The sequence below is a fragment of the Tyto alba genome, unplaced genomic scaffold (assembly GCF_018691265.1).
Source record: "Tyto alba isolate M040663 unplaced genomic scaffold, T.alba_DEE_v4.0 Super-Scaffold_45, whole genome shotgun sequence".
Taxonomy (NCBI): Eukaryota; Metazoa; Chordata; class Aves; order Strigiformes; family Tytonidae; genus Tyto; species Tyto alba.
Window position 1 is genome coordinate 1,358,012 of NW_024881321.1, and position 117,041 is coordinate 1,475,052.

The 117,041-nt window shown below is 44.1% G+C and overlaps 3 protein-coding genes across 11 annotated transcripts; 2 read left to right on the forward strand and 1 right to left on the reverse strand.

The window, feature by feature from the left end:
* The first annotated feature begins 2,239 nt into the window (after window positions 1-2,239).
* On the forward strand, window positions 2,240-31,497 carry NEK5 (NIMA related kinase 5). Of its 2 annotated transcripts, XM_033000251.2 has the most exons (22): window positions 2,240-2,271; window positions 3,493-3,630; window positions 5,413-5,509; window positions 6,542-6,639; window positions 8,605-8,688; window positions 8,796-8,866; window positions 11,161-11,247; window positions 12,362-12,416; window positions 13,939-14,139; window positions 14,238-14,310; window positions 15,863-15,993; window positions 20,391-20,590; window positions 21,917-21,983; window positions 22,322-22,441; window positions 23,690-23,773; window positions 23,885-23,989; window positions 25,666-25,746; window positions 26,594-26,662; window positions 27,476-27,599; window positions 27,792-27,923; window positions 28,744-28,881; window positions 30,413-31,497. In XM_033000251.2, the coding sequence occupies exons 2-22, from the start codon at window positions 3,514-3,516 to the stop codon at window positions 30,526-30,528; spliced, it is 2,250 nt and encodes a 749-aa protein (XP_032856142.2). In that variant the 5' UTR covers window positions 2,240-2,271; window positions 3,493-3,513; the 3' UTR covers window positions 30,529-31,497. The 2 variants fall into 2 exon arrangements, with proteins under 2 accessions (XP_032856142.2, XP_032856143.2); XM_033000252.2 differs by lacking the exons at window positions 5,413-5,509; window positions 6,542-6,639 and having other exon boundaries at window positions 2,249-2,271; window positions 15,860-15,993.
* Window positions 31,498-32,644: 1,147 nt separating this feature from the next.
* Window positions 32,645-37,966, reverse strand: ALG11 (ALG11 alpha-1,2-mannosyltransferase). The gene is made up of 4 exons (XM_042806008.1): window positions 37,875-37,966; window positions 36,629-36,862; window positions 35,001-35,932; window positions 32,645-32,966 (listed from the first exon to the last, which is right to left on the reverse strand). Exons 1-4 carry the CDS (start codon window positions 37,910-37,912, stop codon window positions 32,695-32,697), a joined length of 1,476 nt encoding a protein of 491 aa, XP_042661942.1. The 5' UTR covers window positions 37,913-37,966; the 3' UTR covers window positions 32,645-32,694.
* Window positions 37,967-39,629: 1,663 nt separating this feature from the next.
* Window positions 39,630-83,382, forward strand: ATP7B (ATPase copper transporting beta). 8 transcript variants are annotated; one of them, XM_033000244.2, is made up of 22 exons: window positions 51,756-51,784; window positions 52,145-52,297; window positions 58,916-60,143; window positions 61,782-62,018; window positions 63,183-63,346; window positions 64,235-64,396; window positions 65,915-65,991; window positions 66,358-66,532; window positions 67,109-67,342; window positions 67,502-67,593; window positions 67,733-67,860; window positions 68,940-69,094; window positions 69,307-69,441; window positions 70,193-70,387; window positions 71,939-72,121; window positions 73,685-73,883; window positions 75,228-75,374; window positions 76,695-76,837; window positions 78,428-78,631; window positions 78,742-78,859; window positions 79,619-79,721; window positions 81,212-83,382. In XM_033000244.2, the coding sequence occupies exons 2-22, from the start codon at window positions 52,196-52,198 to the stop codon at window positions 81,474-81,476; spliced, it is 4,446 nt and encodes a 1,481-aa protein (XP_032856135.2). In that variant the 5' UTR covers window positions 51,756-51,784; window positions 52,145-52,195; the 3' UTR covers window positions 81,477-83,382. The 8 variants fall into 8 exon arrangements, with proteins under 8 accessions (XP_032856134.2, XP_032856140.2, XP_032856141.2 ...); XM_033000243.2 differs by lacking the exons at window positions 51,756-51,784; window positions 52,145-52,297 and adding an exon at window positions 39,630-39,855; XM_033000249.2 differs by lacking the exons at window positions 51,756-51,784; window positions 52,145-52,297 and adding an exon at window positions 39,845-39,859.
* Window positions 83,383-117,041: the final 33,659 nt, after the last annotated feature.

A 117,041-nucleotide genomic window follows, 5' to 3' on the forward strand; every position in this document is an offset into this window, starting at 1 on the left:
GCTCCACCGTTAACCCCCACGGGCTGCAGGTGGGTACCTGCTCCACCGTTGACCCCCACGGGCTGCAGGTGGGTACCTGCTCCACCGTTAACCCCCACGGGCTGCAGGGGCACAGCCTGCCTCACCGTGGTCTTCATCACGGGCTGCAGGGGAATCTCTGCTCCGGTGCTTTGAGCACCTCCTCCCCCCCTTCACTGACCCTGGTGCCTGCAGGGTTGTTCCTCTCACACATTCTTTCTCCAGCTGCTCTTGCCCAGCAGCTTTTAACCCTTCTTAAATACATTATCCCAGAGGTGGTACCACTGCTGCTGCTGGGCTCGGCCTTGGCCAGCGGTGGGTCTGTCCTGGAGCCATCTGCCATTGGCTCTGTCGGACACGGGAGAAGCTTCTAGTAACTTCTTACAGAACGTTCCCTCTGCAGCCCCCCCGGCTACCAAAACGTTGCCACACAAACCCAATATATGTAGCAGGAATAACTAATCTTGTCTGAATGGCTTATGGAAAACATTTAGCGATGCTAAATACTTGATGCTTTAGTTCATGCAAGTATTAATCTGAAAACTCTCAAGGCTGAGCTTTTGCCTTAATGACTTCAATGAAGAGGTTTTTATATATGCTGTTGCATGTGTGGAAGGAAGCTAATTTGTTCATAAACAAGGAAACATTTTCTGATTTTGATAAGGAGACACACTTCTGCTGCAGAGTGTCTTACGGGCAATGTCACGTTTGAGCTCTGTGAGGGCTATTGAATAGTCATTTTACAAGAGAAGCATGGCAGGGGAGAGCAGAAACAGTCTCAGCAGAGTTCTCCTGGGGAAGCTGCTCTGAACTGTGTCCAAACCACTGGGTTTGAGCCCAGAGGGCAACTGAGCACCACACAGCCGTTCACTCACCCCTTCCCCTCTCAGGAATGGGAAGGAGAAAATGAAGCAGAAGTGTCTCAGGAATCCAGTTGTGGCTCGTCCATAACGGTCACAGGCAACAGACAGACTTGCTGCTGGAAGAAAAAGAACCATCGTTTTAATTCGAATGCTAACAAAGACAACACTTAACAGACAAGGTGGGACAGTGAGAAGTGCCATCGCATCCAAAACCACCTCCCCCCCTGCCCCTTCTGCCCGGGCTCAGCTCTACTCCCCATCTCTCCCCCTCCTCCCCCAGCAGTGCAGGGGCAGGGGATGGGGGTCACAGCCAGCTCCTGCTCCTTCCTGCTCGGGAGCGGGGGGGAACGCCGCCCAGCCCTCCCCTGCTCCCCGGGGCTCCCCTCTCACTGCAGACAGGCCTCCAGGGACCTTCTCCGGCATCAGTCCTCCCCACGGGCCGCAGCCGTTCCCAGGCTGCTCCGCCGTGGGTCCCCCCCGCGTGTTGCTGCCCTCCCAGCACCGAACCACCACGGCGGGGGCTGCTTCTCCCCTCAGAGTCCCGGCCTACTTTAAGTGTAGGCGCCTGTCTCGGTGTGGGCTCCTCCCCAGGCTTTAGGTTGACATCTGCTCCACCACAGACCTCCGTGGGTGGCAGGGGGCCGGCCCTGCCGCCTCCCCACGGGATCCAGGGGGCTCTGCTCCGGCACATCTCCCCCACGTCCTTCTCCTTCCTTCCACTGCCCGGGGTGTTCGTCCTTCTCCCAACTCCTCCTCGCCAGTCCCAACCCCCCCGGGTTCCCCTTGTTAAACACGTTATGGCAGAGCCGCAGCCACCACCACTAATTGGCTGGGCCCTGGCCAGAGCTGGGTGCGACTTGGAGCCGGGGGAGCTTCGAGAAGCTTCTCCCCGGGGCCAGCGCTGCAGCCCCCTCCCCTGCTACCCAAAACACCTGCACCACAGGAACCCAGCACGCCACGTAATAAATAATATTAAAGAATAACCCACAAGCAAAGCTTTAGGAAACCTGTCGATCTGGTACAGAGCCATTTCAGAGCGCCCCTCCCCTGCGCCCACGGGCCGGCACGCGAGGCTCCACCAAGGATCCAAGCCCACGAGGCAGTCGAGGTTTTCCTTTTGACCCATCCTACTCCTTGTTAAGCGACCACCCAAAGCAAAAGGCGCTCGGCGTGGGAGGAAGGTGCCGTTTGCGTGGGGGGGGGCTCCTGCTCCACCCGAAACACCTTCGCCCTCCCCGCTCCGGGCCTGGCACCGCTTCAAACGCCACGCCTCGGGGGGGCTGCTCCTCCTCCTCCTCCTCCTCCTCCTCCTCCTCCTCCTCCTCCCCCTCCCCCCGCTCCCCCCGCTCCCCTGGCCGCGGGGGTTCCGGACGCGGCTGGGCACACGCAGGTATCGCGACCCCCGGCAAGTGGCCGGGCCGGGGCTGGCGGTACCGGGCCGCCCGGGAGGGAAGGCCCCGCCGAGGGCCTGCCCGCCTGTCGCGCCCAGTCGCCATGGCGACGGCACCGCAGCCGGGGCGGGCAGGCCGGCGGGTAGCCAGCCCCAGCGCGGCGAGCAGAGCACCCCCCCGGGCTTCTCCCCCCCGGGCTTCTCCCCCCCGGGCTTCTCCCCCCCGGGTTTCTCCCCCCCGGGCTTCCCCCCCCCCGGGCTTCCCCCCCCCCGGGCTTCCCCCCCGCCGCGCCTCGGCCCCGGCTCCCCCGCAGCGGGGCGGCCGCCGCCGGCCGGGGCTTCGTGTGGGTCCCGCCTTGAGGGAGGCGGCGGCCGCCCTGAGGGGGCCCGGGGGGCTGCTGCTCTCCAGGGACGACGAGCAGGAGGAGCTGGCTTTGAGCCCAGCACCAAAATTAAAACTGCTTGGACGTCACCCTGGCAAAAAAGCGACCCTCGGAAAGGGCCAGCCACGGAGCCTGCACAGGCTCCCGAGGTGGCCTCTTCCCGGAGCTCGCCTGGCCTTCCTGGCAGGACTAGGCTCCTATCTCGGCAAATCTCCCTTGCTAAAACTCAGGCCGAATAATAAGGACGATCTTACAGTGTGTGCTTGTATTTAGCTGTCTAAGTTTGCTTATGGATACGTTGCAAGTACCCGGTGACGTCCAGAGGTTTTCCAGATGACGGCCGATGCCTGTGGTCTCCTGCAGAATGCAGTGGCTTTTCATTTTGCTGCCAACGTTAGATCACAGTCATTTAAATGAAATCAACATGAAATAGATGATAATTTCATTTTTTTTTTCTGTTAAAAGAACAATTCGGCAGTGTTGTTAACTTCAGGAAATGAATCACACTTTACAAAATCATACCATAATCTTATATAGTACTTTTTGTTGCCTTCCCATGTTTTAACTTTAGGGTGTACTAGGACTAAGCTTCAAGCTTTTCTTTATGAGACACTCATAAACGTGCTGCTTATTGAAAGTTCAGATCCACAATTATTTGCAGACTTCCAGGAGATGAAATTTTTAGGAAGAATCACCAGCAGTAATAAAGATGTGATAAAATGTAATAAAGATGTGATAAAAATGACAGTCTTAAAAGGTAGCATCTATTTCAGGAGCACAAACTCATGTTACAGCACTGACTACATGCAATACTAATTCGGGGACTTTTTTATTTTAGACACTGCTTTAAGGTGACATCATGGATAAATATGAAATCATTAAAAAAATTGGAGAAGGATCTTTTGGCAGAATATTCTTGGCAAAAGGAAAAGTGGATAATGAGCAGTGTGTTATCAAAGAGATCAATTTAACTAAGGTAAAACAACCTGGGTGGTAATGGCAGTCATTTACCTGACTCTGCTAATTGCCGTTAGCTAGGGTATGAACTTGGGTGATGTTTTATCTCCTTCATAGTTCCATCTTGATTATATGGAGTTAAACTTTCTGAAGACTATGCTCCTTGCTAATTTAGTGATTTTACAAGCATAGACAAAATGTATGTTGATATTAACAGTGTTCACATCTTACTGCAGTTTTGTTCTTTTCAAAACTTCTCTCTACCTACAATACGTGACGCTAATTCAAAGTTTATAATAAATGATTCAACTACGGTGGAACTGTTGCCACTGAAATGAATCACAATTTTGCGATACATTTCTTTAAACTTTTTCATGTCCTTTTTTATCCCCACATCCGTATTTTCTGATGTGAGCGATTCACAACGGAGTCTTTCCAATTCTCATTTATGTTTATGGTAGTTTGATTCATCTCATCTAATTGTAAATTTCCACTCTGTAGCTGTCAGCAGCCGAGCTGCTTGGCTCGTCTCCCTTTCTAGGAGAACAAGGGAAGTAGGGATTTTTAGAAAGCTGTTGATCGTGTATGTTTTAGACTTCTGTTTTAGAAGGAGCTGACTTGGGGCATAAAAGCACTCTGTCGGCTGCAGGGGCAGGTCAGAGTCGCTGCCTCAAGTATCAGAGGACTACCACTCCTGGATCTAGTTCCAGAAAGGCAGGCAGTTAAACTCTCTGTGACTTCAGTACAGGAGTTTCAACAGTCCATTTCAGTGAGTCCCTACATGCTTTTGACAGGTCTTTTGCTATTCTGAGCCACACTAGTGAATTTCTAATATATTAGAGAGTTACAAGAGAAGAATACATTTTTATACATAAGTTCTAGAGCTGTATAATTTCCAGATTCAAACCCAGAAAAAATGATATGCTAGTAATGACAGCTAAATAAACAAATAGTTTCTCTCTATGCTCATGACCAATAAACCCCATGCATTTCTAATCTCAGATTTTGATGTATGCAAAATAGAAAAATGGAAGTTAATGAAATATTATTGTGGATCCCACTGGTAGGAGCTGGATGCAGAAGATTACTACTTGAAAGTCGTAAGATTTTTTGTATGGTAGAGTGTGTTTCACTCACTCTCTGATTTTTGAATCTTTGAGGATTACATTTCAAAATTATTTCTTAGAAATGATGGTAAGAAACTTTTTATAAATAAAGGAGGACATTCTGATGGGTGGATACTCACGTACATTAGTTTTTAAGAAGTAATATTGATGAAAGTATGATCACAGTGAACCAAATTAAGTTTGCCATTTAATATAATAAGGGCAAAGGGTTTGCCTGAAATGTTGCAAGAACTCATAACACCAGTAAAACAAAGGACTCTTTTTTTTTCTTTTTACTTTATTCTTTTGAAATCATCCATGTTAAGAATACAAAATCATCTAGACTTTTATTCTTCAAGTACTTCAGGGAAGTTTAATTTCAAAGTCTAACTCTATTCATCATAGCCCATATATGCTTAGCAATAGCATTTGTGTAAAAATTTTAAAGGTATACATGTGCCTGTTTGTAAAATGTCATGCTTTGGTTTGACTTCAGTAATGTTCCAATATACTTCTAAGCATACACTGCAAATTGATATTTTACATCATATATGCATCATATTTTTTACTATTTCTGCATCACCTGGGTACACAGTGTTATTGTAGTTGTGGGAATGGTTTGATAAACGATGTAACAATTTTTTAAAAGAGTTGAATATATCATTGCTAGCATATAGTTTCTTAATTATTTGTAGATGCCCGTGAAAGAAAAAGAAGCCTCTCAGAAAGAAGTCATTCTTCTGGCTAAGATGCAGCATGCAAATATCGTAACCTTCTATGCTTCTTTGCAAGGTTGTCTTTAACGGTTTTGTTCTATTTGTGATTATAGGAGTGGACGTCAGCAAAGCCTACCTAGTTAATATTGCCCAACCTTAAGCCTGTCCCCAGCCCCTTACTTACTGGTGGGGACAGGTCCCAATTCCTAAAACCAAACATGAGGTATCCACTTCTGTCATCACTTGCCCTCTTCGTGTGCGTAGATGGAACCTGAGGTATCGTGGCATGAATGCTAGATCCTGGGGTGTCTGCATTGCTTAAGCTGAACTTTAGACTTGATCTCCAGTAGGAGTCCAGAGTTTAATGAGACTTTTCTAGGAGTTTCAGTAGAAAAGAGCTTTTGAGTATAGCAAGAAATAGGTGCTGCTGGCGTTTTGTCATGAGCCGTATTTTAAGGTATCAAAGATAGAGAATTCTTCAGGACCGAAGGAGATAGAAGGAAGTTTGTTCTTCATAAAAGCTAATTCCCTGTATTTATTTTTCCCACTGACATTGGTCATAAGCAATGCCTTATGCAATGAATGCTGTAGTTACAGCTTGTGTTCAGATTGTTTTCTGTGATCAGAACTGTAAATGTTTTAAGGGACACATAAATCTGATAGTCTTCTGGTCCCCAGAGAGGTAAGAATACGGTGAATTTCCATATTAAGTAGCCCCTGCTGTTTATTTCTACTGTTTGGATGCTGTCTACTGTTAACCTTTTCCCTTAGTCTAACTGTATAAGTAGTTATTATCGTGTAACAATCTCAACTATGAAACATTCTGCTAAGCATTCCCTGTAGGAACATCTGCCTTTCTATCAGTGTGGTCTCTTGAGGGTTTTCTCTATGTATTTAATATTTTGGTGAATATCCATTTAAAAATATTTTCATGTTGTAGAGTGTTGTATCAGTTTTCACTGAAGTATCCATTTTTTTCTCAGTTACTATTTGAAATGGAGAAGTAGATAGAGGATTAACTACTCTCTTTTAAAAGAAGGACCATATGAAAAAAAAGTTATTGATGTATTAATGAGTAATAAAGGAAAAATTATACTTTTGCTTTCAGAAAAGAACAAGCTATATATTGTGATGGAATACTGTGATGGTGGAGATTTAATGAAGCGGATAAATATGCAGCATGGAGTGCTATTTGATGAGGACCAGGTGAAAGAAGTTATCTTTAGAGGAAAGGACATATTATGTAAAACACATGGTTTGAATTATCCAGTACTAGCTACTCTTTCTTTTCTGCTCTGTTAAATTAAATAAATGTTTTAAAGAAACTTCGGTAATTTTAATGGGAGTTCAAAATTTGCTTTTTACACTGCCTTAAGATCTTAAATTAATTCATTACCAGCATTTTGATGCCATTTTTATCCCCCTTCCCTATTGTTCCTTCCATTGTGGATGCACTTTTTCTTTGTATTAGTAGTATACCTACTAAGCCATAAAGACTTTCTTTTAAATGACGTTTTAGAATTAGGGGGGGATATATTATATATTAATTCTTCATTTGTTTATGCTATTTGCATCATGACATACCCTGTTTTACACTGAAGTCAGTGGTAAATCTCTCATTCATTTAATTTGGGTCAGAACTTCTCTGATGCCATTTAAGTTGTTAAACCAGCACAGAGAAATAAACTCGGACATCTGACTGCTTTTGGACCATCTTCACATATAGTTTATTTTGTAAATAGGTGAGTATGATAGATATTGCAATTCACAGAAACAGAATTTCCCACTATTCCTTACTTATTCCTTTATTTTTTTATTAACTCTTAGCTTTCTGAAGGAAATTGTCTCTTATATATTGGACTTAGTGTACTGAACTCTGAGGTTATTTAATCATGCATAGTCTTAAACTTCTGCAGGTACAGTGAAAATTTACCTAGAAACTAGATAGGTAGTATCCACCCTGTTAGTGGAAATATGCTCTAAAGTATAAAAGTGGGGAAAAAAAAAGTATTGTGACTTTTCTTTTTTTTTGCTTTAGTAGTAAACGAGGAACTCCTTAGTGTAGAAGTCAGTTGGAAGTAAACTACTGGTTCAGTAATAATGAATTTTAAGATCCTATTGGGAGTCATACTAGAGGTAGAGAGAACATGAGAGAGAATAAAGAGAGAACAAAACCACAGATCATGAAAAGAAAAGAAACAGAAAAGAACCAACACACACAAACCCCTCGACAATGAGACAGAATAATACATATCCAAAGAAAGGCAAAGGGAGTACAGACAGAATGCTGGATTATAGAAACTAAAGATACATCTGCCAATCAAGAAAGGAAAGCAAATTACCCAGTTTAACATAATGTTGTTAAAATATCGTTATATTTTTCAAATGTATGCCTAAGAAAGTCTTACTTGTGGCATCAGCGCTATTCAGGAAACTGCTTAATGTGAGGCATTACTAAATAGAAGCTTATTACTTGAATCAAAGTCTTTCATGACCATCAATTTTCCTAAATAGAGAAGCATATAAGCACATTGTGCTTTTATTTCTGAATTAAGTCCAAAGGCCCTTATTCAAGAAAACACGTGTATTTGAAGTTAAAGATATGTTTAAGAGCTGTACTGGATCAAGGATAAAGAATAGACCAGTGTGCTTACTTAAGTTGCTTCACAGCTCCCTTCTTTCACCACATTTCAGCCCTTCATCCTTTGTTTCTGTTTTTTTTTTTCTGGACCCCATTCGGTAATACTACAAATGTAGTAACTGAGGGGTATGACTTCCACCCCTGAGGATTAAGATACTTTCCTGTTCTGTCTTAGCTGTTTGAACTCACTAATTTCTAAATATAAGTCTAGCATTCCTGCTGTCCTTTGACTTGATTCTTTAGTCCTTGTTCAAGCACTCATCCTGTCACAGTCAGTGAAAACTTGGGGATAAGGGGAGTAGAACAGGTATCTATTTCCATTTGGTTTTCTGATAGAACTAAAAAAACAAAAGGAAAAGTCCGTGGCATTAATTTTAAAAACATTGCTTCTTACTATTTTATCTTGTATATGCTCTACATGTTTTATATTTTGTTGTTATCTTTATTTTATATATTTCAGTAAGATACTCCACTGGACATAAGAGTCACAGAAATTTATAGATATTTGTTTCCTTTATCGTTCACTGCAGATTCTGAGTTGGTTTGTGCAGATCTCCTTGGGCTTGAAGCATATTCATGACAAGAAGATTTTACACAGAGATGTGAAAGCACAGGTAATAAAACTGGTACTGGAAAGGCAATGATTTTGTCGTGTAAGAAATATGCTTAAGAAGCTCTGCTGCGTTTAACTTTTGCATACCAGTTTTGTTTTTATTTGCAGAACATTTTTCTTAGCAATAATGGAAAGGTAGCAAAGCTTGGGGACTTTGGCATAGCAAGACAGTTGAACAGGTAAGCACCTTTTTAAATTAATCTGTCACCTACCCCAAATAGGACTGTTTCTGAATGCCCAGAATGCAACCTGAACGTGCAGGTTGGACTCTGCTTGTTCAGGGGATCTGCGATACAAAGGTTCTGACACTACTTTTTTTTTTTTTTTCTTCTATTGTCCTAAAATATGCCATCCTGCATGAAACCACAGATGTATGTAGCCTAGTAGCTGTTAATGTATAGCACATAGTGTGGGGGAGCCCCAATCTTTCCCTGTTCTGTGTGGACATAAAGAGACTCTGGAGGCACAGCTCCTGCTGTTGCAGCTGTTGATAATCACTTCTGGTGCCTCATAAATAAATAAAGCGAAGAGTGTTAAAAGCTTAGGAAGGAGTATAAGAGAAGAGTTCCTACAGATTTTCTTTGTATGTCCTCGAAGACCGTGCCTATATGAATTTTCTAAAAAGGGCCAGAACCCACTCTCTGGGCCTGAGAGTAAATGACACATCATGGCATGGCTTGCATCTGTAGGGCTAAACTCTTCTCCCGAGGAGCTTGGCCTTGTCTTTACTGCCTGGTCTGGCCTGCATGGTGACCAGGTGTTGGCTGAGAGAGTGCTCTCTGGTGTGGCCAAAACATGCCAGGGGGCACGCTAACAACGGGACAGTGCTTGGATTTGATCTCTCTTTATGCTGCTTGATTATCTTCGACCTTGGCAGGATATTGTGGCAAAGAAGGTCCGCAATTTAAACTGGTATTGTGTGGAAAGGTAATTTGTGAATCGTTTTGTCGATTGTCCCCCCAGTATCGGTCCTTCTCAATTGCTTTGTACTCCACCTGCTGCAACACATTGCTAAAATTTTTCCTGTTCCTAAATTGAGCCAGTGCAAGTTTGACCACATTTCTGCCTACACAGCACCAGTGAAGAGAACGGGTAACTTTAACCAACATAGACAATTTGCTCATACTCTTCAGATGTACGTAACTGTGTACATGTATTAGGTACCTTTATGCATTCTTCACATGGACATACGGCGTGTGTAATTTCTGCCGAGGCCGCATCAGGTTGGCTTTGGATTTAGGTGTGCATAACCTTGCAAGTTCAGTGGTGCATCGGAGCTAGGAAGCCTTGCTGAGAGTTCGAGTGTATTGGATTAACGTGTTTGGACAGTCCCTTGGTCCAAGGCGGCTCCTCTCCAGGGCATGCCATGTTGCTGTTGTAGCTGCAGACTCTGCCAGCTCTCGTACCTTTGTGGTGTGTTCCTTTGTGGAGCACAGACCTCCTGTCAGTGCCTCCACAGGTCACCTACTCGGGCAGAAAGTGCCTAACTTCAGAAGTGTTCTGGGGATAATTGCTGTACGGATTGCTGCTACACAGCAGAATAATACATAGCAGATGGGAGGTAAACCTTGGAATTTGAATGTCTGAGTACAGGCATTTTAAAGAGTATTTAATAGGCTTATACAACAAGAATAATTGGAGATTGGGAGTATTTTTCCTCATATAACAAGTGACTTAAGTTTCTCAGGCTCTTTTCCTCCTCCCCCGGGGTATACAAAAGCATCTTCATCTCCATTCTCCAAAATGCAATAGCGTCTAATGCTTTTACTTGCAATCACGTGTCTGTGGCAGCTCTGGCACTCAGACTTCATGCACTCCATGAAGAGAGTAACTTACAACTTCCATTGACATCTAGTATAGAGTGAGAGAAATCACACTCTGTCAGTACCTGTTTTTCTCTGCTGACTTCTCAGGGGCTCTTGATGACATCCATAGTGTAGATGCTTAAAAGCAAGTTAAATGAATTCAAGTGGTGCTATTTGGCCACACCTTCACAAGTCAGCAGCAAAGATGGAACTAGAATTCACTTATTCCTGCTTTAGATTCTGGACAGCACTTCCTCCTTCCACTGTTTCTGGCTTGCGTGAATGACTCCCACCTATGATATTCTTGTTTCAATTAATATGTTGGAGACTTCTAATATTTTGCTGTGTGTTTGACAACTTTCAGAGTGCTGTGTTAATGGTAAACGTTCCTTGAAAAAGTTGATTACAATGCTGGTGAAAACTGAGGAAAAGAGAATTCTTGTGCTTTCTGTTGAAGTGCAGATGCTCTCCGCTATTAAAATAGTTGGTCGTTTTTACACAGAGCTGGGAAATACTTTACTTTTTCTCAGGGTATTCCATTATTCAACTATTGGAGAGCAGCAGTAATGTCCCCCATGGGCTTTTCAACTGGGGCATGGAAGCCTCTCGTTCAATTGCTTGTAAACTTTTTCAGTCTGTAAGGCTTTTTGTTCATCGTGTTTCATCAGCACTATGGAGTTTGCCCATACCTGTGTAGGGACCCCCTATTACCTGTCACCAGAGATCTGTGAAAATCGACCATATAACAACAAAACGTAAGTCTCTGTCTTTCCTTCATACACTTGTGCGTGAGGGCATACAGCCACGCAAGAACTTATTTAGTGACATCATGGCTTAAATCAGTATTTTTGCAGGGCACCAGAAATTTCAGGTGTCCCTCTTTATGAAATTTTGTATTATTGCATACAATAATTAAGTTCAGCAATTGTATACAATAACCATGTTATACTATACAACACTGTCAGTTGTATTTTGACTCACAGTGTCCAGAGTACAGCAATCATTAATTTGTTGTGATTCATCTACAGGCTTAACATAGTTATATTTTTTGCTTTTATAAAGTTACTTGTAGTTTAAACTTAAAAGCTTAATCTCATTCTCTTTTAGTACTCCTTGCTAGTAGTGGCATGAAATGTAAAATAATTTTTTTTTCTTTGCTTTATCTGGTTCTCCGTCAAGTATTAAATTTCTGCCTCTCTTTCCAACAAGTAATAACCAATGCAAGTACAGATCTTTTCAGTTCCAAGTTTGTGAAGTTTTGATACGTTCACTTGTGATTTATAAAAATACACTAAAATGAAAGCTGCTAGGTTGGCAATTCTGGAACTTTGCAGTAGCCACTTACAGGAAAAAAATAGGTCCAATTGTAAGGGTTCACTCAGGCTTAACACAAAATACCAAAATAACAAGATGAGAAGCACTGAAAAGTCGGGAACTGAGTGAGCTAGACCCCCCCTCTCTCTGTGTGGTATGTGATCAACACCAAAAATCCTGGAGCCCAGACTAGCATTTCAGCTCTGAGGTGCTATTTATACAAGTTTACTCCCTTATTGTCTCCTTAATTATCCAGTCAGCCAGAGAGAGCTTTGCCCTTCACCCTGCTGGGAATATTAAGCAGGCATGCTTTATGTCATGTGCCTTTTCCAATGAAAACTGTAGTACCTAGTTGGGTATCATAGAAACACTGATATCACAACTAGAAAGAAATTTCGGGTTGTTTTCAGTGCATCCTAAGAAAAATTAAAAGTTGCACCAGTGTTAATCTGTGATGGAATACTGTTAATAAATTTGAGAGCTGAGAATAGGTACTGATTACATGTATGAAAATATAGTCTTTACCCTGAAACTTTAATTGCTTTTTATTCACAGAGATATATGGTCTCTTGGCTGTGTGCTTTATGAACTATGTGCACTAAAGCATCCTGTAAGTACCATAGAATCAGGTCAATATCATACTCTTAAAACAGATAGTGGCCAGCTTGCAAAAACTGTAGTGATAATAGTATTCATAGGCAGCTGCCAGAATTATTTTCAACTTCCTTACTGATTTTAAAGAATGACTGCCAGTGTGTAATTTTTCGTATTGTGTCTGTTTTGTGCATACTAGAATACAATGTACTGTGCTGTATTTCTACAATTTATATACACACACACATCAAGCATACATTTACTTTTTAATAAGTACAAAACTTTTTGAAAAGGTAGATGAACAGTTAATTATTATTATCATCATCATCATTATTAATGAAAGCCAGACTTCAAGGTTAGGCTTTAGTCATATAATTTTACTCATTTCTGTTTGAAAATACCAAGCTATACTTACGAAAGAGTTTGAGACCCACATTTCCTCGGCAAGCAGTTTGAGTCCCCAGAATAATTTTCCTAAAGGTTTAATTTTGTTTGGAAGCACATTCGTGTCAGAAGATAACATCAGGAAGCTGTGTTGTCCTCAGCCTGGTCTGAGCCTCAGATAATCCTCGGCCTGTGAGTACTATGTGGGGAAGGGAACACAGCAGGACCGCTCCCGACAGCAGGAAAAGGATCAGATTGCTGGGCCCAGCAGAAGTTGACCTTTTGCTGAGCTTGGATGCAGGAGAAGGCAGAGCAGCACTGGTAGGGAGAGCAGTTGTGCTGAGCTGAGAGCAAGGGGATACTGCTGAGGAAAATTCCAGTTTTCACAAAGTGAGAAAACATTAATATTAGTTCTTACGAATACTAGCTGTTGTACTCTGTATTGCTGCCCATTTTGGTTTTTTATTTGAAGGCAGGAAGTAGATGCTAACGTAGACAGGAAATGCAAACGAAGCTAAGGCAAGTTTTGGTTACACCACCTTCAAAATACTCAAATAAAATGGCAATTTTAGAAAGAAGTTGCTTTCAAAATTAGTTTTGCCTGTCTAGGGCCCTTAAAACTATATTGGTGCTGACCTGTTAAGAGATCTGCTGAACTGAGAGGGCTGAGTTATCTGAGTAGCATCAGTTAAAAAAATCAGATTGTACCTTGATTCCTGAGAGAACACAGAACGCAGAGACGAAGTTGTGTGGAGTGAGGTTTTGAAGGTGAACACTGTAAGTATAGCACGTGTGCAGGCTTCTGTTGAACGGATTTTGGCAAAACAGGTTTCATTCTGGGAAAATTGCTACTGTATGACAGAAGAGTATGAATAAAACTCTTCAAGGTACAAAAGCTGTTTGACCTGCTGAGTTGTCCAACTGAAACAAGGAGAACATAATCAGAAAATACAGTCAGAGAGTGGTTATATTAATTTTCCACAGCAAACTATGGATATAGTTTGGGATATCCATATTTGTGAAAGGATTTGTGAAGAGATTGCATAGCACGGGGCTTCTGTCTGCAAGTACCTGTTTTCAAGTTGAAGTGCCTAGTCCATAATTTCCAACCAGCAGTACTTACTGTCCTCTTTTTGCTCTTTTCCTTGGTTAAGTTTGAAGGCAACAGTTTGCACCAGCTGGTGCTGAAGATCTGCAGAGGACATTTTCACCCAGTGTCTCCCAACTACTCATATGATCTGAGGCTATTAATTTCCCAGTTGTTTAAAGTATCACCAAGAGATCGACCATCTATCAACTCTATTTTAAGGAAGCCCTTCTTGCAGAAGCTTGTCCTCAGGTATTTGCCCCCTGAGGTGAGTGCCTTTTACTGCTACTTGCTGAGAGAAAAAATGTGTATCGAAGTAGCATAAACAGTTCTATCAGATAACCTTTTTGCTTATAAATGGCACAGGAAGAACTAAGTCATGCTGTGGTAGATGGAAAAGACCCTTCAGCATCAGAGCCTGGAGCCAAGCTGATACAAGGTATTACTTAACATAAGTTCTGCTCTATAGCTTGATGGCTCTGACTTTCTCCAGAAGTCTTTCAGGCACATTTGGACACAAGAGTTTCACACAAAGTCGAAAATAAAAAGAGGAGAGAACTGCAACAGCAGAAACACTGCATTGCCGTTCTGTTTGGGAAAAGACAACTTTAAGACCTGCTTATTCGAAATGTTCAGCTAGAAAAACTGCCATAGGAACATGCTGAAATGTTTATCTTAATTCTTTTAAGAACAGAATTTACAAACTGAGAGACTTTGGTCAAGGTGCAGTATAGGTCTGTCACATTACTTCATTTTGCCAAACTATATGGAAAAATGCAAAAATCTTGCAAAACTTCCTTCATGGTATTTTACAAAATAATGAAAATGCATTTTACAAAATATTATAAATTAGATTAAATTGTGAGAGATGATGAACTCTCCTTGGTTTAGTGCTCATTGATAGATCAGATTGTGTATGCACGTTCTTAGAAAACATGGCTGAGACTAATTGGTATCTCTGTATGAACTGCTGAACATCTGACATGTTTCTGGCACCATAACCTTTTCCTAATTTTGTATTCTTCAGTATATCTTAATTATTCCTTAAATATATCTTCAGAGGTACTAAAGTAGTTTAAACACATTTGTGAAAATAAACCTATGTAGTTACTTAACTATGCTGTGGACTTCTTCCCCTTGCCCCCAAAATTCTTCAGTAGTATAGAAATCCATGTTATTTTGTAAATAACAAATTTCAATGTGATTTATCTGTCCTCAGGTCCAATGTGATTTGGACAGAAGCACCTGAATACCTAAGTCACTTAGGCATTTTTAAAAAATACCTATGGTCATACACTCATAATTTTTACATATTTTTTCTTCTAGACACGATACTCTAACAGTCATTACTCAGAGAAAATTCGGAACTCATTTAGAAACCACTTAATCATAGCAAGGACACTAGGTTTCATTTTTGCAGATAAGATCTTTGCAAAATACTCACTGACCAAACTGGAATGGGCTGTACTTTTATTCTTCTATCTGGGGAACTGATAAGCTAATTTTTTCCCTTTTCAGTCCTTCTTCCCAGATTTCACAAGTACTACAACACTGTCTAGTGATTTGTAGAATACTGAGAGCTAGGTTTAGAAAGGGAATGCCTAAGCAGGTAGACACCTAGCCTCCCGTGAAATCTGAGCCTCAGAACCAGGCCTGTTTCCTGCTCTTGGTACGAGCGTCAAATCAGCATTCTAGTTTATAGAGGTCTCCCTCTTATTTAGTGTGCTTCCCTGCAAAACTAATCAGTAAGATCCACTTTACATGTGTGTGTTAAGTCATGTTTTCAAAAACATGTCATTCTAAGGGTGAAAGGCAGAATGCCTAGGAAATGGGAAGCACAGTGATGATGATGAAAGGATGTAAGGAGTGTTTGTTAGCCCAGACTGTCAGCGTTAGCTGTATGTACCCTACTGTGGCTTGCAACTACGTTATCATTAATCCTGTAGAGAGCACAGAAGGTAACCTTTTAAACTTTTATCATTAAAAAGCAGATAAACTTCAAAAAAGAGGAGTCCAGGACCAAGTTCCTCCAGCATCTGGAATGGTGGTAACTGTCAAACAGGAATTATTTCAAATAAATGAATGGAAACCTCCTTCAAGAGGCCAACAGCCTATTTTTCAGGTACTGTGCATCCACATTCTCTTAATATTTAATAATCTTCAGAAGGCAAATTCCTGCCCTTAGAAAAGACCCTTTAAAAGGCTTAAGATGTATTAAATTCAGCTTAATGCCTACACTGAGTCAGTGGAGTCAGTTAACTGTATGTGGGAAACCCTGAGTTTTGGCTGCCTCAGTATGGTCCTTTGTAACAAAAGGAGTCAGGCATGCTTTGCATTTACATTGCACAATGGCAAATAAGCTCTGTGTTTGCATTTTTGCTATAGAACCAAATACACTGATTCTCTTACCTCAACCCTTCATGGGCAAAACCACTGGCACCCACTGCCCTTGTCTTAGATATTATTACAACAAGCTGTGATCAGATGTTACAGCAGAAAACTCCAGTTCTTCACAGCCATTTGTGTCCCTCACTTATTTTCCACCTCCTTTCCTCAGGCTGGATATCAGCTGTATGCTGTCTCCAGCCTCTTACTTGATATCACTTCATACCTTTATGCTTATCTTCAAGAGCACATAGCACTGCTTTGCGTGCTGGTGAACACGGAGCAAAGCACATTTAGGATCTGGGAGCTCCCAGCAGTAATTGCATAGTGGAGTTACAGTGGGTTAAGTGATGGTAGAGTCTTGTGGGGTACCCAGAACTGCAGCCCTCAAACAGTCACTTGCACTACCTGTCATAATACCGGACCTATGCAGAATATAGGATTTAGTTTTCCTAATAGTTACCATAGTTACATATGCAATGCAAATCCAGAGATGCTGGTTAAGTTTTCTTTCACTGTGCACTGTTGTAATCAAAGGCAGATTTTTGTCCACAGTGTTTTTATCTACAAGACATCCTCTAATATTAACACTGGGAAAGTTCCCACATTCTTTCAGCATTCACATGTAGCAATCAGTTTGCAAGGATATTTGCACAGTGTCATACTTTGAATGGCTTGCTTCAGGATTCACAGAATCAAGAATGATTGAGGTTGGAAGGGACCCCTGGGCATCACCTTGTCCACGCCCCTGCTCAAGCAGGATCATCTAGAGCTGGTTGCCCAGGACCATATCCCAACAGCTTTTGAGTATCTTCAAAGGTGGAGACTCCACAACCTCTCTGGGAAACCTGTGCGAGTGCTTAGTCACCCTCACAGTGAAAAAGTGTTCCCTGATGTTCAGGGGGAACCTCCTGTGTTTCAGTTTGTGCTCAATGCCTCTGGTCCCATCACTGGGCACCACTGACAGAGCCTGGCTCTGTCCTCTTAGTACCCTTCCTTCAGGTGTCTATGTTCATTGATAAGATCCCACCTAAGCCTTCTGTAAGCTTAAAAGTCCAAATTCTTTCAGCCTTTCCTCATAGGAGAGGTGCTACGGTCTCTTAATCATCTTTGTGGCTCTTTGTTGAACTCTCTCCAGTATGTCTATGTCTCTGTTGCACTGGGGAGCCCAGCACTGGACACAACACTCCAGGTGTGGCCTCACCAGTGCCGAGTAGAGGGGAAGGATCACCCCCCTTGACCTGCTGGGAATACTTTGTCTGATGCAACCCAGGATGTCATTCACCTTCTTTGCAGTGAGGGCCCATTGTTGGCTTGTGGCCGACTTGGTGTCCACCAGGACACCCAAGTCCTTTTGTGCCAAGCCGCTTTCCAGCTGGGTGGCCCCCAGCATGTGCAGGTGCACAGTGCAGGACTTTGCACTTTTCCTTATTGAACTCTGTGAAGTTCCTGTCCACCCATTTCTCCAGCCTGTTGAGGTCCTTCTGGATGGCAGCACAATCGTCTGGTGTATCAGCCACTCCTCTCAGTTTTGTCATCATGGAATCTTACCAAGTTGATCAAGCATGGCTTAACCCTTGGAGAATCCATGCTGGCTATTCCTGATGATTTTCTTGCCCTTCATGTGTCTGGTTTCCAGGATTAGTTCTTTACTACCTTGCTAGGCATTAAGGTGAGGCTGGCCAGCTTGTAGTTTCCTCGGTCTTCCTTCCTGTTCTTTTAGAAGATAGGAATGACATTTGCTTTCCTCCAGTCCTTGGGCAGTCCTCCCAATCACAGCTGTGATCATACAAAGATAATAGAGAATGGCTTGGCAATGACATGTGCCAGCTCCCCAAGTATTTGTGGGTCCATCCCATCAGGCCCCATGGACTGACGTCTGTCCAGTCTGTTTCCTAACCTGATCCATTTCCACCAAGGGTACGTCTTCTTTGCTGCACTTTCCCCCTTGTTGAAGGGCCTGAAGGTTGGTCTTGCCAGTAAAGACCGAGGTGAAGAAGGCATTCAGTACCTCAGCCTTTTCCATGGCCTGTGTCACCAGGGCCCCTGCTTCACTGATCATAGTTCTCAATCCTCTGACTTTTATTTAGATGGTCTGATTTGTTCTCCTTATTGCTTGGAATTGCCATGCTTCTGGAAATGATACTGTAAAACTGATTTCAGTGAGGGACAAGATAAACACATTTTGAGGTTGCCTCTTCCTTGGGAACATTACTGTCAGTGGAAAATTTTCTTCTTATATAGATATGAATCTATATTCTACTGTAATCTGGATTATACCATACGTAGATGAGCCTATTTCCAGTGTTTCTAAGAAGGAAAAACGGGACAAACAATTAATGTATTTACCATCTAAGGAAGGGATACTTAGATGCTTTTTAATTTATGTAAGAAAATAAGCCAAAATTAGCATTTTTCGCATTTTTCTTATACAACATACAGTGGTTTTTAGTCTCCCACCATGGAAAAGTTCGTGGATGTCTTACCACTTTTCTTTTATATCATGCAGTGGCAGCTAGCTGATCACCTTCTCTCCATTGTTCTTAGAAGAAATGGAAAATACAGTCTTGTCACATAGTAGAAATACAGGGATGTTTCATCACAGTAAGGACTCTGAGAAGTGAAAGACAAGATCCCACAGGCACATAATCACAGGCACATAATCACAGGCATGGTGACATGTGGCACAGAGCTCCCCTGAAAGCAGCAGTCAATGTGTATCGTGCCTGAAACTCCATCCCAGATTCCCCCTGGTCTCTGTGGTGGTTTGAGCCCAAAGGGCAACTGAGCACCACACAGCCGTTCACTCACCCCTTCCCCTCTCAGGAATGGGAAGGAGAAAATGAAGCAGAAGTGTCTCAGGAATCCAGTTATGGCTCGTCCATAACGGTCACAGGCAACAGGCAGACTTGCTGCTGGAAGAAAAAGAACCATCGTTTTAATTCGAACGCTAACAAAGACAACACTTAACAGACAAGGTGGGACAGTGAGAAGTGCCATCGCATCCAAAACTACCTCCCCCCCCGCCCCTTCTCCCCGGGCTCAGCCCTGCTCCCCGTCTCTCCCCCTCCTCCCCCAGCAGTGCAGGGGCAGGGGATGGGGGTCACAGCCAGCTCCTGCTCCTTCCTGCTCGGGAGCGGGGGGGAACGCCGCCCAGCCCTCCCCTGCTCCCCGGGGCTCCCCTCTCACTGCAGACAGGCCTCCAGGGACCTTCTCCGGCATCAGTCCTCCCCACGGGCCGCAGCCGTTCCCAGGCTGCTCCGCCGTGGGTCCCCCCCGCGTGTTGCTGCCCTCCCAGCGCCGAACCACCACAGCGGGGGCTGCTTCTCCCCTCAGAGTCCCGGCCTACTTTAAGTGTAGGCGCCTGTCTCGGTGTGGGCTCCTCCCCAGGCTTTAGGTTGACATCTGCTCCACCACAGACCTCCGTGGGTGGCAGGGGGGCGGCCCTGCCGCCTCCCCACGGGATCCAGGGGGCTCTGCTCCGGCACATCTCCCCCACGTCCTTCTCCTTCCTTCCACTGACCTGGGTGTTCGTCCTTCTCCCAACTCCTCCTCGCCAGTCCCAACCCCCCCGGGTTCCCCTTATTAAACACGTTATGGCAGAGCCGCAGCCACCACCACTAATTGGCTGGGCCCTGGCCAGAGCTGGGTGCGACTTGGAGCCGGGGGAGCTTCGAGAAGCTTCTCCCCGGGGCCAGCGCTGCAGCCCCCTCCCCTGCTACCCAAAACACCTGCACCACAGGAACCCAGCACAGTCTCCCACTTCCAAATAAGATTCTCATGGAATTTATTGAGTGCGTTAGGCTTCAGAACAATGAAGGGACTCCAGGGCAGTGACACTACAGGGTACAAAGGCCCAAACCGATTGACTTGCGCAAAAATACGGGCTGCTGCTTAATCACAGGAGCTGATGGAACATGGAAGACAGGAGAAGACAGTGGTAAAATGACATATACCCTGAGAAATTAGGAAGTTTCTGGGTTATATGTGAAAGGATTTGGAAAATTTATACTGGCGGTACTGTAGACTATATTACCATGCAACTCAGACTGGGGAGAAGGACAGGAAGTTAATTCAAACTTGGACTGATACGAATGAGAACAAGTAAATGAACATCCTTTATTATATTTTCAGGTGCAGAGCTCCAGATTTAAAATGGCAGAAAGGCCAGAAAGTATTAAAGTACATGGACATTATGGTCATTACTATGATAAGCTGGACAACTTGCAGAGGAAAGCTAATGCACACAACGACCTTTCTCATGTAAGTCAAAGAGTTGAGGAATACGATAAGCTAAAAGGACAAGTTGCACCTCCACCCCCACCACCCGACTGGTAAGCCTTTTTTGCTCTATTTATTAGTAGTGAACTTTCATGCATCTTTTGAGTTATCAGCCTTCCTGATTAGGTAACACTGGATATGGCTCATTCAGTATAATTCCTTCTCTGCTTGGTCTTTGATAATTTTTTTTTTTTACATAAGTTTATTGCACAACATAACTCCTGTTCCTATCTATCCAGAAGTTCCTTCTGAATGTGTTGTCCTGCTGTTTGAAATTTCATTGTCAAAATGTCTCCCAGATCTCAGCATTTTATTTGGTGAGAAATATCACACAGGCTTTTTGTAGACTTCCTGATTAGATCAAGGATAAACAGTCTTTCCTTCCCACCAGGAGCAGAATGATACAAAGACCAAAAGCAGTTCTCCACTTGAGGGAACAGAGTGAGAGGCAGGCTATGAAAATGCTTTTTTCCTGCAGAGCTTATATTTTGGTTTCAGACCCTTTCTCCAGCAGTTTGTTTACTTCAAAGCCTTTCTCTTACAAAATAGAGGTACAGTCTTTTTACTACTTTAGAGATTGCGAGTCCACTCCATGATTGGCCATTTTAGGTGGATGAACTTTGAAAACCTTGAGAAAGGAAGGTAAGGAATTTTTAATACTGCCTATTTTAGGATCCTTCCTTTAAGGTTGACCGAAGCATTAATTTTCATTCAATAACAATAGTGTTTAGAATATTTCAGTTAAGGATCATCAGGTTTAGAACACCTTGTCTGAGCTGAGTTTCTAGTGCCTTATTTAAGGAGAAAGTCAATTCAGCTTGGCTCCCTGGGGCACAAGTGGATTCTGAAGGTAGGAAATTAAATAAATAGAAACTGGGGAGCTTAGAAGTGACTGCTGGTTATTTTATACCAGAAAAGAAGAGGTAAATGTTTAGAAACCACAAAACTGCATGAGTACAAAGTTAGGCTGATGGACTTGGGCACAGAGGAAAAAGGAAATAGAAAAGTTGTTGAATATACAGCGTCCATTCTGATAATTTTCACTCATTTTGAGGATCAGGAAAACCAACTTTATTTTCATTAACACTTTCACATACCGTTTATCAGATAAAAGGTAGAGAAGGACTTTGCTGCTCTCCTCAAAAGGCTGATATAACTGAAGTAATAGGAAGGGGAATGCCTGAATGTATAAATTTTCTTTTTGTTATTTTACTCTTGTTCCATATTTATACGTATTTTATCCATATGTATATATTCATGTAGTACAAAGACAGCTCTGTTTGTCATATGTGATAGAGCCTGTAGAGAATTATTTGTGCAGAAGATAGCAGAGTCTGTGAAATAAAATGTAGTATATGAACATTACCTCCTTCTCTCAGGCCCGCAGAATATTTTCAAAGGCGTTTTGAAGCCCAACAGTACAAGATTAAAGTAGAAAAACAGCTGGTAAGTAAATACTGAAACATAGAGTAAAATCTGCAAAAGAAACTGAATGAAAATCCCAAAGATGAATTATCTTTCTAACAGCAAACTGTAACACTGACGGGTAGAAAGTTCTGATCCAGTGAATTCATTGATCTGCTCCTCAATGCTCATCTTGAGGTTTTATTTTCTAATACAAAACTGTAGCAATGTAAAATTCTACTCTAACTTTTTCCTCCAAAAATATACATTTGTCTTACTGCACTCTTCAGTGGGTCAGGGAGAGTGAATTGAATGAGCACTGCGGGAAAGGGTTCTAAATGAAAATTCCTTTGCTCTGGGATGTATTTGTACAACCATAGGGGCTGCGACCATCCTCTGCTGACCCATATCGTGAGCAAATACAGCAGCAGAAAATAGAGGAACAACATCTCAGAAACCATCAGCAGGACATATCTAGAAAGAATGAAATGAAAGAACAGGTAAATGAAATATCTTCCTTAGGTGCTTAAAGCTGTCTTCTTACACTCCTCAACAGTACAATTCCTTACGTAGGAATTGATTCTTTTCCATCTGACTACTAGGAAAATATAAGTTGTTTAATCTGGTTCTATCTTACATAAACAGGTGAAGACTTGCGCAGAAGTTGATGTCCATAGTTATTTCATGAACCATGGCATTGATTTTGATTTTACTTCTACTGAGATTAGAGGAGTTACATCACTGAACAAACTAATGTTGGAGAACAGTAGATCCTCACATGTACAAATCAGAGAAAGCAGTGATACGTGCATTATTTGTATATGTATATTAACTGTTCATAAGTCATACTATGACATTTAGAATGTGATACAATAGTATGTGATAAATACTACTTCTGTAGTACGTTATAACTTTTGGAGATTATTTTATACAGAAACAACATACTTTTCTGGTTTTGCTTTTGGGTGACAGAGGAAACAAACTGATACTTCTTTCTTACATGAACACATGTAAAAACATAATCTTTCTGTCTTTGATTTTTAAAAAATGACAGAATAAATATGAATATATTAACTTTTACATAATGGTCAGACTTTGAAATAAGAACATACTCATCATGTACAGAGACTGTTGCTGTTTAGTTACACAAAGTCTGTACTAAATATTCCAAAAAATGAAATTATATAGATTTGTCAATTTGTAACGTGGGCAAATTGGGACAGACTCTCATAGAGACAGTAACAGAGATGTCCTTAACGCAAAAATTATCTTTTAGCCAAATTTGAGGTTTTTGCTCCAAAGGATGGGAATATTGAAGCTTCTCCAAGAAAAGATTACCAGGTTTTGTTTTGTTTTGGGGAGCAGGTTGCAATAAAATGAATATAACATAATTTTTTGTCCTCCAGATTTCCAATCCTCTACTTCTAGATTTCAACCTTAGCCTCATTACTCAGATAGTCCTTAGGTTATGCTTGGAATTAGCTGCTCCTTTAGATATAATTCTACAGAAAAGCTAGCGTGAAACAGTCTGGAAAACTTCAAAAAAAGTTAAAGTCTGGAAGAGCGATAACTCCAGAATGTCCCCTAATAGGAAGGGTCAAGTAATCTTTAAAATTGGCAGTAAAGGACACTGATGCCTTTTTCTCATATATGCACAGCTTGATATCCATAGAATATTTTGTTTAGCTAGTGTTACTTCTGTATGTATTTCTAATACATAGGTATTCTACCTTACTGTTCTTTACTAGGAGTACCTGAAACAATTACAGAAAATTCGGGAAGAATACCACAGCGATATGAAGGAATTCAGAGTTAGAGCAGGAGTACTCCAGGTAACAAAGCTCAAACATACACACAGTCATAGTTCCTTTTTTTTTTTTTTTTTTTAAGCTAGTACATTTAATAAGTAATGGAAAATAACATTTTGTAAAAACGTTCCCTAGGAGACTCAAAAAATACAAGATAAAACCTATCTTGTGAGGCAAGGGAAAGCTGAGGACCAGGCTGAAACCAAGGATACAGCTACAGCAGGAGAAGAGTCACTTCAGGTAGCAGAACCATCTCCTAGTCTAAAGAGAACTTTTCATGCAAGTCCCACATGGTCTTTGATTCACTGTCTGTGACAAATGTGACAAACAGTAAAGCTTATATCTCACCTGATGCTTGCACCATATATGCAAGTCTCCCTAGGTTCCCTTCAGAAATCGTCTGGGAAGCGTCTTTGGCAGAATCCTGACTTGTTTCGTTAATCATTTTTCATCTGTAAATATTAGGATGTATTCTTACTTAATTTCTTTTTGTGGTATGTTGAGTGAAGTAAAGAAGAAGCCACTCACAGTGCGAATCTTTATGAGAATTCTGTGCAGAAGATACAGCAATTCATGACAGCTCAGAGTAGCACTGTGTGGGAAATTCGAATCCAGTTTTATGTAGAGTCCTTACTTAAACAAAAATCTGGGAGAAGCGTGAGGAAGAGGCAGAGCCAGAGATTTTCAGCTACAGTACTGATTCACTTCATTCTCATCAGATACTACCAGAGCAGCTACTGGAATGGAGTTCCAGAATTCTCCCATTTTTACTTTGCAATATTGGCATTGTGAACACCAGATGAGGTTTCCAGACCACATGGAGTTCAGCAGCAAGAAATCCATTTTTCTTCAGGTTAAATGAATGTAAGCCTTAATTTATGAAAGGGAATCTCAGTGTACAAATTCCCAGTCTGTTCGGAAGGGAAAACAGCTCTGGTCTAGCTACTAAGATTCTTCAGTCAGGATTTGCCTCGTGTGGTGTAGGGCTTCCTGCACTGCTCAGCAGCAAGGGGCAGACTTCCACATAAACTGGTGACAGACATTGCTACCCTATTGCAGCTTGAATTTGGGCTGAATCTACCAATATTAGTAGGATCCTCTTCAGTGATTTTCACGGATCCTGAATCTGGCTTTTACTGAAATGAAGTCACATGTCACTTGACAGGATCAAGTAGGCTGTAGGCAGCCAGAGCCACGAGAGGACAGAAATTATATTCCCAGTGATTTAATGGGAAATACATAATGAAAAAGAAACACTACATTTTGTACCTGCTCGATGACACCTTAGCTCATGGGCACTTAATAATCTGGAGAAACTGCACAGATATTTTAAAAAAGTAAAATCTGTGAATTGTTGTGGTTTCACCTGAGGTTGAGGACGTGCCCTAACTGGAGCAGATCACTGAAGGATCTGCATACAACTCTTTACTTTGCTTTTATCTGAGAGGTCCTAACATAGGAATATGAAAAGGAGTAATTAAATATGTTTTAGGTGCTACCAGAAAACAAGATGCTATGAAACATGGCTATACTTATTACAGGCATAGGTTTCCATTATAATCTTGATTTTCATCACTTCAGCCTGAGTCATCTTGCGTATGATCATAAAAAATAAAAGATGTAGTATTTATTTCTTGACACAGTACTGTATCCTCCAAACATAGTTTTTTTGAAAAATCAGAGGTTTGCACTTTATGCAAGGTTTCCTATTTTTCTTTTTGCCAGGTAAGCCGGAATTGTAATGTCTTTTTGTATTAGAGTCAAAATAAGGCAACAAATGGCATATCGGTAGAAATATATATACTAGGAGTTCAGTGACTACTTTTAGTACTTACACAAGTTTTTTTTTACAGGGTAGTCACATATTCTGGTTCCAAATAATGTATTTTAAAGTTGGGGGGTTTTGCTCCTTCCAGGACATGGAAGAAAACTTTAAACAAGTCAGACTCCAGGATGGGCAAGACCAAAACATCCTAGAAAGGAAACATAACAGAAAGGTATCCGTCCTTATTGCTGTTTTTGTGGGGTGTTTTGGGGTTTTTTTTTTGGTTGTTGTTTTGGGGTTTTTTTACATTTTCTTCTTATGTCTGTACAGTTCAGATGACTGTTATCACCCTAGCTCTGGAAATCAAGTTACTTGAGTCAATTAAGAGTGATGGTCTTCTGACTGTTAGAAGTTTCTATGAGAAGATACAATCACTAAGAAAATAAATGACCTTCTCTAAAATAATTTGAGGGAGGCTCCCTTCAGATATTCCCAGATAGTAATCAATCCCCACCTGCTCAGCTTTATATCAAACTGCATTAGTAGTGTATGGGAACTCGTGTTTACTCAGAGTTTAAGTGAAGTCAAATCAGGCTGCTAATTTCTTACCGTTTTGTTATAAAACGTTCTCTATAGTGCTTTTTAAATTGTGGGAGGGGATGGAAGTTGAATGGAAATGCATGTAAGATACCAGGAAGGTTTCGGAGCATACGATCACTGCGAAGTGCACTAAAGGTGTTGTGTGAAATATTCCATGGGAGCAGTACAGTATCCAAATTTTAATTCTGATTGAGAACCAGCTGTATGCCAGCTCTGTATTGCAAGGATTTGAATTAAATGATTATCGAAGACACCTTTCCTTAAAATAAAAAGTGGATGCAATCGTTTGAATATATCCATAAACTATATTTAGAGAAGTCTCTTTTTGTCCAATTTATTCCACTTTGATCTTGTCAAATAGAAGAAAAATATTGTTCAGTATAAGCTACTAAGCTTGTAGTTCCATATAAACTGTGTACATTTAATGAAATGTTTTTATTTAATAAAATAAATTAATGAAGTGTGTGAATTCTCTTTAGGGAGGAGTAAAGTTTGAAATTAATCTAGATTTATGTGCTCCTGAGGAAGACAGAATTCAAGAAGCAGAGGTACGATGTTCTAGTTATATTTAAAGCATTTAAAGTAGTAATCTGAAACCATGACACGATCTAAGGCTTCTTTCCATTATCATCAACCTCTACCTTTGTTACAATGAAGATTTCTATTGAGGATTTGTTGACATATTGCATATAGCTGACCTTATTCAAGAGGATAATTGCTCAGAGGAATATCGGATGCTATCGGGGTCAGTCTTTCACATGGTAAAAGATGAAAGAGTGGAGATACTCAAATTGCCTAAACTGGGCTTGAGGGGAAGAACTCATCTCAAAATTGAGTTAGTTTGCAAATGCCAAATTTGATTTGTAAATCGTTTTGGTACGTTTCTGTTTCTTTTCACTAGTATTGTATCACCAAGCAAGAATAATACCGTGATGAACCAGCTGTTACTTAGAAAACGTGGAAGTGAGGCTACAGACAACGTTACGTGATATCATTTATTGAAATGACAGCTGTGGCTGATCAACGTGTACTTGCTACCTATTAAGATTTTTATTAATATATTAGACTCGTTAAAAGTATTTGTAACAGCAACATGGAAGATATAACTTCTTTCTAGTATAGGTATTCTTAACTTATAGAGCACTATTTTGTCATTCTGTTGTTTCACATTCTGCAGAGCCCTGTGAAGCTCTCTGATACACAAATCACAATGTGACTTTTGAATACAGCTGCTCCACTTTCTGTTACCCAGCTTTCCTGTACATACATGAGAATGGCTGGCAAACACAGTAAAATGGGAAGTGATTAGTTATTGTCCCGTATTTGTTTTCTCTTCCCAGAGTAACCTATTGTTTTTTCAGGTACTAGACAAACTCACTGAGACTTTAACCTTTATGGATGCTGAGAATGTTAAGGAGAAACTGGTGGAAGTTCATGAAGATCGTAGGGACAGAGCTTTGGAAGAACTATCTGGATACCAACCAGGTATTTCTTGGGGAAAAGCCGTGCTGAATATTAATCCTGAAAATTCGATAGAAGTTAGGTAAATGGGGTAACGCGAACGTATAGCAAGTTTATCTGATGAGCTCTCTCTTTATATCACATAACATTATAATCACACTGAAATCTACTTAAAATAAATGACATAACTTTGCCTCCTCTTTTTCTTCCCCTCAGAGTCCAGTGACGCAGATAATACAAAAGAAAACAGAAAACACTGGCAGGCTGGAGCCCCTCAGACGCTACTGAATTTTCTAGCTGATGCTGCTGTCACATCTGTATGCCCTACTATGGCTGAAAATGAACCTGGTGAGAAAGTTCTGTTTTTCAATGAAAGTAGGGAGCGGTTAGAATTCAGCCAGACTACTTACAGACCTTTGTCAGAACAATTCTGTCCCAGAATGTTCCCGTGATCTGGCAGACTGTTGATCGCAGGGCTTCGTAATGACTGAGGCCAGTGGATGTGTTAAACCAGAGAATGCAGTTGTCATTTTCCCCTCGGTCACGTTTGGCTGCACATACCTATTAAGAGGGCTGCATTTTCTCAGTCACTCTGTGGCCTGGGTAACAGCAGCACCGCCATTCCCACGCAGCCAGCTATCTCCAGGGCCTGGCTGCTGCCAGCAAGGAGCTCTTCCAGCCTTCCAGCACGTGCCTAACACCCCAGACACACAGAAATAACCTGCAGAATTTGTATGGGCGGCGAAGACAAAGCAGAATATTATTAATATGCCACTTCTTGTTCAGTCTGCTTTAGATGAAAGAGCGTAGGGTGCAAAAGAAGCAGGAAGGTTATCTGGAGCTTTTTCAGCCCCAAGAAGCCAACAAGTTTGAGAGCAAGGACTGCTCAGTGAAGCTGTACCTGTGTATTCCAGGCTTAATAAGCAGTTACTTGAGCATTAAAACTGGTGTTAGAAACTTCTAGTGACAGATAGTCCAAGTGATTTTTTCTCTACAGTATCAGTCAGATCAAATACTTATAAAGAATTCAGGACAATTCCACAAAGGGAAAAAAAAAAAGAGGTTCCCGCATTACCCAATAGGAAGAAATCCATGTCAAGAGTAGAAAGTCTGAACCTGACAAAATACAGTTGTGCTTTAATGAGCTGAGAAGCTTGCTGTTCTCCAGCTGCCCGAGTTGCTCTGCCTGAAGACACCCCGGCAAGCAGGACGCGGTGGAAGCACACACCACCAGCACCACTCCGGAACGTCTTGGCAGCAGCAGAGCTGTCTAACGAGTCCTTCATCCGTCTTGAAGAAGCAGCAGGTATGATGTTTGTTACTGTCAATTCTGCAAGTTTTTCTTGAGTGTGCTATTTCTTCTACCACTGGCAGAGGGTCTGTGCTTGAGAACCCCCGTTTCGAAGCAGTTGGCAAACCAGAAGAAGAGGGGCAGGCTGTCCCAGCAGCCAGGGCTCTGGCCTGCAGCAGGGAAGGGCCTCTTTCAGGACATTCCTGTTTTCAGTATCAGGGAAAAGGGCAAGACCGACTTACTGGCTGTTACTTTCATGTAGAATTCTTTCATTTGCTCGATTAGACAGAGGTGAGCTGCTACTGCCAGCCAGCTGGCAGGTACCTCAAACCTGGATCCAGCCCCTGCGACTGTTGAAGGACCCTGTAAAAAGCATTTATACCAATACATGCATTTCTGTAGAAGAGCTGCAAATTGTAATACACGGCGACTTAAAACGCCAGTGGTGACTTTGCAGCGTGGCCCATGCTGGTACAGCTGACTCTGGAATTGGTTCGAACTCGTTCAGACCGCAGCACACTTCCCTAAAGTAACAGGTTCTTTTAAAAATGACATTTACGCTGCGTCGAAGTTGTTAGGTAAAAAGCCAGAGTATTTTCCACAGGAAGATGCTGTAAATGAAACCGGACATTGTGGTTTTATGCACAATTGCCAATCTACTGAACATATAATTGGATGACAGGACTTTTAAGACAGCTAAATTGTACGTGCCAAGTTTCAGCAATTTTAGTGGATCGTGAGAAATAGCTTTCATTTGCAACTGTGCAGTCAGCACGCTCCTGCTAACTGTGCTTCACATGCTTGTTTTCTCACAGCTTAACGAGCTCGTTTAAAACTGCCCCATCCTGAAGGCTAAACCAGCTAAATGTACCAGCTAAATTCCTCTCCTAAGACTAGCTTTATTAAAAAAAAACCAAACAAATTAAATTCAAACCACTTCTCACTAATGTCAGCAGTTCATCGGGCTAAAGCAAGAATAAGTCACACAGGTATTGTAACTGCTGTCGCTTTTATCAGCTACATTTATTAAAATACAGTAGGCACTCAATACCCAGTCCTGCCCTGCTACTCCAGCTGACATTGTGGAGTACAGCGTTGGCTCCCGTGCAGAATTTAGTCTTTACACTAAAACGACTCTCAGCATCGTTCTCCCACCTTCAGGCTAGGGAAAGGGAGCACTTTTAAGTAACCAGAGCTACATCCAGATAGTAATTTTCTGTCCTTCCCAAACAGTACTCCCCTAAGCTTTCCACTGAAAACGCAGAGCCTCGTCTTGGGAGCTTAAACCTACTAACATCAGATCGCCTTTCCTTCTTAACTTTATAGTCCTTTGGTTATGGTCTGCAAACCCACCAGATTCCCCTGAGCAGAAGTTACAAACCGCCGACTGAAGCGTGTGATCGAGAACAACAGAAGCGTGGTATTTGCAGTGTCGTAATCTGCGCAACAACAAAAAATTCAAGCATTTACTTATTGGCTATTACTTCACATACACTTTTACAGTTAGCTAATACACAAACAAAGGAACATTTCTCTTCCACTCCAGAAGGGAGATTAACTGTGTTGCCCCCAAAAGAAAACAAGGACGAGGATTCAGAGACAGACGCTGCTGCTGCTGCTGGAGGCAGACCTGAGCTGAGGTCAGAAGGTGAAGACATGTAAGTCAAGCACATCAGAGAAATCCCTACAGCTGAACAGTTTCATGAAATGGCAGGTTACATTGCCTACAGCTTTTAAATTCATAAATGAAGAAACCTTCCTTGTCTTGCGGAGTCTGCTAATTCAACTTGTGCCGTTTCACGTGCCGTACGCCAGCGCTGTCATTAGAACTGTTATGCAGAGTATTAACAGGGCTTTGAAGCTCCTGTTCTCTTGCCTTATAAATACAGGCAAACAATCTCACAGAGGAACAGTTCACATTATGTGTGTTGCTTGACACTCTTTATAAAGTGTTTAAAAAAATCTCAAAGACCTTGAAAGGAGAAAGGCTTGTAACAAAGATATATTTAATTAATATAATTACCTTGCTTTGCTTTACAGACATTTTGAAGATTCTGAAGATGAACTCAGACACGAGTTAGAGGAATCATTGGAAAAAGTGGCAATTTCTCCAGCAGATAGAACCACAGAGTCTCCCATCAGGTCAAACAGATGAAGATGAATTAACCTCACAAACTACTCGGAAAATCTGATGCTGATTTAGAAGATAACCGTGGGTCACTCAGTATTGATACCCACAATGAAAAAGGCGAGCAGGAAGCAAGAGCTACCTAAACCACCAGCACAGCTACTCTTTCAAAGCTTTAACTTGCTTGAAATTTCAGTCACATCAGTAACAAAACTTAAGGATAGCTGACATAATAATGCCAAGTAAATCAACTGCTTTTCAACAGTGCTAAATGCTAATTAAAATTAGAAGGTTGTTACTATTTTGTTTAAAAGGCAAAAAAATCAGGCTACTCTTCAGATGTCTAAATATTGAAAAATCCTCACCCAGACTGAAATGCTCTTTCATCTTTATTATTCTAACTACCTGGGACATCTCTGACAGCACTTGCTTGAGCAAATTTCTGACTGCATACCCTCTTTAACCATTTTTGTATCACGTAATAAAGCCTCCTAGTCAGTATATTTCACTTCCCTTGCTCAAACAGCTCCTTGTTTTAAGAAGCTCTCCCAACTTTTCACAATCTCTGTGTACTGCCAGTAGAGCTTTACAATCCGTAGTTTCATTCACACAGTACTGACCCCACCGCGTATCACCACCTGCTCAGCAGGTTTAGTACCAGCAGTAAAAGGGCTCATTAGCACCATGAGAATTGCGCAGTTCCTAATTCTTAGTAAAATATGGGAGAGTAGGTTCTTCCAACCGTATTTTTTCATATACAAAATTTCATATAATCCAGGAGAAGTTTAAACAGAGGGAAAACCACATTTTAAAGTTCGATTTCAGTAGCTTTTTGCACTTCGCTTAGTTTGCTAAAATATAAAATACTGCTTTGATGGCTCAGAAAAGGACTGTTTTTCCATTTTTGATACAAAAGCTGATGTCCAATTTTTGAACATTTTGTTCACAGTGTTCTCAGTTTTATAATAAGCAGTAGTTTAGGGCTTTAATGTTCATGTTTGCATAGCATTTAATTACGCCCTCTCATCTAGACGCTTCTATTCCCCAAGAACAAAAACTTTTCAATAGGGCTGGAAAAATACCATTAAGTTGTCATACTGTGAAAAGGCGTGAAGAAATAGCTAATATGAGGATCATAGACAAGTGCAATTATTACACTTACTAAAAAGCAAGCCAGCAAAACCACCATATGATTAAGTTAAAAGAATCGCTGTAGGTAATGAAATCTCCAGAACCACAATTAAAATCTCATATAATCGAATTTTGCCACACAACAGGGGACAGCAAACTGAAAATGTGCTACAGATTCTGGAAAAAAAAAATCTGGGTACAAAAGCTATCAAACAGAAGTGTTGAATTTAAAAACTGTGACTGAGTGAAGAGCCATGAAATGAGTGGAAACTGGAAGTACTCAATATTCCAGATGCAGTTCTGTTGCCAAGGAAGCATGAGGGTTCTGTGAATCCAGCGGGTTTTGCAGTGCACTGTACTGCCATGTAGTCAACACAGAAAATTTTCAGGAGCAGTTCTTTCCCAAGAAAAAAATCTCTATTACATAAAGCAGATACCCTGACAGAAAGAAAAAAAAAATCTCTTTACTGAATGGAACCAAGGGATTATAGATTAGATATATTTACAGGTGACACATTGTCAACTATCAAAAGTTAATTTTATTCGTATAAGTTTTTATTCATATACATTTATTTAAATAATGGCTCCACAGATAACAGGAATGTCTCTTCAAAATGCTGGTCAGAAAACCTGAGCACAGAGCGACGAGCATTTTCTCTGACCTCAAACCTTTTTGCAGGAGACAAAGAGAGGATATAAGCCATCGTGTCGGCGTAACTGTCCTCGTTTTCTGCTAGGAAGCCTGTAATACGTCCTTCGTTGGGTACCACTATGTCTAATTTGGGGCCTCCAGAATTGTGAGCCAGGATAACTGTGCCAGCTGCCATACATTCAACTACTCCTGTAAAAGACACAAAACATGCTGATATGAATGTGCACTCACGTACTTTGGCTTCCCACGAGGCACTGGAAAGTTAAGACCACAGAACAGTTCACCCAGAATTCGAAGTGCCTATAGAATGCTCTTCTACATCAGTTTGAAAAATACAGAGTAAATGGGCTCATAAGGAAAATAAATTTCAGTTTTTCAGTCCTAAGGACTGAAACGATAGTTTAAGCACATAAAATTGAATATAATATCAGATATGATTGGCTAAGTTGTGGTTCTTGTAACATAACTGATTTACCTGAGATAAATTACACCACCACCGTATACTGTGGAAAAGAAGCTAGATTTTGAGCCAAAAGCAGAGATAAACATGGAAGGTAGCTCTGTGACAGTGCACTGCATAGTTCTGTTCTGCTCTGTGACAGAACGCTGCAACACTGGTTTTATGGTGTGGTGGCAGCTGCAGAAAACAAAAATTAGAGCTGAACATTATTCATTCTCTTATTCACACTGAAGATTTTTAACATTTACATACTGAGAGAAAAGATGACTATGCACATTTCAATCAGATGATATTCAGAAGTTCAGGATTTTGCAGATTAACAAATCTTTATAGCTTTTGACAACTCGACAAGACAAACTAGTCAAAACTGTTGTCACTACACCTGTATTTTTGATGGAAATGTTAATGCAAGGGGAATCTGATAGTAAGCTTTCCTCAGCCAAAAGCAGTGGGATAGAACTAGCATATAATGTATACATCAACTTCAATTCTCTTCTGTGGTTCCAGAACAGACCTCAGAAATCCCTTTAATTGCTGATTCTTTTCAGTCCTGATTTGATTTTTAAAAAGTTCCCCTAGCTCAAAAATTGCCAACTGTAAATAATGCTCCAAAGTTTTGGAACGTATTTTTTACAGGCAAAAAGCCACTGGAGATGAAGGTGAAATCATGCTCAAATTCAAAATCACAGTGTGATTGTACCACTCTAAATAAAAAATAAACTGGTTTGTGTTGGAAAAAAATGTGAGAAACTATTATATCCATTTTGCGGCATTTGCTTCTGGGAGACACTTCCGAGTAAATTTTTTTATACCAAGCTCCTACAAACTACTACTCCTGATAGTTACTTAACTTGCATTCTAATAAAGCCTGATGACATTAACTGCAGTTTAGTCACACTGTAGCCAAGTACGGCACCACCTGCTTGGCTGCCAGCTTATTCTGCTGGAGATTTAAGTCAGATGGGCGACCTCACATTCCCTTTCGAGGTCAGGACTCAACTAATCCCAATAAACGGAGCCCAGTACCTTAATTCTGCATGACAGCACGTCGCAAACCAGGTCCCAGCTCCTCTTTGGCATTCTGCTCTGTGCTGCAGCAACTGATTGAATGACTTAATTGCCTTAATGGGCTCCTAGTGCAGTGAGGCGACCCAGGCTACCTGGTGGCATCTGCACGGGGCTTACACCCGAGTCAGAATCTGCGGGAGACTCACACCTCTGAAACAGCAGCTAGAGCCCCCTGACATACACTAGAAACTTCAAACAGCAGGTGAAACACGATCAAAATTTGCACACATGGATGTCTACACGTGAACTGTGTCTAAGCTCTGCCCGCGGAGGGCACAATCTGAGGTGCTTACACAGAAGTACCTGCTGCTTTCTGAGGTTCCCCTGGGTACAGAGAGCACCTGTGTAAGGCTGGCAAACCTACCACGGGACCTTAGGGTGACGCCTGACCTTGCAGAGCGATAGCTGGGGGTCAGGCAGGGCACCTCGGGCAGCAGAGGCGGGACCAGCTGTCCATTTAGGTGCCTGGAGAATGCCCACATTTAACAGGCTGCGAAGGCCACAGCGCTTCAGCTTGCACGGCCGTAGCACCCAGGGGTTAGTCATCCGGCCTAGTCCCGTAGGCTCTACCTCGGCTAGAGTGCCTCTGTCGAGAAGGGCAGCTGGACACCCCCCCAGACACCTGCGTGGAGAAGCCTTAACCGAAGCCCTCCCCAGCTGTGACAAAGGGCCGAACACCGAGGAAAGATACTGACCGATCCCGAAGTGCTCGTTCCACATGGTGTGCAGGCCGATGGTGGCCTCGGCCAGGTGCCTCTTTAGCTCCTCGAAGGGAATGTTTATTCTGAACGTCACATCCTTACTAACGCCCAGCTCTTCGCAAAGACGTTTAAGGTTATTCACACGCTCTTCATCTTTCCGGTTACGACAGCCTCCAATCAAGATAAGCTTCAGTGACGGCTGCTGCCCCAGCCTCTTCTCTTTCAGCAATTTAGCAAAGGCTCTGATTTGTAAAGGATGATCTTTTTCAGGCCTGAACTGGCTGATGGAAACAATGGAATATTCAGTGGTGCTCTTTTCCTCTTCCAGTGGAATATCCAGGAAGGTCTGAACATCGCATGGTGGATACACAATGCTAGTGCAAGCCCCAGCTCTCCATAGGGAAAGGATGTGATTTAGCGTCCAAGAAGAGTTAACCATAATCACTTCACTGCAGGAACCGACCAATCCGTACAGGAAAGCAAAGAAGTAGTAGTAGACTAGCTTAAATTTGCTGAAAAGAGGACTGTTTGTGATGAAGGCTGCGTTGTTAAACCTGGTATCCTGATTCCGAACGACAGAAAGCATATCGGTGCTGATAGTGGGATAATGGACATAGCATCCAACCCGACAACCTCCTAAGTATTTAAAGAGGGGAAGCGTGAAGGCATAGCCCATGGAGTCAATGTAGATATCAGGAACACACTTTAGAAGAGCTTCCCAGCCGAGAAACACTGATCCTAAACTTTGTCCCAGCAAAGTGAAGTGAGGGTAGAGAGAAGCTTCCACAAGGTAGCGTTTTTCTAGAAATACAAACTTCACAGGATGAATTAATTTAATATTGAATCTCCTGAAAGCGCCTTCTACTATTTCTTCTCCCGTGGCATCTCTATCACCAGTGTAAACAACACATGTTACATTTCTGTACCTGTGAAAGTAGAGAAAAATAATTTCATACATTCTTCTCTGATTTTTTTAACACGAAACTAAAATATTCATTCAAAATTACTCAAAAAGTATATGAGAACAAATATCTGGCCTAGTTCTGAAATTAATTTAACTAAATTATAATTTTCCTTATACTTCCATTTTTTTCTGATCTGCAGAAAAACATACAGCTGAGAACTTGGGGAATATTTTTTTGAGTAAAACATAAGAGGAGCTCAGTATTGTTCTAGAGACTTGAGAACACCTTGCCCTACGTTAGGAGATGTCTGTCTAGTGCATAGCATGAGTAAAATGCAGAAGACTGCGCAAGCGTTAAATCCATTTTAGGTATTAACTTGGTTTGCCTCCTGCATCAAGAGGCAAGTATCAAGATTACCAGTTACCTGATGAGTTTACGCCTCTACAGAGTTCCACACCAGTAACAGAAAACTGATGAGGGTAGAGGGGCTTTCCCAAGGAGAGAAAAAAAAGAAGTGAGAGATGCCACTGCAGGAAAGATCAAAATCTGGGTAAAGGGATGAAGTGGAATGGTGCAATGAGGTAAAACTCAGATGTAAAAAAAAAAAAAAAAAAAAAAAAAAAAAAGCCCAGTAAATTAATGAAATTTATTTACACACAAATAATATAATCAGTAGCTGAGAATTAAATGTGGTATTTAATAAACGCATATGCTTACTTTTTCTGGAGTGTTCTTATAGCACACCACAAGACCCTCTCCCCTCCACCACCTGCATTGCAATAGGGGTGAAAAAAGGCAACCAGCAAGTGAGGCTTCCCATCTTTTCCTGCTGAGGCCAACTGTTTTTTCCTTTGTTGTATCCAGAGCCGTATTCCCCACAGTAGTATCACCAAGCAGACGCACAAAATTCCACTTAGAAATAATGCAGGGATTAACAATGAGCACAGCAATCTGAAACAAGTGAGAAATTTTAAAATATAAAATTGCTTTATAGTATGTATGAAATTGAGAGAGAAGGGCTTACAGGTAGAGCTACGGGGAATTCAACAATTTATTAATCTTAGAAATCATCAACATCTGTGTATCAACAGTCACAGAAAAAAAAGTCACTATTCCACATTGTTTAGCCAAAGCTTTTTTTCCTACTGTTACTTCACAATAATTTATCAGTTTATTCATGCCATGTATCTATAGCTATCTCCATGTGCTATATATGCCATAAAGGCTGTATGCCCTCAGCAATACGGCAAAGCCCAACTAGTGAAGCGACTTCTAAAGTTCTGTTCAGCCCAAGCTGAATTTGGCCTTAGCGTGAACTGCTCTGGTGCGGAGCTATCTGGGCCAGCCCACTGTGCACGGCCTAGAACCCGCGTTTTCCATTCCCCCCAGATCCGAAGAGCCGTGCCAGTTGCCCAGGGAAGCTCTGAGGGGTTTCTCCGTTTGGAGAGACCCGTTTGCTCAGACCCCTGAAGCACTCTCTGACAGGGGCACTGCCTTTGCTCACCACGGCCTCCCCGCACACAGCTCTCCCAACCCAGGAACGGGAAGTTTCTCACAGAAGCTTCTTCTCGGCCTACGGAGCTCCACAGGCACCGCAGCCTGGATTCGGGCTACGCCTTGCGACAAACACCGTTTACTCGACAGGGAAGCGGCTGCCCACAGCGAGCCACGCGTCACGACACGTCAGTTAAGAAAACACGTTCGCTTTCGGGATCGTGAAGCGAAAAAGCCCATCAGCCCAGCCGAGGCCGGCGGCAGGGCGGGAAGGTGCGGGGCAGGGACCCGTCCCACCTCGCCCTGCCCGGCGGCCTCCTCTCCTCAGGGCAGGGGGGGGGGTGGGCCGGGAGAGCGCGGTCGCGGCGTGGCAGGGGGCCATGGCGGCCGGGGCCTCCTTCCTCCCTCCCTCTCCGCTGCCAGGACGCGCCGCCCCCACACACGGCCCTCACCCTCCCCGCCCCGATACCTGATGAGCCCACACAGACACAACCCTCCCGCCACCATCTTGGACACCGCCGCGACGCCTCTCGGCCGGAAGGGGCGGCTCCCGGCTGGGCGGGGGCGGGACCAGCCGGGCATTGTCCCCGTCTCATTGGTTCCCGCGGAAGATAGACGGAGAGGAAGGGGAAAGGGGCGGGGTTGGGAGCGAGGCAGTGCCTGAGGGGGGGTGGGAGCGGCGCTGCCGCCTCCTCGTTTTCCTCCTCCTCCTCCTCCTCCTCCTCCTCCTCCTCCTCCTCCTCCTCCTCCTCCTCCTCCTCCTCCTCGGGTCTCCTCAGGGGACCGTTCCCCCTGCCCGTCCCTCAGGGCGGAGCCTGGTCCCGGGGCACCGCGGTCCCTGCCGCGAGGGGTGTCCGGTGTGCTGTGTGAGGAGGCAGGGGCGTGCCTGGGACGGGGGTTCTTCTCCTCCATCCGCCCCTTGCAAATGTCTCTGTAAATACAGGCCCCGCTCTTTGGCCAGACGAGGATGGTATGGGATGGCCTGTTTTACAGCCTTGCCTTAATCTCCTGCTTGTAAGTGCCCCCCGCTTTACAGAGAGGTTGCTGTCTGCTCCCTGCGGACGTGTGCGGGTTAGCTCTGTGAGTCTGAGGGCAGGATGTCCAAAACACCCAGTGCTTGGCGCCATCTCGGAAATGATCCCCGTGAACGTGCTCACTGGGGACGATTTCCACGGGAGGGTGCCCAGGCTGTCCCTGGCTAATATACTTTGTCTACTATTTTGTCTTGATTGGGGAGTATATGCACAGACCTGAGGATTAGTGTAGAGGTAAAACTGAACAGTGCTTTTTTTTTTTTTTCTTTTTTTCCCCATGCTACTAATGATGTGTCAGTAAACAGCAAGACTTTGTATTTCTAAAATGTCTTCCCTTGGGAAAATGTAAGAAACTCATCCTGCTCTCCCAGATGTGGGGAAGTGTTGAGTGAAAATATCAGACTGTAGATGAGGGCCCTAGGCAGAATGGGCCAAAACATTGATTTCCTGCCACATCCTTAGGTGCTTTTTTTTTTCCCCACCACGTTCTCCATTAAAAAAAAAAAAAAAAGCTTTACATGGCAAATTTGATCCAGATAACTCAGTCTCCACCCTCTTGCAGAGTTGAAGTTGTACAAAATTTGAGGGCATTTGAAGCATACTTTATTTGAACAGGACCTCTCCAGAACCTGTGATTTTTCAGCCTGTTTGAGGTCAGCATGATCTCTTCCATGTCATAGCTGCCTGTTCGTTCTGAGGTCTTGAAGCTGCTAGGGATGTTTATGAAGGTCATCCTGTGTCTTTGTCAGTAGAGTGCTGGTTGGAAAATGCTGAATTGTTAGTTTATTTGGCTACTGCTATAGCCCAAAGCAGAGAGACAAAGTCTCTACTGTAATGAGAGTGAGAAGAATTCGGCCTAAGTAATGGTTATTTGATTCTGACCTGCCTGGATTGAGTTTTCCACTTATGAGGACTCACCACGTGGGAATGGAACTGGAAATGTGTCAGGATCCCAAAGTTAGAGTTTTATTAGTTATTTTACTGGTGTTTTTATTTAAATCTCTTCACTGTTCTAAATACCACTGACTGCAGGTTTCACCAGGGCATCTCTGCCTTTAAGTAAGCAGGTAAATTGGAAGAGTTTTGTTGTGAGGTCCAGCAAGCATGACCCAACATTTAATTTCTGAACCAACAGCTCTTGTAAGTAGAATGCCACAGGCATTGGCTTCTCTCCCTTAATCTTTTTCTTCTTCCCCAGCAGAGCAGTTGCCTGAGAAGCATATGGGATGTTTGCAGAAGACACCTTTGCTGGATTCACATCTCTCAACTCAAGACAACTCTCTTGTAACGTCAACATTTGAAGATAATTGCCTGGCTTCGGAGAAGAGACACAGTTCTTCGAGGGAACAAGAAATCCAGTCTATTTCAGATGATGAAATCTGTGTGTCTCCAAACGAGCTTATGACCACTCCCCTGGTAGGTATGAATCTTAGACTGTCTTTATGAAGCTGAAAGATCACAGGTTAACCATGGCTTAATTAAGATGGGACTTAAGTAATGCTGAAGAGTTGCAGGATGTTAGAAGAATAATTAATAAAGGAGACACCTACATACCTGGCTTTTTAGTTGCCTGGACCATAAATGGCAGATGCAGTGTTTTAGGTTTAGATTCAGCTCTCTGTCTGGTAAATCATATAGCAAAAGTACTCAGAAAAGCCTTTCGTTTCATGTGGCTACAAGAGTACAACTCGTTCTTTCCAGTCAAGGCTCATTGCAAGGTTAGCTGTACTGAAATCAGGATTTAAGCCATGAAGCTTCCAGCACAAGTCCCAGATTTTCTTCAGTTTCAGTCCTAAGTGTCAGAAGTACGTTTTAGCTTGAGTCCAGCAAAATATCTTGCTTCTCCTGAAACCACCTAGTCAATTTATTGAAGTTCCCCAAATCTATTAGTGAATGCGTATGTCTGTGCGTTTGGCAGCTGGAAGAAAAAAGGCTGATTTGCAGAGTCATGATGGAAAGAGCTGCCTCGTGGCAGCACACTGTATTTGCAGTGCATGAACTCGCCGGCAGAGTGAGCCTCAGACTTGAGGCAAGTAGCTGCACAGGCAGATGTATGCTGCGTGCATATTTCCCTGAAATTGTGAAATTTTTGCATGAATGCAGATTGACTGTCCAGTGTTAGTGTTACACAGCGTATACAGTCACATAATCATCCTGGTGACAGCAAACTGGAGGACTAGTTTTTGGGAGAGCAATTCATAAATACTGTTCTTATCTTGCTTTCACTTCTACAGCAAACAGCAGATAGACCAGAGGAATTGTTTTAGTAGGATCAGCCCTCTCTGATTTATATTCCTTATTTTATTTTATTTTTTAAATTTATTTATTTTTATTTTTAAATTATTTTATTTTAGCTTTGTGGCCCTTTCTTTACCAAGTGCACTCATTTCTTGAGTGGGGTAAACCAAGAAGCGGGATGTCCTTGCAGGCTGCATATGACATGTAAGTTGTAGCTCGGGCATATTGCAGTAAAGCATCTGCATAAACAAATAGATACTCTGGATCTGGATAACTTTTCTAGATCCTTACCTATGCTAAATGGGGGAAAAAAAAGAGTTATTCGCAAGACAACCAGACTAGGTAGAAGAGGATGTGAATAAAAGCTGCTTTAAAAAAAAAAACCAAACACAAACCTACGTGAGTTGCTACAGACTAAACTGTCACACGAGTTAAAACGATAATTTTGAAACCTCCCTCTGCCACTCCTAGCACAAATTCCTCAGACCTGACTTTGCAGTCAGAAGCTGTTACATTTGATGGCCCCAATTTCTTCTGCAGTTCTTCCTATGTGTTCTGTAGTCACCTCAGACTGTCTCCTTTTTCATGGAAGGCTATTTTTATTTTGGAAGCAGAGTTCACTTGCTTGTTGGAGGGAGAAATCTGCATGATGGTGGGAGTATCAAATAGTTCTATCAGTTCTAATAATTTATAGTTCACAGAGTCACAGAATGGTTGATGTTGGCAGGGACCTCTGGAGGTCATCTTGTCCAAAGCCCTGCCCGAGGTGGGTCATCTAGAGCCAGTTGCCCAGGACCTGTCCAGATGAGTTTTGAACACCTCCAAAGGCAGAGACTCCACAGCCTCCCTGGGCAACCTGTGCCAGTGCTTGGCCATCCTCACAGTGAAAAAGTGTTCCCTGATGCTCAGAGGGACCCTCCTGTGTTTGTGCCCATTGCCTCTGGTCCTGGCCCTGTCCTCTTTGCACCCTTACTTTGGGCATTCATATACATTAATGAGATCCTCCCTGAGTCTGCTCTACTCAGAACAGTCCCAGCTGTCTCAGGCTTTCCTCATAGGAGAGATGCTCCAGTGCCTTTGACATCTCAGTTGTTTTATTTTTTTTCTTAGTCCCTCTAATGGTAATTAGAAACCAGACGTATTAATACATTCAAAGTTATTTTGTTAACTTTTCTTTAATCACAGGGTGTTCAGCTGCTGAGGTGAGCAATATGAAGACTGTTGCTGACATCCTTACAGGCTGCAAGGGATATCTTTAATGTGCCAACGTCCAACACAGACTAATTGAGTCGTTGCCACTTAGCAACTTCCCCACCTTAATGCATACGTAGCAGATGATACTGTATGCCTGCATTTAGGGTATTGGCAGTAACTTCAGCAGGAGCAGCGCTGAGCTCTCTGCAGTGTTCCCACTCCAGCAGTGAGAATGCTATTAAAAAACTTGTCTGTAGAAATTCCATGTGGCTGACATGCCAACGAAATTAAACTGGTCTTGTCATGAAGTCAGCTTTGTTTTCACCTTCCCAGAGATGTACCAAGTTTTAAATTGTTTGCTGCTTCTGGAAGCATTTCTGTCCTCTTTTAATTGGTCTCCCTGTTAACATACTTACTCTGAAGGAAAATCCATGCAAACAGGCCTTCTGTAGTGAGTGGTGTTCAGAACAAATAGCAGAATCCACTCACAGTGTGTTTTCCACAAGCCTGCAAGGCATTTGAGACGGATTTAAAGTGTATTTCTGTAACTTTCATTCTTGCCGCGTACTCCACATAAGAGTAACTTGGTAAGTTACTGGCAAGTAATAACACAAAGAAACTGGATTAATACTGTATAAGGATATTCATATGACAGTCATGTGGTCTTTTATACTTTCTTGTACAGTTGGTTACTTTCTTTCAGAAACATACACTGTGTGGCACAGTCTTTCATTCAGGGCTGCTGTCGTTGCTACCAAAATGCCTGGGACTCTTTTTAGCAGAAGGAATCTTAGATCATTCATATACACAGTAAGTTTTTCCTTTTTGCACGTGTCTTGTGATAGGCTATTAAATGCTACAGTACATTTGTTCTTCATTGCATAGTAACAGGAGACAGAAATAAAGTTGCACTAGTTGTGTACTAAATATTTGCAAAGCAAAAAACAAGTATTGGAAATACATTGTGTCACTACTATATCTGGGCAAAACACTATGGGGATGTTTTTACTGGTACTGCTAAATACAAGCAATTCTACTAAATTTTTTTTAAACTGTCATCTTTTGAGCTAGATCTTCTAGGGCATGGGTGCTCACATCATGTATCTACGAGCAAAACCTGCCCTTTGTTTTTGGCAGAAGCAGTGAAGAATTAAGCAGCTTGGATCTACACAGAATTTTTGCAAGAGCTCCTATAAGCCTTGTTTATTTGTATCACCAGGCAACTTAAACAGGTTGAACCCATAGTTTTTGATTAACAGAAGATTATTTTCACACAAGTTGTCCTGGTTGGGCAGGGACCACGTAGCAAATCTGTTCCACTGTTGGAGTTTAATCCTGTAGGTTGTGCCAGTGTTTTAGCCTCCCATGGACTCTTCTGTCAGTTCTCCTAAACAGTTACCAGCAGGAAAAAGCAAAATATCTGCCATTTTTTTTTGGAGTGGGTGAAGGAACTATATTCAAGCAACTCAGAGCACAGGCAGAAATAGGATGTCAAATGATGTAGCCCTACTGATAACAGCACTGAGTTTGCAAAATAACATGTAGACTCATCTTAAGTTCCAGGTTTTTCAGCTGCCAGTTTGGGATTCTTGAGGGGCTGGGACTATTTTTGAATGTCTGATAGCAGACCCAAACTCTTCTTGCTTTTCCATCTCCCTTATGCAGCTACTAATGTCTCTATGGCCATCTTCACCTGATCAGGACATGAAGGACCAACTCTTTCACTGCAGAACCTAAACATCTGTTTAAATCAACTATGAAACTGCTCAGGAAGCTACAAAACTTCACAGTGTGAAATTTTTACTGACATAGGCACCTCCATCATCTGACTTTAAAAGGTTCACATATTGAAAAAGAAACACCCTACATTAACTTGTTCAAGGTGCATTTGTGCACGTGTTTGTGTGTGCTTCTCTGTGTGTTTCAGGAAGCAAGGGAGAGTGCTATCTGGATGAAAATCCAATTTGTTTCACACGAAGCCAGGACGAGGCAGAATTTGCATTCTGTGCTCATGTCTGGCTCCTTGGCACTGCACAAGAAATAGAAGGGAGCCAGAAGCTGGCTGCGGAGCAGGACAGAAGGGAGTTACAATTATTGGAGGAGACTGTTTGGCTAGTCCAGACATGAGAGATGCAGACACTGTGCCTCGTCACCTCCTCTGACTTATTTCTATTCTGGGGATAAAGAAAGCTTGAAAGGTCGGTGATTTTCCCATGGGGTAGATTCAATCAAATATGCTCTTCTGGGGATTGAACTAGGGCTGTTTAAAAGTAGTTCCCTGCTGCACTGTCTTTTCTTTGAACAAGCAGAGGTACCAGGAGGGAATGATAGATGAACTGAGCCTGAATTTCCACAGATTAGCATCTCTGCTTCCCAGGAATTGAGGGCAGTTAATAAATCTCAGAAGGTTGCTCAGCAACTCTCAGGATGGTTACCTTCTTTTATACGAGCGGCAGAATGCATCAGTTTTGACTAAATGTTTCCTTGGAAGAAACATTCTTTGTCTGGAGAACAGACTGAGGTGAACTCTGGAAATTACAGGATTGCTGAGAGCTGAAAAAACCCCTCCATTTCACTGTTGGAAAGCTTTTTTGTATTTCCCTTTCCTCACAACTGCAGGCTCCCAGGAACTCCTTCTTCAGGAGTAAATGTCTCTAGTTTCCTCTATGTGCTCATGCAATAAACAAAAACTTTTTACAGTGAGTTTTAGTCACGATGAGCCAGTGTGCGTGCTACAGGAAACAACCTGGAAAAACCCATCTGCATTTGAAAGCAGGATTTTAACTGTATATTTCCATCCAGGCGTTAAATGATTCAGATAAATACTTGTAAACAGAAAGAAGTTCACTCTATATTGCCACCTCCCTTACATGTTTCTCAAAGCACCTGTTTGTATGGAGGAGATTGCGTACAATTAGTAGCCATTACCTGTGTTGATACTTTAATTCTTGACTGTGGCTTTAGTTCTAACATTTCCACCTGAATTCTTCCCTACTACTTGTTGTAGGCTGCTGGTGTTATTTGATGTAATGAGGAATTATTATCAGGTATTCCAGCAGAAAAAAAAATAACAGCAGGTATGTTTGCATCTTTATTTTTTATTTCTCCACTCAGTTTCTATAGGCCTCTGCAGTGAATCGGTATGGCTCTATCCAGGCAAGTTCCACCTATTTTCATGGTCACTTGAAAGCATCTTTTGCCCGCTGATAGAAACTGGTGCCTTCCTGCCTGTGGCTCTTTCCTGAGAGTTGACTGTAAGTTCATGCGAGATGCTAGACCTGGACAGGGCAGTGCTGTAATAGTTCCTGGCCCTGAAAAGCAAATAATTAACAGGACTTTTATAGAAAAATAAGCTAGCTAAGCAGCAGCTCACATACATTACAGTTTGGACCTCTGACAACTGGGACAGCAGAGCCTCTACCCCCTGTGCCTGTAGTGTCCTCATCAGAGGTTTCCCCCCTCACTTCTTGCCTGCTGTGGCAGAGGGAGTCACCCAGGGAGCTGGCGGATCTTCATCCACCTCCAAATCGGGAAGAAAAACCTGGCTATGCACAGTGCTGTAGTTTGGGAGGCCCCTGGTGCTGAACAACTGGCCCCCTCCTGTCCCTTCAGACCCACTGCGAGTAGTACGGGGACGCCAAGGTCAGTGGTGTGTGAGCAGTGCCCCGGGTTGTTTGCTCACGGGAGGGCAGTGGCCTTGTCTTGGCAGCGTGTGGCAGAGCCCCAAAGGGCAAATAGTGGAGGAGGGGTGAGAAGGGCCTTCCTACCCTCCCCGCTGGGCTGTGGCGGAGCTCCTGTGGCCATAGGGTCCCCTGAGAGTCTACCCTCTCTGCAAGGGTGGGATCCCCGAGCGGGCCCTAACATCCTCATGCCTTTTCCGACCCAGTAACCGCAACCAGTCCACAGGAAGAGAGGGGAACAAAGGAGCAAAAGAACCAAATGGGTGATGTAGAAAGCGGAAAGCCTGCTTCCCAGGCAGACACCAAGCAAGGAGATAGGGCTGTGCTCAGGACTCTGTGTTGGAGGAGCCCAGGTCCTCTGGTGAGGAGTGCTGCTATCAAGCTTTCTTAGGGATTTGGAAACTGCTGGAAATCCCTCTCTTTCTGTATAGAGGTGGTTTCTGCCAGGGTAAGAAAGTCAGAAACAACTGTTAAAAGCAAATGAATTTGAGCTTGCTTCTACATATCTAGCCTGTCTTAACAAAGGCAGTGTGTTTGTATTTTAGGCATGGCATCTGTAATGCAAACACAAGATGCTGTTCTGTCTTTTTCTTTTCTTAAAGGTGATTGTGGCGTATATAAATGAAATGGGATGAAATAACCTTTTATTCAGAGGCCGAGCAGTTTGACTTGAGATTAAACACTGGCTATAGAACCAGAAATACAGGCTTAAATCAAAGTTACATTCCTTTTTTTTTTTTTTTTGGTGGTTTTTCTTGCATTGCTTTACAAATATGATGTGCTTTATGTTATTTACATAGTGTCAGGTGTCTCATCAAAGTGAAATCTCTCTCTCTTTAGCTGTCAAACATGATGACAGGAAAGATTTGAAACAAGTGCTGGCAAGGAACTAATAGTAAATTTAAATGTTGTGCACTTTACAGTCAGGGACAGTTTAGAGGTTATGTATTATATATGAATGTCACTTACTACATAGGTTTACACTCCTGATCTGTATAGGGAAAAAAATAATTGCAGATTTGGCAAGGCATCTTAGGGTCTGCTGTTAGTTTGCCTTCTATGGGGTAAACAGCAACTTACTTTGTAAAGAAAATAAAAATCAGTCTTCCCATTTACTTAAATCACAATTCAGAGACTTAGCACTTTATTTATTCAAAACACGTATGAAAGATATTTTTAAAAACACACAACAAATACTGAGGGATTTACAAAACAAGGCTGGAACTAAGAACTTGAGTCTTATTTCTAAATGTGGATAGCAAACGTAGGTGACAAAACCTGTGCTCTTTAGCAGTGACTGATATAGTTCACAGGTATAGGTCTTTCTGTTTTCTCAAATCAGCCTTTAATATAGTTATTTTTGTAATATTGTTTAAGTTATATTTTAAATACTGCAGTTAAGATGGATAAAATGTAGGTCCTTTTTCTCTGTATGGAGTTCAAAAAAGCTTTTGCTCAAACTTTATAATGCAAAGCCAGCTCTGAGTAAGAGCAAAGCATGGCAAATGTCAGAAAATTAGGTTGGAAACTCAGACGTGAAAATACTGGTTTCATTGTGGCACTGCCCAACGAGTTCTGCCAGCCTTCTTCACCTGCTAGGTAAATGAAGGTTGCTGGAAATCTGGACTCTAATTAATTCATGCAGGTTGCAATTGTTCTTTGCCCTTAAACCCTGACCCAAAAGGTGTGCCTTTTCCTGTGCTAATACGATCAGCCTGGTAGTTTCCAGGCACTTGAAAACAAATTCCTGCAGTATAAATAGACAGATAACAGAAATTACCATAATGAAATCAACACGGCTAAAAGCAGACAAAGTACCAAGTCCACACAATTTGCAATCGTATTAGAAGCTGTGGAATGAAAAAAATTAGTATGCGTTTTGGGGCCCTGTTACCAAAGAGATACTCCTTTGAGTTTTGCTTGTTTAGAGCAAACAAACCTTTTTTAAATATTTAGAGAAGATTGAGTCTGATTCCTGAAAAACTGAAGCCAAAGTCTGAGGTGATTTGATTTGAAATGAGGCCATCAACTCTTAAGCAATTTTATTCATGGCAGGTAGGAATTTGTTTCCTTGTATTCCAGAGTTATTTTTCTTATAGTGTAAGAATGCACATTACTTATGATCATGCTTCTTCATCTGTTGAAAGGTATATGTATACCATGCATGCTGTAGAAACGCTTGTGTATCTGATGGCTGCCACTTAGGACTGTAACCCGAGTTATCTTTCTGATGTCGTGACTCAAAACTAGGAGCAAACGTAGGTAAAGAGGCAGTTTAGTTGCGTCTTCGATGCTAAAAAGATTTGGCTTTTTTTTTTTTTTTTTTTTTTTTTTAATTTTCTGTAATAGGTATGTCAGTTTGGAGAAGTCAAGGACGTAGTTATGTACCATGAATCGGATCAGGCTTCCACTGAACTTTCAGCTGCAACTGATTGACTTCAGGGGGGGAAATGTGAGGCTTGTGTGGCTTACTAGGACTGGAAAATGACTGCTGAGCAAGTGCAGGGATTTGCTTGAAGAAAAAGTGCATACCTTTACTAACTACTTCTTTTTGGGCTTAAAGAGGACACTGACAGAGGAGAAACAGTTGTTTACACACAAGGTCTGGGTGTTTCATGGGTTCCCCCCAAGCATTTTTGTTAACAACTTGTTGCTAACTGTGAGTTTACCAGCACTGTTGTTTGTGATGTTACTAGGAGCTTTGCAATACTTTGCCTTTTTCCTTTTTTTTTTTTTTTTAATATATTTTATTATTTTGTCTTGAAGCTTCAGTTCCTGCAGTTGCATTATTTGTGTAAAAAACAAAGTCAATCTAACTCTTTTATGGTGGAGATGGGGAAAAAAATTTAAAAAATTTAGCTGGCTGCATCCTAAAGACAAATTGAAAGAACTCAAAATACTGTCAAATGTGAAATTGATTGGGTTTTAGCCTCATATCATTGTTTGTATGTCTCAGAATGGATTGTATTTCAGTGGTTTAAAATAAAGTCTGAGAAGGAGAGTAGGAAAACAGCATTCAAAGGCAGACTGGATTTCTAGAGTGATGTATTAACACTAATGCATCCGTCTTTGCACTGACATGATGTGCACATATCTGAACCAGTTCCTCTTGTCTATGTCAGATTAAGGCAACATGACCCCCTTACCTCCAGGCCCTAGTTTTTTCCTTGAACCTGAGCATCTCGTCTTCCAAGGCATTGTTAAGACTATTTTAAGATGCTTTCTTTGGGCAAGATGCCAGAGGGATTAGGCGCAGGCCAGAACATCCTATAAAGCCAGAGCTGAACGCACCCAGGAAACTTAATTTACCTGAAAACACATAGTTCTTATGTGTTTATCATATTCTCTGGTAGTAGTGGGTAATGTAAAGGGGAAAACTTTTACCAGCTCTTGAGGCTTTAAGCCAAATGGAATTAATTTTCTTGGGATGTTCTGCATTTTCTGACATGAAAACGCACACATCTCTGCCCGACATTAGCAGAGAGCTGAGAAGGCAGCAGACATATTTTCTCTTTGCCATCTAAATCTCATGCTACCAAACCTGAGCGGTTCTTCCTGGTAAAACTCCTAAACTGTGCAAAATCTAGCCCTGAACCAGGGAATTATACTGTTATCAGACGAGATGGGCAACACTGGCTTTCTTATTTCAGCCTTCACTAAACTGCTCACCCCCAATTTACAGCTAACACAATTAACATCAGTTCTAAAGGGGCAATTAATTGAGTCAGGACGGGGGGGGGGGGGGGGGGGGGGGGGGGGGAATAATTTGGAAACCAGTAGCAGCCTGGCAGGATCTCAGCAGCAGGTGACCGCAGCGGTTAACTGGCAAGCAGCGGCCTGGCTCCCCTGGCAGGCATTGCCACCCTTGAGGTGCCGACATCAGATCCCTTCCTGAACTGCCTCCAGAACCACAGCAGTGTTGTAGAGTGCTGAGGATGGGGCAGGAGCTCTGAGCTTTCAGTCTGGTGTGTTAAGGTAAATGGAAACGGGTTGGTTTTACAAGATGCTCAGCGGTTTCCACGCTGTGAATGGCACCTCTTCTCCCAGAGTTGCTCAGAACTCAGTCAGCAGCACTGGTTTCATCTGCCATTGCCATATGGGTCTGCTTGAGCCCGCAGCTAAACTAGGTATTTTAAATCAGCTAGACTGGGTGAAATATATCTTATGCCCCTTTCGTCCGAAGAATTATAGCAGACATTTTTTCCAGCCAAATAATTATTTTTAATGTCAGTAAATACCTTGTAAACAGGAAGTTTTTAAAGCACAACCTTGTGTGTTTCTTCTCTACCTCCAAATCAGTATTCAGGAAGGCAAAAGACCATGGGGCACTAAGTAAGAACTTGTCTCCACTGATTTTAGAAACATATTTTTAGTTTAGAGTTGCTCAGAAGTTGGGGAATAAAAGGATGATTGAGGGGAATCAGAAGATACTTGCTAAGCTTCTCTTTCTTCTGTCAGCCTAAGTTGAGCTTTGCTGGTGAACCTGAAATGAAGAAGGAAAAAACAACTTGTTCTTACAGTATGTTTCATCACATGATGATTTCATGAATATTAGTTATTTGTAGAAACATGCTAGGTAGGGTCTGGGATACTTTTAGTAGTAAAGATACTGTCAGAGATGAGTGGATCAAGTATATCCTTTAGAGCTGGCCAGAAACTGGAATTTCTGTTCCCTTAAAGCATTCTAGAATTTGAAATTTCCATTATTTGGAATTAGGATGCAGAGCTGAATTTCTGAACATTTATTTGGGACCAGAGAATTTTTTTGTTTTAGAAAGACAAAAAAACAGTTTTTAACTTTATATATTTAGTATGTAAATATAGAGTTTATATTTAAAGACATTATACTGAAATGTTTTCAAGCAAGTCAAATTGTATGATTTTCAATTGCTTGCTTGTTTATTATTTCAAAATAACCCTTTTTTAAAGTTTCATATTATCACCAATCTTGTATATGAAGACAATGATACAAATAGTGCTACAACAGTATTTTGAGTTTTGCTTCATTGGCAGAGCTCATTTTTTCAAAGATGGGTGTTTTGGTTCTGAAGTGGAGTCAAGAAGTGGATGGTGTGAGTGGAGTGGAGGATTCATCTTTGTGGGGCTGATGTCCTGCCTGGTGGCTTTCTGGACCACTGTCTTTGTGGAAGGGGTGTGAGGGATGTACCCTGGATTTTGGAAGTAAAAAGAATCTGAATTTGTCCTACCAGACAGGTGAAGTGGCTGTCATCTATTCCCTCAGGTTTTCGTGATGTGACAGAGATCTGCTAGGATTTTGACCCTGTGTGCTAACCTCTGCATAGGAGTAAATTGGGTGACTTTTTTCAGCAAGTCCAAGAGATTCTGATTAAATGTAAACCAGTTATTTTAAGGCTTGCCTGTGCAGTGAAGTCACTGCATAGCCAGGGAGGGTGTGAATTGATGACACATCAACTATCTTGTATAAATCCCCTGCATGGCCATTGTTTAGGTGTCACTGTTCAGGGGTGTCTTCAGAAGTGGACTGCACTACTGTGGGCTTAGGGAATTAGAGATCTCACTCACCAAGTTAGCACAGTGCTGTGGATTTGCTGCGGGCAATCCCAGAGAAATCTATTCAGGCTTGGCTCAAAGCACTTCCAGTGGTGGTACCTGTCATGCATATGGCTGTCTAAATTAGATGTTCCTGTAGTTGCCCAGAGGATTTAAGGTGAACTGAGTTTGCCAAAGGGAACATCTTCTTTTTTTTTTTCCTTTTTTTTTTTTTTTTTTTTTTTTCCCCCTTTACTTTCTGGCACTAATTGCTGGTTTAATGTTGTTTGGTTGGGGTTTTTTAGTAAGCTTTCTGATGGTAAAGAGGCACGTTTAAAAAGTATAAATGTTATACTCACTCTTTTTTTTTTTTTTTTTTTCCCCTCTTGAAACAGAGAATGAATGTTCTTGTGCCCTAAATGACTGAAAGACCTTTGGTCTCGGAACCTTCTCTAATGATGTAATCATAGGCACGTTTGAAGGGACCACATTTTATCCAAGAAATCCCTGGTAATTTCATAGAAGGAAATGGGATGGCCTTGCCCTTTGCAGGAGCTGTGATTATGCACATGGCCACAAGGAGCTAATGCCTGGCTGGCTCAGTTAATTAGGCACTGGCTTGCTGCACACAGGTCATGTTTGAGTAGCTTGTGAAAGGCAGCCTTGGCAGAGCTCGCTGCAACGCCGTGTGCAAAGATTATAGCAGCGCTGGACGCGGTTCGGTAAGCACAAGGGATGCCAATTGGTGGGAAGCATTTAAACTGGCAGGGAGAGCAGGTAGCTGAGTGCAGCGAGCAGTGCACACAAGGATCACAGGTTACATCGGGGATTTTGTGATGAATGTCGAGTGAGCACGTTGATTAGATGGGCAGAACTCTTCAAGCCGTTGTAAACGTAGCTGAAAGAACTGTGGCTGATAAGACACCGGATAACTGCTCTTGCAAAGCTTTCCTTTGACATTGCAATATTTAAAGCCCAGAAAGATAATGGAGAGAAAACTGGACAATAAAATGAAAAGGGAACTGTCCTACTTAGCTACTTTAAACAACAAAAACATAACCCTGGTGTCTATTCGTAAGCAGCAGGCAGCTCACGATGTGCCTGAACTACTGATTATTGGTGAAAAGTCCGAGATGGGATCTCCAGTAAAAGCAAGCAGTAACTTGCAGAAAGAAGAGAAACTTTTGCAGAGTTACTCCATGGGAATGCCAGAAGTCAATGCAGTTGAAAGACAGGTCAGTGAGCTGCTGTGTGTGTTGGGAGGGAAGAGGTGTTTCTGAACTGGAGAATTTAGAACAAAGCATGTTGGACACGGGTTGTATGTTAAAGGAGGTTAAACCTTCTTCATCTAAATCGTCTCCATCCCCAGAATGGAAGCCTGCCCCATAACAAGCAGTTCAAAACCACCAAGTCCTCTGAAAGTAACCTTTGAAAGCAGGTGTTAATGATGAGTTATGCTGTAGTAACTAATGAGCGTTTTTTCAGCTCCACCTCTACTAATATAGAGTGGTGATTCTTAGTAAGGAAACGTATTAGTATTTCTCCTTGTGAACTGCAATTGCTTGAGTAGTTTGACAGCCGCTCGTACCAGATTATTCTCTGGAATAACAGAATATTCAGAAACATTAAGAGGTCTTAATTGTAGGTAAGTATTTTATTTATAACTACTAAGTGGATGCTAATGAAAGTTCTTGATAATACATCTGTGGCACCATTGTTTTATTTTATTTTTTTAATTCTGTGTTTTCTATAACTATGGTACTTTCGGAGATTAACTGTTATGGAGAAGAGGTTTAGAAAGATCAATGCTGATAAAAACATGATGAGGTTTATTATTTTAAACAGAGATTTTGCTTCTTAAAAGGCATGTAAATTACAGTAATGTAGTTTGGATCAGTAAATATTTAAGGAAAAGAAACCCTCAGAACAAATTCTGTGTCCTTTGACAGTTGCGTATGCTTGAAATGGTTTAAATAATTAGTGTCAGACAGGAATGAAATAACAGCCAGGACAGACCAGATATACCTGAAGGCTTTTCTGCCTTGAGTTACCTCTTATATTATAAATGTTTTCTACAAAAAAATCATCACTGACTTTGTTCTACCAAAGAATCTCTTTTCTGTATTCAATTCACTGGGATGTACGTGTTGCTTGTACTGGAGCCATGAAGAACATCACAAAGTGTTTTGCTTTGTTGTAATTCTAAATTTGAAACAATCCATTTACAACAAGCCTTTCCCACTAAACCAAGTGTGGTTTACATAACTCTATTTAATGTAAAAGTACCTGTTAAGGTCTCTTAAGATTTGCTAACTACGGTGTAGGTGTAATTTCAGTAAGACTAGCTGCAGCTGCCTAAATCATTCCCCTTTGTCTCCCCTGCTAGAGAAACCTGTTCCCAGGTGGGGAATAGCAGTCCCTTGGCAGAAGCATTAGGGCAACTAATTTAGTATTTTGAAAACAAAAGCACCATAAAGGCTGCTTTAAAGTAGTATTTTCTTTGAATCTCGATATCCAGGTGGAGAGGGTGTTTTTTCCCTCATTTAAGACTCAGGAACTGTTTGAAAAATAACAAGTTGCATTACAAGTGATTATAGTAGCTACCGATCTATGTTAATCTTCACTAAGCTGGGGGGAAGAGGGAAGGAAGGACAACCAGTTAAGATCTAATACATTTAAACAAATATGCGCTAAGAAGATGGTCGGACAAGTTGCACGGAAATATGTTGAGAAGGATGAGAGCTGAATTTCTGCCCACTCAAAAGAGCTGCTATTATAGGCACAAAATTGAAGACTGTGGACCTTTGATGTTCCTGAGGCTGCCGTGTCCTCATTTTGTTGTTCACCGTCTGCCTATAACAAACTGGGAAAGCATCTGAAGCATTTAATTAATAGCATGTGGCTTTTCAGTTGTGTGTTACTGCCTGCCTGAATCCAAAGCCGTGAATCAGCGGGTTGTGAAAGAGCGAAGCAGGAAAGGTAAAACTGCGACGCAGATAAGGTAATTCTTCAGCAGTTGTGTGCTCGAAGGCGAGAGGGTGATAGCTGGTTTCAGCCTGTGGAGGTATGGGGAGAAGAGCAGCCCAGAACCTTTGGAGACACCAGGTGAGAGGTTCAGTGAGGTCCAGCGTTCGTGGATGAGCAGACGGGGAGGACGGAGGGGAAGGTGTTGGACGGGCCGGGCCCCGTCTCCTGCCTGGGGCCGCAGCCAGGAGTCCAGCGCTTGAATTTCAGGCTGTGAGAATCGGCATCCCTGCTGGCCAGGAGGAGGGCTGGAGAGCAGTGCCAGCCCTGGGGGGAGAGGAGCAGTGCCTGGGTGGGATCGCGGTGCGGGTGACGCCTGAGGAGCTGTGGGGTGCATCCGGCGTGGCCTCAGCCTTGCCCTGCAGAGGCCGAGAGCTTTACGCTGGCGTTTCAGAGGTGGCTGCACCTGGTGACAAGCCACCTCATGAGGTGGCCATGGGCCACAGTGCTGGAGGGAGCACAGGGGCTCGGCCAGGGGTGGCTAGTGGCAGGGGCAGAAAGCTGAGGAGGGCACAAACCTTGCTGAATTTACAGCCGTGGGGTTGCATTCATTGTCAGGACGCTGCTCACCATGTAGATGTTTGGGAGGGTCTCACCTAGCGCTGTGGTTTCTTGTTCTTTGGGTTGTTTTTTCCCGGTTCAGTTGATTTTTCTTACGTTTATTCTGTATCCCCCCACTGCTGTGTTAAACCCTTGGCCTTTACTCTTCTGAATGGGAGTAACCAAAAGCAATAGCCCATTTTAGGGGACAGCGGGGCAGCCTGATGCCAGGCCCCTGAGGGAGCGGTTTTACCCCACCAGTCATACAAACCAGGAACAACAACCACCTTTCCCCCCCCCCCAGACCAGCTGCTGAGCTCCGGAGGCTGTTATGCCAAGAGCTGCCATCCAAGCCAGGGCTCGCGACTTGGTGCTCCCAGTCCAGCAGTGTCCCTGCCCTGCTCCACCTCCGCGCCTTCCCAAAAAGTCACTCCAGCCTCGGCGCACGTTCCCGGCTGATCTCCTTCCCGACGGCTGGGTGGGGAGCAGGAGCCTCTGCCTCTGCCTGCTGCCCCCCCTGCTTTGCCCCAGGGCAGGCATGAGTCCTCCAGCTCCTGCCCTTCACACCAGTGGGTTCGCTCTGCAGTCCCCGCACTGGAAGCTGGGCTTCAGGTGCCACCCTCACGCGCACCGACAGTTTCAGCTGCTGCTTACCTGGAGTCCGATTTAGATGTGTCAGAGGGGAATAATTTCCATTCAGCTCTGGCACTTCCTTTAAAGATCTCTCCAGCTACTGCTGCTTCTGCGTTGAGTCCCTTTTTAATTTTCTCATTTTCTTTTTTTTTTTTTTTTTTCCCCTGTATTGTTTAAATGAGCTTCATAACACTGCTTTCTCTAGGGATTCTTCGCTTTTCAGACTAGAGCCTCGCGCTGTGATGCATTTTGAGTTTAGACTTTTATGTGCAGAACAGGGGAGAGAAAGAATTGTCATAATGTCATATTTTCATCATTTACATATTTTTTACGTAGTCACTGTAAAAATATGTGCGAGACTGTAGAGCAAATAGGCGTGGTGTACACCTCCCCTTAAAAGTAATCGGGGCTCCTTTGGTGTGAGAGACAAAACAGTCGGTAACTGGGGCTGGTTCTTTCACACTCCTGTATGGGTGTGGAGTCAGATGCACCTTCATGATTTCATTGGGATTTTTCTCTAGGCAGAAGCAAGCAGGAGGGGCAACACGTGGGAATCCCAGGCACCTTTTCTGGCATTTTTGGAGGTGATTCCTTTTCTGATCCTCTTGCAGATGCTGTCTCTGAATTACTATACAGCCTCATAGATGCCGTTATACGGGGGAGTGTTAGCTGGTATCAGGAAAACTACTTTAGAGACCCAGCATGTGCCTGAGGAAAACTACGGGCACATTTCTGCATACCACGTATTCGTGTCCTTATGTGAACCTGCTGTTTTCCTCAGATGTAGTGTAGAAACACTCCTCACAAATACACACATAGATGTGTTTATGCCCCTCCTTTTTTTTTTTTCTTTTTTTTTTTTTTTTTTAAGCTGTTAAACTATACTAAAGGCTTTGTAAATACTGCATTTGCACCTATGCACAGGTCTGGATTTTGAGGGGAGAGTCTTCAATGATTTGGCATTTGTGTTTTTTTTGTTGTTATTTTTTTTTAAAAGGAAAGAAACTTTTTTTTTTTTTTTAATATATATATATACACATAGATATCTCCATGTCCTCTCTCTAATTTTTTCCTTCTCATTTAAAAATTTGTGCGCAAGGATTTTTCTCCTACAGAGCACAAACATCTGGTTTTGTCAAGTAACGAACAAAATATTTTTGCCAATTCTTCTGAACGTTGGGATGGATAGCTTTTTATCCAAAATATAAAGCGACAGCCAGGTTTTGATGTTTCTGTGGCTTACAATGCATTGAAATAGTAGAATCAGTCCTTGCTTTTATCTTTTTAAAAAGACTGGAGGACGAGAAATACCCTTTAATCTTTGTATGCTTTTAATTGCTTCTATATCACTGGGTACCTAGGAAAACTGAGACGGTTTGGGAGTGTTGGGGTGGAGGGAATGGAGCGGAGGAGGTAAGGCCAGAGATGGTTCCTGGGTTTCATCTGCACGTGGCTGCCAGAAATGCGGTGAAGGGGAGCAGGGGAGTGGAGGATGTTCGCGCAGAAGGCAAATGCCTTTATTGTATGAGCCAAAGTAAATGCACAGGGTGAGCTCCTGTAACTCGCCCATGGGTTTTTGCTTTCCCAGGTGTTTGTGATAAGAAGAGCTGGCCACCATGAGCAAAATGTCCTTGGGGGGCTGGGGACAGGGGATAGGGAAGAGGAGATGAAGGACAATATTCAAATAACTTTCCTCAAGTTAGACATTACAAGAAATAGAAGTTTGAGTTTAAGCAGCATTTCAGATGTGGTGGGTGAGAGAGGCTGTTTTCATTTTCAGATGGGCTTCTTTTCCATATACAAGGCCATATTATTATTTTAAGCTGTGGAAAGGTACAAATAGGAGGAAGTAAGCATGTGGTCATCTTTGTGCGCACTTAAACAGGGAGGTCCAACTAACTGTTGATGTTTTGTTTTGAAAGGAGGAGCTGGCTGTGTGTTTCCACGTATGTTGGGGATTTCAGTAACTTCTGGGAAGGGAAATGCAAGGAGAGGGGATCGTGCCCTGGATGCTGCCAAACCTCTGGGAGGGAGAGGTGAAAGAGAATGTCAGAGCCAAAGTGTTCCTGTGACTCTTCTTCCCCAATATCCCCGGAACGTAGCCTTGACACCAAGCAGAGAGGCATGGGGGAGAGCTTGGGGTTGGGCTAGTGGGGGGCGCACTGTTATGCTGAAGAGTTGAAGTTGCTTGTCCCTCCTCCTGTTCTGATAAATACAGTGTGGAGAAGTCTGAAAGCAAGTTTCTTGTGTTAAACTTTTGCCCTTTTGGTGGTGACCCCAGACCTCATTATTCCCAATCCATCTAAGCATGAAACAAAATCAAGTTAATGAATTTTGAATACTGCATCAAATGCACTGGATGCAATCTAGTGTTAATAAGCAGCCTAAATGCTTTTCATCTGTGCTCTGGTACCTAGGAGGAAGTTTTCGTGTCTGTTGTAGGGATGAGATCTGTGGTACTGAGCCTGACACAGTGGCCCCTTCTCCAGCCCCTCCCTGCAGCATCAGGCACTTTATGGAATGCTGGGGAGTCCACAGCTTCGCAGGCAAGCAAACAGATTTGTTGTAGTAGCTTGCGTCTATAGCTTTAGTAGTTTAAGCTGCCTGAAGTGAGGGACATGAATTTTGACTGCCTTTCCATGAAATCTGACAATGTGGGACTTGTCCCTCCCCTTCTCAGCCTTCCTCCTCACTTGGAACCAGCAATTTCCTTTGGTGACAGAATCTGTGCTCTCATTACCTGTTCTGTGAGAAGCATTGCCTTTATCGCTTTTTTTTTTTTTTAATATTTCATTTTCAGTTTAATTGAGTGCATTAAACTGTAGAGTCCCAGTGCTGCAGAGCCTGTGATCTAACTGAGAGATAGCCTACTTCTGGCCAATCTACTTCAGTACTGGCCATTTCATCCTGAAAATTGGTATTGCATCAAACCAGAGTTCTTGTGGCTCAATATATGATCTTTCTTAGGTGCCTCACAAGGAGGTAGACGAAACCAAACCGTAGTGGAAGTATCTGCATATAGTTCTGTGTCTTTTAAAATCTTTGTCAGATAGATTTTAACTTAAAAGATCTGTATATATGCAGACAGCCCAGGCCTTTGTGTGCCTGCATATAGCTCCTCAGATACCATGCGACTGGTCCTTCTTGTGTCACCTTGTTTCAGGTTCCTGAGAAATTCTTGATTCTATTTCCTGTGAGCGTTTTGGTTTGGTTTGGTCTGAGCTCCTGCTGAGCAGCAGCAGGTTGGCCAAACTGAGCCAGCTTCTGATGTTTGTGGAGAGGCATTCATCACATTCTGTGCCGTGGCCCTTTGTGCCAGCGACAGTGCACTCTGACGAGCAGGGCTTGGGCTGCGTGGTGAAAGTGCCCCGTGGCTGCAGAGAGCTCGAGTTTTAAATTATTGGATTGGGGTGGGAATATTGAGACAATTTTGCTTTTATATCCCTGGTGAAGTCTCAGAGGCCTGATTCATCATAGTGGGCATAGCTCACTGGTAATATATTCAAAGTGTAAGTTAACACTGTGAAGTGTTTTGGCGGCATAGGCTGACTTGAGAGCACTTCTGGTATGTGCCTGCGAGCACATGTGGAATATTGCTGCTTTTACAGGGCTAAAGATATATGCTTTTTATTTTTATTTTTCCTCTTGCTCCTTAGACTTTGTCCAACACTGATTCTCCTCCTGGCTGTGAGCTGGAGCCTACAATGAAACACAGTTTTGCTTTTGACAACATGGGCTATGAGGAAAGCTTTGAAACCGTGCCCTCTCCATCTTCCCAAGAACACACCGTGGCAGTCAACGTTGTGGGAATGACTTGCCAGTCGTGTGTGCAGTCGATAGAAGGCCGAATTTCCAAAGTGAAGGGCATTGTGAGTATTAAAGTCTCCCTTGAACAGAACGATGCTGTAATAAAGTATCTACAGTCCGAAATAAGTCCTGAACAGATTTGCCAGGAAATTCAGGATATGGGCTTTGATGCCAACATAGCAGAAGAGAGGTTGACAACAGCGACTGTAAATTTGTCGTGCTTGAGAGAAGCAGTAGTTAAGCTTCGGGTAGAAGGCATGACATGCCAATCTTGTGTCACCAAGATTGAAGGAAATATTAGGAAACTGCATGGTGTGGCAAAAATCAAGGTGTCGCTTGGTAACCAGGAAGCAATTATTGCTTACTATCCTTACATCATTCAGCCTGACGACCTCAAGAGCCATATCAGCAACCTGGGGTATGACTGCACCATTAAAAGTAAATCAGCCCCTTTGAAGCTGGGTGTCCTCGATCTCGAGCGCCTGCAGAATGCAAACACCAAGGAGACAACAGCAAGTCTTGAAAGTGATGGGATGGATCCACTGGTTGCCAGGATGAGTAGCACAGCAACAGTGGCTATACAGATAGAAGGCATGCACTGCAAGTCCTGTGTCAGAAACATTGAAGGAAATATATCAGATCTTCCTGGCATACAAAGTATTAAAGTGTCTTTGGAGCATAAACGTGCCGTGGTACAGTATAGCCCAAATCTAATTACCCTGGCAGCTTTGCAGCAAGCTATTGAATCCCTTCCACCTGGAAACTTTAAAGTATGCCTCCTTAATGGTTCGGAAGCAAATAAAGGAGCATCTCCATCACCTGCTTTGCTCTGTGATCTCTTCAGAGAACGGCTGCAAGACGTGGCATGCACGGCTGTTATTAGGATCAGTGGCATGACCTGCAATTCCTGTGTACAGGCCATCGAAGGGGCCATATCCCAGAGAAAGGGTGTGCAGGGTATAGCAGTTTCTCTAGCTGGCAAAACTGGGACCATACATTATGATCCAGCTGTTACTAATGGAGAAGAGTTAAGAGCTGCCATAGAAGAGATGGGGTTTGATGCTTCTGTGCTGACAGGTAACAGTGTTTTTTCTTCCGTGGGTAGTGTGCCAAGCTGGGCCATGCGACACCTGTGTTGAGACTCTCTTCTGGAGAGAAACTCTTAAAGCATCACGTTGGTGTTGTCTTTTCTAAGGGACTGGCCTGATCTGACCTCACTTAGCAAGGGAGAGAGATTTCAGCTGTGAAGCACCTTATTTCAGCCCTTAAAAACTGCACTAGTGGGTGGAAGAGTTGAGTTACATTATGAAGCCAAAAGGTTTGGAAGTTGGTACAAGGGCTTCCAAATAGCTGATCCCCTTACCCACTGAAGTGGGTTTCCTCCTATGTCTACGGGCTGCTGTAAGTAGATCTGTCAAACCAAATGTTTTCATTTATATTCCAAAATGCCAAACCCCCAAAACTTAATGGTACCTCTTTCATTTAAAACCACGTTTTACGTAGTTAAAGTCTCTTTTTAGTGTCCTAATCCTTTGACCTTTATTTCTTGAGTATTTTTACTAGCTCTACTTTACTAAGCCTTACTTTAAACAAGGTAAGTGGCAAGATGCAGGTACTCTTTGGTGGGACCAGGTGCTTTTACGTGTCAGCTGCAGCACAGTTTGTGCATTTTATACATGTGCTCAATGTTTAAGAAGTTGCTATGGTGCACAATCTCCTCTGTAGCGAATTCCATATGTGGCAATATTTATCTGATTCAACTCAACAGATTTGCTCTGAGATACTGATGTCGTTTACCTGGAATGAGTTAGTTTGATTGCAGCAGACCACATCGTATTCACTTTTCTCATGGATCCAATCCCTCTGAATCTGTGGTACTATTACAAATGAGGAGGAGTCTGTATGTGGTGTTTAATTACAATTTGACTGGTTTATACTTTGTTGGCGGGAGACCTCCTGATCCATCTGTGGAGAAGGAGAGGACTCCCTGTGCTTAACATGTTCAGAAGAAACTCTTGCTCCTTTACACAAACCTCTGCCTGAGGGAGGCAGTTTGTGAACGCAGCTGGCGCCGTTGGGTGTCTGTTCAGTACCTGGTAAAGAACAAAAATGATTGCAATAGGCCTGTACGTGTGGAGGTCTTCTGGGTGCTGCAAATCCTTCCACTACTCATTTTGCAGTACTTGCAGTGTAAATTGTGTGCCATAAAGAGAAACCTGTTGAGAAACCTGTCCTTTTCCTTGTTTGAGATGAAGTGCTACGTGTCCTGCATAGATGACAACAAGGAGGGAACAGATATGACTGGACTGTGTTCTCTGTGCTCAATAAGGACCCTCTAGCTACCAATATATCTTTATTGAGTGGAGGTAGCTGGCAGATCTAGGCAATGAAATGGGAGGGAATCATCTGCCGTCTGAAAGTGGAAAACCAGTTATGTAGAGTTAAGTGGTCATGCAAGTGGTACCGGTGAGTGTATATTGTTAAATGCATAGTAACAATCTATATTATTTTAATTAAAAGACCAAGGTTACCGTGTAAGCTTTCAATGCATAGTAACAATCTATATTATTTTAATTAAAAGACCAAGGTTACCGTGTAAGCTTTCAAACAACTACGAGACTTTGCTTGGTCGATAACTGTGACCTGTTTGTAGCTTTGAGTCATCCGCTCACACTGTAAATAGTGTTTGTTCAGTGTATTGTGCATTTATTCAAGATGCCACCACGGGAGAATGCAGGCACCAGCCTGAGACCAGCAATGCGGCCGTGCAGCCCCAAGCTCCAGAGCCTCCTCGCCACGGCTGTGCCTCGGATGCTCCTCCAGACAGTCCTCACCTCGATGGGCCAAACCAGCCCAGCGGAGTGACAGCTCAAAAGTGTTTTTTACAAATCACAGGCATGACCTGTGCATCGTGTGTATCTACCATTGAAAGGAATCTGCAGAAAGAAGACGGTAATAAATTTAAGATTCCTATAATGAGTCTATAAGGGACTATGGGATGGAAAAGGTATTCTGGGCAATTAACGGAAGAGGCTGTGGTACAACATCTGGAGGTTAGACAGACTTCATATTCTTTCTTAGGGCTAATGTAACTATATAACTCTCTAACTGTCCTACGCACTGGTAGACAAATCCAGTGGACATACTCGTATTGTAACAGTAAGTTGTTGTAATGTGATAAAAATTTCAAATAAGGCTCAAGACAAGAACAGAGAAATGGCTCTCATTCAGTTTTCAGGGCCTTATGGCTTCACAGAGCAATCCATCTCTTCCAGAGGTGTTGAGAGCTCTGACACGTTTCTGATGTGAAACTTACCCTTCAGGGCACGCTTGCACAAGCAGGTGCAAACAACTGCATGGCTCCAGTGCCTTGGTAATTATATTAGCTTAGGCACAGCAAAGCTTATTAGGTTAGAAGTCTGCAGACCGGAGCTGCCTTTCCTCTGGCCATATAGAAAATGAACAGATGAGCCTCAGCAGTGTGTGATTTAATTTGGGTAGGCATGCCTTTGGAGGCTTTTGCTTATTGATTCCTGCACCCCAGTCTGCCAGTGATGGTCTCGCTGCCTTGATTTAAAAATCCAAGGTACAATTAGTACTTCAGAATGTTTTTTTTTTTGCCTGCAATTTTTGTGTTTTGCTTTTCAATTCTAAATGTAGATCTCTGTGGGTTTATTTATTTACAAAAATAAACTAAACAAACAAACCCCAAAACCAAAATAAAACAAAGGAAAAAAAAATATATAAAAAAAATAAAAAGGCCTGGTATTGTGCTGTGGGGTTTGTTCAGGATTTTGCAAACTTAGAGAGTCCCGGGTAGAGCTTGTAGCAGTGAGTGCAAAGATTCATCTCATGGGATCATAGCAAAACTCGCCTCCTCCCCTGTGCAACTCCCGCTGTTCCTCTCAGTGCTAAAGGGAACTGCTGTGTGGCTGGATCTCAGTAAAAACTTTGCTGTTGTGACTAGGGAACACTAGAAGGAGGCAGAGAGAAATCGCTAGGCTTATAACATTTCTAAGTTGTTACAGCCCTCGCTGACTATCACTTGTAATATTTTATTTTTCTTCCCCTCAAAGGAGCTACACTATCTAATACTTTTTATTATTGCCACTCCAGGAATTGTTTCAGTGTTGGTAGCACTGATGGCAGGAAAAGCAGAGATAAAATACAAGCCAGAATTCATACAGCCTCTTGAAATAGCACAGCTGATCCAGAATTTGGGTTTCGAAGCTACTGTCATAGAAGATCATGCAGAAACAGAAGGGAATGTGGAGCTTCTTGTAAGTCATATGTATTTGAGGTTATATGTTGGTTTTGAAGAAGTGAGGTCTGGAAGAATAATTTTCTTGCAAATGCTTTTGTTTAAGGAATTGTAGCTTCAGCAGGTCAGTTCTGGCTGGTGACGCTTTTTTTTCTGATTGCCAAAAAGACAAAATCAATGTGTCTCAGAAGAACCTGTCCAAGGGCACTGAGATAAGAGGTGTTAGTTTTATGTATAGAATAGACTTTTCTTAGCAAGGAGAAATAAAACAGAACTTCTTTGTGACGGCACTTCAGGCAGCAGTACAGACGGAGAAACTGAGAATGTATCTCCAAATATGTGTTAATAATGCCTGGGGCTTCATATGGAGGCCTGAGAACTTTGGGTAAAATTAGTAAATTGTTTATATGAAGAACAGATTCTTCAAAAGTCTATTTTTATTCTCTGACATATACCTACTACAAGACGGATAACAGCAGTCTGAATTTTTGCTAATAGATCGGAAAGTGGGAATGTGCCTTATTGAAGCCACAGAAAATTTAGGTGCGATGAAGTTACACGTGCAGAGTTTGACTTTGGCAATGTTAATATAGCTGCTGATAGAAATGTATTAACTCTACTATTGCAGTTAATACAATGTGTGGGTGCTGCTATATAAATATATAGCTGTGACTATAACTGCCGGTTGCAGAATTTTATAACAAAAGTGGATAGCTATGTTCTCAGTTTTGTTTCATTTAAGACAGCTCTATAAAATCTTCCTGCTGAGGTCTTGGGTCAGTACCAGGAGACCTTGATTAGTCATTAGTACCTTTGTGACATGGGGAAGCCTTGTCTCAGATTCATCCACAAATATTGAGTGAATGTGGGGGACTGCTAACTGTACCTACATTTGTCTTTTCTTTAGATTACGGGGATGACTTGTGCTTCTTGTGTTCACAATATTGAATCCAAGCTCATGAGAACAAATGGCATATTCTATGCCTCAGTTGCACTTGCTACTTGCAAAGCTCACATCCAGTTTGATCCTGAAATTACTGGACCTCGAGATATTATAAAAATAATTGAGGTAGGCTTTAGAAATTTTTTATGTACGAACAATTATAAGGTGAAGTTAAAAAGGAAATAAAGCAGCTGATATTTGAGAGATTCCACTGATTTTTGCAGATGACACAGTTATTGCCATATGTTTTTACACTCTGTGGTGAAGCTGCTCTGCTCCACAGTAGTGCATAGTCTCCCAGGTTCTAAAAACACACACCAAAAACTACAAAAAGAAACCCTTTTTATCTATATCTGGTAAAAGAGTCATATATTAATTCTTTGCAGTTCTGTGTATACAATCATGTGTCTCTGACTTCCAGTCATTTCAGGGAAGTGTTGATGCTTCAGAAAAAAATACTACTTTCTCTTGCCAGTGAAAGAGGCTGTAAAAGAAGCTTTGCAACAGTTCATACCACAAGTATTACACATCTCTGTATACACTGATATTTATTCCCACATCAATTCAGAGAAGGACATTTTAAGCCAAAAGAGCTTGTGATACAGCCACTAAAGGAAAAAAATCCTGCTTTACCGGTAACCACACAGATCATAAAATCTGATTTTATTGTGGCCCAGGTGTGGACAAAACTTTTTCCTTCTCTGCCCCGCCCAGAAGGGAAGAGAAGTTACTGTATGAGGTGCATGCCGTGAGTAGTCAGGAGGACAGCAGAGACTGTTTGCCTTTTGTGTTCTAATTTACTCAGAAAAAAGCTCCTAGGCTGCAGAATTAATGTGGCAGCAGTGATCAACAGGTTAACTAGTAGACTCTCCAGGCTGACAGAATAGTTCTGTAAAATGCATCTTGCCACAGGAGCATCTCATGATGCAGATATGAAGTTTAGATGTATTGTGCTTGCAGGTGTGCTTTGGGTTTTTTTCTGTTGTTTTTTTTTTTTTTTTTTTTTGAGGGGGGAGCAGGGTGTGGTTCTACTGCAGTAACTCATTGAAGCATCAGTCAAAACTGGCTTTTTGCATATATTTGTTGCTGGGATGCTTTGCCCTGCAGTTTGTTGTTTGAAAGCTTTAAACTGATTCTAGACATTTCGATTTTCAACTTCCGTGTATTTACTCAACTATAGTGTTAAGGAGATGCTTGCAAGGTTGACTATTCCAGTGGCTTGTACATTTTTACCTTCCTTTGTGGTATTTCCCATCTCTCATACTTATTCCAGTGGACCTGAAAGGGCATAAATTTCCCTTGAGGAGGAGGGCAGCAGAACTCCAGCTCTCAGTGGGAGCTTCCTGGTCCTAAGGAACCTGGTATACTATCCTGGTTTTGGCTGGAATAGAGTTAATTGTTCTTCTTAGTGCATCTATACACGGTGTCTAGTAGCAGAAATCCTTTGCAGTTCACATTTCGAGTACTGTCTGAAATACCCTCTCATGTTGGCAGGATATAAAAATAAATAAGATGTTGGCATTTATTAAATATGGAAGAATGTCCTTTTCTGACATTTTTTCTAAAAGTGGTGTCATTTAAATATAAGTAATATGGTTAGTTTAATCAAGACTAGCTCATCTTTCCTTCCTTTTCAATAAAAAGGAAATTGGCTTTCATGCTTCTGTGGCTAGAAGAGTTCCAAATGCACATAACCTGGATCATAAAAAGGAGATACAGCAGTAAGTATTTCTCTTTCTCTCTCACTAGTGAATGTGTATAGATCATTTCTTGTAACTGACCTCCCCCTCTCCTCCCAGTTAATTTAGCTTATCCTTGTGTAAAGCATATTTAATTTTACGATTTGCCATTTGGTTCAAGTACTTTTATTACTTTCATTAGTTTCAATTTTTAACCGATAGAAGTCAATATAGTTAAATGCGTAGGAGACACTGAAACTGTCCCAAAGTGTTGGATCTTTCACAAATACCCTGAAGCTGTGTGTTAATACAGTACTAATACCCCGAGCTTTGCACTGTGAGTACACTGTTTGACCTGGGTACTGTGGGGTGTATGACAACCAGGGATTTACAGCTTCTACTTTTCAGGTGGAGAAAATCTTTCTTGTGCAGCCTCCTGTTTGGTATCCCTGTCTTAATCCTAATGATTTATATGCTAATACCCAACGGTGAGCACCATGGGTCTATGGTGCTGGAACAGAATATCATTCCTGGATTATCTATTTTAAATCTTCTCTTCTTTGTCCTGTGCACTTTTGTTCAGGTATGTTCACAGTTCTTCATAGGGGTTTGCTTCTATTCATCTCCCATTTATGTAATCTGATGTGATAAAGAGAGGAGACTGGAAAGGTTTGGTGGTTTAGTTAGCCCTGCCCTCTTGTCTTTACCACCTATGCAGAATCAAGTGGCACTTCTCTGCAAATTATCTATTCTCTAATTTCTCACAGCACTTATTCCTGCCAAAGCTGCATCAGATAGTTTTCCAAGTGGGGAAGGTAGTGTTAAAATGAAGAAATACCTGATAAGTTACAAACTAGTGAGGTAGGTAGAGGTATATCCCTTCAGCTTCCGTGCCTTACTTATTTTGCATTACAGAGGAAAAGGGTGATATTTAGCTGGCAGAGTTGTTCTAAGAGCAAGGAAGAGCAAGTGAGAGGATGACAATGGAGTCAGCCTCCTAGTAGACCCCTCCACTGATGTTATATCAATATAAAATTTGCATGGGACAGCAATGCCTTCCTTTACTATGTGTTTATAACTCTGCTACAGACAGTGTTATGTACTCTCTGCTTTCTCTGCTATGATCTTAATACAAGTCTGCCCGTGTTTACACCAACAGTTTCTGGGTGGATGGTATTTTTACGTGCAAGCTTACAAATCACTGAAGCACAAGACGGCCAATATGGATGTGCTCATTGTACTGGCCACGACGATTGCTTATGTGTATTCATGTGTGATCCTGATGGTAGCGATAATTGAAAAGGCAGAGAAAAGCCCTGTGACTTTCTTCGACACTCCTCCGATGCTGTTCGTGTTCATTGCCCTTGGGAGATGGCTGGAACACATAGCGAAGGTAACTCATCTTCACACTAATTATTGTGCATTTACGATGGGAGTACAATGTTTCTGATGTAGCCTATATTATACAAGGTCATTTAGAGTTCATTCTGTTAAGTAGACATCAGCATTTATGTATTTCAATATATCTTAAGCATTTATCTCTGTTTCTTAGAGTAAGACCTCAGAAGCTCTTGCTAAACTTATATCTCTTCAAGCCACAGAAGCTACTGTGGTGACTCTTGGACCTGACCACTCTATTGTCAGGTAAATATTTATGAACCAAAACCCCTCCAGCCTGCCTGGGTGCACAGACAAGGCTTGATGCAGTTAACGTGAAAGCATTATTATTCTTTCGAAGCTGATGGTGTAAATAATCTGTCTGTTCTACTCGTGTCTTTTGCAGGGAGGAGCAGGTACCTGTTGAACTGGTTCAAAGGGGAGATATTGTAAAGGTTGTTCCTGGTGGAAAGTTCCCAGTGGATGGAAAGGTCATTGAAGGCAGTTCTATGGCAGATGAGTCTCTCATTACTGGTAACTTGCCTTACACTTACACAAAGAAGTGAAATCTTCTAGAACACTTTCTTACGAGAAAAGAGATCAGATCCAACCCAAAAGCTGCTGTCTGAATAACCTCCCACCTTGGTTGGATGGTGGGCCTGGCCTTTGTGAGCTTGCATCCAAATCCCATGTCTGTCCCCACTCTAAAAAAACTGAAGAATTTCCGCTCAGTTTTGTAGAGTCAAAATACTATTGTCATTATTCCAGAGGTCTGGTGGGAGTTTCCTCTGGAATGTATTTGTAGAGATGGTACCTTCTCAGAAATAACTTCTGAATGGTGATGGGGAAATATTGCTGAGGCTTTGGGGTGTGTATGCATGGGCACTGGACAGGGCTTCTGACAGGGATTTCCCGGTGAGCAAGAAAAGGGAAAGAAAGCCTCACAGCTTGATGTTCATTAAGGGTCATGGGATTTTTTCACAGCTTCTGAAATTTTAATTTAATTTTGTAAATATAATAAGGATTTACTGCATTGTGCATTTCTTATAAATAAAGTAAAGATATAAAAACTTTGCATTGGCATTGGCTGACTTGTTTTAGTTACGTATTTATTTTGCTTGGGGAACAGGGACACCCTTAGTTTAAGAGAACCAGTCATTATCACTAACCCTAAAATTAGAGAAAATCAAGATTTTGCAGAGCTAGTATTCTTGGAGAGGCAGAATGAGAACAGGAGCTTTGTCACAGGGACAGCTTTTCCAGTCTTTGGAAATTGAGGGTGGTGGAAATAAAGACAGATTGCTCAAACTCCCATGGCTATGCGAAGTATTAATCAGAGAAATTCTCAGCAGTTTCTTTTACAATCAGTTTGGTCCTGCCCCTTTTGAGGGATGGCATACTGGAGGGTTAGGACCAAGCAAACAGCGTTTGCTTTGAAACTAAACCTAGAAAAAGGTTTATAGAAGTATGACAGCACTTATACACGTCTTCACTAGACAGAGATACATAATACGTGATTTCTTGTCATTACTGCTTAAATGAGGTTTGTGCTAACGGACTGTGTTCACTATTATCAGGGGGATTGACTCGTTTATTCTTACCTTTTCTTCTAGGGGAAGCTATGCCAGTCACTAAAAAGCCTGGAAGCACGGTGATTGCTGGTTCCATAAATGCACATGGCTCGGTTCTTGTTAATGCAACTCATGTTGGTAATGACACCACTCTGGCACAAATTGTGAAATTGGTGGAAGAAGCTCAAATGTCAAAGGTAAAAATAGTAGAAAAGAAAAATGTATTCACAGATTTTGATTATATAAGAAAAAGAGTCTATCTTTTTATATATTTACTGGTTCAACAAACGGTGTGTTTTCCAGACTTCAAAATAGAATCAGATGAAGAATATTAGATATTTCTAGGAACTCTACATACTTCTGTGTTTTGAACATAAACATACAAATATGTTTTTCTTTTTTTTTATAGGCACCCATCCAGCAACTGGCAGATAAGTTTAGTGGATATTTTGTTCCATTTATCATCATCATTTCCACAGTGACATTGATAGTATGGATCACAATTGGTTTTATAAATTTTGATGTTATTCAAAAATATTTTCCTGTAAGTAATTTCACTAAGAGCTGGATTTTGGTGTTAGGATATCTTCCAGTGTAATTAACATACCTTCTGTGTGTAGGGTTTGATGTTGCAACCTGGCAAATACTTTTGTACAACATGGTGTTTTCTACACGGAGCAGATAATTGCACTAACTAAAATCTATCTGCAGGTATAAATATACCTTTGCATTTACCCCTTAGTTCTGCATGGGGTTCCTACAAACTGAAGTTACTGGCAGTCTTTCTGAACTATACATGATCTATATCTGCATCATAAGGACTCGAGCCATTCCTATATTGCCTGAATTTTTTTTGGACATCCTTGTTCCTGATGGCAGATAGTGGGTTTGACTTTAGGAAGAAAATGAGCTTCTGTTGTCTTTAGGATGTGTATTTGCTATGCTCAGCAGCTGTGGGGGTCTGTGTACCTGGAAATAGGGTTCTCCTTTGCTAAGCTATAAAGGAAATGCCAGCAAATTATCTTGTCATACGGGAGCCTGAGTCAGACATACATGTGTTTGAGCAGAAAAAAAGCCAGCAAATACTGCCTTAAACAATTCATAACATTGACCTTTCTCTGCCATTACAGTAACAATAATAGATTGCTTTCCTATACTGGAGATTTCCAGGTAAATGTGGTTTTTGAAATGGCTATGATTGATAGTACATCTGTGCCGTCTTCTATCAGCAATCATATATCTCTTGCTTTCTTTTTTTTTTTTTTTTTTACCCCCTCCCTTTCCTCTTCTTGCAGAATCAGAACAAACATGTTTCAAAAGCTGAACTAATCCTGAGGTTTGCATTTCAAACCTCAATCACTGTGCTGAGCATTGCATGCCCCTGTTCTTTAGGCTTGGCTACCCCCACAGCTGTGATGGTGGGCACAGGAGTTGCTGCACAGAACGGGATCCTCATCAAAGGTGGAAAACCCCTGGAAATGGCACACAAGGTTAATAGTTCATTCTGTACTTTTGTTGCTTACCCTGCTGTTGCTACATGAAATACAATTTCCTAGGAAATCCTGCTGGTCCAGAGAGAGACTGCAGGACTGCAGAATATAGGGGGGGTTTTGTTTGGTTTGGTTTTGGTTTTCCTGTTGGTTGCTGCTCATTAAGGTAAAGAAGACAGATCTGACCTTTCTTCAAAGCAGTCACAGCAAAGTGTTGAGAGCCAACAGTTCCTGCAATCTTATGCCAGTGAGGCTGCTAATCTTCTGCATGACAGAGATTTCTGACTTTTGTACTCTACCATTTCTGCAGAAGAGCCCAATAATCCAGTATTTTACTTCTGTCGTCAGAGTTCTGTTGTGAAATGCATATTGTTCGTGATCAGTAGCTTAAAATGTAAGATGTATGAGAAAAACAGAATGCCTTGAAGTTCTTTTCGTGTATAGAAAAAAGGTGGAAGGGAGGCAGAAAAAGCCCATCAAAGACAGAAAACTGATGAAAAAAGGAGAAGATTGAAGGAGGAGGAGGTTTGACATGTCTACAGCCAGTGAAAAGAGTAGGAGTTTAAACTATGCTATGGTAGACTGGATTAGACATAGGCAGAACATTTTAAGTGAAAAGGATGGTAAGAACAAGTTAACCAGACTGATAATTCTTGTTCTTACTGAACATTATAAAGCATAATCCAGAATTTTTTCCAAGGTTCTTTAAAAAACAAAAAAATGACTGCTAGCTAGTGTCAGAACTTTTTACCTTTTGAATCTAAGTGAAGCTAGGGTCAGGGCTTGGATAATTAGGTGACTGGTTGAATTCTGCAAGGCTGGTGGGTTGGAATAGCTGGGAATGGAAATAGTCCCTACTTTGTTGAGTTTTTTGGTTCATGTGTTTCTCTGTGCCATGTTTATTTGCAAGATTAGAATTGACTTTAGTTTTGGGTTCCAGTGTGTGTGGGGCTGTGTTTTTTGGTTCATTCCTGATTCCTGAAGACCCATGGGGCTGGCTAACGAGTGTTTGCTGAATTTGGTGAAGAGCATGACGTTGGGTTTGGTTAGGTGGTTGCTTCTGGAACTTGTTGTCGCTTCTTTCACTCTTCCCACCTGCTTTTATCACCAGATAACTTCCCGAGTCCTCTTTTCTCAGTGCTACTGTTAATGATTTAGAACAGCATTCGTAGAAGCCCTCCTTGCATCGCATACCTTGTGGTAAAAGTGATTAAGGTGCCATTACATAAATGCTGCATGCGAGTACATTCACACACACACAAAGGACAGTACAAGTCCTACAACGATGATGCTGTCCGAGATCTTGGTACAGCTACAGGATGATGTAGCTTCAGTGAAATCACTGTATGGGGAATGAATGAAGAAGCATAAGGAGGCCTACTGTACAGATAGCTCAAGATATATACAGGAATGCTTTTGTAGGTTTATTCTGTCTTGGTGTGGATATAGTCAACTGATTATTAAGGTCTTCCCTGTATTTATTTGCCAAAAGCATACGAACATCCCTGTACTCACAGGGCTTAGGCAGTAACTCTGGTTTATTTATTGCAGATCAAGACTGTGATGTTTGATAAAACTGGGACCATCACCTGTGGAGTTCCTAAAGTCATGAGGGTGCTTTTGCTGGGTGACACGGCTGTGCTCTCTCTGAAGAAGGTACTGGTGGTAGTTGGCACTGCAGAAGCCAGCAGCGAGCATCCTTTAGGAGTGGCAGTCACTAAATACTGCAAAGAGGTATCTAGCCTTCCTACTTCATCTAAGGCTTGAAGGGATCTGTGCAAATGCAGCAGTGCTGTATAAAATGAGCAAGTCCAAGGGGGACGAGCCTGCCTGAAAATAACAGGCTGAAAAGCTGGCAGATTTTATGGCTGTGCATCTGAGTCTGGACAATACCAGGAGGCATATTCTAAGCTTTGCTTTTCTGATAATGCTGTGGAATGCTCAAGCAAGATCTTACAAAGTTCCTCCTGGGAAAATAAGGATTGTGGAATACGTGCAGGAGGAATACTTATGCTTAAAACAGCATTGTGAAGCAAATGTGTATGATGACATTTCATATGTAACCTGACTGTAGTCACTTCTATTAGTCACTGGCTTATCTGAGTAGATTATGCAAAAATCTTTAAAACCTGAATATTAAACTGTGGTATTTGTGAATTTCACAAATGAATTTATAGATTGCTTAAATCTTTGCAAATTTTGCAAATCCTCAGAAGTCATTTATATATTGCCTGTGTTCCTCAAATGTTTTAGGAAGAATGAAAGCACAAAAGTAACCAAAATGGGAAGCCTGGTTTAAATATATGATTTTTTTCTGTTAGGACAAATCATTAATTGATTTATGGAAAAATTAATTGGCAAGAATATATAAAAATTATTAGTGATAGATCTTTCAGTGGTAACATTTGAAAGTTAACACATAAATTTAGAAGGAAGAAGAGAGTATGGATAATGATTCATTTGCCTCTCTCTTATTTCACTTTTTCCGTTTTCAAATTTGTCTTAGTTCCCTGACACTTCTGTAGTCATCCCATGCACCAGTTATTATTGGATCATGGCTTATATGAATTGCAATGCTATACTGTTTGCTAGTATTCTTACCATCTGCCTTATCATCCCTATTTTGGAAGAAGGTCACTGAAAGGTACATGGAATTCCAATTTCCAGAGACAACCCAGAAAAACTTGTTTATAAATGCATATTTTCTCCATTCTTTTTGTAAATTCTAGGGTCCTGGTAATCCCCTTTGTCATCTTGAAGGTACTCGTTGTCTTCTCTCTCTAACTCAGGGGCAAAGCTCAGTTTCCATGTCCTCCAGCCAGATCAATGCAGGAATTAGATAGTTTTTCACTGTACTATTACATATCTATAAAAGGCTTGACCCTGCACAGCCAGTTGTCTGTGAGGTTAATTAGAAGTTGCATCTTTTCAGAAGCTGTATGGCTTACTGTTACAGTATTTCTCTTCAATTCCTAGTCTTGACTGAGGTCATGAACCACCAATGTAAATGCTTTGTCCCTGAACTACCAGGAAAAGCTGTCCTTTACAGTTTGCTGCCGCTAGGGATCAGACCTGGATGTGATCTGTATGTCTGCCCCTTTCTAGAAGTCTAAACCACAGCCTGCCCAGAACATCCCTCTTTTTAGTTCCGGCCTACTGATACTCCACGCTGCTTTTCCGTCAGTCAAGTCCTTGTCAAGAGGAGGAACGAGGTTTCTTTTCATCAGGAGGTATCTAATATTTGTACCCCACGTGGGCAGCACGGACTGATGATGACCCCCTGGTTTCACCCCCCAGGAGCTTGGCACTCCGAGCCTGGGGTACTGCACCGACTTCCAGGCAGTCCCAGGCTGTGGCATCAGCTGCAGAGTCGGAGGTGTTGAGGCCGTCCTGGGCACGACTGGGGAGGGTCTCGCTAATCTGGATGCTAACAGGAGTGGGGACAGCAGTGCTCCTCCGGGAGATACCGCGCTGCTCGCGCTCGCCAAATCACCTGGTAAGTCTGGCCCCGAAGTGGCCACCAGTGCCAGCGAGAGGGCTAATGAGTCGACACTGCCGACCACTGTGAAACAGTCCTGTCGGACTAGGAACAACAGAAGGGTGGATTTATGGCAGAAGGAGGCGGTGAACATGAGGGAGAAAAGTGCACCTTCACAAAAATGGAAGCTCCTTCCTTCTCCTACTCGTGATCTCTCTGCGATTCAGAAAGCTAAATAAGAATTTAGATGCTACAGTGATGGGGACTTGAAAAGTCCATACAATATATAAGAATAAGGCATATTCAGCAATGTCCCCTTTTGGATAGAAGAATGGTCCAGCAGAGATCAAAGTTTGCCAATTAGCATTATCTTCCCATGTTAGAGCAGTTACATTTAACATATATTATCTTACTGGTACTTTTTATATCCTACCCTTTAGTTCCATATTAACTTGAACCTTTTGTCTTCTGTTCATATATCTCTCAAGGCACCTACATTTTTTTCAAAAATCTATTCAGCAGATGCACAATAAAGTGTGTTATATCTGCAATCTGAGTTTCAGTGCCCAATGTTTTTAATTAGGCAAATACATTTATTTTTCTTTCAGGCTCTGTGGGAGTCACTTTGCTCTTTTGTAGTGTAGGAGAGAAAGAAAAAGTATTTAAAGCCTTCCTTAAGAAGCTCATCAGTTCTCTTCAGAAGACTGTGGCTCTCCTGACCTGTTTGAGAAAGCTATTAGAAGAATTAAGTAAAATAAGAACTTTAATCATCAGAACTGTGCCATTTGTGAATGGTGTTAATGTAATATTTTCTCACCTGCTTCATACAGCTCTTGTGAAGTTGTCTTGAATTCATAATGAGGTGCTCTACACACTGTTGCATTGCTTGTCAGAACAAAACTACTTTTTTTCTTACCAGAAATAGCCTTTATATTTGAAAGAAGTCATTAGTTGTGAGAACAAAGCAGCATAGCATTTATGAAATGTGCTTATCCAGAAAAACAGTGCCACCTGGCAAAGGCAAACACAGGCAAATACTTCCATTAAGTTCATGACACAGTTCTGTGTATAAACAGGCACAGACTGAGTCTTGAAGGAGAAAAGTTTTATTAGACTGTCTTCAGGTAGTGCATTTGTGTTTGGCCATCCCAGCAGCACTTCAACAAGACTAATTCTGCTTGTGAATTGGGTGTGACCATTTCCAGTCCAGAACACACACACACACACACAAACACCCCAGGAAAATCTCTTCAGAATACCCTTGTATAGCTAATGCAGCCTGACATTGTCATCCTCAAACATCTCTGACTTGTGTTCACTATTTTTGAGTTGCTCATTTTTCTTTTTTGTCTGTGCACAAAGGTCCATCAGCTTCTCGTACATACTCGGTGTTGATTGGAAATCGTGAGTGGATGCGACGCAATGGCTTGCATATTGCAAATGATGTAAATGATGCAATGACAGACCATGAAATGAAAGGACAGACTGCCATACTGGTGGCTATAGATGGTAACTGCTGTTCTTTGGAGTCACTTAATAAATATCAATTGATTCTACCATAGAATGGATAAAAACAAACTCTGGAGCGGTTGATCAGTGGCTTAGTGTCAAGAAACTGCTCATCTTTTAGTGCAGAACTGCTTGCAAATGGCAAAATATCAAGATTTTCTTCAGCTTTCATCTCAGAACAGTGTTTATAAGATTTTGTTGGGTAGTTTATAATTTAAGTATTCATTTCTAAACCTCCTCTTGTCTACGACTGTTGTTCAGAAAAGCAGTGCCAGTGCAGGGCCGTGTCCCATCCTGACTTGACTTCACTTACAGATCACATGCCAACCTATTGCATCATGGATTTCAAAACATTTAATGAATAAACATTCATTAGATCATTAAAGTATAACAGATTAGACTAAATGAGTTTTGCCAGAGGCGTTCTGTTCTGTGCTACGCAGAAAGAGATTCCAGACAATACCTTAATATGAGAACCAGCAATAATGGTGATAGAATGCCAGCGCATCTGTGATTTTGAAGTGGGGCTTCTGATTCAATTACTGAATAAATATTCTTGTTGGTCCTGCAGAGCAATTCTGAGAGGCATTTGCATGCATCGGCCTGGGCTCCATCAGCAGTCCACCAAAATTAAGTGTTCTCAACATGGAAATAAGGGCTCTGATGTACAGCTAGCATTCCTATCATCGCTGGTGACAGCAAATAGAGATACAGGGGTGCAAAACCTGCTTAAATTCTTACTGTTGAAAGGTAACATGCAATGATAAACCAACGTGAGATTTTTGCAAGTCACGTGAAAGAAACGTGGATGCACCTTTGAGTCAATGTGTTGGAAGGCAGGTGCAATATTTCTGTATGAAAACAATTAATTGTAATAGAGATCCAACCCAGAAAGATTAGGGGAGATAACAACAGGTACCCTGTATGCTTCCTCCTAGAGGAGTGGCTTCAACATCTGTCCTGGACACAAATACCAAAACTTACTCTGGCTCACTATTGTATTTGTACATACCATAAAACTTAGAAGTCAGACATATTTTAAAGCTACCTTCTTCTCCCCTTCCTCCTGATCCCTAAATATCAAAGGTGTTTGTTGCTCAGTCTGAAGCAGATAAATGGGAAAAGTGTGTGTGTGTGTGTCTGTGGGTAAGAGACCGTAACTTAGAAAATCGTATACTGTTATTTGGGCTTGTGAGTGTCAGTATTGCCCAAATGTGTTATTTCACAAGCCAGCGTGGTGTGCTGGAGGCAAAGTCCTCTTCTCTGGCTGCCACCTTGCCTCCCACAGCCCCCTCTAACAGAGGACGTTCCTTTGTGCAGGCGCGTTGTGTGGGATGATCGCAATAGCAGACACCGTCAAGCAGGAGGCAGCCCTTGCTGTGCACACGCTGAAAAACATGGGCATAGATGTGGTGCTGATAACTGGGGACAACAGGAAAACTGCAAAAGCCATCGCTACTCAGGTATCTGCTTCTCTCCATTTCAAAAAAATACATGATGTTCTAAAACTCTGCCTGCCCCAGTGAATTTGGAGCCGGAACTTGGAGTTTCTCTGGATAAGTTAAGTGAAGAATAACTTTTCTTGAACTGGACTGAAAACCAGGTCAGGTGCAATGGCATAGTGAAGGCCGGTGGCTGCATTAAGATGCCACTGAAGACAAGCAGTCAGCACCTCTCCAGAGATACAGAGTCCCTGTCAGTAATTCATCCATCGCTGAACTGAAGCCTCCTGTTGCCCTTCACTGAAGGGCAGTCATGTTTGGTTAGTGATGAAGGAAAGTTCCTTTAAGATCCAGTCCTGTTCCCAATAAGGGAAGTGGGGATTTGTCATTAAAGGTAACATAGGAATAAGAATTATTGTTAAGAAGCATAGCAGTCTAAAAGAGTTTGGGTTTATATGAGATTTCCTTGATCTCAAACTATAAATGTTGCTCCAAAGGCAAAGCCAAATTCTCACTCTACCTTGCTACAGTTCCACCCTCTCCATCTTCAGGTCTTTCTTTCCCTTTGCATCAGTCAACTTTTAATCTACCACGTGCCCCCTTGCTTTCCTAAGGTATCCCACCACCCTGGTATGCACCGTCTTGTATGTGGTGAGATCTGTTTTGTTTATCAGTGTGATGCTTTAATCCTTCTCCTGTTTTGATTCATGCTTTCACTTTTGTGTTCAATGGTAGTAAAGCACTTTCCCACCCCATCTTTCTTTGTTAAGAGGAGTCTTTCAGAAACAAGCTTTGATTTATGGTTCCAGGCACTCGGGTGAAGTTTTCAAAGAAGCTTAGTCTCTGCCAACCTACATTTTCATTGAATTTTTGGCACTTACCATTTTTTTTTTCCATTGGTAAGGAAGTAAGCCAGTCCTAAAAACTTTTAAAAACGGTACTTTTTGAAAGGTTAAAAGAGAACTTCTACCTCGTGCAGTGAAAAGCTGATCTATGCCTGGTGAGGCAGCCAAACCAGGGGCATTATCCCAGGGTCATTATCCCAGCCCTCTCTAGTACACCCTCCTCTTTTTCAAATACAGCACTAAAGCCATTGGTAGCAACTCCATATTAGTTGAGATGTGGGTGGGTACAAGCATTTAGCCAGCCATCTGCTAACTATTCACGGCTTCCCTGAGACTTGCACATACTTGGCATTTCTGTTTGCCCCCTAGTGTAACTGCCTGATCATACACATGCCTGATCCTGTGTTGCATTTCACTGAAACCTCTATTGGTGCATCAAGCAGCAGGAGGAGATGCAAACTGGCTCTTTTAACTGTCCAACCTTTATTGCAGGGCAGTAGACCTTCAGAAGCCCTGTGGGGCATGACGCTAAGTCCCAGGCTTGCCAGAATCTCTGCAGTAAAGATGGAGGGAGCTGTAATTAGTCCCTTCCTGATGCCAAAGCCATGTTGTTCTTCAGCTTTCTGTGTAGCTTGCAAGAGTTGCCTGCACCAGAATCAGTTTGGTTGATCTTTCTTTGTCCCCCCTTCACCCAGAACAGCAAATGGCTCTTCCTTTTAGCATGAAGCGTATCACCAACGAGACATGTTTCTTTCTCTGTGCATAGGTTGGGATCAAAAAAGTCTTTGCTGAGGTTCTTCCTTCTCACAAGGTTGCAAAGGTCCAGGAGCTCCAAAGTGGGAGGAGGAAGGTTGCGATGGTTGGTGATGGAGTCAATGATTCCCCTGCACTAGCCAGGGCCGACGTTGGAATTGCAATTGGAACGGGCACCGATGTTGCCATTGAAGCAGCAGATGTTGTTCTTATCCGAGTGAGCATTACAGTTCTGACCCGTCTTCTTTTATCACTGACACTCCTCTTTTTGATTTGGTGTTCTGAAGGCTGCACGTGGAAAACTTTCAGTGCTCTTCTGTCTTGCAGAACGACTTGCTGGATGTGGTTGCCAGTATTCACTTATCAAAGAGAACAGTTCGAAGAATACGAATAAATCTGATTCTTGCCTTAATTTACAATCTGCTTGGAATACCCATAGCAGCAGGTATGTGACTGCCAGAGCTCAGCTTGTCTAAGACAGGAGCACAGCTGAGCTCTGTGGTGCCTCTTGCAGGATTATCCTGCTCAAGGAACCAAAGAGAGGTTTCTAGAGTATTTAAAACTTGGCAGGAGGACAAAATAATTTTTTTTTTTTTTTTTCATGTTGTAGAAAAAAAATCTTAGGAAGAAATTCTTGTATGATGAAGTTAAAATCATGCTCTTATTTCACATAGCAGTGCGTGGGGATTAGTTTCTGTATGTTCAAACCCAGCTCTAATCAGAGATACCACCCCACTTCTGGATGCTACCTCTTTTATTCACCCTGAATCACACATTTTCTCTCCTACTACTTGCATTCTCTCTGCTTCTGTCAGATATCTTCTCATGCTCAAAATTCCTCCTTAAAACTTACTTCAAGCATTGCTCTTGTTCTTTATGAGTAACTTCTCCCTCCTTTTCATGCACTATGCCTTGTCTTTCTGTTGCTTTTGCTCTGTTCCATATGTGGAGAATAGGTAAAAGGGACAAATAGTCTTACCTTGTGACCACAGTCTTGTAGCTGAATTAGTGCAAAGGTCATCCCTTGCAACAGAAGGGGCATATTTAAAAATAAGTGAGTAAATATATATCAGTCTAGTTGTGTTTATGGAGGTCTCAGCAGGTCATGTTGTAGAACTGCTCATCTGTCCTGTGCTCTGCAGGGACAGAAATGCCTGTATCGGGACAGGCGGCTCTGGCTGATGCCCCCGTGTTTTTTTGCCAGGTGTGTTCATGCCTGTCGGCCTCGTGCTTCAGCCTTGGATGGGATCAGCAGCGATGGCAGCTTCTTCTGTGTCTGTCGTGCTGTCTTCCCTGCAGCTGAAATGGCAAGTTGTGTTATCCTCACCAATTGGGGAACCATAGGCAGCACTGCTGCTGGGACTCGAGCGAGACCTAACTTTGGGCTTCGTATACCTAAAAGTACCTGGCAGTCCTTTAGCTTGGGGTTCTTCTGTCTAATTCTTGGCTCCAAAAGAGACAGGTGTCACCATTATGAACACACCTGGACTAAGGCTGTACTGAGCATTCTTTAAGTAGCAGCTAAAAGTGTGACTGAATGCCACTTGGGCACCTGTGCTGGACATCTAGTTCAGTACCAAGTGAGGTAATGATCAGCATTGGCTTTGCTGTGAATATCAAGTGAACAAATAATTCGAAAGGTAGTTCTCCATAATGCAGCAGAAGACATCTGTAAAAGTTTTGTACTTTTTTTTTTTTTTTTTTTTTTTTTGTCTATTTAATTTATCCAGAGAGAAACAGAGAAGCAGTGTATTTGTTCTTTTGCACCTTGCTACAGGTAGAGCACCACGCTTTATTTTTTTGGAAGCAAATGGATCTCTGAAATATAACAAGATTTTTCAAATTCTAGTAATTTTTTTTATGCTACGTTTTTTGGCTGCCCTTTTTGGGTGCAGTTACGGTGGACCTGTTGTTAACAGCATTGTGAGCAAACATTTTTCAAAAAATAAGACTTTTTACAGCGTCTGAAATTAGTCCAAACCTTCACACATTTCTCCTGTAGCGGGGGTCTTCTGTAGTGTATAGTATGGTATAGTACAGTCCAGTATAGTATAAACTAATACAGGAAATCTGTTGCTGCATCATGTTTCTGATCCTGCAAATGCTCAGTGAGACCACAATCTAGAATAAAAACTACTCATGTCTGTTTGCAGTGTCAGCCCTACCACTACCGAATTTTCATCCTAAAAACTTTCTGTGTGTAGTTACCCAAAAGATGAGAAATTTCTATAAAGATATTCCTTTATTCTCCAATTCTTTTGATCTTGTGCTGATTACATTAAGTATTGGGCACCATTGTGATTAAATATTGAGAATGCCCCAAAACATATTTGGCTTCAGACTTATGGAAGCTGTATTAAAGTCCACTCTGTAGGACAATAATCTTTCCTGAAGCTTCACACCAGCTGAACTGAACTTCAGATTCCAAAGAACATGAACACGGTGAAGAAGACCATGCATACTTGCCATTGCTGGGCTTTTTTTTTTTGATCTAGAATACTCTGAATCAGAAAGTGATTTTGGGGTAATCAAGTCCATTCCCCTGAAATTGTCTACTACAAACCTTTTCACAATTCATCAAACTCGTGTTTTTTCTTAAAATACCTCACTTTGAGAGTCCCTCCCTTTTATTATTGAAATGTCTTACTGCTGTGTGACCAGCTCTTAGCCATTAACATTGTGACTGAAGTGCAGGTAACATTTAGGTTATCAGAAGTTTCTGATCTGTTCTAATGCCGAAGATGCTCCTACGCATTGACCTCTTGGTACTAAACATCTTTTCTCTTTCTCTTCTTAGTTATAAGAAGCCAGACACAGAAAGTTATGAAGCACAAGCCCAAGGCCGCATGAAGCCTCTTACTCCTTCCCAAATCAGTGTTCATATTGGAATGGATGATAGGAGAAGGGATTCATCCAGACCAGCTCCTTGGGATCAGATTAGCCAAGTGTCTCTCTCTTCCTTGACTTCAGAGAAGCTGCCAAGACGTACTGGTTTTGTTGAGGAGGAAGGGGACAAGTGGTCGTTGCTCATGAATGGAGGAGACGAAGAACAGTACATCTGAAGCACTGTACTCTTAGTACAGGAGGAAACATTCCTCCTCACCAATGAGTGAAGGGACCTACTTATTTCACCAAGAACTTCGAGGCTGTAAGTGGAGTCATTCCTTCAGCTCACAAAATAATTGCAACTCAGCTCAGTGCTGGGTTGTATGGATTGTGGATTTTTTTTAGGTCACCAGTTATTTCTAGTCACGGAAAGAATCTGTGGCATTATAATGAACTGGCTCCTTTTGCACACAGCAATTAGTGAAATAATGTAAAATTGCCATTTTCAGAGTTTGAAAGAGTTTCTCTCTTCTGGACAGCTTGCTGGGAACCAAATTTCATGCTTCCATTCTTCCGAACTTTAGTCTTTCAAGAGTACGTGAAGCAAAAGTATTTTCAGAGCTGACAAATATTAATTTCCGTGTCCAAGTGAAAATTGCTATGGCGTAAGGAGCTCTGTGGCCAGAAGTATTTTTACACAGAATCCTAGCTAGTTACATCACTGTGAGAGCACTTTGTATTTAGGATTCATGTGCATCTCCTTGGGCCAAAGATGCTTTGGTGTTTCACTGACTATAAAGGTCTCTTTCAAAGATTTTCACTTGCTTTCGGGTATTGCGTCCTTTTGATGCACATTTCCATTGCTAAATCTGTTCTGTCATTTCCACTGCTCTCCTAGATTTTCTTTTTTGCTTCATCTGAGCTCTTTTTTCACCTTTGCACAAGTTGTCTTCTGTGACTCGTTATTATGTTTACGGATATTCCTGTTTGGGACAAACTCCTTTCAGTCACCGGGAACTTTTCTGTTCCTATTGAAGCCCTGAAAGGCAGAGCAATTCCTGGTCCAAGTCAGCATATAACTTTCCCGTGGATACTTTGCAGGACCCCATGAAGCTCCTGACAGTTGGGAAGTTGTCTGTCTCTTCCCTCTGGTAGAGTGAAGAATTTATGCCAGTGTGAGCAAAGGTGGTGTTCACCGTGGTGCGACTGAGAGCAGAACTAGCACTGGTGTGACTCCAGCATGGTTGAATGGGGTGAGTTTATTGCCTAAGTTAACCCCAGCTGGCTGGTTGCTTAAAATGGAGCCAAAAGTTTAAATGGTAAAGGTGGAAAAATGTCCTTAACGTGTGGGACTTCTATTTGCTATCATATAAATAACCTTTTCTGCTGACAGAAGAACTTGAACTAAGAAGAATTGTAATAGCTTGAATTTTTATGTAAATTTGTATTCATGTTTTGAATTGGTTTTAATTTCCCTCTTTGCTCTAGTTTCCTGGGAAATCAAGGTGCTGAACAACCTTTTTTCCACTTCAACGTCTTCACCAAAGCTTGCAATAACTTTACCACTGTGAAAGTCAAATTCATCCCTTAGCACTTTTTAGTCAGGACAGTAGGTATCAGCGGCTTTGGTGCACTGAATCTGGTCCTGGCGTGCTGTGTTTCTTAACTGGGGGACTCGGAAACAAGCAGACTGGAGTTTTATAGTCAGTTCTAAAAAGTGGAAGAACAGGAATTACTGTGCTAAGCAGTGTGAAATAACCACTTCATTTCACTGACTTAAATACAGAACTGTTTCCAACACGGTTTCAAAACCTGCTCCACCTAACGTAAAAATGAAAAACAAGGGAGGGAGGAAAAGAACTGTGCTTAAAGCATTGAGAAGGTCTTTCTATTCCCTCTCCCTCTTAATATTATATTTGAGCTTTCCTCAGCAGACATCAACCTTAAATATAATTACAAATCTGTTTTAAAACTGTAAAATCTTTTCACACGTGTAGAGATTGCTTTCACAGCACACACACTTTTCAAACATGCTGTAGGTTCCTATACATGTCCTTGTGGGGAAAATGGTTTACTGTTTCACTCTTTTATGCTTTCTTACCAGTGCTTACAATAAAAATGTTGTGTTTTTTTTTTTTTTTTTTTAAAAAAAGCAAACAAATAACTTTGTGTCTTTTTTTTTTTTTTTGAGGAGTACAGCAAAGAAAAAGAGCATAGACAGTGATCGTTGGGTTACAGGATACATATACATAAGAGATTTTGTGACTGGTTTGTGATCTATTTCAGGCAGGATATATAGCAGGGGGAAAAAGAGACAGTTTTGTATTGTATGTTGAGACAGGTGAGGTCGCAAGCATGTTGAAGGGTGGAATTAGGATTGAAAGGAATCTTGAGAAATTGGAGAGCACCGAAAAATTTTGCAAGCAGGGAAGAGAGGAATTAAAGGTTGGCTTGGCAGAAAAAGGTCAGGTGCTTGGCTGGCATTAATTTTGTAACCCGTTCTAACAACACAGTGATGATGCATCATCCATGTGACATAAAATAACTCTTTCTGTTCAGCTCCAGAGAGGCATAAACTGAAGTGTCAGGTCTAGTTTTATATATCGTACTTGTTAGGAAAAACAGGAGACAGTTCAGAGAAAAGCAATGAGATTTCATAGAAATCTAGAAAACATGAGAAAGTAAGTACATGAGAATGAGGAACGGAAGATTGAAGGAGTTTGGTTAGGTTTGCCTACAGAATACTCAAAAGAAATATAAGTCTCCAAACACAGAGAGCTGTTTATTCTTCTCAACATTTCAGTATCTTTTGTGTTTGTGGAGGCTAGAACAAGAATTAATAAGCTTATTGAGCAACAGAAGGTTTAGCTTAGGCACTAGGGAAGAGCTGTGTAACAGGAAGGATTATGGAGCACTGGAAGCGTGCTCCAAAATAACGAAGGGGGCTCTTTGGATGCGCGTGGCAGTCGGGCACGTACCTGGTGAGATGCATTAGCCAGAGGTGAATCCTGCCTGGGGCAGGCGACTGCCCTGGGCATTCTCCTACCTTCTCCCCAGCTGGCCTGTCTCTTATTTCTGAGAACGTAAGATGAAGTGGAAAATTGTTGGAGTAGAGGACTGATCACGCTGTCCTGCTCTTGAGAGGTGCCAAAGGACTGGAAGAAAGATTGGCTTTGCCTTTATTTAACAACTTGAGATGGACTAGAAAATAGGTTAAGGTTTCCTAACTGTATTTGCATAATGTCTTAGACTGTAAACTGCTGTGAAACTCGCGTAAATGCCCATAAGGGAGTTGGGATAGCTACATGCTGTCAAGAAAAAAGAAATAGAAGCGCTAGTCGTGCACCTGTGATGGCGTGCTCTCGTTAAGCTTGAGCTGACTCCCTGGAGGGGTGTACGGGGTGGAGGGCAGCGCCTGCACTTCTGCCTAACGTCGCTGAGAGCTCTCCTCGCCCCGGCAGAGCCAGGCGCTGCCTCCCAGCTCCAGGGAAGGGGCTGCAGGGAGGCTCCTGGGGGGTAAGCCCCGAGCTCCGTGCCCTGGCTGCTCGCCGGCGCGCCGCGCTGCTCCTCTTCCCCAGGACCGAGCACTGCGGCAGATCAGATAGCGTGGAGGAGCCTTCCAGATCCCGGTGTTGCTTTGGGGCGTCTACGCTCTGCAGCGACTCAGTTACTGCTGATCTGACCCTAAACGTTGATATAGCTGATGATTTGAATGGGCCGGTAGTTATTTTGCCCTGGGAAAAGTTTGTGAGTCTTCTCCTATAACTTTTTTTTTTTTTTGTAAATGAACACTGAAGATGTCTAATGAATCAGATCTTTTATTCTGTCTTTCATGTTATTTTGACTTCCAGTGTTTCCCTGGAAGTTTTTCAACTATTTTCCTTCTCCTGTTATAGTTTTGCCATAACATTTTTTTGTAGGTGTCCTAAGTCAACAGGAAATAAATTACTCCATTTCGTTTCTTCCTCCTTTCCTCCTTTTTCAAGCAAATTAACTGTCTGATTTCTATCCAAGCCGAATTACAACCTTTCTCTGACTAAATACGCTTCCAAAGATTGTATTTTCTCCAAATGCACTTGCGTGTGAAGAAAACAAATGAGTAGGTGGTGAAATCATACAATGGCATACAGGGATGGGAAATCAGATAACACTGAAATGTCAGGTTTAATTTCCTGTTCGAAGATGCCAAGAGCGAGCGTGTTGGTTTTCAGGGTGCAATCACTGGAGAGGCACGGCAATAGAAGTGTTGAAGCGCAAAGCATCCTGCTCACAGGTGAGTCTCAGACGGGCACAAATGCGAGAGGAGGCAGATGAATTCCTCTCCTTGTCTTGGGATAAAAGCACCCAGGCTTTGCAGGCAAGCACGGGCCATCCACAGGCTCCCCGTGCAATCATCTGATTTTCATGACTTGTTTATCTTTGTGCATAAAAAGGATGATTTCTGACTTTTCCCCTGGCGCTGCAGGTGAAGGGGAAGGGATGGCACAGGAGGAGGTGTATGTTTGTTTCCCCACTCGGGCATTCGGCCACCCCAGGTGGAGGTAAGTCACTGGGGGATTTGTGCAGGTCAAACCCAAGCCAGGGAATCCCTTTAATCTCTAAAACAGCTGAAGATGCTAATACATTCCCTGCTGGTTAGCAGCGAGGGAAAAAAAAATGCAAAGGGGGCAGTTCAAGTCAAATAACATAGTGTGTCTAAAATTTTGGGCTGACTTGGCATGATATAGCCCCAGAACAGGTTTTAGTTTAGCATGTATTTGCCTTGGGCTCTGCTGAGACTCCAGAAGAAAAGCAGCACCGCAGGAAGGCAAAGCACGGTGCCTGCTCCCTCGGAACAAATCTGCTCCTTGGGATGTGAGCTTAAACTCCCCAGGCAGGCGAGGGTGCAAGGCTGCTTGTTTGGCTGGTTTTTGTCTTAAGGAGGCTCTTACCTTGGGGGTAAGCCCACCATAACGCTCCAGGATTGTGTTTCTGTTCAGGGGAGCGCCAAAGCACGAGTGTTGTGGATCCTTTTGGAGTCAGTGAAGATAAGGCACGGGCTCACTGCTCCTCTGAACTACAGCTGCACGTGTCTCATGATAGAGATTAAAAAAAAATTTTAGGTGTAAATCTGAATATTTGAGGCCTCCAAACACTTTGGGGGGCTACCCAAAATCCATATGACTATCTTTACTAGGAATAAACAGTCTGGCTTTGAAACAAGTTTGCCGAACTGTTTTCCCTCCGCTGCCACCACTTTTTAAGGTTGTTACAGCGCGCGGCTTTTGTGAAGAGCAGCAGAGCCGCTGTCAGGAAGCCCCGTAGCCCTGCATCGGCGGTTAAATCGCTGTGGCCCTGCTCCCCTGCAGCCCCTGTCAGGGAGGGGCCCCCAGGTGATACCTGCTGCTGGAGAGGAAGAGGAGCAGTCCCCAGGCGCCACAGGGCCTCGGGGCGCGCGGCGGGCGGGGTTCGCCAAAGCTGCTGCTGGGGATACGCAAGATCAGTGGAATCCCCCAAGCTGCTACTTTGGCAGAGGATGGTTTGTGGCAGTTTTGCTCGAAGCAAACCGCTTTAAAATTAGGGTTTCTCTCTCAGCTTCTTTCGTTTTGTTCGGACATCGCCGTCGTTTGGGAGCACCTGCCTGAGTGTCCGTGTCCCCCGGGCCCCTTCACCTCTCTCCTACCCTGGTGCTTCCCAGCTCTTGGGGCAGCTTTTCCCCCTGCCCGGGGGGCAGCGGGGAGCCAGGCGCACAGCACACGTACGTGGCGGGGGCTGGCAGCAGGGAGAGAGGCAGACTGGCCGCTCCGTGCCCGTTTTAACTGCGCTTGGTGAGGGGGCCCGCTCGGCCGCCCCGGAGCCTGCGGATTTAATCAGGCCCCTGGAGGTACGAGTGGGAGCCGGTGCCAAGCCTGCTGCTGGGGGGGCAGCCCCACGGCGCGGGGGGCACCGGGGTGGTGGCTGTGGTCCTCTCGCGTGCGCTCGTTTCCAGGTTTTAGAGCCGGCTCTGAAATTCCCGTGGGTCAGTGGGACAGCTTACGTGGCTGGAGCGGGGGGGACAGTTGCCGGTCTCAGCCGGGGAGGGCAGAGGGCTTCTGAATCGGCGGTGACGACGGGCTGCAGGTGTTTCAGCGTGCGGGTTGGTGCCGGCTTTCCTGGCAGGTGGGGGATGGATGGCTTCATCGTGTGCTCCTGGTGACAGAGGTGACAAACTTCTTCCTTGTCCCTGAAGCGAAAATTCTCCGCCGAGGAGTGCTGGGGTTTAGGTGGCTCAGGTGTGGCACGTCCCCGGGGTGACTCCCGTCACCCGCCTGTTGCCTGGGATGCACGGGATGGGCCGAGCATCCCAGGCAACGCCGCGCGCGTGTCCTGCTGTGCCTCCAGAGGGGCCTCCGCGCGGGCCAAGCCGACGGGCTATCCTCCGGACACCTGCGAGCTGAGGGGCTGCAAAAAAAACGTTTGGGTGCTGTGAAAAGGCAAGAAAAAAAAAACTTGGCTTTCCTAGGCTCCACGGCGTCCGACTATCGCAACGTAAAGCGCCGAGCTGCTGGCAACCTGTGTGCAGGTGACGAGCGGGTCCTGTCCCGACGGCGCTTGCACCCGCCGCACCCAGCTCGCACAGACGGAGCTGGCAGGGTTTAACTCAGCGGGGCAAGTGGGGCGTGCGCGGGGGCTTGTGCCGGGGCCCGCCCGCGCCCTCCAGCCGCGCCGGGAGCGGCGTGCAGAGTCAGGGCCCGCTCCGAGAGGCTCGCCGCTGTCCCTGCAGGAAGAGGCATCGCTTCCAAGGGTCGGCGTTATTTTAAGATACCTCTGCATTGCAGCTGTAAATCTGGGCGGCTGGGGGCAACCTGCTGAACAGGAAAGAGCTCGTTAAATATATACTGTCACTGGTTTATAAAAGAGCGCGGAGGCAGTATAATTACTGTAATTATATCAGATACTTGCTGCAGAGTTGCCATTTGTGTTGGGGATTTTATCCTCTCGCTATGGCAGGAGGATTAAAAAAAACACATACACCTGCCGGTATATTCGTGCCACAAGTAACTTAGAAGCCGTTGTTTGATCACTCTCCTCACAGACCGTGGAGCTCATGGGGTGTATCATCATCTTGGGGATGAGGGGGAGGCAGGCAAGGCTTTTTGGTAGCACGTCGCTTCGCAGCCGTGGGGGGGGAGGCAGGTTTTGGCTGGAGAGGTGACGTGGCCGATGCTGCCCTGGCCGAGGACCATGTCGCAGTGGGGAAATTGATGCGCGTAGCTCGCCAGAAGCTGCTGAGAGGAAGGTTTGGTGGGAGACACCTCCGCTGGCGCAGGCACCCACTGCTGGGATGGGCGGGCTGAGAAAGTGGTGGGTGGGAGGTGTAAGCTCCCGCCGACCGGCTGCGCTCGTCGAGGGACGCTGTTCCCGAAGCACCTCTGCCACAACTTATTCCCCTCCTCCGTGAGGGTTTGCCCTTGCCCCCTCCTGGCCTTGCTGCCAGCGCTGGGGGCACCAGGAGACTGCTGATTCCGAAAACAAGGCGCCTGGTTTTCACTCGTGACTGCCGTGGCAGGTGACAGCTGTGCAGGCAGGCAAGTGTGATTTATACGGTCCGTGGCCCACAAAATATGGGTTTGTACGGCCCCAGCAGGTAAGGTGGGGATGGGAAACTGCAAGGAGGGGAAATACCTGCAAGGCACACAGGTTATCTTAAAAGGGGTGGGAGCTGCTCACCGTGTGTCCTGTGGTGAGCGGAGAGAGAAACTGTGACGGGAGGGTTGATTTTTTTTAGGGAGGGGTCACACAGATTTTTCAGGCCCCCCGGGTGGGATCGTTGGGGGGGATCCCCGTGGGTGGAAAGCCTCAGGCGTTCCGAGGGGTGCCAGGGTCTGGCCAGCACCCACCAGAGCCCACAGCTGGAGATGGGGGCGCCTCAAAACCTGCGAGTCCAAGGCAGGTTTCACACAGCACACCTGCAGGGGAAGCGGTGGCAGATCTAGTCCCTTTCCCTGCAGAAGCCATTAACCGGCTATTAACGGCTTCAGCAACAGCTCCACGTGCTAAAAGAGAAGGGAGGAAATGGGAATTTGACAGGGAGCTTTCCCTTCTCAGCACACTAGGCTGGAGGGAAGGATCTCCTTGCTTAAATAATAAGCGTGCTGGACAGAAGCCAGCAGGCAGGCAGCAGAAAAATAGGCTTGCTCTCAAGAGATCTTCAAGGTAGCAGGAAAAGCAGCTTTGCTTGGAGAGTTTCATCTCAGGATCTTGGCCCAGAGAGGGCAGGGCCTCTGCGGCACACTGGGAGGGAGGGCTGGGGAAGGAGGTGGAAAGAAGGCCGAGCCCAAAGCAGCCTCTTTTCCTCCTTTGAAAGGTGTTCAATTCTATGGAAAAGCACACCACTGATTTGGTAACACCATCATCGCTGTTGTTATTAACTCCCTGCGCATTTATTAAATGTAAGCCCCGAGATAAAGGTGCCTTATGGCAAGAAAACATCAAGCCACTTCCAGGAGGAAAGTGTTGATTGCATCTCACCCAAGGCTGAGCTGGGGCACGGGTGAAGTGACCTGAGTGGTGTCTGACCCCAGCAGGGACCAGGACGTTTTGCATTTCAGCCCTGCCTCTTCACCACCACCTTGCTTTATTCTCCCAATGGCTTGGATTTTTTGAAAAAAAAAAAAAAAAAAACCCCAAACAAAAAACAAACCAGCAAATAAAATAAAAATTGCATTTAAAAGGAATAGCTTTTAGCTTCATAAAAACAAATGAACAAAAGCATAGCTCGCCAGCAGACCAGTTATTAGTCTCTGATTCAGACACGTATGGTTGTTTACCCAACAACTCCTTCCCCCTCTCCATTCTCACCAGCTCTTCCATCATTTTCAATGTCTTGTACGAGTAAATCAGAAAAGAGACACGTTGGAAAACCCTGTAATAAGAGACCCGAAGAGTATGAAATGAGCAGAATACAAGTTCTGCCAAGGCGCGTGAATTATCTGTGCGCCGGGTTTACCCGCCGGCGCTGGCGGCAGCGCTTCCCCTGAATGCTCTTCTTCCGCTTGCTTCTTTATTAATTAAAGCACATTTTTAGAAATGGCAGTAGGTGTAATGAGAATGACTGCACCTATACCAGTAATAACACTCTCCCTATTTAATTTCCTCTACTGTACATATACACATCTGATGCTGTGAACGGCCACAGTGTTTTTTGCAATGCATACCACCGGCTTCAGCAAAAAAAGCACTTTTCACACTCAAGAACCGAAAAAACAGAGGCAGAATTGGCAAATAATATATTCTCTTTATTCTGGTGAGTGGTTCAGACAGGCGCTGGGGAACAGAGCAGGTCATAGTACTCCAAGCAATTCCAGCTCTTGGCACCATCGCTTGCGCGCAGGGCAGCACCAGAGCAATAACCAGAAAGTGCCGGCACATCCCCTCCGAGGGCTGCTTCACCTGCATCAGCTGCTCCCCATTCTCTCCTCTGTTATTCGGAGAGAACATTAGTCCTTCTTTTTCTCTTCTTCTCCGCTTTCTATTGATCCCAAAGTTCCTGTTTACAGAGGTTGATGCTTTGATGACCATGGTTTCTTCTCTGCTGAGGGTCTCATTGCCTCAGACAGAAAATTACCTTTCCATTTACTTAATAAGGCCACTCCAAGCTTAAGTCGTTGACTCGGCAAGAGGATGCACATAGGTAGTTAAATTTGCCACTTGTGACAATACTTCTCTCTTTCTCATCTTCCTCTACAGGTTTAGCTGGTGTCCCAGGCATAACACGCTTCGGGATTTGTGTGTGGAAACGCAGGAGGCCACACACACAGCAGCTCAAGGGCAGAGTCTGGAGAAGCCAAGTCTAAGTCTCCAGGGTCTTATGCCACCCCTCCTGCTTTCCTAACTGAGAGAAAAAGCCTCCTTGCTGCCCCTGAGATTGGCTCCCACCACCACCAGTGGGTGATGTGCAGTTTTAGCAGATCCCAGCACCATCTTTAATTTTACAGGTCCGTACGGCGCACAGCCTGGAGCAATGCCAACGCTGCTGGCCTGGCTGGTACCACGCACTGACTTCAGGTCCATCTCCCCTTTCTTCAGCCAGCTAAGGATGAAGTGGAGTAGTGTGCCTTCTTCAGAAGAGCATGACTCAGGTATATTATCCCCAGACACGTAATTGGGGATGACATGTTCCCGGGTCTTTTCCACATGTACGAGTTTCTTTTTCTGTCTAGAAACTTGGGATGGCCTTGGAAGATACTAAGCATTTGCTCAAGAACCTCTGGATATCCAGAGTAACTCTGAGGCAGCTGCCAGACACCTCCATGTCCTTGGCAAACGGCCACGGTCCGTCTGCAGGTCAACTTCATCCAGTAAATCCCACACACGCACACTGTATCAAACCTCGTGCACATTTTCAGGGCATCTTTTAACATATTTCAGACCCATAAATCCCAGACAGAGAGATAGCTGGGGACGTGGAGCAGGGGAATGGGAAGGACTTGCAAACTGCCTGGTTTGAGTAATTTTAATTCTATCATGCTGGCTAATAGCAGCCCACCATCAAGGGGCAACTCATTATTTTTTCTTTGTAGGATTTATCGGCATTCTTTTTACTGAGGTGATTATACACTTCCCTTTTCTGGTCTTTAGAGCTCTCATCTGTTTGTCCTCGGCAAGCTGGTCTGCCTTACCCTCTCCCGGGCTCTGAAATCCAGCAATTCCACACAAGTCATTTAAAAATAAAAGATGTTTCTAATAGAGACTCGATGATTTGAAAAAGAGGAGGATGGCTGAGATTTCTTGAAATATGAAGGAGACATTGACGAGACCTCTGTGGTGTTTATTTGCATATGAATGGGAAAGTTTAAGGGAAGATGTTATTCATGCTTAACAGAAGGTGCATAAAGTCATTTGGATCACAAAGATGAGGTGGGTGTATTTCTGCACAGCAAAAGGTCAAGATCCTGGCCCGACAGACAGTAAATACCCATGTGCTGGATGAGCCGTACACTTTGACTGTTAATCCAAAATAGGGCTGAAAATCTTTGGGGAAAAGGAGACAACAATCCACATGGTCTAATTTTAAATATAGAGACTGCCAATCATCCCAGTCACTATCAGGGTGTCAGCAGAGTGATTTTGTCTATCACTCACCCCGCTGTCCATTTCCCAGTAGCAATCTGTGACCAAGCAGTTCTCACAGCCTTGGCTCATTGCTGCTCTTGCAGGTGGGCACAGGGTCAAAACCCCCAGACCCTCTCATTTATGTATCCTAAAACCAGTCACGACAGCACAATTTGCAGCCCTGCAAGCCCCTGCGTCCCTACATCTCTTTTTCTATCTGGTGCTTTAAAAATATTAGGCACCCCCTCTTGCATGGTGGTTTGGTGTTTTTTTTTTTTTGTAATTTTGCATTTCTCTCCAACCTATCTTCCACACTAAGCAAGTTATTTCAGACTAAAGAAGCTACTTCTCATCCACTCTATTAGTATTTTCACATTCTGGCTCAAGCTTTCTCACGGTACAGCAGCCTTTCTTCTTATATTAGTTTGTCTTTTAAAATAGTGGTGTAGGATTTAAGCAACACTGTTTGCAGAAGGAATGGAGAGCTCAAGTGTGAAAGCGACTGCAAAGGGCTGCAGAAAGATATATCCACCTGGTTTTGTGAAGAAAAGGACACAGCTCTTAAACTGCTGGTAAAGCTTTTCCATCCCTTCATGCATGGTCCAGCTCCCATTTTCCTCTGACTTCATTAGCGTTTGGCTGAATCCCAGTTCCTTTTGAAAATAATTAATTGCAGGAAAGCTATCCTTAAGAGTGTTATTCAGCTCCAACTGTATTGACCACAAAAGCAATTACCGGGGAGCTGGGGGATGGCTGTCATGCTCCAAAAGGTTGGTTTGACTCCAGGAAGAGCCAGGAACCAGCATTTCCCGTGGCCTCCGGAAGGTGGGGAATGCCTTTCAGCCACAAAAGCCCGTGTGGCCATCCTGTCCCTCTGTCCATATCAGGGTGTGTGGTCCCACCATTGCTGGTCCTGTGCCAAGGATCATGTGGCACCTTGTTAGGAACACGCATTTCCCCGAGTCACTCCCGAGAGGCTGAGAATTGGAAAGAGGCCATGAACATCAACCATTTACCAGCTTTTCTCCACGTCACTTCATTGCTAAGACAGTTTTAATCCTAAAGAGTAATGTGTTAAGAGCACACACTGGTGGGAGCAATCAGATTCACAGAATCACAGAACGGCTGAGGTTGGGAGGGATGTCTGGAGGTCTGGTCCAATCCCCCAAGCAGGGACACCTGGAGCCCAGGACCACGTTCAGTCAGCCTTTGAATATCTCCAAAGATGGACATTCCACAACCTCTCTGGGCGACCTGTGCCAGTTCTCAGTCACCTCCACAGTGGAAAAGTGTTCCCTGATGCTCGGAGGGACCCTCCTGTGGTTCAGTTTGTGCCCATTGCCTCTGGTCCTGGCACCGGGCACCACCTATAGCGCCTGGCCCCATCCTGGCACCCTCCCTTCATGCATTTATAGACATTGATCAGATCCCACCTGAACTTTCTTTTCTCTAGGCTGAACAGTCCCAGCTCTCAGCCTTTCCTCACCAGAGAGATGCTCCAGTCCCTTCACCATCTTTGTGGCCCTTTGCTGGACTCGCACCCGTAAGTATGTCCATGTCTCTCACACTGGGGAGCCCAGCACTGGGCACAGCACTCCAGGCGTGGCCTCACCACGAGTGAGGGGAAAGATCACCTCCCTCGACCTGCTGGCAGCACTCCTCCTGCTGCAGCCCAGGATGTCACTCACCACCTTGGCAGCCAGGGCCCATCGTCGGCTCATGGTCAACTTGGTGTCCACCAGGTCCTTTTCTGCCAAGCTGCTTTCCAGCTCGCTGGGTGTCCCCCAGCACGTACGGGTGCCTGGGGTTGTTGCTCCTCAGGTGCAGGACTTTGCACGTCTTCTTGTTGAATTTAGCGAAGTTCCTGTCAGCCCATTTCTCCAGCCTGTTTCGGTCCCTCTGGATGGCAGCACAACCCTCTGGCACATCAGCCGCTCCTGACGGTTTGGTGTCATCAGCAAACCTGCCGATCCACTCTGCCCCGTCTCGCAGACTGACTCTTTGCAGCAGCAGTTCAGTGACACAGAATTGGATGGCTGTCCTCTTTCCACCGCTTCTAGCAGAACCACTCACCTCCTGAAAGCTTGGCCAACCTGAAGCTTAGCCGTGCTTCTGCCAGGAGGACCGTGCAGCCCCTTAGTCTGAATTTGAACAATCAGGCGTTACTTAAATTAAGAGTTGCCTGAAGCTGCTGCTTTGCCTTTAAACAGTGCAGTTCAGCCCCCTCTCTGCCACATCTCCTGGTTGCAGCCGTGTTTCAGAGCCCGGCTGCAGCCCAGGAGGATCTGAGGTTTGCCCACCACGACGTGGAGGAGCATGAGGTGACACTGCCATGATGAACACGCCAGGTTTTCTTTAACACCCACCTGCATAGCGAAGAATTGCTTTTACGGGTGACCACATGCTTCACTTTGGAACACGTCTGCACAGATATTCCCTTTTGAATAACCTGCTCCTCTGGTCTTTCTCACTGGGACAGCTCTGGGACAGCATCACCTCCAGATGGCAAGCCCAAGCCCGGAGAATGCCTGCTGGAGGCCTTCAGGGCATCCTCCCCTGGCAGCAGACAGGGCATTCATTGAAAACACTAAGTATTCCTCAAATCCTTTAAAAATAATTTTTAAGAATGAAAATAATAATAATAAAAAATAGTGACTTAAAGCCATGTCTAAACCCTGCTAGAAGATTTCTTTATCTGTGCCGATAGTTACTATTCTTAGGTATTTGAGAAAACATGTAAAACATAATAAGATCCCAGTCCCACTATATTTTAACTGCATTAGGGGACAGCTATGTTGCAAGTGGTCTACTGGTGCAGCTTTACTGCTGATGTAGTATTTTCCCATCTGGACCTTCACACAAAATAAGTACTTGTAAGTACTTGCCATCTCCCCCCATTTCCAGTAAAACATCCATGAGCTTTTTAACAACTGCAGAAGCTACCAAGATTAGTTAGGGTTTGTAACCAGCTTCCAGCCTGGATCCTGGCAAATGTTTTGGGGTAGGGAAGGGACCCCACCTCTGCAGTTCTTCCTTAACATAGAAAGACAAGTGGGCACGACCAGTTGGGTGTGTGTCTCATGTCCTGAAGAGTTTAACTGATGCAAGCAGTCAGGATCCAGCTCTTTTGTCAATCTGTGTTGAAAAAAAAAAAAAAAAGAAAAGGACAATGTTGATCTAATGTAGTAAAATGTAAACAGTCCAGCATAATCCTTTAGCTATGGCACCAGCAATTTACAGTTTAATAAGAGAGGTCCGTTTCTCCAGCTCCTCAGAGGCTGATGTTTAAAGCAGCGAGAGGGTTATTTTGTCTCTCACTGCTGTTTTCTTCTGGCTGGCTCTGCGGAATGAGAGAAAAATCACACCATGGATGATCTCTCCCTTTGATTGCAATTGCAGCACTGGACATTCAGGTGCCATGATAACAAACACAGCGGAGTTGCCTAGTGAGATAAACTAGCTGAGTAGATTTTCATTATGAACATTAATTGATGAATAAAGGGGACAGAATTACTGATAGCATCTAACACAAGAAACACTGACACCAGAGAGGTTGTTTAGGACCTATAATAATCCCAACGATGAGAATTTACTGGTACCAGGGTCTGTCTCTTCCATAGGAATCCATAAAACCTTCCTGATATTGCTGAGCGGGAATGCTTTCGCTGAGGTAGCATTAAAAATAATAAGTGGGTTTACTTAAACTCCTACCAGACTCTAATAAAAGCTTGTTTAGCAGTGGAGCGGTGAGAAATTGGGACTGCTGCATACCTGGGCTGCCCCGGGGCAGACACCGACAGGCTGCTGCCGCCGCTGGTATTTTCTCGTGTTTCTTGCATTTTCTGTCCTGTGCCAGCCCCAGGAGCGATGTGGCAAGGTCAGACGGAGCCCTCGGGAGCGGGGACAGGGCACTGCACAGCAGCGGCGCCACGTCGCGTGGGTGCTCCCTTCTTTGCCTGCTCTGCACTGGCTCTTCCCGTTGTGGACGGACAGTGGAGCTTGGTGCGGTGTTTGACGTCCCTCACAGTTCCAGAAATTATCCTTTGACGTGGGAGGATTTTCACAGCACAGTGCTCTAAAAATCACGCAGGATGTCGCCGATGGGTTTCCAGGTGCTGAAAGACTTCTGGTCCCTTGGAAATGGCTGCTTGGCTGGCTCCCAGTGCAAAACCCTGCGGGAGAACTTGGTTAAAGGGGAATTAATGTTGCCTCTGATACGTTATGTTTACAGTCACATACCTCAAACCTCTGAAGACTTGGAAAAGGCTAGTGATTAAAACTAAATTTCTGGAAGCCGGGAAATGCTGACCACTTAAAACAGGGAATGATGTTCACGCAACACATCCAGCTCCTTTTGATGCCTCATGAGTTTTGTAGTAGTGGAGACCGGTAGCTTCATCTGTGCCCCTCAGGACTTTACAGACCTTTTTAATTTCTGTCTCCATTCACTCCTTTTCCAGGCTGAGCCCTACACCACCCGTCCCACATTTCCCACTTCCCGGGTTCCCATCACTGCATCCTTTCTGCTTCTGGAGATGGAGACATCAGACCCACACACACTGTCCAAAAGGCAACACACCACTGACTTCTACAGCGGCATGCTTACATTTTCTGCTCTACTCTACTTCTCCCCAGTTAACTCCCAGCATTTTTTTTTGCTTCTTTGGCCCCCTTCGATCGCTGTGCTGACCTTCGAATTGCTCCATGTATTGCAGCCCACCAGCTGCACTCCTGGCCTGAGAAGCCAGGGGAGGGCAGGGGAGAGGGAGGAAGGACAGATTTCGCTCCCCAGCAGAGCACTGTGGGGCAGGAGTTGCGTGTGTGGAGCTGGCTGCTCTGAGCACTCCCGCTCTGCTCCCCCGTGACCCCCTCCTTGCCCCAGCTAGGTCTGTCCCACCCTTTCCCGGTCCCACCTTCCACCTCAACCCCTCTCCCTGTCCCCGCTGCCTCGGCATTCACCGCCCCCTGCCCTCACCCTCCCCTTCCAGGGCTCTGTTCCAAAAAAAAGGAGTCGACATCCAAAAATACCTCCAGCACCTCATGCGCAGAACATCTTGACATTAAGCTCACAGAGCCCCGTTGTTCCTGGAGCGTAATTACATGACTCTGCCTTTTTCGTTCCTTGCTGCTAAATCACAGCAGACTGACTGTAAATGCATGTGAATGATTGTTATGGCTCTCAAACCTGCGACGTACCCTGGGAGTGATCCAACAGAGACAACATGTTATTTTCAAGAGAATAGTCCAAACCCTTTCCAGACGTCACAGGGCACATTTCCCTCATACCAATAAAACCTCCTTGACAGAGGTGAGCAGAACCATGCTGCCACAGCAGCCCTCCCTCCCAAGACAGCCAAGGATGAGATGGGCCAACAGGCTGGGGGGTGTAGGTTCAGGATTAATGGTCCCACCACACTTTTTGGACCCGCTGAGTTGCAATGCAGGGTAAGCACAGTGCTCGCAACCCTGCGCACATCCCTGTTTCCTTCATGGTGGTGCCAGCTGCTCCGTACAGACCATTTTAGAGACCTGAAGTCTTGCTCTACTGTCTTTCAACACCACTTTCCTAGAGTCCAGGGCTCACTACGCGCCAGTCAAAAATGAGCGTGGACAATTTGGAGAGCAAGGTTGGGTCCTGCAATCCGCATGCACACCCAGGCATGCATGATTGTTTTAAGAATTGGTTGACTCTATTAAAAAAAACGTTATTTACTTTCCCCTCTGTATCTCGTGGATCCCCTTGTCAAAGGAGCCCTAATTCAGGCTACCAAAAGCATCCAGCCACTGCAGGGGGTGGCACTGGAAATTTCATCCGGCTTTTAGAGCTCTTAGAGTAAATCCCTGAGGAAAAAGCAGTTTTTAAAGCATATGTGGCCTCAGGCAGGTCTGTGTCTAACTGTGGGTGTGTTTATACGCCCAGAGACACCTGATTGCACGTACACATTCGCACAGACAAAGGCACGTACATGCACATATATTTATAGATATTAAAACCCATCAACATGTAATCATTACGTTGAGGCGCCTACTGTTTGATCCGGAGATGAGGATATTTGGTGGAAGCTGCCGAAAACCTTCTCCACGATGGCAAATGCCTCGCGTATAATGGAGCCATCCCTCGCTCTCACTGCCTCGCTCTCCCGACAAACCCTGATTTGGTCAGAGGCGAACAGTCGTCTGCGTATCACCTCAGAAACCTGTCCCCAGCCCCCAAGAAAGCTGCTGGATGTGAGCATCCCTGCGATGGGTGAGCTGCAAGGAACCGAGTGCTGCCCCCCCAGCTCTCCTGCTGCTCCTCGGTCCCGGCTCCCCGCAGGGCTCAGCTCAGCCCTGCCAGAGTCCCGTGGAAAACCAACGTCAGCTCCTGAGCCACTCAGCACTGATCTCATAGGAACCATGAGCCTGCTCCCCACTAAAATCAGATTTTCACAGGTTTTGTTCTATAATGAAACTAAAGCCTTTGGGTTTAATTGGTGTTGTCCCAAGGACTGCATGCCTCCAGGGAGTGCAAGGGAGAACACTAGCCCCTGCCTAATCCTGCAACCCCTGAGGAGCACGTCCCTGCTTGAGAGCATGGTAAAATGGGCTGAGTCACAAAAAAAAAAAAGGTTTCTGGCTGACATTGCAAAGCCCGTCAGCGAGAAAGAAGCAGGAATAGTTGTGCAGCCTCAGAATTGCTCCCGTCCTCCCCAAATCTGCCCTGACCTGAGGGGAGCACACAGTCACTTGGTCATTTTTTTTTTGCACACCACCGGTCACTATATCCCAGCTCAGGAAGCCGTCTTCATTCCTGCTGGAAAAACGGATGAAAAACAGTCAAGGCACTTTGAAACGACTACAGACGCCTACAAGAATCTAAAAATACACCGCACTGACAACGTGCGCCGCGCCAGTTATTGTCTTTGTGCCTGGGGCTGCGAACTGATAATCTCACATGCCAGCATTGCATTGAGGAGTCCAGCATCTCTATCTAAAATACTAATAATTTCAGTAATGAAACTTTCCATATATTTGCCACCGTTGCTTGCAGTTCAGTGGGAAATAGGCACATCATGAGGAGAGCTGTGCTGGTCAGAGCTGCCTTCCTTTTGGGTTTTCCTGGATGTGTCCTCTCTTTCCAGCCAGCATTTCTGCTTGCTTTATTCTGGGTCTTTTTCTCAATTTCTCAACATGTCTAGCTATAGGTTACACGATAACCTGCCGCTTGCCTCCGGGCAGGCTGCCACGCATCAAAAAACCTTGTGTGGAGGAGGAAGGGTTGGGGTTGAGCTGGGCTGGGCTGCTCCAGCGAGGGGAGGAGACGGGGCAGAGACGGGAGGCAAAGCGCATCAAGGGGTGCAGGAGGGTGAAGATTGGGGCTCCCGCTGCCGAGGTGGGTCTCGGAGGGGCGAGGGTGGCATTGCCTGCTGCCAGGAGCACGGCTCCCGGCCTGATGACCGGGCTGCTCTTTAGGAAATGTAGCCCACAGGTTTCCCACAGCGTCTGCGATGTGCTACCAACGGTAATTAGGTTAAAAAATAGCATTCCTCTCCTTACAGCTGCCACGAGGGACGTTGGCCCCATTGCTGGCAGTAAGACGGTGAGCACGTAATGTGAACAAGCTGCAGAGGTGTTAAGTGTATGGTAAAATGGTATGAAAGTGTCTGAAGTCAGGGGTTATCTTATCACTTGGTCAAACATGAGCCTGGGAATCCATGTGTCACACTTAGGGGGTTTGTAGAGCACTGCCTTGTTCTTACTGCCTGTTTCTGGGAGCACTGCCTGTTTCTGGGGGCTCGGCCATGGCTGCAGCCAGGGAGAGGAAAAGGCAGATGTGATCAGTGCACTGTGGAATTCCTCAAAATCCCCAGGGTCAGCCCTCCGAGAGCCATCTGTCTGCTGTCAGACCGGCCACCCCAGCCCAGACCCGTGGAGGCGTGCCGGGCTTTTATGCACAGTAACATTAATCGTGTTTGGTGCCCGAACATCAACATTTGAAGCTCTGGACCTTAGTCCAGACCTAAGGTTTACAGTGTGGTTGCAGTCCTACCCCTGACATCCAGACCCATCTGTATCGCTCGTGTCTTCCTTTGTTCCCTTCCCACGTAAACTGGGACACTGGGCAAGGACCCTGGTGTGCCCTGGGCTTCCAGGATGGCACTAGGATGCACCCAGGCCATGCACACCGGTGGCACAGACCCTGTGCCTGCCCTTCCAGCCTGCTACACTGACACAGTAATGCGTGTGGGCTTCACAGCATGTCCCCCGACCACACCGAAGAGCTGTAGGATAAAACCACTGGGAGATGTCAGATGTTCGCTAGTAGAAAGTTCTCGTGATGTGAGCTGAATCACCGATGGTTTTTAGAGGGGCAGTGCAGAGTAGCCTGTGGGAATATACGTGCAGAGGGGTTGTAGGTATCCCCTCACCTGCAGTCTCGCAGCCAAATCTGTTTGCCCTTCTACGAGGTGGCTTTTGTTTGGAGTAGACTATAAATGCTGTTCTATGAGATTCTTGAGTCAGATGTTAAAATTAGCAGGTGATCATAAAGACCCTTTTCTGGCATTAAAATCTGGGATTGCTCCGTCCCATCTGTTTATATGGAGCCACGGCCATGCCCTGACTCCAGATGTTGAAAAAAATTGATTCAGCCTCATGAAAAAGCTGTATCTTGAATCTAGAAACTGGCTTATTTAAGTGGAAAATAAGGATATGCCATAATTAATGGGCTAAACATGAGACTAAGGAGGTGGAACGTACTCACCTGTGATGTACTGTAAGCTCCCAATAGATAACTGCCTGCTAACAGGGTGGGTCAAAAGTAAAAAGCACCAGATTTCTATCTATCACGAAGATACCTGTGCCAGGAGCCATAAGAGACAGTGGTATGTATTAGGCTGCCCAGCTGTCAGCATGCTTTTTGAAAGATATCATCTGTGGGTGTTTTAAGTGCTGCTGACAGGCGGGTGTCACCGATGGGGTGGAGATCTGGAAGGAGGGAGTTATATTTCCTGGATTTGCCACAAAATCCTCTTTCAGCCTTAACCTTTCAGCCCCTTTTTTTTGTGTCTTCTTCTTTAAAATAGAAAGAGCATCCCTGTACGGCTGGAGAGCAAGCTGTGGGGTAAATGCACCAATGGTGTGGCACACTCTGAGACTTCGGAATGGGAAGTACCATATACCATAAAACTATCTCATATAAGTCAAAGTGCAACGTACCCTGCTGCTGCTGCTGCTGCTGCTGCTGCTGCTGCTGCTGCTGCTGCTGCTGCTGCTGCTTTTCAGCAGGCTAGTGCAGGGCTGATGGTTCCCTGTGGAGGGATCCTTGCAGGCTTTGTTGTTTATGCCTTCATTAGAAAGAAGCTCAGTTTACAGAAATCCCCTCTCCCCAGCAGTGGGAAGGACGGGTGCTTCAAGCAATAGCCACCCTGCTAATCAGTTCCACCTCTATCAGCCCTCGATTGTGTCTGCTCCCGGGGAAGTGCCGCTCCTTAGCTGGCCAGTGCAACAGGTTAGGTCACAGAATTGTTTCTGCATCTCTCAGTTATTTCACAGTATTGATGACTTTCCATCAGGCTGCTGCTTGGTCTGGTTTTTAAATGAAACATCGCTTGCTAATTGCATAGATGCAAATCTGAGTGCCACTGAGAAAAAGAAAATACTGTGTGTATCTCGGTACAATGCAGGTCACTTTAAAAATTAAGAGCATCTATGACAGGTATGAAGCAACCCAGGGATGTGTAGCTTTCTCTTCAGTGGGACTTCACATGTTTGGGCTGCCTCTTGACATTGTGATGGAGTCTGCAGGGAAAGCTGCTTTTTTTGTATGTCAGCAGAGGGAGGGCATGTTCACAAAAGAGGCACCCGCTGTGCTCCCAGCGAGACTTTCCCTTGGTTCACACGTCTTCCCTCCCACCTGCAGGACGGCAGTCAAGCCACAAATGCACGGGGCAATCTCGAAGAACAGGGAAGAAAACCTGTGCCTGAACTGGAAATTTACTGTTAGGGTGAGCAGCCAAATAACGTAACAGCTTTTCAACCCAATTTCTACTCCAGTGTTCTCAGGCTAGCTAAGCAGAGCTCTGGAAATGTGGCATTCACGTGAAGAATAACAATAATGCTGCTTGAAAAGCTCCCCCGCTCAGAAAGCTGCTCTGTGGGATAACAAAATCACGATGCTACAACTGATGTTCAAAATGCAGGGGGGGGGGCGTGGGCAGTTGTGTTTCTATTTGGACCGAGGAGCTACAATCCTTAATCAATTTTTCCACACTGTTCTTGAGCAGCACGGCGAGGTGCGGGGTGCCGATGGAGCTGGTGGCACCAGAGGTACGTTGTCACAGCTGAGGTCACCTGCTCCCACAGCACTGACAGTGAGATCTGGCTAATTCAGCAGCTGCACGGCTCCTGCTGTTGCTAATTGAAGCAACACTTCAAACAGCAGAGGCAGCGCAGGGGGATGCCGAGGGCAGGGGCGCAGGGTCCTGCCTGCGCTGCACACACTGGCTGGCTCCCAGCCACTTTTTTTTTTTTTCTCTCTTGGTACGTGTCCGTGTGTACACACCAACACCCCGGTGCATGCACGGGAATCACAAATAAGAGGAGCACAATTTGCAGCCAAGGGAAGCTGGTTGCTTGCTCGGTGGTTCTGCGCCGTGTGTCGCAAACCTGAAGAGCCAAGATACAGGCTGTGTTTATGTTTACAACTCCAGGGCTGCCACCATGGTTTCTGAAGGACAAAGAAAGGGGGAAACAGAAATTTTCATCACTATAGAATTGTGTTAAAGATACAGTTTCTTCGTGGTTACTCTCTTCTGTAACCCCCACTACACGTTAATTCCTGAAGGATGAAAGTGTGGTTATTTTTGTCCCCATCTGATATTTTCAGCCGCAGTATTCTAACTCCTCCTTCAATTTCCGTGGCACCCGCTGTACTGACTTTTCAACAACTCGACCAGACCTCCTGGCAGAACAGCAGCAGGATTCATATTTGTGGCTGGATGCTCTCCATACCTCCAATCTCCCATGAGCCACAGGCCTGCCTCCCAGCTTTTTTACATTCCGACTATGCAGTGACTGACATGCAGTTGGAAATTATATCTATGTATACACATACACATATATACATACAAATACTGAATAAATTTCATTTTCTTCTGTCACTCTTACCATTCCAGTTCATGACACATGTAGACATGTCAGTTGACTTAAATGACTCTTTACCATTTTCCATGTTCTGCCTCTGCCACGAGTGAGCTCCACAGCTGTGTCAGGAATGCTTTCTGATGACAGTGCTGCATCTCAAAAACATGCAGGTGAGCTCAGAAGCTATTTCTTTCTCCCATTCAAATATTTATGCTGTTTTGGTACTGATGACTCAATCTCTTTATTGCTCCATGGAAGAGTTGTCCTCACTTCTCTGTAAGACACTTTGGGCTTTGGAATGTTTTGTGTTTTTAGAGGTACAAAGCTATAGTCCATAATTTCCACCTTTGTTGTGGCCCTGAGCAGAAAATAGCTTGCTGTCAATCACTGAAGCAGCAGCTTTGAAAGAAAAGACTCTTGGGTATCACCTAGAAATAGGAATATCCGATTTATCAGCAGTTTCGCGGGCTTGTGACTGAGGCCAGGGCTGCCTTTCGGTTTGGATCAAGTGGGACCTTTCTGCCCTGACATAGATTTTCTGTAAGATTTTACATAGCGTTTCCATATTTTTGTCCAAGGAAGGAAGGCAAGAAGTGCATCACCTGCACCAGAAAGCGGGCAAGGTCTGGGCGAGCAGCCCAGCCAGGCCGTCACATTTCTGCACCCCGCTGTCAGATTGCTCTGTGCAGGACTTGCTAAGCCTTCAGAACTTTCCCCGAGTGCTCACAGCTCATTGACTTTAAATTAATCGCACTGACAGCATATCATGCTCGTTCAGGTTCGCCGTGTTTCTCTGTATTTGGGTTTTATCCCTGTGTTTACTTGGAAATTACACTAATTGCCCTGCTTTTGTCTCGAATGCCCCTTTATTTGAGCAGCAACCACAGGAAGTCTGATTACGGTCCCAAGCTGCGGCGCCTGCCCTGCCCGGCTCCGTTCTGTTCCGTTCCGTTCCGTTCCGTTCCGTACCGTTCCATACCATTCCGTTCTGTACTGTTCTGTTCCATTCCGTTCCATTCCATTCCGTACCGTTCTGTACCGTTCCGTTCCGTACTGTTCCGTTCCATTCCGTTCCATTCTGTTCCATTTGTTCCGTTCCGTTCCATTCCGTTCTGTTCCGTTCCGTTCTGTACCATTCTGTTCCGTTCCGTACCGTACCGTTCCATTCTGTACCGTTCCGTTCCATACCGTTCCGTTCCGTTCTGTACTGTTCCGTTCCGTTCCGTTCCGTTCCATACCGTTCCGTTCTGTTCCGTTCCGTACTGTTCCGTTCCGTACCGTTCCGTTCCGTTCTGTACCGTTCCGTTCCATACCGTTCCGTTCCGTTCCGTACTGTTCCGTTCCGTTCCGTTCTTTACCGTTCCGTTCCGTTCCGTTCCGTTCCGTTCCGTTTCGTTCTGTACCGTTCCGTTCCATTCCGTACCGTTCCGTTCCGTTCCGTTCCGTTCCGCCGAGGAAGTCCCGGCTGGCTCTCGGTTGGCCCGGGTGGGGGCTGAGGCGCCCCGGGGAGCGGGACAGGGCTGGCGCTGCGCCCTGGCACCGCTGCGCGGCGGCTGGAGGGCCCGGCTCTTCCGCTCCTGGCTGAATCTCTTCTGCCAAACAAGCGCTACAACCTGGACTTCCAGCATCTTCGGGGCCGTATGCTGCAAATTATCCCACTACGCCAGTTTTTTGGAGGGAGGGCCGGAAGGGAGGACACAAGGCTTCCAGACCCCTAAAGCACTTGGCCAGTGAAGGAAGCCAGAAGGAGATGGGGTGGGTTGGTCTGGGGAGACTTGGGTAGAGAAGACAATACCAGGCTTCAGACAGATAAATAAAAGGCAGAAGGAAGGGCTGTTCCCCATGGCTACTGTGGGCAGCGCTACAAGGAAGTCAGAACTGCAGTGAGGGAGATTCACCTCAGACACCATGAAAAAATTAGTGTAAGTAAAGCCCTCAACAGAAAGTGATGGTTGCGCAACGCTAATATTTATTGGGAATTAAACAATCAAAACAGCTTAGAGAAGAGTTTGCAAAGAGCATTGCAGGAACGTCTGCTTTTAAGGCACAGGTGGGCTTGGCAACTTCTTTAGGTCCTTTGACCCGACTCTAGGTGAGTCCATGCTTCAAACATCTTCAGTTCTTCAGACGCCCAATTCTTTCCTGGTCCCTACAGCCAAACTATGCCAAAATCAGCAGACTTGCTCTTCTAAGAGAGGTGTATTTGTGCACCTTTTCATTCTGAATTTCATGTCTCAAAAGCCTCCGTGTGCATGTCGCAGAGGTGATCAATGTAACTGAGCCTTTCCTTATAGCAGTTGTTTTATTTGTTCCCCTCATTGCTTTATCACTCCAGAGAGTTCGCAGAGACCGGCCTCATGCCTGAAATTCCTCCGTAGTCCAGAGCTGCTGGACACAGAGCAAGTGCCCTCTAACTTCCCACTTCAAATACCCAGCCCCAGTAAACCTTCTGCATGTGGTCTCTCTCCAGCAATGCCACCCAAGCAAGGGCAACTCTGAAGCTACCAGGTGGATGGATGGAGTATTTTCAGGGGAGCTACCAGCAGTCTAAACCTGTATTTGCTTTTCTCTGTCTAAAATTCTGGCTCCTCTGTGCTGTGTCTTAAATGTAATGCCTTAAATTCCACAACTGTTGTATTATACTGACAGCACTTTCACCAGGGAAACACTGTTCTGCTCTCCCGTGAAAGGATAAGTGACTAGAGCTCTCATAAGAGTATTTCATATACTTCAAGTTCTTTACAAAAGAAATCATACCTAATTTTAGTTTAAATGGATGTTAATTTGAATTTGAATAACTGAAAAAAAATCTTGGCTTTTTGACATTAAAATATATTAAGTGACAAGTGCTTTTTGCATCCTGTTATTTTCTGAAATGTTCTTTCTCTCTATAGCATCTAGTAACAAAGCTGTAATGCGTAAGAGGCCTGAATTTGCAAGAAGTTGCACTGAATGGTCTAATAGGTCATTTTAATCTCTAGTTTACATGGTAATAATAGAATAATAATAGCAAAGGTTGCAAAACCTTCCTACCCTGGCTGAATCAGCTGGCTTTTTTTATGGGCTGGTTATTCATTGAGCAATAAATATTCATGGATTCTTCAGGAAAGACAGAGTGCATAATTTGTCTTGAGCAAAATTAAATAGGACAGGCAGCCTCATCCTGTCAGCAGGATAGCAGATCACAAAGGGCTGAACTTGACTGACAGGCTTGAGTGACAGCGAAGTGTGCCTGACAGTTACAGAAGTCATCAGATTCTTCAACAGCAATTGCAAAGGCTTCTTCTATTGTGTCCTTGAGTCTTTTCAGTGTTAAAATCCTGTATCAAAGAAGAATAAGCTACTAATGCTACCTTACCATAGACAAATTCAGTGCCTGGTTGGACTCAGATGAATACTTTTCGCTGTTGCTCTTGTCCCCCACGTTCCTGGATGTACAGATGGTCAAATGTAGGTTTGCCTCGACCAGACTTTACAGCTCAGCCTTCGAAAACGTGAAACATCTGAGTTCAGTTCCTCAAGAGAAAAGAAAAACTGCAATTCTGGTGCCACAGCTCAGCGGAAGGCACTGGCTGTGTACTGACATCACATAAAATATTGCTAAATATTGACCACGTGTTGCACTGCAGTGATTGAGGATTTTCTGTTAGAGGCTCCTGTGCCGGCGCTGGCAATAGATGCTCAGCGGGTGAATAACAATCCCGGTCCCTGTGTGCACCCTCTCCCGCTCTTACACACACACATACCTACCCACACTGCTAAATTTATTTCTCCCTTGCTGAGAGACCTGCTGACAACTTTCCCTCCAGCTTGCATCTTTTCCCGCATGCTGCTGACTTCTCTGATCCCTCCCACTTCTCTCTCCGTCCTCTGCCCATGTCAGCGAGACTGATGCCAAAGCTGCTGCCAGCCCGGCAGCGGATGCGGGGAGGGAGCTCACCCCAGGGGGTAAATATTCTCATCGTGCCCCCAAGAGCAGGGGGAAGTTAAATGCGAAGTCAAAGCCCAAACTCAGTGGGACAGCACGAGTTGTCTCATTCAGACTCAGAAGTGTTTTAACTGTGACCCTAAGATATGGGAAATCATAGAATCATAGAATGGTTTGGGTTGGAAGGGACATTAAAGAGCATCTAGTTCCACCCCCCAGCCCCGGGCAGGGCCCCCTTCCCCCAGCCCAGGGGGCTCCCAGCCCCGTCCAACCTGGCCTTGAACCCTTCCAGGGAGGGGGCACCCACAGCTGCTCTGGGCACCCGGGGCCAGCTCCTCACCACCCGCACAGGGAACAATTTCTGCCTTATATCTCATCTAAATCTCCCCTCTTTCAGTTTAAAACCACCACCCCTCATCATATCCCTACACTCCCTGATAAAGAATCCCCCCCCACCTCTCCTGCCCCCCCTTTAAGCCCTGGGAGGCCGCTCGAAGGGCTCCCCGGAGCCTTCTCTTCTCCAGGCTGAACCCCCCCAACTCTCTCAGCCCGGCCTCCCAGGGGAGCTGCTCCAGCTCTTGAACCTCCAGGTTGGTTGTCGCCAATCACCTCCTTATTTTCCATGTCCCCTAGCACAGTTTCCAGGAGGATCTGCCCCATGATCTTGCCAGACACAGGGGTGACACTGACTGGACTGTAGTTCCCCGGATCTTCCCTTTTTCCCTTTTTAAAAATGGTGGGTTATGGTTCCTCTTTCCAAGTCAGTGGACTTCACTGGACTGCCACGACTTCTCAGGTATGAAGAATAGCGGCTTAGCCACTTCACCCACCAGCTTCCACCTGCGGGCAGTCTGACAAGATAACACAGAGGAGACCGATGTCCTTTGGGAGCTGCAGGTGGAAGCTGGGAGAGATATCCCAACACATGCCAGGGGCTTGGGGCGCCCGTGTGTGCGAGAGTCCCACCTCAAATTCTGTCTCTGATTTATGCGGCTAAAACTTCATTTGGATCCTGACCCAAGAGGTTACCAGACCAAATCAAGAAATCATTTTGTTTTTATGAGGCTTCAGTCTCTTGAACATGCATCATGTGATACAAATAAATCTTTGAGAGCCTTTTCTCACATGGTATGGAAAAAATGTTCCCGTTTGTTCTTTTACTGCACTCCTGAGGCAGGCTTATAAAGATGTAGGATAATTATATCAGAGTACATTTTTCAATTAGAACATCATTATTATCCCACAGAAAATGACTAAATTATATCATTTTGTTCCACAAGTCTGCAAACACTCTTTCAATTGTCATCAAAATAACAGTCATTTGGATTCTGCAGACATCTCTAAGAGTGCAGAACTAGTGGCTAGCCAGTCTGATGCTAGTTTAGATCTGTTCTCTTACTAGAGAGGTCTTATGGATGGATGTAAAATGAAATTGAAAAATTATGTCTTTACTTGGTATGACTCTTGTTATTCTTCTCACTCTTACCATCTCTTACCATCAAAAAAATACAGCCCCAAAGATATCTAGTAATTGTGGTCATGCTACTGGAAAACAGCATTTGTAAAACTGCAACAGACATGCAATAGTTACAGGAGTGCAGTCCTTATGGCAGCTGGGTCTCTGACACCCACTGGTGACTGTGATCCATTGGTCACCTGCAGTGACGTAATTTCACAAAGTTTGAAACCACTGATTGAATCCCAAGTGACGCTGAGTGGAGCTGGAAGGAGTCCCTGGGCTGCTGGCAGACTATGAGCCACAGCTGGTTGCTTTGCTTCGTTTTCATGCCGGCTGTTTCTGAAGAACAACCCTCCGTGGGTTACTTTGCCCTTGCTAGTTCCCCTCCTGGCTCAGGGAAACTGGCTGGAAGACATGAACAGCACTTATGCTCAATGTTAGACACATGCTTAGATTGTATCGTTACAGCTGTATTTCTAAATCCGGCACCCCGTGTAAGTGATACGGTATCTTGTGCTACTTGAACAAAAACAGTGATGGAGATAAAGCTGGGCAAAGATACAGCCAAGACCAGATGGTTTTCAAAGTAAATCTGTGATCCTAAATCTACCTGAAAGCTTGCTTTAGGAGAGTAGCCTGACTTGTAAATAGGTTGCTCCTACTAAAGCAATTGGGAAGAAGTGGTGGATGAATGGATTTGAAAATCACGACTGTCTGCAATTTGGGCTTATGTTCCTAGTCGTGGAAATTTTGGTCAGTTGAACTTCTCTGTGAAAGTGTGTGATGTTTTCATTATATACGCTGTAAATGCATTTAGTGCAACTCAGCCCCTGATGCTGCAGGATGTGAGAGAGGTGCTTTACTGTCAGGAGAAGTTGTCTCTATTTTTCTGTTGGAACTGCACTGAAATTTAGAGGAGGATGTTTAGTTTCTGTTTGGTTGTAGAGTGCTTCACTGAGTGATCTCTCTGTGAGACCTTGAGCCAAATTAATCTCAGTAATCCCGCTTGTGTGATGACAAAAACTATCCAGCCACTGAGGGCAGGTAGAAAGAATTAAACGCTTCGAGAGGACTGTAGGAGAAATCAAGATTAAAAAGCGTCATGATTGCTAGGAGATAAACCTTGGAAATCTGTTCCAGCTTTTTTTCTGTTTCAAGGCTTTTTCAGACCTTCAAAGGCCATGGTACTTCAGCTAGAAGCAGCTTCTACCAAATACTTTTTTCTTGTGGGATGGGACTGATGTTCCTCATCTGAAGTTCAGAAATGTTTTTTTTTTTTTTGTTTTTTTTTTGTTTTTTTTTAATGGGAATTGTTTAGATAGATATAATCCTGTTCATTAAGAAGGTCCTGCTGTCTGGGTAAGCCTCTTGTTATTCTTCCCAGATGAGATATTTCCCTTTTGGAAATAGATTGCCTTGGGTTGTGGAAAGGTTTTTCCTTCTCCTCTCAGTTTGCTTCATCCCTTCCTCCAGGGGCTGTTTCTTCTTTCCAGAATGATTTCGTGTGCTGTATGTTCCCACCATAGGCCCTTGTTTGACAATATAGGCCCTGGAAAACACTGATGATGGAAAGAATACTATTTAGCCAAATACTTCCTGAACTTTAAGGAAAACACTTTTTCTAGACAAGAGGTTTTGGTGATGCAAGCATAGCAAACAGCACAATATACACTGTGTGCAGCAGTGAGGTGGTGAAACCTTTGGGTATAAATTTTTGACATGCCAGCTCTGACCATTAATCCATGGAGTTGCAACTGCAGGAAATATTATTTCTTTCTCTTCTGATTTTCTTCGGTAGCCTCTTTCCTCCTCAAAGAGCAAATTCTGTTGCCAAAGAGGACAAAGAGGGTCTTTCGGCTTTCAACTCCTCATCCTTTGCCGTTTCAACACACATTTCCTGGTAAAACGTGGAGACGGATTTCACTCAAAACTGCTTTCAACATCACTGCTACCAGCAACAGCCTTCCTGGAAATGACTAGATGGGTAAAACTTTGCTTCCTGGCACATCACTAAAAAAAAACCCATGCTTTTTCTTTCAAGGACAAGGCGGGGGAAGCTCTCAGTGCCCTTTCTCAGGAGGAAGGCATAAGCCATTCTTGGGACTTGGACGGCTGGATGGATCCTGTGTATGGATGAGGATTTCCAGGGCCCTTTTCGCCTCCGAATCACCCTGTGCGGTGTTGACAGGCGGCTGCTGCCATAGCAGCAACACCCGGGAAACAAAGAGGCAAAAAACCGCTCAGCAGCTTTGCCCAAAGCCCTCTGAAGTCCTGGGCCGTCCCACAGGAGCACGTTCAGGTCCTAGTTCAGATCATGGCCCCGGTGTGGCAGGTGGGCAGGTGATGTGTGAGCAGAGGAAGCCTCCCCGCTGAGGATCACACCCGCTTCCCAAACAGGAGTTGCTGACGGTGTTCACGACACTCATCCAACCTCATGAGATTGGGGGTGTGTGTGTGTGTGTGCAATTCAGGTCCCGACCGTGTGTAAGGTGTCCGAGTACCCGTGTCTACATGCCAACAGTGTCCGGAGGGCAATCCACCTGGCCAAGGGGACGTGCTGCCTCACGGTGACGCGAATCCCACCACAGACCCCACTGGCTGCCCCGAGCAGCTCTCCGTCGGCTTTAACGAGAGCCGAGGCACCTCGACGGCAGCGTTTCAGTGCCTGCAACTTGGGCCTGATTCCCAGCCAAGGAGTCCAGCAGAGGTGGGAGCTGAGTCCCTGACCCACCATTAGATCATTAGATGCCACCCATTAGATGGCAACAGTTAAATTTGCATGTGCACACGCGCGCGCTTGTGTGTGTGTGTGTGTGTGTCTTCCCTCGTTTGCTGCTGACCCAGAAAGGGCTCTGTGCAGGGAGGAAAGGCTTTGCTCGTTGGTGACACTGCCATTTCCATTACGTACACCAACGGTCAAGGTCTTCAGAGTGGGTGGGTGTCTGCTCTGCCTGAAGGCTCCTTCATCCATCACTAAAATAGCAGCAATCACTTTCTGACCAATGTTTGTAGCTGTCTGGCCGGATTTCCTCACCTGTCCAAGGGCTTTAGTGTCTGCCCATCTGGAGCTAAATCATTCATGGGAGCATCTGTGTTTCTGGAAATATTGCTGTGCGCAGCAGGGTCCATCTGTTGTTGCTGCAAGTGCTCAAGTATCTCTGGACTTGGGAAGTAGGTATTTTTAGAGAGAAAATGAGAAGGCAGCAGTTACAGAATCACAAAAGATCTTCATTGACTTTAAGAAGAGCCCTGTATATGCCATATATGTTTTATGGAAGGAACTTTGGGCACCTTCCAGTGGTGAATCAAGCCAAGTTTTGGTTACAACCCCATTTTCTAAGACTCAGCTTTAGCAAAAAAAAAGCCCTCTGGAGTTCTCGGGCTCAGTGTCCTCTCACAGGTGCTCCATCACATCATCACCTTACAAAAGCAGTAGCATGATGCAGAGGCCTTTCCATGGCAGCCTTCTGACCGCTGCACACAACCCTGCGTGCACTGTGTGGCTGCAGCCAACTAAACGAGTCTGCCCGCGATACGGGCACCTACACATGATGCAGGTGCCCAGCCCCACATCACGGTGCAGACCTAGCCAACGCACGAGCTGTTCAGATAAATATAGGCTTCTAGAACTGCTTGAGGTTCCCCTGATTACCCAGGACATCTATCCAGGACTGGCAGATATGAGGCAGGACCTACAGGAGACTCACACCCTTCTGGTCTGGTAGCTGTGGGCCAGGCAGGATATCTAGAGCATCCCAGGTGGGATGAATTTAGGGAATTAAATCAAGCCATCATTCTCCCCGGACCCCAATGGGAGCTCGTGGGCAGACAACTCCTCTGGAGAGTCCTAACTCCACACATCTCCACACTGCACTCCATCCTTACTCATTTGCAGTCACTTAACTGTTCTGCAGTACTCCTGTTTTGAAATCCCCTCAGCAACTTTTCTCGTTATTGTTCACCACAATTACTCTACACTAAACGCATGGCTCTGTTGTTTCCCATGAGTTACAAGGGTACAAGTAGGGATTGTGGTCCTCGCTTTTGGAGGATTGGTATTCTCAGTTCTGTTGAACAGATACTGTGTCAAGTATGGCTTCCTATCCTCCGGCTGAGAAGGATAAATGCACTGACAGGTGGCAAAAGGCATATTTTATGAGTGAGAAAATGAAATAAATCAAAGGAAAATGCACAATGTTTTCTTCTGTTGTCAGTGGAACAGTATGTTTTATTATGGCTGTATGCAACGGGAATATTAGTTCTGATCTGCAGAAGTGCAAATTAAACGGCTGTTTTAAATTATCATATTTCATGCACAGTAACTTTACAGGCTTTGACTTTTCTTTTTCACTGTATGTGAAACCTTTACAAGTTATTAGCCTTTTTTTGTCAACTATATTTTAGAAATGAGAGGTTTATTTCCGCTATTACATTAAAGGAGTCGTTTTGCTGCTAGAAGACTTCAGAATTTTATTCAGCTGTGATAACTTTGCCTTATACTCTATCACGAAGCACAATTAAGACAGAAATGTTCAGTAGTTTTATTACGCCCTTGTGTGAGGAGCTAAACTTTTTTTCCCCACTTAATTTTTCAGGGATCCCCAAAGGATTTTACAAACTACACATTTGTCTAGCACACTCTGTAGTGGCATAAACAAAGAATACATGGACCTCAACAGGCGCTTTGGCTTCTATACTTCTACTAATTCCACTTTCTCTTATTGCAAGTTTCAAGAGCACTGGAATTTCCTGGTTAATATTCTGGGCTTATGGGTAGATTTTACTTACATTAATTTGGGCAGTTTGTTACTTTGGTAGGTAAGCAGGGGAACAGAGGACTGGGGGTTTTTTAAATAAATGTATTTATTTCAAGGAAAATTCTCTTTACACAGAACAATGTGGGGGTTCACCTCCTGAATTACCAGTGGGAGACAATCTCTGATGAATGCCATTCAGTAAAAATGAAATGAAGCTTTTTTTTTTTTTTTTTCTTCCTATAGGAAACCAGCAAACATTCCTAAAGAAGTGATTTCATTAGTAACTTTTCAAACACTGGCGTTTTGTTTTTGTTTTCGCCTGGCTTCCCCTGGAAACACGCTGTGTGCATTTGCTGCCTTGAGTCTTGCTGTCTGGTTGTTCCCTCTAATAACCTGTGAAGCTATTTGCTGGATTCGATTGGATTTGATAGAGTAATTGAAGACTCAGAGATACAAGCAAATGAGGTGAGGACACCTAGCCCACTGCCCTGCCTTGGACAGTGGCTGTGGACCCAGGGAACATCTCCTGGCACTTTCCCAGGATTATCTCCCAGCACCTGGGGCTGGAGGCTCGCAGACATCCTCAGCCACAGCCGGGATCTTTGTGTCTCCAACCTCCTTTCCGACAGAAACAAGGCAAATCTCATTCTGCTCTGCTTGCAGGTTACACTTATAGTAGAAAAAAAGAGACCCTTTGAGTAACCCAGCTGGGGGAAAGCTGAAACATGAGCGGTCATCCCTCGCTAGACATGACCCCATAGGTTACCCGGCACGTTTTGTCCTTTGTCTCTCTATTCCTTAGGCCTAGATTCCCTTATGATAAATTGTCCTGAGTAAGGAGAAGTGAGAAGCAGACAGTCTGATATTTTCTCATTTTCTGCCTTGTCCCTCGGGCACTGGCCAAGTAAACTGCCACGGAGACTGGCCCATAAACCTCCCTTCCCCAGGACAGTCTTGTAGGAAGAAGCCAAGGAACTGAAGCGCCCACAGCGGCAGGCTTCACGCGGCTCTGTGACTGGTGGTGACAGCCACACAAAAACGTCCCCTCGGTGGTGGGCATGAGAAAAAAAGCACCCTGGTCTGATCTTGTGTGTGTCGGCAGGGAAAAAATTTTCAGAGCGTCTGCCCTGCCCCGAGGTCTGCAGCTCCCAGGCCACCCCGGGGGATGATGGAGACGGTGTCCTGTCCCGCTCGGCGGGTTACGAGGGGGGTGAATCCTTTGGATCTGGGGGACAACCTGGCACCGGGGGACAATCTGGTCGCTGCTCGGCAGAGCTGCAGGGGGGGATCGAGGCACGGCAATGACTCAGAGGAACAATTTAGCTGTTGCCTTTATTAACTGACAGTTTTAGTGAGTGAATGGAGACAGTTTGGCAACCATCAACCGATAACCTTTGGCGAAGGAATAAAGGCACTTTGGCAAAGAGACTATTTTGCTAACAACCCATCGCAATTTGTACAAAACTTACCTACCCAAATATATATGTAAAAAGGAGAGAGAGAGACAAAAGAGAAAAGGGGGGGAATAGGAAGAGGGGAATCACCACCCTTTGGATCCCACATTGTCGTAGAGTAGCAAGCTTGATCCCTAGGAGGCGGGCCAACAGAAACACAGGCAGGGGTTGGTATCTTTATGTAGTCTTCTTTCCACCTGCACAATAGGGTGTTCCAGAAGGTTCTCGCTTTCGTTGGCTTTTCCCCGGCGCAGCTGGGCAACTTCTGTCTCTGGGTAGCAACAGGAGGGAGAGAGAAGTGGCCCACCATCCCGTCCCGGCAGAGCTCACCCGCCTCTCCCCCCGCCACCCGGCTCCCTCTCGAGCTGTTTGAGACATTCTCTTTACGAACAGTTCATGACAGATGGTTCTCTCCTGGCTCTCTCAGCCCAGGGGACTTTGGACTAGGCACGCAGTGACTCGCTGCTCCGATAGCACTTCTAGTCCCGGTATCTTCCTAAGGCGCCTAAAATTTTCCTTTAGAATCACCAGAATCAAGCAGCTTAATGGTGCCCCAAAGTGTCACTGTCAACACCAGCTGCACTTGCCACGGGGACTCTTGGTCCCCATTATTTTTTGCCGTGATCTTCTCGTGATGATTGAACGTTATAATTTCTGGGATCCCTACAGGCGACCATTAAAATGCTCCTAAGTTGGTATTGATGATTGGTTTCCCTTGAATAAGCAGAGTATTTCTCAGCAGATAAGTACACTTTTTTTTTGCCTTGAAGAATGGAAGAAATGAAATGTACACTGAACTTCTTTCCCAGGGGCTGTTTCTATTTCGATACACAAGGATGATTTATACAAGGAAATGTAACATTCCTGATCACATGCAGCATTTAAGAAAAAAGTCAGACTCTTCCAATTTGAAAAGGACAAAATAACATAGGAGATGGGGGACTATTTTTATGTTGATTTTGACTTCTGAGTCATCAAGTTAGGAGAAAGCCCTGTGGCAACACTACTCACCCTATACGGGGAGTGAAAATAAACTGAAAATAAATGCGAACTGAAAAGGAAAGACGGCATCTCCACAGGGCCCTTTCCCTCTCCGCACTAATCATTAAGTAGCCAGGAAGATGCATGGTGGGGTCAAACGGCTTCCAAAAAGGCACCCGGTGAAAGTATTCCAAGTGCCTGTTATCAGGAAGGTGTGGAAGTCCCTCCTGGCCTGGGAGGGGGCTGGTGTTGAGGAGCCCATGCTCTGGCTTGTGCTTTGGGTGGCAGCATCGCGGAGTCCCGTGGCTCGGGCTCAGCCCAGGGACCTCAGCGCTCACCGGGAGATCCGCGCGCCAGCTGGAAGGCCGTAGGTGAGAATGGGTGACCGCTGTGGCGCGGCCTCGGCGGCCACAGGCAACGCCAAACCTGCCTCAAGGCTTTGCGGAGGGCAGGAAAAGACAGAAGGCAGTGACACTGGAGATAACCGAAATCCTCGCTGAGGTCCCGAGCCAGACACTGGTCTGGGAACAACTGTGGAAAGAGTGGCTTTCTCCGCTGGAGGAAGGAGCTTCACTGGGCTGTAGCAAAGAAGAAAAGCCAAGCTGTCCTGGCGTGCCTCAGCCTCTTCCTCCCGTGTCTCTTCCAGCACCAGTGGAGAGCATCAGTCTTCCCAAAGTGTCTCCCCAACTCTCTTCGTTGACTAGACAGAGGAGATGGTTTCCCTGTTTAAACCCCTGATTAAGTGCAACGAATGAAAGCCTTAGTCTCATCCTTTGTTTCACTGCTGAACTTCCCCAACTAAAACTTCCCAGGCTTCCAGCTTTGGACTTCAAAACACACTAGCAAAATTCCTTTTTTTCTCTCTGAAATTATCTCCCTTTCTTGCTGCAGAATCAGCTCTAGTTGGGATTTTACCCCGTCCCGCGTTTGCTGCTGCCCTGTGTTTTGCATCTAACACCTTCCCTAGGAGCTGTTGCTACCTCCTCACACGGAGCTGACAGCTCATGGAAGTGCCAAGCCATCGG

Coding starts and splice junctions, on each gene's coding strand:
- NEK5 (XM_033000251.2), top strand. CDS start 3,514: ATGGATAAATATGAAATCATTAAAAAAATTGGAGAAGGATCTTTTGGC. Junction 8,867..11,160: donor ATAGCAAGACAGTTGAACAG/GTAAGCACCTTT, acceptor GTGTTTCATCAG/CACTATGGAGTTTGCCCATA. Junction 26,663..27,475: donor ACAGAATTCAAGAAGCAGAG/GTACGATGTTCT, acceptor TTGTTTTTTCAG/GTACTAGACAAACTCACTGA.
- ALG11 (XM_042806008.1), bottom strand. CDS start 37,912: ATGGTGGCGGGAGGGTTGTGTCTGTGTGGGCTCATCAG. Junction 35,933..36,628: donor ATAAGAACACTCCAGAAAAA/GTAAGCATATGC, acceptor CTACTTTCACAG/GTACAGAAATGTAACATGTG. Junction 32,967..35,000: donor GAACGAGCACTTCGGGATCG/GTCAGTATCTTT, acceptor TGTCTTTTACAG/GAGTAGTTGAATGTATGGCA.
- ATP7B (XM_033000242.2), top strand. CDS start 52,049: ATGGAGAGAAAACTGGACAATAAAATGAAAAGGGAACTGTCCTACTTA. Junction 69,095..69,306: donor AAGAAGCTCAAATGTCAAAG/GTAAAAATAGTA, acceptor TTTTTTTTATAG/GCACCCATCCAGCAACTGGC. Junction 78,632..78,741: donor CAGATGTTGTTCTTATCCGA/GTGAGCATTACA, acceptor TCTGTCTTGCAG/AACGACTTGCTGGATGTGGT.